Source organism: Equus asinus, chromosome 21, assembly GCF_041296235.1.
Source record: "Equus asinus isolate D_3611 breed Donkey chromosome 21, EquAss-T2T_v2, whole genome shotgun sequence".
In the NCBI taxonomy this organism is placed as follows: Eukaryota; Metazoa; Chordata; class Mammalia; order Perissodactyla; family Equidae; genus Equus; species Equus asinus.
In genome coordinates this window covers 13048210-13189805 of record NC_091810.1, presented here as the reverse complement: position 1 = coordinate 13189805, position 141596 = coordinate 13048210, and the positions used below count along the sequence as shown (strand labels likewise).

The window sequence follows — 141596 nt, the reverse complement described above, 5'->3', positions numbered from 1 at the left end:
GCTGCCTTATTTATGGGGGCCTTTGTGGAGGGGTCATTGAATTGAGACATGAATGATGGTCAGGAGGAAGCCAGGGGAGGGTCTGAGGGAATGGTGCTCTGGGCAGAGGGACCGGCAAGTACAAAGGCCCTGCGGTGGGAAGATGCTGGAGCATCTGAGGAACAGAAAGGTCAGTGTGGCTGTAGGTGAGCAAGCAAAGAGAACACATGATGAGGTCAAGAACTGGGCAGGGACCAAGCCACACAGGGCCTCGTAGGCCACAGAAGGGGCACGGCGTTTATTGCGGCTGCAGTGGGAAGCTAGAGCTGACAGAAGACTAGGGCGGTGGCAGTGCAGGGGGGACATGGTTCTGTTCTGAATGTGTCTGGGAGCTGAGACAACAGGGATCGCGGAACAGTCAGACAGCAAGCGGAGAGGAATCTGTGGAGGAGCATTGCAGAGCGAGGCAGAGAAGGCAGCGGTAATTGGAGGGCGTGTGGGACCAGGGGAGGGCCTTTCAAAAGGGCGATGTCACAGGCTGTGCGGAACCTGATGGGCATGTTCCAGTGGAGGAGAAACTGATGGTGCGGGAGAGAAAGGGGCAGGAGCGATGTCCTCCAGAAGGGGAAAGGGGTGGGATTCCGAGCACAGCGCAGAGTTGGCCCTGTAGATTGGTTTCCCGCTGCTGTGAGAGACTGCCGAGAACTTGGAGGCTTACTCACAGCAGCACTCACTCAGTATCCCACACTCTTCTTGGCCAGAAGCGCGCTCAAAACGGTGGCTCTTGCTTCTCTGCTTGAGGTCTCACAAGGCTGGGGTCGAGGTGTGGGCAGGGCTGCGCTTCTCCGGAGGCTCTGGGGAAGTGGGGAAGAACCCGCTTGCCAGCTCTGTCCGGCTGTTGGCAGCACCCAGCTCCTGCCTTCTCTTCATGTCGCCAACGGCACGTCCTCCTCGCGCTCCAGTCTCTCCAGCTTCCCCTCCTGCTGCATCTCTCTCTCGCTTCTTTTCTGTCACCAGTTGGAGCAACTGTATTTAAGGACTTACACGTTTAGAGCAGGCCCTCCTGGAAACCCTCTCTTTTTCAGGTCAATTGTGCCTTAAAACCCAACACAGCCACAGCAGTGACGTCCTATTGGGTTCATGGGGCCCAGGACTGGGGTGTGGGATCTTGGGAGTCATTCCTGGGAGTTCTGCCCACCCAGCCTCCTAGGAGCAGGACCTTCTTGCACTGCAGCAGGTGGGAAGGCAGAACTTGTGGGCACGGCCACGGGCTGACTGGCAGGTTTGGTGTCAGGATACATCAGCTGCTGTGACAGAGACCCGAGAAGACAGAGGCTTAAACAAGATACAGTTTTCTCTCACTCAGGGAAGAGCCCAGCTGGGCATGCCAGAGCTGGATGCCAGTCCCAGAACCGTTAGGGACCCAGGCTCCTCTGTCTTTTTGCTCTGTCATCCTCAATTAAGGGCTACTCCTCGTGGATGGAGATGGCCTCCCCAGCCCCTTGCAGCCAGCAGGAAGCAGAAGCAAGAAGCTACTCACATCACTTCTCCCTCTTTTCCTATTGGCCTACACTTGGTGATATGACTATGCCTAAAGGCAAAGCAGGCTGGGAAATGTAGTCTTTAGCTAGAAGGCCATATGTCTAGTTAAAATTCTTTTTGTGTGAAAGAAGGGGAGAGTGGACACTGGGGGACGGTAGTCATCCCTGAGTTAGCTTGTAAGGAAGGCCATGATGGTGAATAGGATAAAAGGACAGTGATAGGGCCTCTGGCCTGGAGATTTGGTGAAGTCAGAGATGAGCTGGAGCATCAAACACGTGAGCTGGAATGGGGAGGTGGCAGGCAGGGGGTGGGGCATTTGAATCAAGGCTTCAAGGAGGAGCGGGTACTGATGAGGGCCAGTCTGGGCAGGACTGGGAGCGGGGGTGGGGGGGGCAGGAGGGTGGAGCCGAGGGCAGGAGCACGGGGGTTGGGGGTGAGGGGGAAAGAAGCCAACAGACTGTGAGGCCAGGATACCCAAAGGTCCCGGAGAGGGAGGGCGGCACTCATGCTGAACAGCAAGTCCTGCATCCAAAGTGGAGGTCACCCATGAAGGATGGGGAGTGACCAAGAGGAGGAGCAGCAGGCGGGAACGGGCAGCCTGGCAGACAACATGTGTGTCAAAAGTTGTGGTTTGGAGACAGGAGAGAAACCACCCAGAAGCAGCAGGAAGGACAGGGTCCTGGGGACAGCCGGGTTCCCATTCTTCAAGTGGAGGAGGATGTGGGGGTGAGGGTTGCTTGAGAGAGGTGGAAGGAGGGTCAGAGGAGGGTAACAGAGAGCGAGCAGAGAATGGGGCCACAGAAGAGGGGATGAAGTCCAGAGATATGCAGGAAGCTGTTGGCCAACCTGGCGGGTGATAGGAGGCGGGAGTGAGGGAGAGAGGGCCAGCTTCCTGGGTGTGACCAGGTGGAGGGTGCTAGCCCTGTCTAAGGTGGAGAATACTTGGTAGGGGGAGCTTCCGGGGGTGGGAGGAGACAGGGTCCGGTCTAGGCCGTGGTGAGTGTGAGGGCTCTGCGGGACGCTCAGGGGGGTTCCGGAGGTACAGGATGCCCAGGTCTGGGCTGGAGCCGGAGATGCGCGGGCCAAGCGTGCGCAGCTGGATTTGAAGCCAAGAGAGAGAATTCAAGACTGCAGAAGGACTCGGTGCCCCCGGGGAGTAGAGACGACCTGGTTTGGCTGTGAAGCAAAGGGGAAAAGTGGATTGGTGGGGAGCATGCTGTGGTCTTCAAAACACACGCTAGATTTTTCCAGACGAAGGCGGTAGTAAATGTGTTTACAGACTGAGAGGAAGGGGCAGAGGGCGGGGACCTCCATAGAGATACAGGCGGGGGTGACCTAGCAAGGAGCCTGAGGGGCAGGAGCAGGGAATGCCTCAGCTTCCCCACAGGGGAACGAGTGTAGTAAGCTGGGCCACGTGGGCAGCCGTGGAGGAGGAGCCCCCCTCCCTCAGGAAGCCCAAACAGCTGCCCCCAGCCCCACACAGGCCTGTCCCACTGAGATAAGGAGAGCGGGCCTGCCCTTTGTGCCCAGAGACTCCTCAAATAAAAGATGCCACATCCGTAAATGGCGCCTGCTGCTGGGGGCACACGCGAGCGTGTTCACAGGTGGGAAGGGGATTCAGAAGGGTGAGGGCCGAGTGGCCCTACCTGGGTAAGAAAACAATGCGCACAGAAACAAAAGGAAAGGCAGCCTTGCTGGACACTGGGGTTGAGGGGAATTTTTATTGCCTTCTTCCTGCTCATCTGCATAGTCTAATTTTTCCACAACAAAAATAATATTTTATTTGTGTAGTTTTTGTGGTTTTAAGTCGTACAAGCTAAAACCAAGAAGGAAATCTCAGAGGGCCGAGAGGAACTGAGAGGGTGGGCCCGATCAGGTCAGGTCAGGAAACCCGGCCTGGGGCTGTGGGACCCCCACCCACCAGGAGCCCTTCCCCACCCACTGGAAGGCGTGCAGGCAGGTGGAGGTGGGACAGGCTGAGGTCCCCAAGGGATGGAAGAGCAGGGGCTGAGTTCCTGTCCAGGGTCTAGGCTTCAGTGGGATCCTCACGGAGTGCCCACCAGGTGATCCCAGAGGAGCAAGCAGGTTCCAGAGCAGGTGTGACTCCAGCCCTAACCCCATTGAGTTTTAGAAGGGTGTAGAACCCTCCAGACTGGGGGCCCAGCACACTTCTCTCAGGTTTGAGGTCCTCGGCCAACACTGCCATGATCCAGGGCCCCCTTCCTCTCCTCAGCAGCACCTACTCTGCCTCCTCTCCTGGGCGCCTCCAGCCAAGGGCTCCATCTCCTCGGGCTGCTGGCACCCCTTCCTCGTGTTCCCAGGCATTGCTCCGCCCGGCCGTTCCCACGCTTCAGTTCCCCCACCCTACCTGCACGTGCAAACCGTGCCCTCGCTGCAAACCCTTTGACTCAGTTCATAGTTCATCATAGGGACATTTTTATAATTTACTATAAAACGCATATGTTAATGTTTTAATTTTGTAATAGAGTTGTTTATACTATTTTACTGTTAGGCTTGATTTTGATTCATATTTTGTAATATTAAAAATATAATTAAATTAAAAATACATTTCTCTTTTAAAGGGAAACATTTAACATAAATAACAGTAACATGTGTGGAAAGCTGATGTCACTCCACCAAGTAGAATGTACTATAGAAACAATGCAAATGAAACCATGGTTTTACCTTCTAGCTGGAGGCTGCGGTCTGATGGAGGCTCTGAGCCCCAGGCCTGCAGCAACTTGTTAAAAAGAAGGATCAGGAAGTGCTAGAAGGTGCTAAAGATGCGGTGGCCTCAAAAGGAGACTTTCCTCCACTTATTCAGAAGGACCAAAGAGAATTAAAAATGAAGTGGCGCTCCTCTCGGTAGGATTCGCAGCCCCTGGGAGCTGCCCACCCTCCACCTCTGTGAGGCGAACAGACGGGGAGTATTGCTCCCATTTTACAAGTGAGGAAAACTGAGATCCGGAGGAACAGCCAGCAGAGCCACTCATCTCGGAGGCCTCCTCCTCCCGGAAGCCCTCCCGGCCTCCTGGACCAGGTGCAGGGCCTCCTGGGTTCTCCCACACACCCGTGGCACTGAGGCCCTGGCGGTACAACGGGATGTGCTGTGGGACTCCCTTCTGTAAACTGGGGTTGACCTACGGTGCTGTGCCCAGGGCCCTGGCACCCTGAGGACTCCCTGCCTCTGGAGATAGGCCCTCCGGGGCTGCGCTCGCAGGATAAGCCGGGCTCTTTTCATCACTTCCTTCCTCCCACTCAAACAGTGGCCACCATCGGCTGCCTGACATAGAGCTGCCACCAGGGCCTCAACAGGACAGTTCAGGCCACAGCAGGGGTGCCTCAACCACAGGTCTCACAGGTAAGTGGCCCTCTTATTACTCAGCACAGCCTCCCACCCTACGGGCTCCTCCCAGGTGGGACAGGCCTGGTGGAGAGAGGAGGCTGGCAGTCAGTCCTGCCTCTGTCCGTCCTTGAGCATTCCCCTCTAGAGACAGGGTTAGGAGGGCGCATTCACTCTGAGACGCTGGATCCTTGGCTGAGTCCAGATTCACTGGTTTTTCAACAAATATTTGTTGGAAGGCCCTGGAGGGGAGAGCTTGTCTTAGGAGGGGGAAACAACCCCCCACTGAGTCCTGGAGGAAGCCGGGGAACCGGACGGAAGACGGGGGCTCATGAAACTTGTTTGAGTCTGGTCCCTGACACGGACCGTGGGGTGACCCTGCACAAGTCCCGGACCGTTGCTGGTGCTCCATTTCCCCAGCTCCGAGCATTAGCCTAGACCAACGGCGTTCCAGACAGAGCCCCTCCTGGGTTCGCCCCCCTGTCGCTGCCTCAGCATCCTCACGCTGCTGTCTCCTGCATCAGGCATCACGTCAGAGTTCACTTAGCTTTGGCCAAGCTGTTTGGAGTCCATGGGACGAGGTGGTCTTTCAGGTCTACCCCAGCGGCCTGACCCCTGGCTGAGGTGTGGAGGCTGAGAGCAGCTGGGGAAGGCGATTCCAAGGCCCTTTCGCCAGCTCTGGGGGCCGGGGGCCAGGCCTGGGGGCCACTTAGCGGGCATCTGCTCTCCCTACCCCTGAGCTGGGGCTGGGGTCTCTGCTAGGGGCCAGGAAGTCCCTTCCCCCTCCCAAGAACATGCTTGCCCGCGCCCCCTCCCCAGCGTGGCCACACTCCCTGTCCTGCCTTCTGAGTGTCTGGTGAGGGCCAGCCAGGCCTGGGTTTGGCCCGCTTCACTTCCTTCAGTCTTCACTCCATTTCACAGAGGAGAAAGCTGAGGCCCGAGGTGGGAAGTGAGTTGTCCCTTGTCCCAGGTCAGGTCCCACTGCACCCACAGTGCCCACTGGCCCTCAGGATGAGGTGCAGCTGCCAGGCCCTCCCTCACCTCGCGGTTACTCTCTCCACAGCCAGCCTGCTCAATGCCTGCCTGGGGGGCCCTCTTCCTGCTCTGGGCTGCGGCGGAGGCCACCAAGGACTGTCCCACACAGTGCACCTGCCACCCCCTGGAAACCATGGGGCTGCGGGTGGACTGCGAGGGGCGGGGACTCACAGACCTGCCTGCCCTGCCGGTCCACACCCGCCACCTCCTGCTGGCCAATAACAGCCTTCGCTCCATACCCCCGGGTGCCTTCGACCACCTGCCCCAGCTGCGGACCCTCGATGTGCTGAACAACCCCTGGCACTGTGACTGCAGCCTCACCTACCTGCGCCTCTGGCTGGAGGACCGCGTGCCCGAGGCCCTGCTGCTTGTTCGCTGTGCCACCCCCGACCTCGCCACCAGCCGCCCGCTGGGCCAGCTGACAGGCTACCAGCTGGGCAACTGTGGCTGGCAGCAGCAGGCATCCTGGACCCCCCCGGGAGTCTGGGGGCTTGTGGCGCTGGTTGTCGTGGCCGTGCTGGGCCTCGCTCTCCTGGCTGGCCTGCTATGCACCACCATAGAGCCCCTGGACTGAGCCCAGGCCCCCAGGGTCACCCCAGGCCAGGGGCCAGGACTTGAGCCCTTCCTCCGACCCCAGCAGCCTGGTCAGCCCGAACCACCAGGAGCTCAAAATAAACCGGCTGCTCAGCCATTTTATCTAAGCTCAGAGATGTCTTTTCCTCTCAGCACCCGAGTCTGGCTTTTTCTGAAAACCTGAGTCCATTTTGTTATTATCAGATATCAGTTGGGGCTTCTCTGCCCGCCAAGTTCCTAGTAAAGTGGGCTGCCCCCCACCAGCCACCCCCGAGCCCACGATGTCTGGACCTGGTCTGCCTGGTCCCAGGACTCCGGTTCTTTTGCCGTCCTCTGTCTGCCGGCTCCTGCTTCCCACATGGACTGCCCCAGGCAGCCCAGGCCCATTTCACGTCCCTGTTCGGCCCCTCTCCCAATTCCACAAAAAGCTTGTTCTCACAACACAGCAGTTGGGCAGAGCAGGAGGCCCTGAAGACCCCGGGCAGGGGCAGAGGAGAGATTTCCACCTCCGCAAGAGACATACCCCAAAGGGCACTTCACTGTCCCCAAAATGGCCTTTGGCCTCTCTGCTGGCCAGGAGGCCACCTGGGCTCACCCACCCCGTTCTCTCTCACCTCCTCCTGCACTAGTAGTTTCTCTCTCCTTTTCCCCCTCTCTACCCTTCTTCTTCAGAAAAGAAACAACGAATTCCTCCCTTTCTCACGCAAACAACTCCCCTCCACGTGCTGACATCAGAAACTTCCAGCTCCCGGATGCCCCTTCCACCCCAAGCAACGTCACCACATTCTTCAAACAAGACACTTCTCTCCCTCTGAGGAATTCTGATGCCAGCAGTTAAAATACGAGACAACTTTTATAGGATCCTTACTGGCCAAGCGACATCCAAATCTGAGTACACCAAGGTCCCTCCCTCAGGGACTTCCATGTGGTGGGCCCGCAGACCTGTGAGCTGATAAGAACAGTGCCAACTGGGGGTGGCCTGTGGGTCAGAGGGTGCCACAAGGAAGGCCAAGCAGGCACAGATTGCACCTGGAGGGCACCTCCCCACAGAGGTGAGTCTGAAACAGGAACCCCAAACCCAGGGGGAGGGGTGGCAGTAGGGAGTGGTGGAGACTGTGGCAGACTGGGGAGCCCATGTTCCATCCAAAGAGACCCAGCCGAATGTCGCCATGTGGATGAGGACCCAGGTGCCCAGTCTTCCGTTCTTCCAGAAATATTGGAAATCTAGATTTTTATGTGAAATCTCTAAATTATTCGTGTTAGCAATTAAATAAAAAAAATTTTAAATATATATCAGCAGACAAATAAAATATATTAATGGACTGGATGGAGTCCACAGGCTGAGAGTCCGTGCTATCTGCATTAGGAACCAGCTGTAACACGGCTGCCTAAGGAGATCCACAGTCAAAGCCGGCATCTACTTATGGGCATGTCGTATGTACGATGCCCTGTGGGAAGCCCTTCACAGGGGGCATTCTTCTGTACCCTGTGAAAACCCGGAAGGAAGGTCCTGTTCTCCCACACTGTACAGAGGAAGATGCGGGCCCAGAGCCCCGACAGTCACTTCACAGGCATGGTCCCAGACAGGTCCCCTTCACACCTGAAAAGTGCTCCCTTGAAAGCTTCCTGGCCCCTGGGGTCCCATACAACTAAGACCCTTCAGCCCCCAAGTCCCCATGAGGGGTGCCCCTAAATTCTGCCCCTGCTCCTTCCTAAGGTCAATGCACGTGGCCACAGGTCTGGTGCTGCAGCAATCACAAGCCTTGATCCGTTGGCTGAGCGCTTTGGTCCAGGGAGAAACTCCCAGGAGCCTGGCAGGCCAGCGTCACCATCCAGGCGACTGGCGACTTCCCCGAGGGTGGGGAGGAGTGGAGGGAACTCCAGTGGCCAGGCAGGGATTTCCCGAGGTAGATAACAGATTCACACGAGAGCACCAGGAAAACAGGTCCACTGGGAAGTTCGATTCACCGTCTCCATCGTCCCCACCAACTCCATCCCAGGCAGCAAGGCCACCACAACAGAGCCATCTGAACAATCCCCACCCACTCCACAGCCACCAACCCCAGCATCAACATCTCCCACCACCACAACCAACCATGCTCCACCGGCCACCACTGTCCCCTGTAGAACCACAGTCAGCCACAGTCCTCTCTCCACAGCCAGGGACACATTCTCCCCTCCCCCACAGCCATCAACCCCATCTCTACCACTACCGGCTCCCACCACGGCCTGCACACTAGCCTCACACTTGCCACCCATTCTGTTCTCTCCGTCACAGCCACAGACATCAGCCACATGAGTTGACATTAACCACCCCCCACCGCCATCTCCCTACCACCTCTGTCACCTCTAGCTCCAAAAATCCATGGACCTTATCCCCATTATAAGCAAAATGTCATCACCATCAATCTATCCCAACAGTCACCGTGACATCATCCTGATGGTCTTCTCCTTCATGAGTATTTTCAAAATCCAGCTGCCCATGGAGACTTTGTCGAGATAATTTTTACCAGTTGCTGTGACAGCCACGCCACCTTGCTAGCGGCTTACCCTAGTCGAGGTTTGCTCCCCTCACACCTTGGTGCGGTCAGTTGTTCACCAGGAGACCTTCTGCAGGGCTCCTGACTCCTGTTAAACCCGTCTTCTAGGGCCTGCTCAGAGCCCTCTGCTGGCCTTCTGCATTCCTCTGGCCAGTGGGCAAGCAGAGAGAGCTAAGAGGACTGCACGGATGTTGGTGGCCAGGCCTGGAGTCGTATAGGTGAACTTCACGAGTGATCATTGTCTGGAACCCAGTCACTTGTCCACTCTAACTGCAAGGGAGGCCTGACACATGCTCTTCCTGTGTGCCCAGCAGCAGGCAGGAGGGGGGCATCTGGCATCGTCGGCCCTGAGGTCTTTGCTAGGGTAATGCATGCTTGATCAGAAAGAGGCGAGGCTGAAGAAGGGGCATTCACGAAGTGGGGCACACACTGAGCCTTGGCCCTGAGCCACAACCAGGCCCAGCAAAACACAGAGTGCCCATCTCATTATTAAAAAAAATTTTTTATTGAGTTCCTAATAGTTTACATCATTGTGAAATTTCAGTTGCACATTACCCCTTGTCTGTCTCCACATAAGTGCTCCCCTTCACCCCCTGTGCCCACCCCTCACCTCCCTTCCTCTGGTAACCACTGAACTGTTTTCTTTATCTGTGTGTTTGTTTATATTCCACATACGAATGAAATCATCTGGTGTTTGTCTTTCTCAGTCTGGCTTATTTCATTTAGCATAACTCTCTCCAGGTCTTTCCATGTTGTTGCAAATGGGATGAATTTGTCTTTTTTATGGCTGAGTAGTGTTCCATTGTTTCTATATACTACATCTTCTTTATTCAATCATTGGTCAATGGGCACTCAGATAGTTTCCATGTCTTGGCTATTGTGAATAGTGCTGCAATGGACATAGGGGTGCATATGTCACTTTGGATTGTTGATTTCAACTTGTTTGGGTAGACACCCAGTGGTGGGATAGCTGGGTCATGTAGTATTTCTATTTTTAGTTTTTTGGGAAATCTCCATACTGTTTTCCATAGTGGCTGCACCAGTTTGCATTCCCACCAGCAGTGTGTGAGGGCTCCCTTCTCTCCACACCCTCTCCAACATTTGTTAATTTTAGTCTTAGTGATTATAGCCATTTTAACAGACATAAGGTGGTATCTTAGTGTAGTTTTCATTTGCATTTCCCTGTTTCTTAGTGATGTTGAACATCTTTTCATATGTTTATTGGCCATCTGTGTATCTTCTTCAGAAAAATGTCTGTTCGTATCCTCTGCCCGTTTTTTGATCAGGTTGTTTGTTTTTCTGTTGTTCAGTTGTGTGAGTTCCTTATACGTTATGGAGATTAACCCCTTGTCAGATATAGGATTTGCAAATATTTTCTCCCAGTTGATCGGTTGTTGTTTGGTTTTGATCCTAGTTTCTTTTGCCTTGTAGAAGCTCTTTAGTCTGATGAAGTCCCACTTGTTTATTTTTTCTTTTGTTTCCCTTGTCTGAGAACACATGGTATTCAAAGAGATCCCTTTAAGTTCGATGTCAAAGAGTGTAGTACCTACATTATCTTCCAGGAGTTTTATGGTTTCAGGACTTATCCTCAAGTCTTTGATCCATTTTGAGTTTAATATTGTGTATAGCTTACTTTTGTGAGATAATGGTTTACTTCATTCTTTTGCGTGTGGCTGTCCAGTTTTCCCAACACCATTTGGTGAAGAGACTGTCTTTTCTCCGTTGTATGTTCTTGGCTCCTTTGTCAAAGATTAGCTTCCTGTAGATGTGCGGTTTTATTTCTGGGCTTTCAATTCTACTCCATTGATCTGTGTGCCTTTTTGTGGTACCAGTACCGTGCTGTTTTGATCACTATGGCTTTGTAGTACATTTTGAAGTCAGGGGTTGTGATGCCTCTGGCTTTGTTCTTTTTTCTCAGGATTGCCTTAGCAATTTAGGGTCTTTTGGTTGCCCACATGAATTTTAGGATTCTTTGTTCTATTTCCGTGAATGTCATTGGGATTCTGATTGGGATTGCACTGAATCTGCAGATTGCTTTGGGTAGTATGGACATTTTAACTATGTTTATTCTTCCAGTGCATGTGCATGGAATCTCTTTCCATCTCTTTATGTCATCATCGATTTCTTTCAGTAATGTCTTATAGTTTTCATCGTATAAGTCCTTCACCTCCTTAGTTAAATTTATTCCTAGATACTTTATTCTTTTTGTTGCAATTGTAAATGGAATTATATTCTTTTTTTTATTTATTTATTTGAGGAAGTTTAGCCCTGAGCTAACATCTGCTGCCAATCCTCCTCTTTTTGCTGAGGAAGACTGGCCCTGAGCTAACATCCGTGCCCATCTTCCTCTACTTTATATGTGGGACACCTACCACAGCATGGCTTGCCAAGTGGTGCCATGTCCACACCCGGGATCTGAACTGTCGGACCTGGGCCGCTGAAGCAGAACATGCACACTTAACTGCTGCGCCACCGGGCTGGCCTGTGGAATTGTATTCTTAAATTCTCTTTCGGTAAGTTCGTTATTAGCGTATAAAAATGCAACTGACTTTTGTAAGTTGATTTTGTACCCTGCAACCTTACTGTAAATTATTTCTAATAGTTTTCCTATGGATTCTTTAGGGTTTTCTATATATAAGATCATGTCGTCTGCAAACAGTGAGAGTTTCACTTCTTCACTCCCTATTTGGATTCCTTTTATTCCTTTCTCCTGCCTAATTGCTCTGGCGAAAACCTCCAGTACTGTGCTGAATAAGAGTGGTGAGAGTGGGCATCCTTGTCTGGTTCCTGTTCTCAGAAGGATGGCTTTCAGTTCTTCCCCATTGAGTATGATGTTGGCTGTGGGTTTGTCATATATGGCCTTTATTATGTTGCGGTAATTTCCTTCTATGCCCGTTTTGTTCAGAGTTTTTATCATAAATGGCTGTTGGATCTTGTCAGATGCTGTCTCTGCATCTATTGAGATGATCATGTGGTTTTTCTTCCTCACATTGTTAATGTGGTGTATCACGTTGATTGATTTTCGGATGTTGAACCATCCCTGTGTCCCTGGAATAAATCCCACTTGATCATGATGATCTTTTTGATGTATTGTTGTATTTGATTTGCTAATATTTGATTGCTAATATTTTTATTTGCTAATATTTTGATGAACATCTATGTTCATCAGCGATATTGGCCTGTAGTTTTCCTTTTTTGTGTTGTCCTTGTCAGGCTTTGGTATCAGAGAGATGTTGGCCTCATGGAATGTGTTAGGAAGCGTTCCATCTTCCCTAATTTTTTGGAACAGCTTGAGAAGGATAGGTATTAAATCCTCTCTGAAAGTTTGGTAGAATTCCCCAGGGAAGCCGTCCGGTCCTGGGCTTTTATTCTTTGGGATGCTTTTGATGGCTGTTTCAATCTCTTTCCTTGTAATTGGTCTACTCAGATTATCTATTTCTTCTTGCGTCAGCCTTGGGAGGTTGTAAGAGTCTAAGAATTTATCCATTTCCTCTACTTTGTCCATTTTGTTGGCACATAGCTTTTTGTGGTATTCTCTTATAATCCATTGTATTTCTGTGCTATCCATTGTTATTTCTCCTCTTTCATCTCTAATTTTCTTTGTCTGAGCTTTCTCTCTTTTTTTCTTTGTAAGACTGGCTAGGGGTTTGTCAGTTGTGTTTATCTTCTCAAAGAACCAGCTCTTTGTTTCATTAATCCTTTCTACTGCCTTTTTTGTTTCAATAGGATTTATTTCTGCTGTGATTTTTATTATTTCTCTCCTTCTGCTGACTTTGGGCTTTGTTTGTTTTTCTTTTTTTAATTCAGTTAGGTGTAGTTTGAGATTGCTTATTTAGGATTTTTCTTGTTTGTTAAGGTTTGCCTGTGTTGTGATGAATTTCCCTCTTAATACGGCTTTTGCTGCGTTCCTTTAGAGTGGGTATAGTATGTTTTCATTTTCATTTGTCTCCAGGTATTTTTTAATTTGTCCTTTAATTTCTTCAATGATCCATTGGTTGTTCAATAACATGTTGTTTAGTCTCCACATCTTTGTCCTTTTCTCAGCTTTTTTCTTGTAATTAATTTCTAGCTTCATAGCATTGTGATTGGAAAAGATGTTGTTATTATTTCAACTTCTTAAATTTATTGAGGCTTGCCTTCTTTTCCAACATATGGTCTATCCTTGAGAATGTTCCATGTGCACTTGAGAAGAATGTGTATTCTGCTGTTTTTGGATGGAGTGTTCCAATATGTCTGTTAAGTTCATCTGGTCTAGCTTTTCATTTAATTCCACTGTTTCCTTGTTGATTTTCTGTCTGGATGATCTTTCCATTGATGTGAGTGGAGTGTTGAGGTCCCCTGCTATTATTGTGTTATTGTTAATGTCTTCTTTTAGGTTTATCAATTTTTGCTCTATGTACTTTGGTGCTGCTGTGTTGGGTGCATAGATATTTATAAGTGTTATGTCTTCTTGATGAAATGTCCCTTTGATGATTATATTCTGCCCCTTTTTGTCTCTCTTTATCTGTCTTATCTTGAAGTCTGCTTTGTCTGATGTAAGTATTGCAGCACCTGCTTTCTTTTGTTTGCCATTAGCTTGGAGTATTGTCTTCCATCCCTTCACTCTGAGCCTGTGTTTCTCGTTGGAGCTGAGATGTGTTTCCTGGAGGCAGCGTATTGTTGGGTCTTATTCTTTAATCCATCTCGCTACTCTGTGTCTTTTTATTGGAGAATTCAATCCCTTTACTTTTAGGGTCATTATTGATATATGAGGGCTCAATGCTGCCATTTTATCACTCATTGTCCAGTTCTCCCGAATTTCCTTTGTTTCTCTTCCTAGTGGATTTTGGTCTACCAATTGAGTTAGGTAGTTTTTTATGTTGTGTTTCCTTGTTTTCTCCTTATTTATTATTTGCGTCTGTTCTGCTTTTTTGTTTTGTGGTTACAGTGAGGTTTGTATTCAAAATCTTGTAGATAAGACAGTCCCTATTCTGCTGGCCTCTTATTTCCTTAGACTAAACCAATTCAGTCCCTTTCCTCTTCCCCTCCTATGCTGTTTGTCTCACATCTTATTCCATCTTGTGTAGTCTGTTTCTGGTTAAAATGACAAGATTGTCTTTGTTTTGATAAACGAGATTATCTTTTGTTTTGGAAAAGATTGTATTTTCCTTCCCTTTATCTTTAACGCTCTTCTTGAGTACTTGCTAACCTGTTCTGATGCATACGTAGCTACAATTTTCTGATTTTGTCTACCTATTTTTTATCTCCTTACTCCAGGCTTTGTAACTCCTTCTCCCCCCTCCCCCTTTTTTTTTCAGGTATGAGGGCCTTCTTGAGGATTTCTTGTAGGGGAGGTCTCATGGCTATGAACTCCCTTAGCTTATGTTTGTCTGGGAAAGCTTTTATTTCTCCATTATATCTGAAGGATATTTTTACTGCATAGAGAATTCTTGGCTGAAAGGTTTTGCCCTTCAAAGATTTGAATATCTCATTCCAGTCTCTTCTAGCCTGTAAGGTTTCTGCGGAGAAATCTGCTGAAAGCCTGATAACAATTCCTTTGTAGGTTATTTCCTTCTGCCTTGCTGCCCTTAGCATTCTTTCTTTGTCATTCAGTTTTGCCAGTTTCACTACTATATGCCTCCAGTAGGTCTTTTTACGTTGACATATTTAGGAGCTCTGGCAGTGTCTTCCACATGGATTTCCTTCCCTAGGTTTGGGAAGTTCTCTGCTGTTATTTCTTTGAACAAGCTTTCTGCTCCATTCTCCTTCTCTTCTTCCTCTCGAATACCTATAATTTCTCACTCTGCTCTTGCTATCTGGTCTCCATGGGTGTTGGCCTGATGAGGTCACCTCTGTGTTAGCTTTTACCTAGCTAGGGGCTTTCCCCTAGGCTGCGAGGGCCCTCAGGGATCTTTGATGTTCCCACGAATGAACGTCCCCTCCCTGGTTCCTTCCCTCTCAGAGGCTGCCCAGAGTCCTGGATCCCAGTCTTTAGGGGAGGGAGTGCAGTTTTCTCTTACCCCATTCCACCTTCTCTGAGGGGGACTCCAGCCTCTCTGCCCTCTGTCGTGTGGCTGCATGGCTCTCTCAGATGTCTTTTTTGTTGTGTTTGGATGTCCTCTGTTGGGGTGTGAATCTCTTTGTTGTTGTATGGTGGAGAAGAGATTACCAGGAAAGCTCACTCCATCGTGATGCTGATGTCACTTTTATCCCATCTCATTTTTTCTGTATATGCACTCACCCAACCCCCTGTGAGCATGTGTGCAGACATACACACACACACACACACACAAACAGAGAGTCTCCCCAGGCCTCCCTGCCAGGCCCAGCCAGGATGCTCACCATCTCCAGCCCCTGAGGGTGAGGCATCAAACTAGATGAGAGCAAATTCCATTGTTGGGCAAAGAATGGTCCCACTCTGAAAAGGGGCCTGAGCCAGCCCCTGAGCATGGGTCTGAGATGGCAGAGAGCAGAGGGTGGAAGGCTTTGCCTCAGTTGGGGAATAGTGAGTCCATGGCCCAGGGAACCTTCTAAGAACAAAGCCTGATTCAACAGACACCCTGGCCTCTGATTGTCAGCTTTCTAAATGGGGCTGGAACCTGAATTTTAAATCACTCTGGATAATAAGCAGTGGTGACTTAGACTTCAGGCTTTGGGAAATGTCTCAAAATCTTGGGAAAGTTTTACTTTTTTAGGTAGATCACTAATAAAATGGGTTAAATTTAGAGAGGAAAGCTAAACTGTATTGTTTCCTTAATTAAAAGTATTAAAATGGTACCTTTGCTCCCACTTCTGATGGCCCCTGCTATCCGTTTGATGTGGATCCTTCCAGACCTTATCCATGCACTTACAAATATGTATATTTGCCCACCAAAATTATGGTTGTCTTATGGCAGGTTTTTACATAAATGGTATCATATTTATGTATTCTTCTGAAACTGGCTTTTTTCATGGCCACATAATTTAGAGACCTATCCTTGTTAGCCACCACTTGGTCCACCTCCCTCTTAAATTGTCACACAGTATTTCATAGTATCAGTGTTCTGGTTTATTTGTCCTCTGTTCACAGAAATGGGATTGCGCCAATGTCCCCCTCCACAATCAGTGCCGCAGGGAACAAGCTGTGCACCTGTCTGGTTATTTTATTCTGTGTCCCACTGTGTTTAGCCAACACTCAGGCGCCAGGTACTGCTCCAAGTACCTCCTTTATTAAGGTATTTAAGCTTCCAAACAACCACACTGCAGTGGGTGGTGGGCACCATTGTCGCCTTCCTTTTCCCCATTTCACAGATGGGGAAACTGAGACGCAGAAAGGTAAGCAGCAGAGCTGGGATTTGAGCCCAGGCAGTCTGGCCCCCAAGGTCGGCCTCAGAAGCCCTCCCATGGCTAACCACAGGAACTCAGACATTGCTGAGTGGCCTGAAAACTCTGTATCCAGCACATAAAAAGATCCCGGGAAGGATGCACGAAATGGATGCATTACATTCTTAGATGAACACAGTTCTTTTTGTGGTTTAAATAAGATGCTAGCCCAGGGCCCAGGCCAGTGGCCGAGTGGTTAAGTTTGTGCACTCCACTTCGGCGGCCCAGGGCTTCAGCAGTTCGGATCCTGGGCACGGACCTAGCACTGCTCATCAGGCCATGCTGAGACGGCGTCCCACCTAGCAGAGCCAGAAGGACCTACAACTAGAATATACAACTATGTACTGGGGGGCTTTGGGGAGAATAAGAAAAAAAATAAAAGAATTTTGGCAACAGATGTTAGCTCAGGTGCCAATCTTTAAAAAAAAAAGATGCTACCCCAAATATTTTTACCTTTCCCTCTTACCTTCCCCCTCTTTCACCTGTCAGGGTATTTGGTTCTTAAAATACAGGCATTCTTTAAAACAAATTAGAATACCAAATATTGCAAATTTGAGCTTCCTGGTAATTCAGACAATGCCCCCCCAGGAGGCGAGGTGTCTGGTGGGAGTGAACCCCTATGTGCCCTCCACCAGATGGGACCTTCTTAAAAGGTGCCTGACAGCCGCTGGTGAAACCTATTTTGTGACAGCCCCCCATAACTCACGCCTTTGGGGACTTCTAAAAGGATCCTGGGGGGTCAACCCGGATAACTGGCTGCTCCCCTCCTCGGGGGCCTCAGGGGGTTGCTGGGCTGCACAGATTTCAGGCTCTGGAAACAACCCTTTCTAGAATTTTACTTTACACCAATAGGAAGAGAAACTTGATTAAACTGCGGCAAAATAGTCAACTCTTGCTGATTTCTCACAGATAATGACAGAAAAAGACATTCACCACTGACCTACCATAGAAGACATTTATTTTAAGCTCTCCTGTCGTCCCGCACAGGAGGCGAAGCCCCTCCTTTCCCCAGGCCCTGCGCTGGTGCTGGGGCGTCTCCCCCACCGGCGTTAGCGGCTTAGGCAGGCTGTTCAAGCAGGAAGCATTTTCCCTTTTGCGTCTCACCGAACTGCCTGGAACCATGACATCATTTCACGAGCGCTCCTAGAGGGTAGGCCTGTCGCAGGAGTGTCAGAATATTCCTAGAGCATGAGGTCCCTGGAATGGTGAAACTCATAGCAACAGAGCGTAGAACACAGTGGATTGCCAGGGTTGTGGGGGGACGTGTTTAGTGGGAGCAGACTTTTTGTTTGGGGTGATGAAAAAGCTTTGACTACAGATCATGCTTACCATTGCACAACGACATGAATGTATTTAATGCCACTGAATTGCACACTTACCAATGGCTAAAATGATAAATATTATGCTTGTATATTTTACCACAATAAAAAATGATAATAAAATTACATTTAAAAAGCAATATAGGGGCCAGCCCAGTGGCACATTGGTTAAGTGCACACGTTCTGCTTCGACGGCCCGGGGTTCGCTGGTTCAGATCCCGGGTGCGGAGATGGCACCACTTGGCAAGCCATGCTGTGGCAGGCGCCCCACATATAAAGTAGAGGAAGATGGGCACGGGTGTTAGCTCAGGGCCAGTCTGCCTCAGCAAAAAGAGGAGGATTAGCAGTGGATGTCAGCTCAGCGCTAATCTTGCTCAAAAAAAAAAAAGCCCTGAAATCCAACAGCCCAGAGAGATATTTATTACTAAAGCTAAGGTGAATATCCTTCCAGGCTGTTGAAAAAAATTTTTATATGTATTTTGTCAAATATTTAAAATTGCTTTACTTATTAGAGTAATTGAGAACATATTTCCATGTTCCATATTCATTAATCATTTTTAGGAATAAGGTAGACTCCATTCCATGGTGCCTGCACCATAACTTCATTCATTCATCTACTACTGGGGAACATTCAGGTTTAAGTGAAAAAATGCAATTATAAACAGCTATCCAGTTTTTTGCACTTACCAGCATTTTTCCAATCAATGTTGGAATGCCAATCAATATTCCAATCAAATCCTTCCTGAAGCTCATCTCTAGGACACCCTTTTTCTGGGACATTTAGGTTATTTCCCAGCTCCCCTACCCCAAATAAATGACATTGTGATTGAAATCTCTGTGTATAAAACTTTTCCACTTCTAGACATGTTTTCTTAAGACAGAATCTCAAAAGTTAATTTAGAGGGTCAAAGGTCAGATCCATTTTCAAAAGCAAGAACGTTCCCTCTTCCCTCTCTTTCCTCTTCCCACCTCCCTAAAAATTCAAGTTGGCCCTAAAATGCTGGATGAAGAAAGGAAAAGGGTCTGCAGGGCAGAAATCAATATTACAGATAACTCGGAGTGTCTGAAGGCACTCTGGAAGACAAACAGGTGTGTCAAGGTTCTCCAGAAAAACAGAACCAATAGGATGTGTGCATATAGACAAGGAGAGATTTATTTTAAGGAACTGGCCCCACAACTATGGAGGCCAGCAAGTCCAAAATCTGCAGGGAGGGCTGGAGGTCCAGAGACCCAGGGCTGAGCCACAGTGACGGGACAGTTCAACCCTGACAGCTGTCTGCTACAGGATTCTCTCCTGCTCAGGGGAGGTCAGTCTTTTATTTAGTCAGGGCTTCAACTGATTGGGTGCGGCCCACCCACATTATGGAGGGCAACCTACTTTACTCAAAGTCCACTGACTTAAATGTTAATCACATCGAAAAACACCCTCACAGAATAATGTTTAACTACATATCTGGGCACCATGGCCTAGCCACGTTGACACATAGAATTATCCATCACAATCAGTAAAGTTTGTTTGTTTAATCATATGCTTGGCCGTGATAATCATAATGAGAACCCTCCTTGAGTGGGCACCACCTATTTGTTTTACATATATTATTATTACATATGCACCAAATATATGATTTCTAATCCTCAGACAACCCTGCAAGATAAGAAGAATTGTCTGTCTTTTTTTAGAAGAGGGAATGTAAGCTTAGAGGGAGGAAGTCATGCCCCAAAGGCTGCGGGGCTGGCTCTTGGGAGAGCTGGAATTCAACCCCATCCTTAGTTGACCCAAAGCGCCTCGGTCTTTTCCAGCCACCCCTGCAAGCTGGTCAGGGATAACTGGATGCAGCAAAGACAGTGAATTTCTCTCAGTATTGTTCTTCCCTTTTGCCGTGGGAATAGCCCTTTAGCCAGGCACGTGGCTGTGCAGAATAAAGACTGCTTTTCCCAGATGCCCCAAGCTAGCTGTGGCCGGTTGACCACATTCTGTCCAAGGAGATGAAAGCAGATGTGGCAACTTCCTCATCATACCCTAAAAAGGGCTGTCCCTCTCCCGCTCTCCTCTTCCTGTGGGTTGGGATGCAGATGCTGTCCATCTTGGACCACGAGACCTCAGGGCTGTCAGGGCGACAGCACATAAGGAGCTGAACGGAGCTCTGACAGCCCTGCTGAGCCTGTTCTGTTTTTGTTCAAACTGTCACAGGGACACAGACAAAATCCTATTCCTTTATTTTAGGTCTGTGTATCCCTACTAAGTAGAAAGCAAATGCGATGTTTACAAAGATGTCCTCGTAAAAAGAGAAGGCAGGCTCTGACGTTCGCCCAACCTGCTGGGTTCTTTATCTAACGCTTCACAATGCTGACCTGCTCTTAAGAACAAAAGCAGAAGGAGTACACACACACTTCACTGGATGTTCTAGATTCTAGAAGAACGCTACGGGCCTGTATCATAACCTTACTTCGAGTTCAGAAAGTTTGAATTATCTTATAGAAAGCTTTTCTTTAACCAAATCTTTATATATTGATGTCGTATCCTTTAACAAACATGTGGGTAATGTTATTTTGTAACTACAAATGAAGGGGTAGGGGCTGGCCCTGTGGCCGAGTGGTTAAGTTCGCACCCTCAGCTTCAGCGGCCCAGGGTTTCGCAAGTTCGGATCCTGGGCGCAGACATGACACGCTCGTCAGGCCACACTGAGGTGGTGTCCCACACGCCACAACTAGAAGGACCCACAACTAAAATATACAACTATGTACTGGGGGAATTTGGGGACAAAAAGCAAAAGGAAAAAAAAGAAGAAGAAGAAGATTGGTAACAGTTGTTAGCTCAGGTGCCAATCTTTAAAAAAAAAAAAAGAATGGCTCACCGAGGCCACCCGTTCATTTGCCTTTAGAAAGTCCGGAGTGGAGACCGGGGGGAGAGGACTACGGAGTTGTTGTTTAATGGGTATAGAGTTTTAGTTTTGCAAGAACTAAGATGAAACGGTTCTGGAGATGGATGGTGGTGAGGGTTGCACAATCACGTGAAAATACTTAACACTACTGAACGGTACACTTAAAAATGCTTAAGATGGTAGATGTATGTGTATTTTATCACAATTTTTTTAAAGTCTAGAGTGTTGGTTTTCAAAGCTTTGTAGCAGTAAGACCTTTTTCCAACAAACTCCTAGGCAGTACCCAGTGTAGGAAATGGATAAAGCAGCTCTCTGCTTGGCCGCGGGCGTCACCGCCTTTCCTTCCTTCTCCACCCCGCCCCCTGAGGGCTCTGACAAGCTTGAAGACTCCTCAAAAGCCCTTTCTGAAACACGGATCTAGAGCTTTAGCGCAGCATTAAAATTTGGTTTAACAAAAAACAAGTATGGCAAAATATCCCTGAGGAGATAAAGTTTGAATAAAGGAAAAGACGGGGGGCCTGCCCGGTGGCGCGGTGGTTAAGTTCGCGCTTTCTGCTTTTCTGCGGCCCGGGGTTCGCGGGCCCGGATCCCGGGTGCAGACATGGCACTGCTTGGCACACCATGCTGTGGTAGGCGTCCCACGTATAAAAAGTGGAGGAAGATGGGCACGGATGTTGGCTCCGGGCTGGGCTTCCTCGGCAAGAAGAGGAGGATTGGTAGTAGTTAGCTCAGGGCTAATCTTCCTCAGAAAAAAAAAAAAAGGAAAGACGTACCCATTCGTGGACAGCAATATTCAGTTCTCCCAGATTGATCTCTAAATTCAATTTCATCCCAATCAAAATCCTGATAAGATTTTTTGTTGTTGTTTAGTACTTGACAAATAAGGGATAAGACTGGCACCACCCGAAATTCCTTGTCAATGCTCAGGAGAGATTTACGCAGAAAGCCGGGTAGAGCCAGAATAGCCACTTCCGGGGGCGTGCAGAACCCTCCCCAGACTCCGCTCACCCCGGGCACGGTGACCACCAACGACGGTCTTCCCTCCCTGCCCCAAACCCCACCGAAGTTACTGGATGGGTACAAAACAGGGATGGATCCAAAAGGACGAGGAGAATGGAGGAGACCACCGTGGGAAAGAGCCGGCCCCAAGCTCGCGCTGCACGGAGCGCGCGGAGAAGCGCGGTGGCCCCAGGGCGGGAGAGGCCCCGGCCCGCAGCCCGCGAGGGAGCCCAGGGAGGGGCCGCCGCGGGCTCCCGTGGAACCCGCTCCTGTCTTTCCTCTTTTCCTTTTTTGCAATCGTGATGTGACGTATTCAGAAATGAAAGAAAAGAATTTTTAAAAGTCTAAAAGACAGTGACACCACATAATTTTCATTTAAGATAAAGTTTAACAAATTGCACAAATTAACCAAATAACACTAATCATACAATACTCTTTAAAGAAACAAGTATGGAATTAAACAAACAACCTAATTGGAGCCCAGAAGGCCTGTTGGGGTTGCTCTCACGCCCTGTCACACAGCGCCAATTACCCCGAACAGGAAGAGCTGCAGGCTTACAGCCTGGGCAGGAAACAACCACTTTACTACGAAGGAAGATCTCTCTCCACACCGGCAACGGCCCAGCCCATGAGAAATGCCAGGGCTCAGCCGATGAGAAACTGTTGTTGCCACCCTAAACTGTTGCTTTCCTCCAATGACTTTCTTTTTCTTTTTTTTTTTTCTTTTTTTTTTTTGAGGAAGATTAGCCCTGAGCTAACATCTGCTGCCAATCCTCCTCTTCTTGCTGAGGAAGACGGCCCTGGGCTAACATCCGTGCCCATCTACCTCTACTTTATATGTGGGACGCCCACCACAGCATGGCCTGACTAGTGGTGCCATGTCCAGACGGGGGATCCCAACCGGGAGCCCCAGCCCGCAGAAGCAGGCAGTGCGCGCTTAACCGCTGCGCCACCTGGCGGCCCCTGGACTTTCATTTAAAACAGCCTGCCCCACCCCCCTTTTGCCGTATAAAAGCAGATCCTCTCTTTTGTTTTCAGAATGTGCCTATAGTTCGCCATAGCGTGCACATCCCAAATGGCAATTCTTTTGGCTATTCCCAAATAAACCTGTTTCTAGGTTAACTGGCTAATATGCTTTTTAAGTTGACATGTGTGTACTACAGTAACCATATAGATGTTAAAAATATTTCTATTATACCTAGTTTACAAGCTCCTGTACGAAAGCAATTATAGTCAACATCTAGAAAAAATACGTACAACCTTTAAAATAGTTTATCCTCGCATATGAATGGACTGTAGAAAAAAATTAAAAAGTAAGAATTTTTTGTAACACCAACCATTTCATTTTTTAAAAAGTGAACATGCACATAGAAATTTGCTTACTTTTTTTTCTAGACTGTCCAGATTTTAATAAGATCAGATCATGGCGGAGGCTAAGGGTTGAAAACCAAGCACTGGCTGAAAATCCGGCTCAGCACACTTGGAGCTCCTGGGCCCCCTCCCCAACTTCTGCCTCTAGATGCCCACCATTTTGCCCCAACCCTGAAGGAGACGGGAGATCTGATTTCAGAGAAATTGAGAAGAGGAACTCCAACCTCGGAACAGCAGGCAGAGAGAAGGGCAAGGATTAGGTGCAGGGTGGAGAATGGAGAGTAACAGCCATGCTTCCTGCCTCGGGATCTAACCCGCTTCCCAACCCGCTCCCAGGATGTTGGCAGTGAGGTTCTGCTGTCCACTTTTCCCCCTGGGGAGGAGACAGAAGACCCTGTGCTGGAAAACCAGAAAGGCTTCTGGGAAGAGACCTCCAAGGGCAGACATTTGGGGATCCCTCCCCAGAGAAAAGGCCAGCTTGGCCCCTGACCACCCTACACCCATCATAGGACCCATGCAGATGTGCAGGCCGCCGAAAGCTTTCACTATTGGGGGCAGCCAGGGATCACCAGGCCTAAGAAAACCCCCCAGGATGGAAGACGGCATTCAAAACAAACAGCAGGAAAGAGGAATGCCAAGCAAAGAACAGGAGAACACTTAAAAACTTGCTTTGAAAACAACAAAACCCCCACAGGCTCCTTGGAGCAACGAATGACCCCAAGTCTGGAGCAGAAAATGTACAGTATGTGCCAGAAAGCAGAGAATCACTCAGGACCCCTGGATCACGGCAAAGGACTCAGGAGCCTGCCTGGATGCCCTGCCAGTGGCCAGAGATGGGAAAATTTGAGTACTGAAAAGAATGATGGCTTCAGTGGATTAAAACACACTGAATATGTAATGTTCCTTCACACAAATGCGTGCATGCATATTTAGCATGTTTTAATCCATTGAAGCCATTATTATTTCTTGGGCTCAAATAATGCCAGTTAGTATATACAGAAAGAGTGACTTTTAATGAAGCTTGATCAGAAGGATTTAGGTAGCGCCATTTTTTGAACCCCCCGATGAAATAACTGATTCAGATGGTGATCCTTAAGAGCTGGTAAAACCGTTAAGTGAAAGGTTACTGAAGAACCTCATGAGAAGGGCTGAGGCAGGCATGACTTGACCCCCAGTCAGTCCTGACGACATTAAAAGCGGGCTGCACTGCCATTATGTGCCTCCTGGTGTGACGCAAAGGGCACAAACAGCACCACCCCTATTCTTGCCAAGAATCCAATCTAACCACCAGTTTTCAGGAAGTACAGGGGAGAGAAAAACGTGCTGAGGAACACCACTGGGGCATAATCAGCCAAACCTAAAATGCGAGAGGGGATTCTACAGGCAAATGAGCCACTTTCATCAACAAGGAAATGACAGGAAAACCTAAAAGGAGGGAGTACTAGTTTAGACTAGAAGAGATTTAAAAGAAATACAAACCCGAATGTAATAACCACCAACAAAAAACTATGACAAGACTTTTTTAGGCAATTGATGAATTTGAATATGGACTATATATAGGATGACTTTAAGGGATTTTAATTTTGTTAGATGGGTAATGGCATGTTGGCTATGCTTGTCTCCTTGCTGTTAGACTCGTACTGAGCAATTCGGGTGAAAGGCTATGATGTCTGTGATTTGCATTAAAATACACGAGCGGAAAAGGAGGGGGACGTGGGCAGACACAGCAAGTCTGGCAAGACGATGAGGGTCGTTGAAGCTGGGTGGTGGGTACACGGGGTTTGGTTGCACTCTCTGCTTTTGTCAGTATTTGAAAATTCTCAGAATTAAAGCAAATGTCATGTATCACATACGTGAATTTTAAGCAAAAAAAAAAAAAAAACCCACACAAATAAATAAGAAACTGCATCGCCTCTATCACTGCCCCATGCAAAATGTTCTCCCTCCCACCGCTGGGCTGGTTTATGAGAGAGCAAACCCAGAGTGCAAAATATCCCCCAAACTTTCACCAGGTTTATCATTTATTTCCCACATGAGCCCGTATCTGAATGCACGTGCGCATATGTATAGCTACATAGAGATGTAGTTACATCCACTTATGTAATATATATAAATAGGAGGCTATTTCTGTGTACGTACACGCTATATATTCTACATATCATAAAAGTATAGTTCCATTTTTAAAAATTTGTAAAAGCAAATTTTCTCTCTATTTTAACACAAGCACTGTTAACATTTTCACATCCAGTCTCTTTTTTGCATCAGTCATACCATTTCTATACTTTGGTACTCTGAATCATTCAATGAATATTGCACTATAAACGTTTTTGAATGTTACTTATATTGCTTTCATGACTCTTTCAAAGTTTATTGTGTCTCTCTATTGCAAATGTAGTATATATTTATTATCAAAACTGGAAAGTATAGGAAAGCAGAAGGAAGAGCCGAGTCTCCGAGCCCGCTCACAGAGATCTGGGCAGTGCTTCTCCTGTGATCAGGACTTCAACACAGCATCTAAGATACAGGGCAGCGAGAGATGGCCACCTCCAGACTTCCCTTTGAACAGAAATGGGCTGCCATGGAGAGTCCTGTGCATAAAGGTTTTCACGTTTTCAAGATTCATTCCTTGGCTAGAGCCTCATGAGAGGTGTTTTCAGCAACGTCCACATAGAATCGCATTCATTTTGTCAAATCTAAACCTGAGTACATGGTAGTTGTGGCTGCAGCCACGGTCTCATCCACGAAGGCCAAGGTTCCCTCTCAGGATTTCCAGGGGTTAAGGCACAACCCTGGAGCCCAATGCCCAGGGCTCCAATCTTGTCTCTGCTGCTTAGCGGATGTGCATTTGAAGAAGGCCCTTAATGTGAATTCATGCAGAAACCCCTCAATAAACATCAGCCTCCACGGTCTGGGGGGCTGTAACCACCATTCCTATAGAAGTTGAAAGATCCTAGACATGGAAATTGGGCAGCCTTTGCCCCAGTGTCTACTACTCCCTGATTGTGCACCTATTTAGGTCTATATGTGAATCTATAACTTTTCTGACACAAAGGTCTACAGCTTAAAGTAGTCAGAGATCCAGAAAAGACCAAGAACCCCTATTAGAGATGACAAGCTCAAATGTTGCCAGATAGGGTTCAAGTTTGACTAGAAGAGCGTTGGTGTTAGGTTGACCCAGGCAACCCACTGACCCCTTCCGCAGGCCCTGTCTCTGGCCACAGTCAGTTAGAGCCTGGCCAGGGAGCCAACCACCAGCCCTTTGCCCTTGAGGTCCACAGGTCAAGTGAGCATTTGTATGAAGGAAGGAAAACACACTTCATCCAGGGGTAAATGGGCAAGATCCTTCGGGCTTTCTTTTTCAGAAGGAAGTGAAAAATTCTGAGATGTCAGGGCCTGACCATGGGCCACCTTAGTAACGTACACGCAAACACTTAGAAAGACCTTATTAAAATTCAGATTCTTACTCAGGAGATCTGGAGTGGTGTGGGGGGCTCGGGGAGCTGAGACAGGTGGGCAGAGAACAGGGCTAATGGGGGCAGGGCCTCCAGTGCTGGCCTGGGTGAAGAGCACACTGTAGACGCCCGGGAAGCCAAGCTGAGTCCAGACCTGCCTTCGGAGCTGGCTCTCTTCTTTCCCATGGGGACAACCAACAGAGGCTGCAGCTTCCAGGCCCGCATCTGTAGGGGCTTCTCCAAGCTCAGAGGGGTGCTGGGAGTGTCCGGGAGTCAATGTCAGGACCAGGTGGTTGTGGTTTGGGGTCAGGGCCCCAGCTCGGTCTCTGTGAACAGGAGCCCCTGCTTGGAGAAGCCCATCACACAGCAGGGGTTCCAGTTCTTCAGGTGGGTGGGGGATGGTCTGCCTGCTCGGGGGCAGCACATTCTGGAAATGGCAGAGCCCTGTGTGGCTGGGGTGGTGAGTGTCAGGGGACAGGGCAGCTGGGCAGCTGGGCCGTGGAAGATCCTGGCAGGCCTCCTGCAGGAGACTGAGGGCAGCAGGGAGCAGTGCAGAGCTCTGAGCAAGGGAGTGACCTGGTTAGTGTGGGGCTTGCTTTAGGAAGCTCCCTGCAGCCAGCCAGGCGTGGAGAGGAGTCAGGCGGAGACTGGGCAGAGGCTGGGTGGGGTGGGGAGTGGCCATAGGGAAGGGGACCGAGGATGGACATCAGAGGTGATGGAGCTCAAGTCCCAAGTGCTGTGAGGGTGAGGGTAGGGGACATGACTGGGGCAGAGGCACCCAGCGTCCTGGCTTCCCTGAAGGAAGGGCTGGCGGGGTCCCCCTTCCTGGAACCCCTAGGGAAATGTGTGCAGGGAGCAGGGAGGGGTCAAGGTTGGAGCTTTGGGAGCCCCCGGGGAAGGAACAGGGTCAGACTCGGCTCTGGGACCCAGCATCCAGCCCAAGCCTGGCCTGAGTCCCCAGGCTCAGAAGCAAACTTAGTGGGTGCCTTGAGCAAGGCAGGGTCGCAGGACAGCCTGGCCCTGGTGTTGGTGGCCCTCTGGGAGGTGTTGTGGGGGCCTGACTCAGAAGAGCCCAGTTGTGAGTTTCCTTCCAAGGGGCACAGGCGGGCTTGGGGCTGCCTCGCATTTGATGAGAGCAGGAGAGTCAAACAACTGATGTTTCTTCTCCCTGGAAAAGACGGTTGGGAAATGCCTGGAGGGCGGCCCATCGGGGATGTCCAGAGCTCCAGGGCTTCCTCCCTCAGTCAGTGCACCTCAGCAGGCTTCTAACCACATGGACAGAGACGGAAACAGGGGCCCCTGCTCTGGCCCTTCAGTTTACAAAGCCCCTCCCCACCGGGGATCTCATCGTAGCTTTGCGGGATGCAGGCAGGACAGGAAGTAGTGTCCCACATCTGAGGAAACCGAGCCTCTGAGTGGAGAAATGACCTGCCCAAGGTCATAGTCAGGACAGACCTGGGACTTGAATGGAGGTTGGCCCAGCCCCATGATGTGTTGTCTCAGGGCAGGGCTTGGCAGGGCGGGTGCAGTAGCACCTAGCCGCCATGAGCAGCCATGCCATGCTTTCCTCATCTTTCCCCATTTCAGCAGTGGCCCCATTCTGTGGGTCACCAGGAACAGGCCCCAGATTACCTCGGAAGGCTATGGATTCACGGGCTTCCTGGTGCCAGGGGCCCAATCCAGGCACTCAGCAGTTCTGTGAGCACCTATGTGCCTGAAACCGTTCGCTGTGCTGGGGATAGAGTGGTGAGCAGACCCAATCTGGGCCTTGCAGGGCTCAGATCCTGACGTGGAATAACAGCTCTACTTCCTCGTGGCTGCAAGGCTTGGACAAGGAACTCCCAACCCCTGAGCGTTTTGGCTCACCTGGAAAAGCACTGGTTGGAAGGATAGGAACACCTCCTTCACAGGGCTGTACAGGCGTAGTAGATGCCCGGCCTGGTGCCCCTGGCAACCACTAAATAGTACTCTCCGACCTGTCTCCCCAGTACAAACCCAACTGAAGGAACCTGGGGCCCAGAGAGGTGCAGTGACTTGCCCAAGGTCATGCAGGTCTCCCTGGCAGAGACAGGACCCAACCCAAGCTCCTTCCTGCCCCTTAGGCACTGGCTGCTTCTCTGCCCAGGGGATCCCACACTGGTCTGGGGCAGAGTCTTACCAGGGTTCCAGGAAACAGACGGGCAGTGTAGGCCTGCCCACCCATCCCAGGTCTAGAGAGCAGTTGGGGGAAGCCGGCCGGGCAGGCAGGACCACATGTGGGAAGGCTCTGGGTTCAAAGGTAAGAGAACCAATCTTGGGCGTCATTGGCTCGTTACAGAATCTGTTTAATGGTTTAGGAATGTGTACACTCTGGCTCTGCTAAGTTTCCATAAAGGCAACTTTTCCATGTTTTAAAAAATAGATTTGATATAAAGATTTATATATTCATAAATAGGTAATGTGAAAAATTCCCAAATGTAATGGTATCCTTGGGCTGGCTGAGGCCCTCCCAACCCTCCCTGCCCCCACCCCCCAACAGTCCAGGCCAGCGAGGTTCAGGTCCCTGAGGCCCCCCGCTGGCAGCCCTCCTGGGGAAGAGAGTAACTGAATTCAATATGAATTAGGAGCTTCCTCCAGCTCCATTCCTGCTGGGGCCTGTGTCCTCGGGGCCAAAACTCCCCTTCTGGGAGGACAGGGACCCCCTCTCTGGCTTAGGAGTCAGGATCCTTGTCCCTCCCCGCCCCGCTCCTCCTCCTTGGAGTATAAAACGTCTTCCTCTTGTTCTCTGGCCCACGTCACATCAGCCTAACCCAGGAGACAGAGCACCCTCCCATGGGCCTGGTGGCTGTCTGGAGTGGTCCTGGACCTGCTGCCCCTGCCCTTTCTCCCACACCCTGGCCCCTGACCCCACCTGCTCCTGTTCTCGGATAATTTATAAACAAAGGAAGAGACTAAACTGTTCTCCTGCCCCCGAGGCCCTGGGCTGCTGGGAGGGGAAACAGAGGCGGGCCTTCTTTTCTGCCTCATGTGCTTCCCCGTTTTCTCCTACCCAAGTCCAGGGCCCCACTTGACAGAGGACTAAAGCCCAGAGAGGTAGTGAGCTCCCCACCTGACGGGACACTACAGAACAGGTTCCCCACATGGCAAGCAGTCACCACCACTCTCAAGGCCAGGCCCTGAGCATGAGCATTTGTGCCTGAGATTGCAGGCCGTGAAGCGTCTCTGTCGGAGCCTGTAGGAAATGGGTTTCAGCCCAGCTGGGCCATCTGTGAGATTCTAAAGGACATGAATGAAAGGGCAAGGTCACTAATGTGGGAGAGAGCAGGAAGGGGTTGGCTTGGACAGAGGGTGCTCCTCGGGGAACAAGAAGGTGCTGGAGAGAAGCCAGGGTGGAGATGTGGAGGCCTTGGACATCTGGGTCAAGTATGGATGCATCCTGAGGGCCCCAGGGCACCCTGGAAGGTGCGAAAGTGGAAGAGGGGGGTTGGTGGATAGGACCAAGAGTGACCTTTCACAACTGCCACTCTGACAGCAGCAGGAGGGTGGCGTGGGGCAGTGGAGGCTGAAAGCCCAAGGGCCAAGGAAGTCAGTGAAGCGTCCAGGTGAGATGAGGCCCGTCTGGAGCGGAGGGCAGGGGGCGCTGTGGAGGTGGGATCCCAGCACTGCGGTAGGGTGAGAAAAAGCGAGGAGCCCAAGCTGAGCCCCAGATTTCTAGGCTAAACTCCTGGAGTGAGACTGCTCTGGCGCCTGGAGGATGGAGTGACAGGAGATCCACTGGGCCCAGTATTTCTGACACCTTGGGATTGTGAAAGGGGAGGAAGTGAAGTGTTGTTTCCTTGGTTGCTGGGTGAGCCAAGAGGCCACCCGTGAGAGGAAACCTCCTGGTCCCAGGCTGAGCCAGCTGCTCCCTTCCCCCTTCTAAGTTAAGCCTTTGCAGGGTTTCAGGCCTCCTCCCCCAGGGGCGGGAGAAGGAGGGGGACAGTTCACAGTCCAAGGGGACAAACGAGCCCATCACCAGCCAGCTACCCGTTCCTGCGCCTACGCTGGACCCTCATGGCAGCCCAGGGCGAACTTGTGAAAGAGACGGGTGGTGGGGCCTCCCTCTTTCCCTAGGCCCTATGAAGCAGCCGAGGGCCACCCCCAGTCCTGAGGCAGAGGGGGCAGCAGGTACAAGGGGCAGGGTCAGTCCCTGTGCTCGGCTGGAACTGGGGCTCCAAGTCAATCACAGGGTGCAGGCCCAGGCCTCTGTTCCAAGACCCCTCTGTCCCCCGACGCCCCACAGCAGCAGGTCTCTGCAAGGTCAGCCTTCGAGAGCTTTCTCTTCCAGTTCGGGCCTGGGTTGAACGCCCAGCTCTGCCCCAACGTCGGCCCCACATAGAGAGGTCATGAGGCTGGAGGACTTGTGCCGTTGGCCTGAATGGGGCCCCTCTTTAGGGTATGCCTCAGTGACAGGCACTTTCTACTCTGCAGATGGAACCCAGCCACTGCAGTGGAGGAGCTGGGCAGACCCTAGCTCGCCCTGCCAGCAACTGGGCCCCATCCCATCAGCAAGACCGCTGAGGAAGGAAGCCAGGCAGCCTTCTTGATCCCAGCTCCCACCCCACCCCAGCTAGCAGCAGGCTGAATCCCTCAGTGCAGGCTCCTGCTGAGCAGCTCCCGGCTGGACCAGGCCAACACTGTCCTTCCCCTCCAGAATCAAGCTCAGCTATTCCATGGCTGCCCATCTCCCTGAAAGGGAGCCATCAGCCCTGCTTGTCTCCCTCTCAGCCAAAACAGCCTGTCCCTGCCCGGCCCTGCCTCACCAGACTGCTGTGGAGCTCCTGCAAAAGGTCTGGCTCTGTGGCCAAGCCTGCCTGGGACGGGGCAATGCAAACCAAAGTGCTTGGAGTAGAAGGCAACGTGAGGCTGAGCTGGAGCACTGTGCCCACCTCCAGGTCTTGGACTGAGCCTGGGGCGCTGCCTGGCTCTGAGAGGCTCCGGGCTGCCCCTCCATCATGTACCCTCAGCTGTGGCTCTGGGAGCAGTTTATTTCCTAAGGCCCCACACTGGAGGGGCCTAAAGGCCTGGGCTGGGCTGACATGGAGGGACTGGGATGGGCTTGGGAAAATCACCTGCCTCCCCTAGCCCAGTCCTTGTGATCCTGAGCTACACCCCAGAGTTTGGCCCTGCTTCCAAGAGCCAGGTGATCCCAGCCCCCACTGTTTTCTAACCTCAGCACTCGGTTATTAGGGGCTGGTGGGCCCAGGGGGATGAAACGGCCAGACTCAACATAGCTAGTGCCTTGCCTTTTTGGTTTGGGAAACTGTAAGCTGGTCTGGGAGCAGTCGGGGACCTGCTGCTCTGAACACGGCAGGAAGGATCTCTGCGCAGGGGGTAAGCCTGGGGGCCCTGGGGGTCCTCTCAGACCTGAGCCTCAGAGACGCAAGCTTTAACTTTTCCCTTAAATGTCCACATTCCTATCTCATTCCCTCAACTCCCCGAGCTTCTGAGAGCCGCTGCTGAAGAATTAGCTGGTTTTGCAACCTGAGTGGCAAAATTTTGGGCCTCAAGCTAGTAGATGGCCCCCAGTCGGCTGTGGGCCATGAAGCCACACTTGTGCCAATGAAAACAAGAAGCTACATGGAAAACCAGAAAACTTGAGAGGTCTTGCTATAAGGCAGCGAGCTGGGCCCCAAGGTGTCTGTGAGCTTAGAGCTGGCAGTGAAGAAAGGAACAAAGTCCCTGGCCTGGAAGGAGTTAGGGCTTCCATGGGGTTGTGCTCAGGAATCGAGTCTGTTGGGCTGGTTGCTCTGCTCTCTGTGGCTACACACAGAGGCTCTGGAATGACCTGGAAGAACCCAGGGTACCAGCCACATCCCTGGAAAGCAGCAACTTGCTGCCACAGCTGCAGCACACTCAAGGTGTGAAACAGTCAGAACGAGTACTTGTGGAGCACGGGAGGCACATTCCCGGCCCCTCTCCTGCTGTGGTCCATACCAGTGGGCTGGAGCCAGTCCTGGAACATGAGGAACGAAAAGGGGACAGCCACTGGCTGGCAGGATGGGCCCCACACCCTACCCTGTGCCAACAGGCCTCCCGCAGGAAATATCCTGTTTCTTCCTTTCTTGTGGGGGGTTTTCCCATCAACCATCCAGGCCACGGGATGGATAATTCCAGGACTTTATCCTGCTGCTCTAGAATTGCTGGTGCCCTGGAGGGCCAGCTCTGGAGGGCTGGGCTTGGCAGGCCAGAGAAAGAGAGGAGGTGTGGAGGTCCCTGCTTGCCTGCCCTGCACCCCGGTCAGCACCCACAGCCCCAGCTCTCTCCGATGTCCTTGCTATCCAGCTGGATGTGGTCAGTGCTCTTCTCACTGAGCAGAGGGCCCCCATGCCTCACGACCAGCTCTGTGGCCACCCGCACGAAGGCCTCCTCCACATTGCTCGAGTCCTTGGCAGATGTCTCGATGGCACAGAGGATGTCGTAGTGCTCTGCCAGGCTCTGTGCCTCGGCCAGAGGGACCTCCCGGAGCTCGCTGAGGTCTGACTTGTTCCCTGCAGGGAAAGGCCAGGTGCAGCTTGGTGAGGCCCACAGGTGCTAGGGAAGCCCTGTCCTACCTGGCAGGGCCAAGCTGAGAGACACAATGTCATCCACTGCCCTCTGTCAGCTACCAATAAACACAGTTGTGCATGATAATCTATCTTCTTTTTTAAAAGACCTTTTTTATTGTAAAGCTCTTATTCTATCCTTTAGTCCCTCATTTATTTTCTCTTTTTTATCTTTGCCAGAGGCTTGTATATTTTACTGCTTCTTCCAAAGAAACAGAAGCAGTGAAGCTTGGTGAAAAGAATACAGTACTTTAGAGCTGGAAGAAGACCTGGGTAGAAACTCCAACTTCCTATCATTTGCTGTGTGACCCCTGGGTAAGTCATTCACCTGAGTCTCCATTTCCCCAGCTGTGACACCACCTTCAGCAAAGTAGGGATTAAATGATACAGTAAACATGAAAACATCTGGCACTTGGCAGACACTCCATAAATGCTGAAGTTAAAGAAATCTGGCATTGCTAATTCTTTTCTTTTTTTTTCCCCCCTAAAATTATGGTATTACACTTATTATTCATTCTCTATTTTCTTTGGAATTTTTGTATTCTCTGTAAGATTATGGTTTTTGATTATTTTGCTTTTGATAGTAAGAGCACAGGCTACCACTTTACCTGAAAGTACATCTTTGGCTTCTCCTACAAGGTGTGAGATGTTTCATTATATTCGAAATAATCTGGCAAACTGCTCCTTGATCCAATTTCTAGAAGAATTTTTTTAAGTCTCTAAGTGGTTGACTTTTGTAATGTGATTATAGAGGAAGGACAAAAAAATAGATAAGCATCTATAAAGATCTAAAATTTCTTTGGTAACCTTAAATGATACAGCAACCAATTTCAATGTGTGGAACTTATTTGGGTCCTGATTTCAACAAACTGAAAAAAAAAAAAGCACATGTGATATTTATGAGCAATTATAAATTTGAACACAGACCAGCCATTTGATTATCTTAAGGAAATGTCAATATTTCTTAGATGTGAAAATTGTATTGTTACATATTTTTAAGCGTTTGTATGTTTTATAGATTCATGCTGGAATATTTAGTGATGAAATAGTTTGGTGTTGGGATTTGCCTCAAAACAAATACAAGGGAGGGGAGCAGATGAAGGTAGAGACGAAATTGGACATCAGTTACTAATTGCTGAAGCTGGGTAATGGGTATCTGCGGTTCACTACACTATTCTATTTTGTATTTGTATAAAATGCTCTATAACAGAATGTTTTATTCTAAATGTCTTGGATAAAAGGGAAGTGTAAGGCCAGGTAACGAGAGCTCCATTCCGGCCCAGGGGGTCCAGCTCTGCCGAGCACTTCCACACCCCAGTCCAAGCAGACTATAGAAGGCAGGCTGTATGGAACCAAGTGTCATCCTTTTCCCAGCTGGAGCCACGCCCAGGCCCCATCTGTACAATCTTATCTTAGAAGAATCAGCCTTACTATTGGGGTGAGGACCCCAGGGACCACATAAATGATCCGAAGCTTCTAGAGCCTAGGTCTGGGAAGTTCATGTAGGAGGAAAAGGGAAAATGGAGACAACGGCATCTCTCTGCAGCAGCGGTTCTCAAAGTGAAGTCCCTGAGCGAGGAACATGGATGTCACCGATGTCACCTGGGAACTTGTCAAAAATGCACTCCTGAGTCAGACACTTTGAGAGTAGTGCCCAGTATCTGTGCTTTAACAAGCCTTCGGGGTGATTCAGAGGCAGGCAAACGTTTGAGAAGCGCTGCTCTGCAGTATGGTGTGACAGAGCGAGTCACTGAATTATGACTGGCAGAACTGAACTCAAATTTCACGTTTATATGCTCACAGGCTATGTGGACTGGGATAAATTACTTCACTTTTCTGAGCCTCAGCTCTATCCTCTGACTAAGGAGGAGTAGTCAGGGTTACGGGAACTAAATCCAAGAACACACGTGAAGATTTAAGCAGTGTTAACCATTGTGTGGATTACATGGTAACTGCAAGGCAAATCTTAGCTTCCTGTCTTCCTTTCTCTAATTCCAATTGTGAGTATAACTTTATAAGCGACTAGCAGGATCAGAATTTGCAAGATCGCATGGTTCAAGTTCAGGCCCCTCTCCTGCCTGTTCAAGCTCAGCCCCTCTCTGCACTCTGGCTTGTCCTTCATTTAAAAAGGAAAAACTGAGGACCAGCCCCAATGCCCTAAGGTTATGTTCGGCACACTCCACTTTGACAGCCCCGCTTTGGTTCCCCGGCATGGACCTACACGACTTGTCTGTCAGTGGCCATGCTGTCACGGTGGCTCACATTAAAAAAGAGGAAGATTAGCAACAGATGTTAGCTCAGGGCAACTCTTCCTCAGCAAAATAAGTAAATAATAAAATAAAAAGGAGAGATCAAGAGAGAGACAGGATCCGTGGTCCCAAGGAACCCTGCTGGCCCCACCCTCACCAGCCCCCCCAGCTCACCGATCAGCAGTTGCACGATGTTGGAACCTGCGTACTTCCTCACATCCTCGATCCAGTGAGGCACTGACAGGAAGGAGCTCCTCTTGGTGATGTCATAAGCAAGGATAGCCCCATTGGCACTGCGGTAGTAGCTCTGGGTGATGGTACGGAATCGCTCCTGGCCTGCCGTGTCCCAGATCTGCAGCTGGAGAAATAAGGGGCCTCCCGTGAACCTTGTGGTGTGGCCAAGCACAGGAGACAGGGAGGGCAATCCCAGAAACCCACGCCCAAAGGTGGTTCCACCGGGCAGGCCACCAGCCCACACCTTGGCAGGAATCACACAGGAGGGGGACAGAGAGAGAGAGAGAGAGAAGGCCATCTCAGCCCTCAGAAAGCAACTTGGTGGCCCAACTTTGATGAGGACAAGAGAACGCAAACAGAAGGTGGGCAGCCCTCATCTCTGCCCTCTAGAGTCCCCAGGGAAAGGAGGTGAGGGGATAAGGGACGTACTCTGCACTGCAGCAGGAAGTGCACTCGACCCTGGGGCCTCTGTGTGCCCTCTCTCCCCCAAACACTGGGCTCACTGCTGGGGATGCTGAGCCAGAAGAGCTCCAGCCTCTCAGTCTGGCAAGCTGGCCCCAGGTATACCATGAGGCTGGCTGTGTGCACGTCCAGTGCCTTCCCCTCTCCGTGCCTGTAAATGCACCATTGTACTCAGTCACACCTGATGCTCCTCCAGCATTAGGGGTCTCTACTTCTGCCTCAGCAACACCTGGGAAGATGCTCACAACCTGGCGGTGACGGGGCCTGAGCTGTGGCAGTGAGGGACTCAGGGAGGCGGTGGGCAGAGTCCTCTCATGGGGCCTTTACCATCAGCTGACCCAGCTTAGCCAAGCCATAGGCAAGGAGCTTGGGGTCTTGTCCCGCACATGTCTTCACTTAACAAACACCCATTAGTGACTGCTGCCAAGCCCTCCTGGACAATGGCCATGGAGGAGATGTGCCTGTGTGTAGCTTTCTGTGGAAACAGCAGCCTGGCAGGAAAGACACCAGATAGGGTGCGGGAGGGGCTGGGCCCGGGGCAAACCTGGACTTTCACTGTGCCCAGGCCAGGAGGCTGCCCGCTCTGGGCAGAGATCACCAGCTCTGGGACTGAGAGAGATGGACCGTGGGTGGGCACTGGAGCGAGCAGGTGTCAGGGCTCTCAGGGGCTCAGGCTGGCTTTCTCTGCTCCACAAACCATAGGTTCTCGGGGCTCTCTGAAGATAAACGTGAGCCTTTGGCCTCCACCGAGCTGCAGGTCATCCCTCCTCCTTCGCCAGCGCAAGCACTCTGGGTGCCTCTTTATCTAATTCTCAAGGTATGGCAGGCCCTCTAGTCTGTCCACGGTGGGCATGGACCTGGAGGCCTCAGTTCCTGGGGGCACAGCTTCTGGCCCTGGCACTGTGGAGGTGACCACCTTTTTTCCCTAGGCCCCACTGAGAGAAGTTTGAGTTAATGAGCTCTGGGCCACAACATGCCAAATAAACTCTTCCAGTCCTGAGACTTCCTATTTCCTCCCCAGCTGCGAGGGGCTCCAAGGAAACCAGGCCCCATTCTCCGGAGCTCATGGTGTCTGCTAGGCCACGCATGGGGAGAAGCGAAAGGCAGGAACGTTGGCACTACACAAACCTGGGATCCAGATGACCAGGAACGCACCGCATACCCCAGAGGAGAGTACACAACACAAAAGTCAGAGGCCAAACAGAATAAAGCAACTTGCAGGAAACAGAAACTACGCAGAGACAAACCCCTCAAAAACAATCATTGGTCTTTTCAGAGATAGGCAAAGATCCATGAAACAATAATTGAACACTATTTCAAAAAAAGAAAAAATGGAACATTCAGAAAGAAGAAAGGAGCCCTTGAAAATTAAAATATAACATAAATGAAAAATGCAACATAGGGTTGGAAGATAAAGTTAAAGAAATCCCTCCAAAGTAAGAAAAAAGTACAAAGAGATGGAGAAAAAAAAAAAGAAAATTGCAGAATCAGCCTAGGAGGTCCATTATCAGGATAGTAAGAGTTTCAGGAAAAAAAGAATAGTAAAATCAAGGGGAGAAATCAAAGAAATACTTCACAAAAATTCCCCAGAACTATCCAACAGGCCCACTAAGCACACACAATGGAGGAAGACAGACTCACACAAAACATGACTGTGGGAATCCAGAACCATGGAGAAGAAAAGATGATAAAAACTTGCAGAGAGAAAAAAAAAAAGAAACAACACGTTTCAAAGTTCCACATAAAAGTTTCATATGACATTACATATTCAATGAAACACCTAAAATTATGAGAGAAAATTATTTCCAAAGTAGAATTCTCCGCCCAATCAACTATCAACCAAGTGCAATGGTTTAATAAAGACATTTTCAGACACACTGGCCTCAAAAAATTTACCTTCCTGTTACCCTTTCTCAGGAAGCTACTGAAGGTTCCTCTGCCTAAAGAAATCAACCAAAAATAAGAAAATGTGGGATTCAGAAAACAAAGAATTTAACTCAAAAGAGACACAAAGGGAATCCCCAGGATGGTGGTAGAGATCCCAAAGCCAGAGCCGAGCAGCGAGCCTGGATGCCAGCCCATCTGGAGCAGGCCACGGGGCTCTGGGGCAGCTCCCAGCTCTGGCAGAGTACCGAGCGTCAGACGAGCCCTCCCTCCAGAAACAACCATTAGACTGAAAAATACGGGACACTGTCGTTTTCAGGATGGAAACAACAAGCAGCACAAGACTGTAATCCCGAAAGAAGCAAAACTCATGAAATGCACCTCATGGTCGCCATGACTCTCTACCTGGGGATGGTTTCCTGACCACAGGACAGTGGGCTAGAATCTAAGCAGAGCACGGTGGTCCCACTGAGCTGAGGAGGCAAAGATCAGAGTCTGGAGCAGCTGATACGACTGGGATGAGAAGCAGTGCAGGCGGTGTGAGAGCCCCGAGTCTACGTGGGGCATCCTGTGAGTTCTTTCCTGAGGAACCATGCACAGCAGGGGAGACAGCCAGAACCTTACAGAGAGTGGCTCCTACGGGGCTGAGAACAGACCAGAGACAGAGGTACAATGAATGAAGTGGGAAATTCATTCAATGAACTTGACAGCAGAATGGAGATGGGGAAAAAAAAGAATCAGTGAACTTGAAGAAAAATCAATAGAAATTATTCAGTCTGAAGAACAAAGAGAAAAAATGATTGAAGAAAAATGAACAGAGCCACAGGATCTGCGGGACAACATCAAACAGTCTATATTCACATAATTGCAGGCCCAGAGGAGAAGATAGTGAGAATGTGGCCAAAGTAAAGACCAAAAATTCCAAATTTGATGAAAATATTGACTTAATGATCCAAAGAGCTCAGCAAACCCCAAGCAGAAGAAACACAAAATATATCACGGCAGACTATAACCAAACTGATGAAAACCTAAAGTAAAAGAGAAAATTTTTAAAGCAGAGAAAAAAAAAAGATATTATATACAGGGGAACATTAAAAATGACAAGTGATTTCTCATCAGAAATAATGGATGCCAGAAGACAATGCTGAAAAGTAATAAAAAGAAAAAAAAAGTACTGAAAGAAAAACTTTCAAGACCAAAGTCTATATCCAGGAAAAAATATCTCTCAAAAATGAGGGTGAAGGGCCAGCCCCCATGGCTTAACGGTTAAGTTTTGCGCACTCCGATTCGGTGGCCTGGGATCGGCTCCCAGGGGCAGACCTACACCACTCATTAGCGGCCATGCTGTGGCAGCAGCTCACATAAAAAAGAAAAAAAGACGAAGATTGGCAATGGATGTTAGCTCAGGGCAAATCTTCCTCAGCAAATAAAAAAGAGAGAGAGAGAGTGAAATAAAGATATTTTCAGATAAATGAAAATGGAGAGAATCTCCCTGGGAGACCTGCACAACAGGAAATGCTAAAAGATATTCTCTAGGCTGAAGGGTAATGATATTAAGTGGAAACTCAGATCTACAAAAGGAATGAGATCCACCAGAAATTGTAAATAAGTAGGTATATATAAAATACTACTATTTTTCTTCTTGTAATTTCCTTATAAAACAGCTGACTGTAAAATTATAAATAATGGCTGTAAAGTGGAGTTTATAATGTACTAGAAATAAAAAATATGACAACGATAGCACAAAGGAAAGGAGGGCAGATAAATGAAATTATACCACTGTAAAGTTACTACACTTGTGAAGTGTCAGATATGAAGTGAGAAATGAGAAGTGTTAAGCGTAGTTGTGAAGTATGAAGTGCTACAAAATTGACTCTAAAGAGATTTTATAAGTTAAAGATGCATATTGTTAGCCCTATTTCAATCAGTAAGAGAAATAACATGTCAACAGAGGAAATAAGATGGTATTCTTTTTTTTTCTTTGAGGAAGATTAGCCCTGAGGTAAGTACTGCCAATCCCCCTCTTTTTGCCGAGGAAGATTGGCCCTGAGCTAACATCCGTGCCCATCTTCCTCTACTTTATACGTGGGACGCCTACCACAGCATGGCTTTTGCCAAGCGGTGCCATGTCCCCACCAGGGATCCGAACAAGAGAACCCCGGGCTGCCGAGAAGCAGAACGTGTGAACTTACCTGCTGCACCACCGGGCCAGCCCCATTTTTTTTGCCGAGGAAGATTCATCCTGAGCTAACATCTGTTGCCAATCTCTCTCTCTTTTTTTTGTTTTGCTTGAGGAAGAATAGTCCTGAGCTAACACCTGTGCCAGTCTTCCTCTACTTTATATGTGGGTCGCCACCACAGCATGGCTGACGAGTGGTGTAGGTCTGTGCCTGGGATCTGAACCTGTGAACCTGGGCTGCCAAAGTGGAGTGCATTGAACTTAACCACTACGCCACAGGGCCAGCCCCTAAAATGGTATTCTTAAAACAAAATTCAATTAAACCAAAAGAAAGTGGGAAAGGAACAAAGGAATAAAAAATAGAAGAGATAAATAGAAAACAAATAGCAAATGGTAGATTTAAACTCAACCATGCCAATAATTACATTAAATATAAATGCACGAAGCATTTCACTTAAAAGCTATAGTTGTCAGACTGGAAAAAAGGCAAGATCCAACTATATGCTATCTAGATAATATCTATATGTATCTACCTACACAAATAGGCAGAGAGTAAGAGAATGAAATATATACATATATCACAAAAAGTAAGCACAGGAAAGTACAGTCATGCGTTCCTTAATGACCAGGAAACTTTCTGAGAAATACAGTGTTACACGATTTTGTCATTGTGCAAACATCACAGAGTGTGCTTACGCAGACCTAGATGGTGCAGCCGACTACACACCTAGGCTATGTGGGACTGATCTTATGGGGCCACCATTACATATGCAGTCCGTCGTTGACCAAAACATTGCTATGTGGCGCATGACTGAATAAGAGTGATGGTTATGGTAACATCAAAGTAGACTTCCAGACAAAGAATTACAAAAGATAGACATTTCATAATGATAAAAGAGGCAATTTGTCAGAAAGACATAATGTTACTAAATATGTAAGCACCTAATGACAGAGTTTGAAATTTCCTGAAGTTAAAACCGACAATAACTAAACGGAGAAACATATCCGCAATTGCAGCTGGAGATTTGAACACCTCTGTCTCAGTAATTGATAGAGTAAGTAGACAAAAGTATCGATATAGATGAAGAATATCTAAACAAAACTGTTGATCCAATTGACATTTCCAGAACACCACACCCAAAACTGCAGAACAGCACGTTTTCAAGTGGACGTGAAATATTCACCAAGATGAACCATATGCGGGGCCACAAAATAAGTCTCAATAAATTTCAAAAGACTGAATTCTTACAGAATATCACTCTAACCACGAAAAACTAAAATAGAAATCAAGAAAGCTCTGGGAGAGACATCTTCAAGATGAAATGGAGAGAAAGCAATATATTGAGAGGAGAGTTATACAATATGGTAGACAGATGGAGACAAAAGTTATACTAATTAGAGAAGAGGCTGGAGATGAATTAGTGGTAAATACATAGACACTTAAGCAAAAACAAGATGACTGTTACTGCCAGGAAAAACTAGTGAACGTGGGAAATGAAAAATGACAGCAGCATACGACATGACTTAGCTATGAACGGCGTTTACAAATCATGATGTATTTATTCAATTATTTCAACAAGCATTCATTAACACCTGCTGTGAGTTCTAGGTACTGAAGATGTCAGGGCCAACAAAACAGATGCAGATTCCTGTCCTCAAAAGCTTACAGTCTAATGTGGGAGACAGAGGCTAAGATAATGATAAGTATTTATTATAAAATATACTTATTTATATATAAATATATAAAATAAGCAAAAATATTAATGTAAAATAATAAAAATAATAAGTATGCTAGATAGTGATAAAAAGGAAGAAACAAGCAAGGGAAGAAGCCGTGAATGGTAGGGAATGAAGTTTTAGATAAGGTGGTCACAGAAGGCCTCACTGAGATAACTTTTGGTTAAATATCTAAAGAAAGTTAGCTAACTGTGCAGATGTCTAGCTGTGCAGGAAGCTAGAGGAAGTCAGCTGTGCAGATATGTGGGAGATGAGCATTCCAGGGAGAGAGGAGTGCAAGTGCAAAGGCCCTGGGGCAGAGACATGACTGGTACATTCAAAGCAAGCAAGAACAGTGAGTCTGGAGAAGAGTGAAAAGGAGGACAGTAATAGGGGATGATAGAGAAGTAAGTATGAAGGGAGCCAGATCATGTAGTGCCTCACAGACCGCAGTGAGAACTTTGGCCCTCACCCTGAGTGAGGTGGGAAGCCACGAGAGTTCTGAGTGAATCAGATATACTTTTCAACAAGATCACTCTGATTGCTGTACTGAGAACAGATGAAAAGAGAGCAAGGACAGAAACAGGGAGACCAGTTAGGAGGCTCCAGCCATACTCCGTAAAAGATGGTGCTTCAACCTGGTGGTAGCGATGAAGACAGGCAGAAGTGATCAAATTCGGGGTATATTTTGAGAATAGAGTGGAAGGAACTTAACGCTGATCTAATCAATATTACCCCACAACTCTCCTGAGAGGATACAAAGTGTGCATGTGTGTGATGGGGGTTGGGGTAGTGCTGTGAGTCAGTGAAACTCGCATCGCCCAAAGTAGGCAGTCAATAGATAACGCCTATAATTGGGGGCAGGTGGGGAGGTGCGGGGGGAGGGAGATGCAACATAAGCAGGAGAAATAGAAAAATCCCATCAACTAAGAAGAGTTGGAAGTGATCGCCCCTGGAGCGTGGCGGTGAGGGTGTCAGGAGACCTTTTTCTAAGAAGACTTGTTGAACCAAATGACTCTTTAAACCATACACAAGGGGCTGGCCCCGTGGTCAAGTGGTTAAGTTTGCGCGCTCCGCTGCAGGCGGCCCAGTGTTTCGTTGGTTCGTAATCCTGGGCACAGACATGGCACTGCTCATCAAACCACGCTGAGGCAGCGTCCCACATGCCACAACTAGAAGGACCCACAACGAAGAATATACAACTATGTACCGGGGGGCTTTGGGGAGAAAAAGGAAAAAAATAAAATCTTTAAACCATACACAAGTATAACTCTGATAAAAATAAAAACTATATTAAAACCCAACAAAATAGCTACAGATTACGGTATCTAGGTCAACCAATTGGTGAAATTTGGGCAGTAATGGAGGAGGTATTTTTGGAAAGTAGGTCCTTCCCATGACTGGGAACACTCTCCCCCGGTTCCCCAACATTGGTGGGAGGGAGGGAAGGGAGCAGCGTCAGCAGTCTGGACTCAGACAGGCCCAAGACGGGAAACCAGTGCTGTCACTTACCAGCTTGCTGTCTCTGGGCTAAAACTCAACTCAGTTTTTTATCTGTAAAAACAAAGGTGCTGTAAGGGTCAAATGATAGATTCAATATGCACAGTGCCTAGCACAGAGAAGGTGCTGGATAAATGCATCCATTTAACAATATTTACTGAGTTATTACAATTTTTCGCTGATGTTTTTAGTATATGCGAAATAGCTTTAAGGCAAAGTAGAATATACAAAGTGTCCCCCAAAAAAATAAATTGGGCTGTGTGCAAGGGTCATTCATTTGTTCGTTCAATACATACTAAGCTTCTGCCATGTCCCAGCCCCTGTTCTGGAACTGGAGATACTGCAAGGAATGAAACAGAAACAGAGATCACATTCTAGTGAAAGGAGGCGGACAGGAAGAAGGCAGAGAGGACACTTGCAGAGAGGGATAATGAGCACTCTGAAGAAAATTAAGGTAAAAGCAGAGACTCTCCGGGATGGAGGCCTCCTGGGGTGGTCACGGAAGGTGACACTTGAGCTGAGGCCCAATGAGGAGGAGCCAGTTATAGGGACAGTGTTCAGGCAGAGGGAACAGTGCAAAGGCCCAGAGACAGAACAAAGCTTGCCATGTTGGAGATACAGGAAGGGCAGTGTGGCCAGACAGCAGTGAAGAAGGTACTCAGAACAAAGTTATACTAATTAGAGACAGAAGTGAGAGGGACTTACCCCCCTATTGATGGACCCTTGGCCAGTGGGGGGCAGGGGATGCCTGGGCTAGATCAAGCCCCACCTGCCCACGGCAGTGACCAACTTGAGCATGCAGCCTCTATAGTGTTTCCTTCCTTCTGTTTCACTCTCCAGTCCTCACAACAAACGAGCTGTGAACACGCCCTTGTCTTAGGCTGTTTTCCGGGGAGCCCAGGCTAAGAAGAGATGTGTTCTGATTGATGTCTGTAAAGTAGCACCCGGGCTGCAAGGCGGAGAACACCCCTGCCGTGGGATTGCAGAGAGGGCTCAGGAGAGTAGGCCCAATCGCTTGGCCTAAATGCCCTGTGTTCCAACAGAGGTGGGAGAACCCAAGCTGGGAGAGACGTCACTTTCCCGACAGCCAAGCACAGCTCCTCTGCCAAAGCCCCAGGCCTGCCTTGAGGCAGTCCCCCAAGGGAGGCTGGGTGAAAAGTTTAATGAGTCTGATCAGCCACCTTAGCTACCGGAAAAACAGGCAGATGAGAAAGCAGGCAAGCAGACTGGCATCATCCTGAACCATCTATGGGAGAGGACAGTCCTAGGCTCTATGTCTCAAAAGCCAGAGCAGGACCTACCACGTGGATGCTGTGGGGTCCTGGAGGGGACAGGAACGCCATCTCACTGCGTCCTCAGCAGAGCCTGCAGGCTGAGACCACAAACCCAACGTCATAGCGAAAAGCAGGCTCTGAAGGCATGGTGATTGGCCAGGGCACCTCAGCATGAAGCTGAGGTCAAGCCCGTCTCTCCGTCTTTCTGCCTCCCTCCCTGCCGCCAGTCCTCAGCAGGGGCTAAGGGAGCGGGAAATCATGGGCACTGAGTCTCCACTGCCTTTGCCTTTCTTGCTCCCTCCCCTCACACTTGTCACCACCTCCACCAAGCCTCACACCAGGATCAAGGCAGACAGTCTCAAACCTGCTCAGGCTTCTGCCCTTGCAGCCCAATCCATTCTCCACACAGCCAATGTGGAGCTGCGAAAACAGTGTTCAGATCTCGTCACTCCTCTGCTCTCCACCCTTGCGCGGCATCCCTTAGGTCCTTAGGATCCAGGCCTAAAGGCCCCGCAGGATCCGACTTTACCTGCTGTTGCTTCGCCGTCGCCGTGTCTGCCTCCCTGCCAGTCCTTGAGGACTCTGAGGTCTCCATATCAGGGCCCTTGCCCTTGATGTTCTCCCTACGGGAATGTTCTTCTCCCAGACGGTCACGTGACTGCTTCCTCTCTCCATTTCAACCTATACGCAAATATCACCTCCACTGACAGGCCTCGAATGACCACCCTTTCTTAAAAGAACAGCCCATCTTACCCCCTCACCTCAACTTATTTTTCTTCAGTGTCCCCCACTGCCTGACCTGACAGACACACATCAACATGCACACATTTTTTTTTTTTTGAGGAAGATTAGCCCTGAGCTAACATCTGCTGCCAATCCTCATCTTTTTGCTGAGGAAGACTGGCCCTGAGCTAAGATTCGTGCCCATCTTCCTCTACTTTATGTGTGGGACGCCCACCACAGCATGGCTTGCCAAGCGGTGTCACGTCCACACCCGGGATCCGAACCGCTGAAGCAGAACATGTGCACTTAACCGCTGCACCACTGGCCAACCCCCTGCACACACTTTTTAAATGTTTACTGTCTTTCCCTCATAGGAGTTTCATGAGGGCAGAGGCTGTGTCTGTCTGTCTTTTCACATATGCCCAGCACCCAGCATAGTGCCTGACATGTAGAAAGTGCTGGATAAACATTTGTTGGATGGATGAGTACCGTTTCTGCTCTCAGAGCCTGCTATCCTGCCCACCTGGTCTTTGTCTAGTGGCTTGGACTGTAGGCTCTAGCTCAGGAAAGCTAACCGTTGTGTGTTTCACTACCCAGAGTACATAATCGGCCTTAAACTACTGAGAACATCTGCCAAACTGAAACCACCACCCCACCCCGCATACCTCTCCACCCACCGGAAGTTCTCTGCCTGCACTCTTACTTGACAAACAGGCAGGGACTTTGTACCGTGAATTATCCTCAAGCCCGCCCTCCCTAACTCTCTCACCTCCCACCACTTCTCTGACCTTCCCCAGCCAGGCTCTCTCTTACAGTAGACTTTAGGGGAAATTCTCTGGCCTGCTGATAGCTGGGGTAAAGTCCAGAAGCAGCTGCTGTGCTGGGCACAGAGGATAGGAGTGAGGCCCATCAGGATGGAAAAGGGTTCCCAAAGCGCTTATGCTCAGAAGCGGGGAGGTGCCCCCACTGTCCAACTCAGCAGGGGTTAGTCAGATAAGTTTCAAAGGGGTGGGGGAGGGTGGGGATTTCAAAGCAGCAAGAGTCCTGGGTCTCGGGTCCTTCTTTTACCTTGTTGATGGGAGGGCTCAGGCCCACAGATTGCTGCCTCAGTCTGGGAAGCACCATCTCAGGGTGAGGGATGAGGCTCATTTTCTCTTCTAAGCTTTATACCAGTTTACTCTGTCCCTCTGAGTCCCCACACCCATGATAGGGTATTATCATTCTTGTCATTATCTCCTTTTTCTAGGATAGACTGCATTCATCTTGACCTTTTGGTGAACTCCTACCTAACCTTCAGGACCCCAGCTCAAAAGTCACCTGGTCAGTAGAGCTTTCTCTGACACAGCCCTAAGCAGAATTCATCCTTCTTTCCTTCATGCCCCCATAGCCCTTTATTCTTGCCTCTGTAACAGCACACACCACGGAATATGTTATCCATTTAAGTCAAATGTCCCACACTAACGTGCCTTTGGGGGCCAGCCAAGGAACATAAAATGTAGGAAGATGACAGAAAAGGATATCCTGCCTGAGGCAACTTCAATGAAAAAGAAACCAGCAAATCATCACTCTGTAGACCAAACAAACAGGCTTCATAGTGGGAACTGGCCCAGGGCTGTCCACATGGGGCTCCCGGTTTGTAAGTCTGTCTGTTGCCATCAAGAACGGGCTCGTGAGAGGACAGACCCCATCTTATTGTTTGTGCCACCAATAACCTGGCGCAAAGCAGGCACTCAACAAGGAAGGAACCCTCCCAAAGGCAGGCCAGCAAGAGGGAGACAAGAGACACAGCAGGCTACAGCTCTTTCCAGGGGTTCGTGGCTGCTGTTCCTGCGGAGTGAGTTCACATGCGCCCAATGGGAAATCAATCCTGTTGATTAGGTTAAAAGCACCACTGGCAGTTCAGTTCCCAGAGGCTGCATCCAGCGCCGTCCCTCCTGCTGGAAACAGAAGAGGATTTGGTTTGAACAGTCTTCTCCTGTATGACAAAGCAGGCAGTGCGAAGTTCCCTGCTTCTTCATAGCAGACAAGGACCTTGGAAAAATGAGTTCTCAGGACAAAACTCTGGAAACTGGTCAGACTGACCCAATTACAGGTTCCTGAGCTGTTTCTCATGGTGTATTGGGATGTGGTGAGTCGAATCAGGAAGAGGAATCTGCAGGCCACTCCTCTGGCCAGCCGCTGCCACTTCTCCTGCTTTGGTTCTCCAGGGAAGAGCTTGGCCCATGGCTCACAAATGAGCCACAGACCGAGACGTGGGTGCACTGTTAAGAGCGACGTGAGACACTGCAAAACCTCCAGTATGTTAGCTGGTAAAGACAGTCAGGCAGGTGGACAGAAACCAAGTGAGGCAGAGAAAGGAGAGAATGTGCTGGGCTAGCAACACAGGGAGGGGCAAGCAACATGGACCTGAATACAGATGGTATTAGAGGGACAAGACGGTTCCTCTGTGGAGGGTAGTAAGGGCTGGGGACGGGCTTCTAAGCCCAAAATTCCTCCTGCCCCTAAACGCGGTTGCTCAAGATCCCAGCATCAGAGATACTTTCCTTGTCCCTTGTTAAAACACAGCTCTCCTTGGTAGGGTCATCTGCAGTTCGAAGTGTAAGAGAGAGCGGGGTCCTGGGTTCCCATTCTACTCCACCAGCTGAGTGATCGAGGAGGGTCACGGTAGCCTCCCGAGTCTGCCTTTCCTCGTCGGTAACCTGGGAACGGCAGTGAGCTGCAGGGGCCAGCGGGAGCACGGGGCGCAGGCCGGGTTCTAACGTGTCTGAGAACCACCAGGCGCCAGCGCTGCTAGCACTTCACATCCGTCAGTCCATTGCATCCTCGCGGCAGCCCTAGAAGGTGAGTCTTACATTTTTACAGGAGGGGCCACAGGGTCACAGGAAAGAAGTGGCAGAAGAGCTGTGTCTGACTCTAAAACCCCACACCCTTTACTGTGTGCACAGCTCTTCCATAAACCATATGCGTTTTTGCTTTTTGTATTTTTTTCCAAGAAATCTCATTGATGTTTACACCTCCTGGAGGAATCAGTCAAACCCTTTCCTGAACAGTCTTGGTGGGAAAAAGACACAAGGTAGTAAAAGACTCTAACCTCTCACCAATGAGTCCTGCCTTGGTCACCGGCAAAGGGCCGCCAGGTCCCCAGAGACCCCCCTCTTCCTTCTCATAGGGAAGCCGAGACCATCTATCACTACTCAAGCCTTTCCTCCACAGCCTTCTTCCCTGACACCACCCAAACCACGCTCACAGGCCCCTTTAGGCATTAGAGGGAAACCTGAGGAGTGAGTGAAACAGAGAGGACGCCAGGAGCCCTTCCGTTCGATTCAGTCCAGTCGGGCAGGCCCCGGCTAGGCCTGAAAGAATCCACAACAAACAGGGTGAACTGCAGTGCAAGCTCCTTGCGGCAACAACCTATGCCTACCAGGGAAGGCTGAGGGCCAGCAACGGCAGCATTCCTAGAGACACGGCTGCAAGGTCTGACATCCTCAGTAAACGGTCTCATGGAGCACTCACAGCCTCTGCAATCATTCCCTGAAACCCCAACCTGTTTCTTTTTTTCCCAAAACTCCTCAGTAGCAAGGGCCTGGCCTACAGAGGGCTCAGACGCCATATGTCCCAAAGTGAACTCGGCCTTCCCTCAAACTGTCCCTCTTGTGCCTTGCTAACTTGGATTAATGGAGAGTGGGCCAAACTGGGGGCCCCACTCAGCCATGACCTCCTGTGCTGCCCAGCCCCCACTCACTGCTCATTATGCCTCCCTTCCACATCAACCCTCAAGGACAAGTGGTGAGTCTCCCCAGACAAAGTTGACACGGTTTGACACACCTCCTAGCATGTCAAGACGTAGCTGACACACCTTCTAGCATGATCAGAAGGCTGGGCTTAAGTGCCTCCACAGTCATATCTCCCCCAACACTCCAGCTACACTTGACTTGGAAAAACACCCACACTTCCTCTTTCACACCTCTATGGCTTTGCACATATATGGCCTTGGTGGCAAAGCTCTTTTTCTGTCTTTCCTCATTTGGAAACTCCCACTTATCTTCCAGGGCCCAGTTCGAACCTCACTGCCTCTGTGACCCTGGGGAGAGTGGATTGCTGCCTCCTCTGTGCCCCTGTGGCACTCAGCACACATCCCTATGGCAGCCATGGCAAGCGCAGGGGCCCTGCTTTGTGGGAACATTCCTAATTGTAAATATTCAGTCCTGCTGTCACCACAATAAACACATGTGTACTTCTCAGGCCATGCGTCCCAGTTCTTGGTTCAGAAATCACAGTCACTACAGAGACAGCATTAATGGCACTGCGTGGTAGTTACTTGTTTACACACCTGTAAACACATTTGTTTCACATCTTCCCCCAACTACATGTGAGCTCCTGAAGAACAAGGACTGTCTCTTATTTACCTTTTTTCTCATCAGTGCTTAGAACAGTGCCTGGGAGAGAGTAGGTACTTACAGAATGGATGAACAAACCATGAATTTGTTGCCATTTAATGAGCTCCCCGACGCACAGTTTATGTCTGAGGGTATCCGATAGTGACTTCTAGCCAACAACCATAATCAAGCTTGACAGAACACCTTCTAAATTTCCGAGTTTCTCCCTTTTAATCTCATTTCAATTCGCCCTGCTGCTCCAGACAGAAAAGGCCAGCTCAAGACCATGGCTCTTAAATGATACTCCAAGAAACAATGTTACGAGAGCAAAGAGGAATCTTTAACAGTAAATATGAATAGAGAAACCTGGTGGACACCACCCTCACCAAGCGATAAAACTTGGCATCATTGGCAGTCGGGGAACCTGGCATCGTGGGCTCCTGCTGCGTCATAAAGTGGAGTACACAACATTACCTATGAATCATTCTCACCAAAACCGTTTCACCCAAGTCTAATCAAGCCTCTAAGCTCAACTTCCAGTTTACAGGAAATATCAGGAATAAAGGAACAAGTGAAAAGACACCATGAGGAAACCATGAGACAAATCCAGAAAGTGATTCTTAGAAAAAAAAATCAATGTCATTAAAAAAAAGTGAAGCATTGTTCTGAACTAAACCTATACTGGACTCCGGTTCAATGGGGGAAAACACTACAAAAGACGTTTTGGAGAAAGTTGAGGAAATTTAAAAATAGACTAGACAGTAGATGCTACTGTAGAAATACTGATATGCTCACGTATGATAAGGGTATTGTGCTTATCCTTAAAAGTTATATGTTGAGGTATCCAAGGGTGAAGTATCATGCTAACTGCAACTTACTTTGAAATTAAAAAAGTTTAAATTACATATATAGAAAGATAAAGCAAATACAGCAAAAACTGAACAATTGCTGAATCCTAGATAGAATATCCATGGCGTATAATGTGTTATTCTTTCAACTTTCCTATGTTTGAAATTTTTCATAGTAAAAAGTTGGGAAAAATAAAAGAGTATTAATAATATCCTTACAATGAAAATATTACTGATATGAAAAAGAACCAACTAGAGATCTTAGAAATGGAAAATGTAACTTTCAAAATAAAGAAACCAAAAGATGAAATGAATATCAGAACAGATACAGCTGAAAAGTGAATCAGTGAGCTGGAAGGTGGAGCCCAGGGGCTGTCTGGAACGCAGCACAACAGAACAAGCTGTCGAGGCAAAGGAAAAGGTAACAGATATGGAGGACAGACCCAACGTTCCAGCTCCTGTCCTACGCAACCTCCAGAGGAGAGAACAGGAGGAATGACATGAAGGAGCTAATCAAAAAAATAAAAGAAAATTCCTTGGAGCTTTAGAAATATGGGAATTTTCATATTGATTATTCCTACTGAGTTCAGACGAGGATGAATGAAAACTACCCCACAACCTAGACACACTATGGTAAAATTTCAGAACATCAGAAATCATTTTTTTTAAACCTAAATGCTTATAAAAAGAGAGCTGATCACAAGCAAACAATAATTCAACTAGAGTCAGACTTTACACCAGCAGCATTTGGGAGCTTTAAGACTATAATGCAGTATTGTCACGGTTCTAAGGAAAATTATTTTACAAGTAGATTTCTGTATCTAGCCAAGCTAACATCTAAGTGAGGGGAAAATAAAGTTAATTTTGGATATGTGGTTACCAAAAGTTTATCACTTACACACTCTTTCTGTAAGAATCACTTGAGGAACAATTCAGGCAAAATGAAAATGAAACAAAGAAATAAAGAAGAGCAAACCAAAAATAAATAAATAGAACTTGGGATTGTCTAAGTAATTGTCAACGCATGATGTCAAAAAAATTAACAGGGTCCAGCCCCATGGCCGAGTGGTTAAGTTCGCGCACTCTGCTTTGGTGGCCCAGGGTTTCGCTGGTTCAGATCCTGGGTGCAGACATGGCCCTGCTCATCAGGGCATGCTGAGGTGGCATCCCACATACCACAACCAGAAGGACCCACAACTAAAAATATACAACTAAGTACTGGGGGGCTTTGGGGAGAAAAAGGAAAAATTTTTTTAAAAATCTTTAAAAAAATTAACAATCTAGAACTCAAATCCTAGATGATTTCAACACAGAAATCATTGAGATGGAGGCAACGAGGAGGGAGGAAAAGTGTGCCAGGGTTCTTGTCTTCTTCAAGTCAAAGAAATAAGCAGTAATTCTAGACTGTAGATAGAAAAATATAAGTTTGAATACATATATAAAATTTAACATGATGAGTAGAACTAGCATGCATATATTTCCAAATTAGTAGAGGGAGACATGGAAGAGAGACAATTAATCCATCCAACCAAAGCCCGGATGCATTTCGTTAGGTGCAAAGAGTCAGTCACTGAACAGGGAGGGCAGAGCGCTTCACTCACTCATCACCACCAGCAGGGGCGGCGCAGTGTCAGGGGTAGGCACACAGGCAGAGCTCACAGGCCCTCCCAGGTCTGGGACCAAACAAGTGAACAGGACCTGGGTATAGGTAAGTGCCAGGAAGAAAAAACAAAGCATTTTTTGGAAGGGATAAAAAGTAACTTGGACCTTACAATATTATGCTCGGTGAAAGAAACCAGCCATAAGAAAGCCCGCAATATCATATGGCTCCATTTATATGTAATGTCCAGAACAGGCAACTCTATAAAATAGAAAGTAGACAGGTGGTTGCCATGGGCTGGAGGACGGGGGGACATGAAGGTTCCTTTTTGGGTGATATCCTAAAATTGATTGTGGTGATGTTTGCACAACTCTGTGAGTAAATAAAATAAAAAACAAAAACACACTGAATTGTACACTTTAAATGGGGGAATTTATAGTGCATGGATTCTATCTCAATAAAGATTTTTTTTAAAAAAGGAACTTGGTAGAGTGCTACTTTAGACAGAATATATCGTCAGGTAAGGACAACTTGTGTAAAGCAAAATAATAATCTGTTGACACACACACACACACACACACATGCACAGCAAACTGCCCCGAAGTATCTTAATGCACCAGGGCCTTCCATCCATCACCACTCTCCTGCCCAGCGGCAGGGGACCCCCTGAGTTCCCATGAGTTCTCCATTTTTCAGCTCACATTCATTTCCCACACCGTGCCCAGGTGCCCTCCAGCTCTTGCATGAACCCCACTCTTCCAGCAGAACTTCCAGATCCACTGACGCCCTTTCCTGCTCAGATATGGCTCCCCTTTCTCTCTCCCTCACTCTCTGGTTTATTCAGCCAACACTTGTCAAGGGCTTATTCTGGGGAAAATAACCCAAAGAAAACTGCAGAGCCAAGGTTTCCATTGAGGTATTACCTTGTGATTTCAATAATAAAACTAATTTTTTAATATGTGATTTTTCTACGTATTTCATAGAATTTTCATATTTCATAAAACTGACTTTTTCTATGTATTTTCTCTATCATGTAACATGGCAGACATTAACAATTCATAGCTAGCAAACTGAAGTTTATTCTGACAGCTATGATCCACTTTTTTGGTCATTAAATCATATGCTATCTGTTTCCCCATTAGAGAGTTAAAATCCAAGAGTAAAAACCTAGTTACACCAAAAGAAATCATTTTTCATTGGAAAACAGAATATTTTAATTTTAAAAATATCTAATTTTTACACTCTCAGGCATAAGAATGGCAGGGGTGGGAATTACCTGGCTTGAAATTACAAGCAACTTTTTTCTATGAATGGCGGAATCCTTCGGAGATCACATGGTCCAACATCCTCATGTCACAGATAGGAAACTGATGCAAGGAGAAAAGACCCACCAACCCGTCAGCTGTGAGCTGAAGGCCTCTCAAATCAAGAAGAACCTTGTCCCCTTAAAAAGTAGCAGCCTCAGGGCCCAGACCCGTGGTGCTTCGGCGGCCCAGGTTCGCAGGTTTGGATCCCGGGCGCTGACCTACACCACTCGTCAGCCATGCTGAGGTGGCGACCCCCATACAATGAACTGTCACTGCCCAAAACATCAACATTGCTGTCAGGGGCTTGCGCAAGCCCTCTGGCCTAACGTGAACCAGAATTATGATTTTATAGTCAGGCCTCATTTTGGACGAAAGAACTGCTAACACTATGGTAGGCTCCCGTGACCTTCTGATGTTTTTAATCAGCAAATCCACCCATGAAAGACCTGCCAAAAGAAAGAGCTGCAGGTTCCAAAGATTCTGAATAGGGACCATCGCAGCTGATTAAACATTTGGGAAATATGCAGACACTCTCTCAAGGAGACTACTTTGAAAGGGACAGCACTCATTTAGACATTTAAGTTCCAGGTTGTTACTGCTAAAAAATCAGCCACATTACTCCTCAGTCACATACTTGGGATGGTGTCACCTCAGTCATTCATGACCATTTGGGAAAATCCTAAGAACTGTTGATGCTCACCCACCTCATCTAGGGTTAAGTGTGCCTTTTTCCAAGGCAGGAAAGGGAGGTCTGCAAGGCAAAGTAGTGCAAGCAAGAAGAGAGGAGGATACATGTGTGATGGTATAGAGATAGGAGCTATTAGTGACAAACAGTCCTTATTTATCAATCCGTCAAAGCAGGTTAGAGAGGCCCTTTATCTAATAATACTTGCTTGATTTCTATCACTATACGTTCAGTAAAACAGCATTTTGCAAGCCATTCTAGAAGATGGGCTTGTTCTTTTGTTCATACTGTCATATGCACCACTTCTCCCAATTAATCTAAATTAATAAGGATTTATTTAATAAGCACCTGGAATTAGTATGTTGATATGATATTGCTAATAAAAATGTAACATGAAAGTGATATATGACAGCCTAGATATTAAATTGGTCCCACACCTTTGTGTGCATGCGTGTATGTTGGTGGTGGTAGAGAGTATGATACAGTCATAAGGAAAAAGCACCAGACTAGGAGCGAGAAGGCTAGGTTCTGGTTCTGACTTGCGACACACGGGCCTTCCTCTCCCCTCCATAAAATGGGAGTCTCTCACAGGGCAGCTTTGAAGGGCACACTGTATGAGAACAGTGGTGAAAAGTGACGAGATGCAGTAGATGTGGGAGGGAGAGCTACTCCATTACCACTCAACTCTATGATTTCCTCATGCCCAAAGCTTCAAAAGGAAACCCTTCAGTGTCAGGACTCTGCAAGGGCCTACCACAGGCCTAGCACTACACAAAGGCCAATGGAAGACAAAGAAAACATAAACGGGCTTAAAGACCAACGACATGAAAGCAAGGAAAGGAGACATGTCAACACCATGAGCTGCAAGGTGGACCTGCAAGGTGCTAAAGGTCTTGTGCGACTCTGCCTCCCACTGTGATCCCTGACTGGTGTGGCATCACTGCCCAGATCTGCCATGGGGGCCAGGCTCTTGCCTTTTCTTACACAGAAAACCCTATATGGGTAGGTAAGGCAGGCATTCTTTTCTCCGTTTCACTGACAGGGTAACACAAGTTAGCACAAGGTCAGCTGGGCAGCCAGGCTGAGAAGCCAAGCTTCCAGATTCCCCTCGCCACTCTTTCTCAGGTGATTTCCACACCAATGTCAGTTCCCATCTACTGATGATCCACTATGGTCCTTAAAGCTAGGGGGTTTGCAAGTGAAACAGACTAGAAGCAGTGACATCACACGCCCAAGGCACTATGGAGCAAAGCCAAGATGCTAACCTGGCGCCGGGCTCTAACGCTGGCCCTCTTTCCACTATCTTTCCATCACAATTGCTGCCTCAGGACTGTCAGAAACCTCGGGAGGCAAGGCTTATTTTACAATGAGGATGGCTGTCACAGCATCAAGAACAGATTTCTTCAGACAACCAGCATGACCTAGAACTTACATCTTATCTAACAGTCCTTTTGCTATTTCTGATCAAAATTGAAAAAGTCAAACCAATTTTATCCAAATAGGTAGAACACACGAGCAAAGTCAGACCCCTATTTGGAAGGACTGAGGATACAAATTTTAAAGAGAAGCCATTTCCTTTTACCTCGGCCCTGCCCCCTCTTTCAGAAATGCCACAAAAACAAAGATGACTTTTAGGGCCAAAGGAAGCTTGACAGCCAAGGCCGAAGGTCCTGAGATCTGGAGGCCCAGGCCCAAGGGCACAGACTTTACTTCTGTGAAGGAGAGATCTGGCAGCGACCCCAACGAGCGGAGAGTGAACCTGATAGAGAACTAAACACAGGGGTACAAGGCTACAAGGCTAACCTTTGTGTGTGGACTAGAGGCCTGTGTCCCCAGTGATGTGCAAAAACGAGTTTACATAACAGGCCTTTGTGTCGTCCCAGATAAGAATGAGTAGAGAAGCAGCTGAGATTTCCTGGGGGACAGTGAGGTGGGGAGGAGTGAGGGGTTGAGGAGGGACACATTAAGAAATAATCTGTCTAACCTAAGGAGGAAAATGGTAACAACAGCAATAATAAGATAATTCCTTATATTTGTAATTCTTTGGTTTTATTTACAATAGCACTTTCAGGATAACAAGAAATAGGTAACACTGACTGCCTCTTCTTAGAGGGCAGTGGGTGGCTTGGGGGGCAAAGGTGGAAGGGCGACTCTTTATTATATCCCTTTAACGTCTTTGAAATTTTCAATTTCTGAACCAGGTGGATGGACTATATATTGAAAAATACATAAAGGGAATTTTAAACTATTTTAATCACGTCCATAGTTTTCCAACAACTCTAAGAAGTACGCAGAGCGAAGATCATTAGTCCCATTTCACAGATGAGGAAGCCTGGGGCTCCAAGAAGGGAAAAGGAATTGGCCGTGGTTGTGGAGGGGTTGGATATACAACCCAGACCTTCAGAATCCTAATCCAGTGTTCTCTTTCAGGGACTCCACAGTTTGAAGGAATAGCAGCACCCAGATTCACTCTCCAAGTTCAGTTTGCATAGCTAGAGCCAAATGAATTCACACAGGGTAGGGCGCAGGAACTCATCACACATACAGAGCCTTACTCACCAGCAGAGCAGGCTATGTGAGCTGTTTGGGGCTGGCAAGGTGTTTTGTTAGCTGACAAACATCCTGAAACTCTTTGGGGTTTCAACTTTTATTACTGAAAAAATCCATAAAATGCCCAAGTCCACATTCTTCCCTCAAAGTGCATTGGCCACAACTGCATTTTTACTAGATTCATTAACTTGCAGAATCTTGGGGTCATCATTATGAACTCAGAGGGACTCAGAAGGGTGATCAAACGTAAAAATGAGCACGGGGCTTAGGGACCAGGAAAACCCTGGGTTCAAATCCTGGTTTTGCCACTGACTTGTGTGTGGCCTTGGGCATGCCGGTCTCTTCACTTATTTTGGCCTCAGCTTCCTCTTCATAAATAAAAATCAATTAACAGACACATATTGAACACCACATGTCTGATACTGGTGCAGGTGTAGCGATTGGCAGGTACACCAGGCAGACTGGATCCCTGCGCTTTCAAGGAGCTGACACTGTACAGGAGGAGACCAACAAATGAGGCAATTTCAAGTCCTGGAAAATGCTATGAACTTACTCCTGATCTTATCCCGGAATGGGATCGAGGGTCTGGGAGGTCGGGGAAGGCCTCTCTCCAAAGCGGTGGCATTCACAGTGGGAGCTGAATGATGAAGTGGCCATTACACAGGGATCTCGGGGCAGAGTATGACAGGCAGGCGGACAGACACAAAGGGTCTGAGGCAGACATATTTGAAGGATCAAAAGGGCTATCGAGGCTGGAGAGTGGTGAATGAGGGGCAAAAGGAGGGAGAGGAAGTTGGCAAGGCTGACAGGAGCCCATCTCTTCAGGTAAGGAGTTTGGATGCTATTCTGGTTGCAATGGGAAGTGACTGCAGAAATAAAGGCATTTAATTAGATCTGTGAGGTTTTAAACTTTTTTGTTTTTTTATTTTTTACTTTTTTTGAGGAAGATTAGCCCTGAGGTGACATCCACCACCAATCTTCCTCTTTTTGCTGAGGAAGATTGGCCCTCAGCTGACATCTGTGCGAGTCTTCCTCTACTTTATATGTGGGACCCTTACCTCAGCATGGCTTGATGAGTGGTGCCATGTCTGCACCCGGGATCCGAACCGGTGAACCCCGGGCCACCGAAGCGGAACGTGTGAACTTAACCGCTGTGCCACTGGGCTGGCCCCTCACACTTTTTTATTTTTTAACAGCAGAACTCTTTAGTCAAATACAAAACAGTAAAGCCCAGAAACCCTCAATATAAAACTAGATAAAAGTAATACTGTTGTGGTCGGGTGCGAAGCTAGTTGAGGTCCTTCTGAACCTCTGGCCTCTTGACCTTCTCCCTTTACCCCAAGCACGGAGCTCAGAGTTGAAAACCCCTAGGTGATGTACCTCTAAGGTTCCTCAAGCTCCGACAAAAGCCAGCAATACAGGGAGAGGAGGTTTAGGAGAGCACGCTGGACGCTTATTGGACCCCGGACAGGCCCTGGAAGGGGTGTAAACTAAATCCCTGACGCGGACATGCTTTCTACAGAAGCAACAACGAAATCTGGCTTATCAAAGGTTCCAGTTAAAATCACACTGCTGAAACTATAGGGACAAAAAACAGATCAGTGGTTGCCAGGGGCTGGGGAGAAGGGAGGACACTGACACAAAGGGACACAGGGGAACTTTCTGGGCTGATGGAAGTATTCTATGCCTCGATTGTGATGGTTACAGGACTACATACGTTTGTCAAAATTCACAGAACTGTACACCTAAAATGGGTAAAGTTCAATGTGTGTAAATTAAACCTCAATAAACCCGATTTTTGGCCAGCCCTGTGGCCAAGTGGTTATGTTCGCAAGCTCCACTTTGGCAGCCCAGGGTTTTGCTGGTTTGGGTCCTGGGCGCTGACATGGCATTGCTCATCAGGCCATGCTGAGGCAGCGTCCCACATAGCACAACCAGAGGCACTCACAACCAGAATATACAACTATGTACTGGGGGACTTTGGAGAGAAGAAGAAGAAAAAATAAGTAAACAAATAAACTCTATTTTTTTTTTTAAATCACATTGCTGGAAGACACCTCAGAGGTATTTTACAGATGAGCAAACAGACTGGAGAGAGGAAAAACGACTTGCTCCTGCTGAGTCAGGAGAGCCCAGAAATCCTGACTTGAGAGATTGTCCCCCGCCCACTGCTGCTCAGTTTCAGTTCAGAGCCTCTTCAGTGCACTGGGCTTCAGGTTCCTCTGACTGCAAAACCAGCAGGTAAATAATTGCCAAAGGCTTTCCCACTCCAAACAATCAAACTCTAAGAAGCAGTCTCGTGTAGGGGAAAGACCTCAACAATTTGGAATCAGAAAAACTGTAAGAAAAATTCCCACCTCTGTCACTTACTAGCTGGGTGCCCTGCAGCAAGCCTGTCCTGCGTGAGAAGGGGTTAATAACACATCTGTAAAACAGCTGGCACACAACTGATTCTCAAGCAGGACGGTGATGATAACTATTAAGGGCTTTACCATACCTACACTGTTTTCCCATTCCCAGTCTCGCCAGGCTGCTTCCTGAATTAGAACAACCTGGAGGTGACCATCAGGAAAAGAAATCACGAACCGCCTGCCCTGTATTGCATAACCTGTGCTCAGGTACACAGTACACCCTGGGCTCCGCACAGGTTGCTATCTCGCCAGGTAAACAGGAACACTCTGCCCCCTCCTTGACCACGGTCAGCACAGGGCCACCACAAACACTGGAGCGGGAGAGGCCAACAGCCTGCAAGGACACCGCTGCTGTTTATGCCTATATTTTAACACTCCACTTTCCCTGTGGCTGCTGGCATCACAGGGCAGACCCGTCCAGGGACACACGCCACCTATCCCACAGCCCTCCCCTCACCACCTGCTCTAAAGGGATGGTCCCAAGTAATGACTCAAAGCCGCCTGCCACACTTTGCTCTTTTTTCCTATCCCAAGGAGACCAAAAACACACAGAAACCCCAAAGACTATTTTTCAAAAAAACTCTTCAGGCAGGGAGTTTCCGCTTCCCCTGTCACATCTACTCTAGAGGCACTGTGGTCATATAAAGACTGTTGGCTTACTTTTCCTCCATGGTGGGGCAGGAGGGAGGCAACACCCAGAAATTATCCCAGTTTTGCAGAAACAAAGAGCTAAGTATCCTAGCGAAAGGCAACCACAAGCAGGCCTAGAGCAGCCCGGGGAGGCAGAGCGCCACAGCATCAGGGCTCAAGGGACTCCCATCACCCCGGCTCAGTTTCTCGAAAACATGGCGATAACAGCAGCTAACACTCGCCCGTGCTGCCCCTGCCCAGCGCTCTTAAGGGCTGTCCTGGAGGTCACGTGAACTCGAAACCCGGAGAGCACGGGAAGGGTTTCTAACAGCACAGTCAAGCGAAGCTACTGAGCAGGAACGACGCTCGTCCTGCCACGGTCTCTCGCTCCACGAGGGAGGGTTGACACCAGGTTAAGACACTCTGATTCACTAATCACCAACACTGTTTACCAAACCGCTGCCAGGACACTGTGGCAACTGCATCCTGCTGTTTCTGTCGGAGCCGCGGCCACGCCTGACGGTCTCCCCCACCTTCCGGCATCTGTGAAGTCGTTTCCATCCAACTCTCGCCGGGGGCGGGGACCAGAGCGGCCCCTGCGGAGTAAAGTTCCACCGCCCGGGCCACAAAGAGACTGCGGGGAGGCGTGGCCAGGCCGGAAACCGACAAAAAGTTCTGGCCCTCGGGTCCCAGAAGCAACTACTTCCTGATCCCTCCGGGGCGTGGAGGGGGGTAGCTTCTGGAAGGGCTCCCCACCCGAGGGCCGAGCTGGGGGCTGCGACCGCAGTGGGAGGGTCACGCCGGCCAGGCGCCCTCCGACCCCGCACTCCGAGCCGCCCCGCTGCCTTCCACTGGCGAAGCGATTTTGGAGCCAAGTCCCCCCAGGACGCGAGCTCGGGGACGCAGGGCCTCCGGCTCGGGCACACGCACGCACCCCACCCCAGGCCGGCGCCCGGCGCCCCGAACCCGCCCCGACCCCAAGGCTCAGGCCTGCTCCGACAGGAGGAAGGGGAAGGGAGGCACAAGGGATTTGCCAGAAACCTCGGGACGACCCGGGGCGCTCGCGCCCCCTCGCTGAGGGAGAACCTTCCGGGGTCCCTGGCCCAGCCCCAAGACGGTCGGAGCCCGGGCGGCGCGGCTGCCCCAGAGGGCCAGGCCGGCCTCCCACCTTGACCCGCTTGCCCTGGATCTCCAGCGTCTTCATGGTGAAGTCGACGCCGATGGTGCTGCCCTGGCGCTCCGAGAAGGCGCCTGTCTTGAAGCGCTGCACCACGCACGTCTTGCCCACGCTCGCGTCGCCCACCAGCACCAGCTTGAATAGGAAATCGTACTGCTCGTCCGGGTCCCCTGGGCCCGGGCCCGGCCCCGCCATGGCCGCGCGGGTGCCGAAGGGCCGGCGCGCGGAACGCTGAGGGCGGCCTGGGCTCAAGGAAGCCGCGGGCCGCTTGGCGACGTGGAACCGCCGCAACACCTGAGGAAGAGGCGCCGCGAGCGCCGGCCCCAGCCCCGCCCCGCCCCGCCCCGGGCCGGCCCGGAGCCCCGCGGGCCTCGGCTCCGCCCCGGGCTCGCCTAGTCCGGCCCTCCGCAGAGCTCGCGGCCCGCCCGCAACCCGGCGCCAGGCGAGTCCGGCCCCCAGGCCCGCCCTCAGACCCGCCCTCAGACCCGCCCCCAATTGGACCCTGCCCTCGGACCCGCCCACAGCCCGACTCCGCCCCTATACCCGGCCGCTCTCGGCGCCTCCGCTGTGTCCTTGGCCACGCCCCCAACCAGACTCTGCCGTCAGACCCGCTCTCAGACCCGCCCTCGGCGCCGCCGTCAAGCCCTCCCACAACCCAACTCCGCCGCGGCACCGCCCCCCGCTCGCCACGCCCCCGCCGCCTATTGGAGCCGCCCTCCGCACCGGACCGCCTCCCTGGCCTGGCCGGTCAGCCTGGGCTCACTTACCTGCTTCTCTTCCAGACACAGTCAGGAGCAGGCGCGAGGGAATGCTAGGGCCTCTGGGCATGCAGGCCTGGGGGCCTGTTAACCCAGCCCTTGGACCCAGAATGGCCTCCCCTAGAATGGATCACTGGGGAAGGGGACAACCACGGCAGTGCCCCTTAATGCTCACGCTGATAGGGCCAGGAATGCAGAATCCTTCTAACAGAGGATGGGCTAGATTGTAGCATTTTCCCCCGCTGAAGAAGGGAAAGGCCTGGGGCACACTACGAGGAGGGAAGGAGAAGGCTTTGGTCAGGCCAGAAATTAAGCTGGCTATAAAACTGGGGAGGAGGCCAGAATCCTGGTGGGGAGAGGGACCTGAAAGCTGTGTGCTGAAGGTGAACCCCACCCCACCCCCAGGATTCTAGGGGGAGTGGAATTAAGGAGCCCTGTTTGGTGGGAGGCTATGCCAGAAGGAGGATTTGGGAGATCCCAACCCCAAAAGGCAGCCTAGCAGTGGTTGAAGTAGCTGCCCAAATGGCTCAGAATGGGCTGGCTCACTTGGCATTATGGGTCCAGTCTGGGGAACTGACCCAGCTGAAAAGCACCAAAGACTGGCCTGAGTGGAGGAACAAGGGAGGTTCAGGGAAGCTCTGTGGAAGGGCAGACCAGCCCAGGAGCTGGCCCCAAGGACCAGGGGTCATCAGAGAAATGAGACCCAAACTTCTGTAAGAAGCTTAAAATAGATCAAATAAGACCTATCTGCCAAAGGGCTCCCCAGCTACCAAGGTGGGAGGGAATTGAGACCACTCCTGCCCTCTTCAGACAGCCCCTTCAAGGGGCCTACAGCTCTCCAGTTCCATGTAATTCAAAAAATTTGATTAATGCCAGCAATGGGTCAGGTACTGATCTAGGGCCTTGGAATACATCAGTGAACAAAGCAGACAGAAATCTATACCCTCCCAAGTAGAAAAGGGAAGGGGGCCTTCCCCATAGCTTCAGAAGACCGCAGAGAGCAAGTCCACCAGGACCAGTACCCTGAGGACCCCTGACCAGCTTTACTGGCCAAGTAGGGGAGAGACTGGCTGAAGAGGCAAAGGCAGACCTATGGAGAAGGTGGAAGAGTTATTTGTTCCGAAACAGTCTGAACTCCACTCCAAGGGAAATACCCAAGAATACCAGACAGGAACTCCCAAAGTGCCATGGAAAAGCAATTCTGGGAGCCCAGCTGTATTGTGTCAGACTGGAGCAGCAGGAAATAGCCTCCATTCCAAGGTGCGAGTAGACTGAAGGATGTGGGATGGAAGGCTTCTGCATGCTGGGGTTGGCTCTGGAAAGGTGGGGCTTGTCAAAGCCCAGAGCCCCAGAAAACAAGGTCAGCCTCCAGCTCAGAGTGGCTACTCGGAGCATACGGAGGAGAGGGGGAAGGGAAAGGTGAGTCCAGGAACCAGGATGAGCCAAGGTTCTCACCAATTGGAGGCATGGGGATAGAAAGGAAGAATGTTGACAGTTTTGGGGTGAGCTGGACAAGTGGCTGGATAGCTGAACTGGCCTTTTTATGGTTTTTTTACTGAGGAAGATTTGCCCTGAGCTAACATCTATTGCCAGTCTTCCTCCTTTTTTGCTGAGGAAGATTCGCCCTGAGCTAGCATCTTTGCTGATCTTCCTCTTTTTGTATGTGAGCCGCTGTGACAACATGGCCACAGATAAGTGGTGTAGGTCTGCACCCGGGAACCAAACCCAGGCCACAGAAGTAGAGTGTGCCAAACTTAACCACTAGGCCACTGGAGCTAGCCCATAAACTGGCCTTTACATTGTCTTTGCCTGGAATTGGTTTGGGATTGGGTGGGAGCATGTTAGCAGTCTGGGTATGGATTTTACCAGAAAGCCCAGCCCAGAAAACCACTTGCATTTGTGGAGTGATGGAAACATTCTAAAACTGGACCATCACGAGGGTAGCATGACTCAGGAAATTTATTAAAATCATTCAGTTGTACTCCTACAATGGATGGTATGTAAATTATACCTCAATAAAGCTGTTTAAAAATATCTGCATTTCCTCTTTTTTGATGGCAAATTCCTGTGCCATTTTATCTGAAATTGAATTATCTTTGTTCAAAATGGAGCAATTAAAAAACATTAATGATGTCTCACTGCCCAAAATTTGAAATAATGTGCATCACAAATGTTTTTAAATGTGTCAAGAATTTAAAATTCTTAAAGCTGATGGTGGATAGGCAGAGTGAATTCTCCCTGTATTTGGGTTATTGCCACACGGTGGCACCATCCTAGTTGACAACTGGAAGCATCTGCTGTCAGCCTACTGTTCTGTGGCTCAGAATTCCTCCAAGTGGTTAGAGGAACAAGTGCCTTTCTCCTCCTTCCTTCCTTCGTTTCTTCCTCCCTTCTTTCTTTTTTCATCTTTTTCTTTCCTTCTACAGTTACCATTATAAAATACATAGCCTCTAACAATATCATCCAAGTTTTCTTTATTTGGCAGTGCCCAGGCCAGTGCTGAAAATATGCTCCAAACAGAAATAAAGGTGAAAAAACGCCGTGAAGACCAGACACAAACCATGATACCCTGTGTTCTTAGTACAGAAGACTGCTTGCTGCAAAATATTAAAAAACTGGGGCCGGTGCCATGGCCGAGTGGGTAAGTTCGCCGCTCCACTTTGGTGGCCTAGGGTTTTGCCGGTTCGGATCCTGGGTGTGGACATGGCACCACTCATCAGGTCATCCTGAGGCAGCGTCCCACGTAGCATAACCAGAGGCACTCACAACTAATATACAACTATGTACCGAGGGGAGCTTTGGGGAGAAGACGAAGAAAAGAAAAAAAAAATGAAGATTGGCAATAGCTGTTAGCTCAGGTGCCAATCTTAAAAAAAATGAAAAAAAATTAGAAACTAAAAGCAGCAAGAACACAAAAATATATGGCAGCCTTTGTACACTTAGGTGCCCTGGGCTTTGCTGGCTGAGGGCTGGGGAGGCTCCCTCCCGGGAGCAGCCCTCAGTTCCCCTGGTGGCCAAAGAAACGTGGTCCATCCAGCTCTTTCTCCCCTCCTGGAACCACAAACTGTCATAAACACGGGCCAAATGAACCCTGCTTCGTTTGATGGTACCAGTTTCACACGTGACGCTCTGACTGGAAATATGGGATCATTAGGCTCTCAGCACCCCTCCTCCAACCTCCACCACCTCCATGAAGCCCTCCCAGCCCTACCGCTACCCCCAGACCAGGTGCACGCCGCCCTTGGAAGACTGCCCTGGCTTCAGCCCATCTCCGCTCCTGCTTGGCCCTGCGGCCGCTCATGCCACCAAGCAGGCCTGTGAGGCGTGCTCTTACTTGGCTGCCCCTGCTCCCACTCTGTGACAAGCCCGAGACCCTCAGGAAGTCCCACACTTTCAAGGCCCACCGCACCTCTTCAGCATCATCTGCTCCCCTGCCCTGAGGCCCCTCCTCTATTTCCAAGGCCCTCAAACATGCTAGTTTTCACAGAATCCTACCTGACCCAGCCGAAGGGACCTGGGCGCAGATCTGCCCTCCCCACTTCTCATCTTACTGAGGCAGTAAACCAGGCTCAGTGACTTGCAGAAAAATACTCTGTGGCAGGAACTGGGTCAGCCCTGCAGGAGAACTTCCCTCTACATTCTTCTTTTTTGGAGGAGGGTGAAGCAGGAGGGGGCAGATGTGAGAACGCCTGAAGGGGTGGGGTGCTGCCACTAGTTTCCCAGTGGACCTGTCTGCTTGTTAGTCAAGCAGCGCCTGCGGAAGCTGGGGAAGGCCTGAGGCCCCCTGGTGGGATCCTGCTGCAGGTGGTGTGAGCAGGGGTGAGACCCTCACCCCTCTTCTCTTGGGGCTTTGAGAGGAAGGGGTGAGATGCTGATGCCCTCTTCTCCAGTCGAAGTTGTAGAGGCTGGGGTGGGGCATGGGGGTCTGTGAGGCAACAAAACCAGCCCCATTGCCTCCCTGTGGCAGGCTTGTCCAGGGAGTCAGCGTCAGGAGGAGAAAGATTTTAATCTCCTCCTTGTTTATAAATTGCCCAAGAGCAGGAGCACGTGGGGTCAGGGGGCAGAGTGCAGGAGCTGGGGTGCAGGGGGAGGAGGGCAGTCTGAGGCCTCAGTGGTGCTGTGAGAAACCTTAAAGCATAGCAGGAGGAAAGCTGACATGTTAGTCTCAGAGAGGACAGGTGGGGTGAGGGAAGGGAGGGAAGACTACAGAAACGTGTGTACGGAAAGCTGCTGTTGTGGAAACTGCACGCAGAGTCAGAGCTGAAACGAACCATAAACAGATTTTGTCGACCAAAGTTTCCTGAGACTAGTTCTGTCACCTGTGGGCAATGAGCTGGGCCAAGGTGACCACATGCCGGAGTCCAGCTCCAGCAGAATCCAGGTTCCTGAGGGAGAGACGGAGTCGGCACAGTGAAGGAGGGGATGTGAGACTTGAGTCGGTGCAATCAAGCCTGTCTTTACTGTGCACAAGTGTCGTTTTTATATTTTTCAGGATTAGCTCTACAAATATTCTCAGAGAGATAAGGAAGTACAAAGCAAGTCTGTCTTTACTGGTTTTTACAGCATTTTTATACCTTTTTTAGCAGGGGATAAATACAGCAGTACAGATGTTCTTGCAGAGTAAACCAAAAAGCAATCACTGATAAGTATAATCTTACAGGGAACAGAGTTAACTTTTAGGGGGGCAGAGGTTAACTATCTTTTCCTGCACAAAAGCGACTTCAGCAATTAAGAAAAGACTTCTATAATGTTTTGCCAAACACATGCAGGGGAACAATACACTTTTTTCAACAACTAACACATGGAGGAACACTCCAATCAACCACAGAGGAAGAAGTACATCCACTCCCACCAGGGAAACTGGGGGAAGAGCAAAACATCAACCAGAAGGAGGCAGCTGCTTTGATCCAAATACTCTCTTCAGTACGAACCCCTCATTAGAGAGAAAAGTTCTCCCACTATCTATGTGCGTCAGGGGGAACTTGCCCCTTGTGATATTCTGAAGGCTTATGCAGGTGGTCACATATTTTTCTCAGTACCAACTCCGCGGGGGGAGCATGCTCTTTTCTCTAAAGCGGCCATATGGAAAATTACAGCATGAGTAGGAAAATGGGTATAAGACAAAGGGAAGAAAAATAAGTTTTTAAAGTTCAGCATAGCTTGGGGAAAGGCTGGCTCTTCATATTCTCGCGGAGGGGCGCCCTCCACCCCTTGGCTCTTCTTGATCGGCTGGACCCTGTCAAAGAGCCGATCAAATGCTGCCTCGGCCCCGGCAACCACACCCCCACCGGTAGTCCCACCCTGCAAGCCAATTTCCCTGCTGATCCAGGCCTGTGGTGGGAGCCCTGCTGAGACCTTCCCTCTGGGGCCCCTGGAAGACAAGTAGCAAGGGCCTGCAGGGCAAGAAGCAGCCTGGGGTTGGGTCCCATCTCTGCTAGGGACACCTGTAGGACATTGGTGGGTTGCCTCTGCACTCAGAGGCTCCGTTTCCTCAGATGTGGGACACTACTTCCTGTCCTGCCTGCATCCCGCAAAGCTACGATGAGATCCCCAGTGGGGAGGGGCTCTGTAAACTGAAGGGCCAGAGCAGGGGCCCCTGTTTCCGTCTCTGTCCAGGTGGTTAGAAGCCTCTTGAGTTGCACTGACTGAGGGAGGCAGCCCTGGAGCCCTGGACATCCACGACGGGCTGCCCTCCAGGCATTTGCCAACGTTCTTTTCCAGGGAGAAGAAACATCAGTTGAATCTCCTGCTCTCATCAAATGTGAGGCAGCCCCAAGCCCGCCTGTGACCCCTGGAAGGAAACTCACAACTGGGCTCTTCAGGGCCAGGCCCCTGCAACACCTCCCAGAGGGCCACCAACACCAGGGCCAGGCTGTCCTGGGACCCTGCCTTGCTCAAGGCACCCACTAAGTTTGCTTCTGAGCCTGGGAACTCAGGCCAGGCTTGGGCTGGATGCTGGGTCCCAGAGATGAGCCTGACCCTGTTCCTTCCCCGGGGGCTCCCAAAGCTCCAACCTTGACCCCTCCCTGCTCCCTGCACACATTTCCCTAGGGGTTCCAGGAAGGGGGACCCCGCCAGCCCTTCCTTCAGGGAAGCCAGGACGCTGGGTGCCTCTGCCCCAGTCATGTCCCCTACCCTCACCCTCACAGCACTTGGGACTTGAGCTCCATCACCTCTGATATCCATCCTCGGTCTCCTTCCCTATGGCCACTCCCCACCCCACCCAGCCTCTGCCCAGTCTCTGCCTGACTCCTCTCCACGCCTGGCTGGCTGCAGGGAGCTTCCTAAAGCAAGCCCCACACTGACCAGGTCACTCCCTTGCTCAGAGCTCTGCACGGCTCCCTGCTGCCCTCAGTCTCCTGCAGGAGGCCTGCCAGGATCTTCCACGGCCCAGCTGCCCAGCTGCCCTGTCCCCTGACACTCGCCCAGCTGCCCTGTCCCCTGACACTCACCACCCCAGCCACACAGGGCTCTGCCATTTCCAGAATGTGCTGCCCCCGGGCAGGCAGACCATCCCCCACCCACCTGAAGAACTGGAACCCCTGCTGTGTGATGGGCTTCTGCAAGCAGGGGCTCCTGTTCACAAAGAGACCAAGCTGGGGCCCTGACCCCAAACCACAACCACCTGGTCCTGACACTGACTCCCGGACACTCCCAGCACCCTCTGAGCTTGGAGAAGCCCCTACAGATGCGGGCTTGGAGGCTGCAGCCTCTGCTGTTGGTTGTCCCCACAGGAAAGAAGAGAGCCAGCTCCGAAGGCAGGTCTGGACTCAGCTTGGCTTCCCGGGCATCTACAGTGTGCTTTTCACCCAGGCCAGCACTGGAGGCCCTGCCCCCATTAGCCCTATTCTCTGCCCACCTGCCTCAGCTCCCAGAGCCCGGGACTGGTCCCATCCCTCCACACCCAGGCTACGTGTTTCAGGACTCTCTCCCCTGTAGTGATTGTGAACCTCACATCCAAGTGCTACCATTGCCTGAGTACAGGTAGCCCAGGGAACAAGCTGCAGACATTGAGTGAGGGTTTCCCTTTCATATAAAAATCCCTAAGAGTGATGTTAGCATCATGGTGGAGTGAGGTCCTTCAGAAATATTTTCCCTCCAATACACAACAAAAAAAACAACCAGAATCCAACAGAAGACATCCAAACACAACACAAAAAATGTCAGAGAGACCCACACAGCCATACAACAGAGGGCGGAGAGACTGGAGCTCCACCTAGGAGGAGGTGGCACAGGGTAAGAGAAATCTTCGCTCCTCCCCTTAAGGACTGCGAACGGGACAGCAGGAGGCCTCAAAGGGGGAAAAAACAGGGCAGGGGACATTCGTTCACAGGCACATCAAGGACTCCCAGGGGCCTTTGCAGACTAGAGGAAAGCCCTCTATGAGGGCGAAAGCTTTCGCAGGGGGTGACCATATCAAGCCAACACCCCAGGAGAGCAGATAGCAAGAGCAGAGGGAGAAAACCCAGAGAGCATGCATGAGAAAGTGCCCCTCCCCCCACCCACTGCAGCTCCAGCCCCTCAGATTTCCACTGAAAGCAGAGGGCTCAGAATACATGGCTCTTGACCCCCACCCAGTGGCAACAGGTGGTAACTGCCAACAAATAACACCAGGATGCGAAAGAACAGAGCCACTCCCTATAGCAGTAGCAAACATATTAGGGGCTGGCCCCGTGGCTGAGTGGTTAAGTTTGCGCATTCTGCTGCAGGCAGCCCAGTGTTTCATCAGTTCGAGTCCTCGGTGCAGACATGGCACTGCTCATCAAGCCACACTGAGGCAGCATCCCACATGCCACAACTAGAAGGACCCACAACTAAGAATATACAACTATGTACCAGGGGGACTTTGGGGAGAAAAAGCAAAAAAATAAAATCTTTAAAAAACACAAAACAAAACAAAAAAACAACACTCTATTAGATCTCCACACCAGAGAGAAAATGACAAGAACCCAGAAATCAGTCCTGAGGACACAGAAATATGTAATCTAAATGACAAAGAATTCAAAACAGCTATAATCAATAAACTCAGTGAGGTAAAAGAGAATGTAGAGAAACAATTCAACGAGTTCAGGAGCTACTTCACAAAAGAGAGTGAAATGATAAAGAGGAATCAATCAGAAATATTACAGATGAAAGACACAATGGAATAAAAAAACCAAAATACAGGTTTCCTGAACACTTGAGCAGACATCACAGAGGAGCACATCAGCATAATCAAAGATAGACATGTTGAAATGGTCCAGATAGAGGAGGAGAGAGAATTAAGACTAAAAAGAAACGAAGAAAGTCTCCAAGAAATATCCAACTCAATTACGAAATGCAGCATAAAAATTATAGGTATTTCAGAAGGAGAAGAGAAGAAGAATGGAGCAGAAAGCTTGTTCAAAGAAATAACAGCAGAGAACTTCCCAAACCTAGGGAAGGAAATCCATGTGGAAGACACTGCCAGATCTCCTAAATATGTCAATGTAAAAAGACCTACTGCAAGGCATATAGTAGTGAAACTGGCAAAACTGAATGACAAAGAAAGAATACTAAGGGCAGCAAGGCAGAAGAAAATAACCTACAAAGGAACCCTCATCAGGCTTTCAGTGGATTTCTCTGCAGAAACTTTACAGGCTAGAAGAGACTGGAATGACGTATTCAAATCATTGAAGGACAAAAACTTTCAGTCAAGAATACTCTATCCAGTGAAAACACCCTTCAGATATGATGGAGAAATAAAAACTTTCCCAGACAAACATAAGCTATGGGAGTTTGTAGCCATGAGACCGACCCCCCTACAAGAAATCCTCAAGAAGGCCCTCATACCTGAAAAAAAAAAAGGGAGAAAGGAGTTACAAAGCATGGAGTAAGGATTAAATAGGTAGACAGAATCAGAGCAGGACAGCAAATACTCAAGTGTAGCATTAAAGACAAAGGGAAAGAAAACACCAAAAACAAAGATAATCTTGTCATTAACCACAAATTCATAACACAAGATGGAATAAGATTTGAGAAAAACAAGTTAGGAGGGGAAGAGGAAAGGACTGAATCGGTTTAGTCTAAGGAAATTAGAGGAGTTCAGAAAAGGGACTATCTTATCCATAACATCTTGAATACAAACCTCAGGGTAACCACTAAACAAAAAAGCACAACAGAGATACAAATAATAAATAAGGAGAAAACAAAGAAACAGAACATTAAAAAACTACATAACTTCATTGGTAGACAAAAATACACAGGACGAGAAACAAAGGAAAAGCAGGAGAACTGGAAAATGAGTAATAAAATGGCAGCATTAAGCCCTCATATATCAACAATCACCCTAAACGTAAATGGATTGAATTCTCCAATAAAAAGACACAGAGTGGCAACATGGATTAAAGAACAAGACCCAACAATATGCTGCCTCCAGGAAAGACATCTCAGCTCCAATGAGAAACACAGGCTCAGAGTGAAAGGATGGAAGACAATACTCCAAGCTAATGGCAAACAAAAGAAAGCAGGTGCTGCAATACTTACATCAGACAAAGCAGACTTCAAGATAAGACAGATAAAGAGAGACAAAAAGGGGCAGAATATAATCATCAAAGGGACATTTCATCAAGAAGACATAACACTTATAAATATCTATGCACCCAACACAGCAGCACCAAAGTACATAAAGCAACTATTAACAAACCTAAAAAAAGATATTAATTACAACACAATAATACTAGGGGACCTCAACATTCCACTCACATCAATGGATAGAACATCCAGACAGCAAATCAACAAGGAAAGAGTGGAATTAAATGAAAAGCTAGACCAGATGGACTTACTAGACATATATAGAACACTCCATCCAAAAACAGCAGAATACACATTCTTCTCAAGTGCGCATGGAACATTCTCAAGAATAGACTATGTGTTGGGAAATAAGGCAAGCCTCAATAAATTTAAGAAGATTAAGATAATAACAAGCATCTTTTCCGATCACAATGCTATGAAGCTAGAAATTAATTACAAGAAAAAAGCTGAGAAAAGGACACAGATGTGGAGATTAAAAACATGCTACTGAACAACCAATGGATCATTGAAGAAATTAAAGGACAAATTAAAAAATACCTGGAGACAAATGAAAATGAAAACATACCATACCAACTCATATGGGATGTAGCAAAAGCCAGATTAAGAGGGAAATTCATCACAATAAGGCTCACGTTACCAAACAAGAAAAAACCCAAATAAGCAATCTCAAACTATAACTAACTGAATTAGAAAAAGAACATACAAAGCCCAAAGTCAGCAAAAGGAGGGAAATAATAAAAATCAGAGCAGAAATAAATCCTACTGAAACAAAAAAGGAAGTACAAAGGATCAGTGTGTAATAAAGAGTTGGTTCTTTGAGAAGACAAATAAAATTGACAAAAACCCTAGCCAAACTTATAAGGAAAAAAAGAGAGAAAGCTCCAATAAAGAAAATTAGAAATGAAAGAGGAGAAATAACAACAGATACCACAGAAATACAAGATTATAAGAGAATACTACAAAAAAAAAACTATATGACAACAAAATGGACAATCTAGAGGAAATGGATAAACTCTTGCTCTCTTACAACCTTCCAAAGCTGAATGAAGAAGAAATAGAGAATCTAAATAGACAAATCACAAGGAAAGAGATTCAAACAGCCATCAAAAGCATCCCAAAGAATAACAGCCCAGGACTGGACGGCTTCCCTGGGAAATTCTACCAAACTTTCAGAGAGGATTTAATACCTATCCTTCTCAAGCTATTCCAAAAAATTAGGGAAGATCGAACGCTTCCTAACACATTCTGTGAGGCCAATATCACTCTGATACCAAAGCCCGACAAGGACAACACAAAAAAGGAAAACTACAGGCCAATATTGCTGATGAACACAGATGTAAAAATCCTCAACAAAATATTAGCAAATCAAATACAACAATACATCAAAAAGATCATACATCATGATCAAGTGGGATTTATTTCTGGGACACAGGGATGGTTACATCCACACATCAATGTGATACACCACATTAACAAAATGAGGAATAAAAACTACATGATCATCTCAACAGATGCAGAGAAAGCAGATGACAAGATCCAACAGCCATTTATGATAAAAACTCTTAAAATGGGGATAGAAGGAAATTACCTCAACATAAAGGCCATATATGACAAACCCACAGCCAACATCATACTCAGTGGGCAAAAACTGAATTCCACCCCTCTGAGAACAGGAACAAGACAAGGATGCCTACTATCACCACTTATTCGACATAGTACCGGAAGTTTTGGCCACAGCAATTAGGCAACAGAAAGGAATAAAAGGAATCCAAATAGGGAGTGAAGAAGTGAAACTCTTGCTGTTTGCAGACGACATGATCTTAAATATAGAAGAATCCTAAAGAATCCACTGGAAAACTATTAGAAATAATTAACTACAGTAAAGTTGCAGGATACAAAATGAACTTACAAAAATCAGTTGTGTTTCTGAACTCTAATAATGAACTTACAGAAAGAGAACTCAAGAATACAATTTCATTTACAATCACAAAAAGAATAAAGTACCTAGGAATAACTTTAAGGAGGTGAAGGACTTATACAATGAAAACCATAAAACATCATTGAAAATAGATGATGACTTGAAGAGATGGAAAGAGATTCCATGCACATAGATTGGAAGAATAAATATAGTTAAAATGTCTATACTACCCAAAGCAATCTACAGATTCAGTGCAATCCCAATCAGAATCCCAATGACATTCTTCACGGAAATAGAACAAAGAATCCTAAAATTCATATGGGCAACCAAAGACCCCGACTTGCTAAGGCAATCCTGAGAAAAAAGAACAAAGCTGGAGGTATCACAACCCCTAAATTCAAAATGTACTACAAAGTCATAGTGATCAAAACAGCATGGTACCGGTACAAAAACAGGCACATAGATCAATGGATCAGAACTGAAAGCCCAGAAATAAAACCACACATCTACGGATAGCTAATCTTTGACAAAGGAGCCAAGAACATACAATGGAGAAAAGACAGTCTCTTCACTAAATGGTGTTGGGAAAACTGGACAGCCACACGCAAAAGAATGAAGTAGACCTCACAAAAGTAGGCCATACACAAAATTAAACTCAAAATGGATCAAAGACTTGAAGATAAGTCCTGAAACCATAAAACTCCTGGAAGATAATATAGGTAGTACACTCTTTGACATCGATCTTAAAAGGATCTCTTTGAATACCAGGTATTCTCAGACAAGGGAAACAAAAGAAAAAATAAACAAGTGGGACTTCATCAGACTAAAGAGCTTCTGCAAGGCAAAAGAAACTAGGATCAAAACAAAAAGACAACCGATCAACTGGGAGAAAATATTTGCAAATCCTATATCTGACAGGGGATTAATCTCCATAATATATAAGGAACTCACACAACTGAACAATAAAAAAACAAACGGCCCAATCAAAAAATGGGTAGAGGATATGAACAGACATTTTCCCAAAGATATACAGATGGCCAATAAACATATGAAAAGATGTTCAACATCACTAATCATCAGGGAAATGCAAATGAAAACTACACTAAGATACCATCGTACTCCTGTTAAAATGGCTATAATCACTAAGACTAAAATTAACAAATGTTGGAGAGGGTGTGGAGAGAAGGGAACCCTCATACACTGCTGGTGGGAATGTAAACTGGTGCAGCCACTATGGACAACAGTATGGAGGTTTCTCAAAAAACTAGAAATAGATACACCATATGACCCAGCTATCCCAATACTGGGTATCTACTCCAACAACTTGACATCAACAATCCAAAGTAACATATGCACCCCTATGTTCACTGCAGCACTATTCACAATAGCCAAGACATGGAACCAACTAAGTGCCCATCAACTGATGACTGAATGGAATACTACTCGGCCATAAAAAAAAGACAAATTCATCTCATTTGCAACAACATGGAAAGACCTGGAGGGAATTATGCTTAGCAAAATAAGCCAGACTGAGAAAGACAAACACCAGATGATTTCACTCATATGTGGAATATAAACAAACACATAGACAAAGAAAATAGTTCAGTGGTCACGGGGTGGGGGGCACAGCAGGGGAAGGGGAGCACTTACATGGTGACAGACAAGAAATAACATACAACTGAAACTTCACAATGATGTAAACTATTATGAACTCAAATAAAAATAAAATCTTTAATAAAAAAGCTCTCTGAAGAACCAGTCATAAAACAGAAGTAGCAAACTCAAATTCCTGCCACCCAGGCAGAACGGAGTGAGGCATGCTGAGCAGGCCATAAAGAACTGGGAGCAACGCCTGGCCCAAAAAGGATAGCTCTAGCTGGCTATTGAAACATGGGAATGTGGTTCACACATCTTCTCATTTTTCAAGGACACTTACAAACATGTCTTTTTAGGAAAAACTGCAAATTTTTAATGGTGGTCACTAATTATCATCCTGCCCACCAAATGACAGTAGAAGGCTAAATAAAACACTTAAAGGCAGCCGGTTAGCAGCCTGTTTTACACACGCAAGATAAACATAAGTGAGTTGATCCAGTAGGCAAACATTTGTATCAAGGTGATGGCCGAGTGTGCAGCAGGCAGATGGTCTGCTGGGGAGATGCAGGGCAGACCCTTCTCTCAGTTCAGATGAGGTGAGAAAAGGTCAGTGGAGGATGAATGGTGAGAAGCAGCAGGAAGCCTCATATCGCTGATCAGCCCGTCTGCAGTCCTAGAATGGGAGAGCCCTGTGGGTGAACGCAAGGGCCAGCAGAGGATGAAGAACTCCCGCAGATTTCCAGACCCCAAGGAGGGTCCCAGCTTGGCCCTAATATCCCAGGAGTCTTTTGGCCTCTTCACTCTGGGCCTGCAGGGTCTCACTTGCATACTTCTGGAGGAGTTCCATCTTCTTCCTTCGAACAAGTGCCTCCTCGATCTGTGGACAGCAAGAGTAAAGGGCTCATGTTTCACTTCCCAGCAAGGTCCTCTGTGTCCTGCCAGAACCTAGCTGGGAGGGAGTCCTGGTGAGGGAGGCCACCGAGCTGCCCACTATCCAGAGTGGTCTCAAGAGGCCCACTATCCCACTGGAAGCATGTGAACAACAGACTGCGTGTCTGGTTCTTCTAAAGCAGATGAAATCCTGCCTTCTCTGGATTCCACACCCCATTATGAGCACAGTGACCCATGTGTCAGGAGTCAGAGCTGCCCTAACGGAGAGGAAGGACAAAGAAAACCAGCTAAAGGAGCCGGCCTGGTGGCATAGTGGTTAAGTTCACATGCTCTGCTTCAGTGGCCCAGGGTTCGCAGGTTCGGATCCTGGGTGTGGACTTACACACTGCTCATCAAGTAATGCTGTGGTCATGTCCCACACACAAAACAGAGAGAGATTGGCACAGATTTTAGTTCAGCAACAAACTTCCTCAGCAAAAAGAGGAAGATTGGCAACAGATGTTAGCTCAGGGCCAATCTTCATCACCAAAAACCCCACAAAAAACAAAACAAAACAAAACCCACTAAAGCACTCCGTGCAGCCTCCTTCAGAGGCAAGGCCCCTGGCACCTGGGAAGCTCCACCTATAAGGGAACTCCTGGCCTCTCCCCTACCTCTTGCTGAGATGGCACTGGGACGTGAGCGATGAACTTCTGCTGCCCGTCTTCCCCTCCTTTCTCCTGGATGCCTTCCTCATCAGACTACAAACAGAGAACAACCAAATTTCTGTGAGTAGGAGACCGTTAAATAAATGTTGGTACCACTATAACATTCACTACCCCGCAGCCGCTTAACAGGAACAAAGGGAATGAGTAAGCTCTGCACTCACACAGAAAGACACCCAAGACACGTCATTAAAGACAACAAGCGGCAGAGCACTGTGTGCACTCTGCCGCCTTTTGTATGAGGAGAGAAAATAAGGACAGAAACTAGTGACAGCAGTGAGAGCTCAGTGGGTGGAGGACAGGGCTAGGAAAGAGAATCTTTGTTGAACGTTTTTATATACTTTTTGGTTTTTGAATCTTCTGAATACATTATCTATTTCTTTAATTAAATTTTAAAAATGTACCATACATAAAAAAAAGATCAACTCAGAGGCTACATGAGTCAATAGCAATTACTAATGACCTAAGGAAATAACACGGAAATAACACTGGAAATAGGAGGAGCGAGGACTCTGTGAGGTGGTGGGGCTACTGTGCCAGTGCCAGATGCCCTGTGGCATCCTCTTTCCCACCAGTTGCCAGGGGCGCTGGCTAGAAACTCTGTGGTGGAAACTCAGATCGCTGCTGGTGGGAGTGAAGCTGGTCCAAACACTTTGGGAAACCATTTGGCTGTATCCACTGAAGCTAAACACATGCCCACCCTATGACCTGGAAATTCCACGCCTTAGTGTCGATTCAAACAGCAGCAGTGAGCAAGGAAATCCACAGCAGCCCTACTGGCCAGAGCCCCAAACTGGACACTAAGCAAATACCCATGACCATTCGACACAAAAGCATATGCGTGATTCCACTGATATATCAAGTTCAGAAAAAGGTGAAAACGTAAGGGTTATCAGAGTTCAGAAGAGTGACACCCAGGGGCAGAAGCAAGCTTGTGGGGTGCTGGTCGTATTGTTTCTTCACCTGCTATTTGCTATATGGAGATGTTCAGCTTGTAAAAATTCACTGACCTAAACACTTACAACTTACGTACTTTTCAGTATATGGACTACTCAGCAATAAAAAGGAATGAATTCTTGAATTCAACAACTTGGGTGGATCTCAAGGGCACTGTGCTGAGAGTAAAGGCCATCTCAAAAGGTGACACACAGTATGATTCCATTTATAAAACATTCTCAAAATGACAGAATTATAGAGATGGAGAACAGATTAGAGTCTGCCAGGGGTGAGGGATGGTAGGTGGGGGAGGTGGGACTATAAAGGGGCAGCTTGAGGGGCGCACAGTTCTATATCTTGATCGCAGTGGTGGTTACAGGAATCCACATGTGATGAAAGACAGAACTCTACACGCTCATTACACCAAGTCAATTTCCTAGTTTGGTATCGGACCATAACTACGTACGATGCAACCACTGGGGGAAACTAGGGGAACGATACACAGGCCTTCTCTCTATTACCCTTGCAACTTCCTGTAAATCTATAATTATTTAAGAAAAAAAAAATCCTTAGTGGCTTTCCATTGCTCTTACGATAAAGAAAAACTCTCTTCACCAACTCTAGCTCACCCCACCTCAATCCTCTCTCACCTCATCTCAGACCCAACAGCCCACACACTAAGCTCCAGCCACACTGGCCTATCACCTGTCCCTCACATGCCCAAGGAGTCTTTTGGAAGACACTGTTCCCCCTGCCTGGACACTTTTTTCTTACTGTCTCTTTACTTGGTTAACCCTTCCTCGTCTTCCAGATTTCAGTTGAAGGGTCACCTCCCCAGGAAAGCCTTCACAGGCTCTCCCTGCACTATGCTCCTATCTCAGAGCTCCCGTCACAGCTGCAGTTTCCACTGTGTCTGCTTATGGAACTGTCTTCCCCTGGACTTTGAGCTACAAGCAGAGCTTGTTTACCGCCGTGCGCCAGCATGAGCCTGGCTCACAGAAGCCACTAACTAAACAAAAATCCACTGAAAAAGCAGATGGATACTTGCACCTAAAGAAAATCCTGCTAGGGCATGCTGCCATCCTGCTTCAAATGCATCACTGTCCCACCGCTCATCAGCCAGACCTGAGCATAAACCTCAGGTCTGCTATATTCTGTGTGATATTAACTAAGTCACTGAACCTCTCTGAGCCTGCTTCCTTGCCAGTGATGTCATGGCAAGCCCCTCACTAGGACCTGACCCATTGTCTATACATGGGTGATTCCACTCCCCTTTCTCAGTCCAGCAAATCAGCTCCATTTTGGACCTATCCAAGGAGCCAGGCCTGCATACAACAGGCCCTGCAGAGGAGGCAGAAGCCATAGGCTCTGCCTGAGAGGCAAGGATCACAGCTCCATTCCCAACTGTGACTCTGAGTAAGTCCCTTCTCTACTCTGGGCTGGTTTCTGTCTGTAAAACGGGGTGTTAAGACTAGAAAAGAGCTACTGGCACTGCCATTTAAAAAGAAATGACGAAGTCACGGGCTAAAACTCATATAGCTTCAAATGTGTTTATAAACCTAATTCCAGTATAGTCCATAGGGCCTATCTCCAAGAAACAAGAAAGTAATCCTGGTGTAAATCACAGTTTACCAACTGGTCTCACAGCCATTCCTTTCTGGAACCCTCCCTGTGATCCTAGGAGGTGATCTTCATCTCTATCTTCCAGGAGAGGCTGAGGCCACAGCTGGAGGTAGGGGCAGACCTGGGCTTTGACAGTGACCCCTGGTCTGTAAGCTGACATTCTTCCCTACCACTCCACCCAAGCCTCCTGAGGCGCAGGCTTCAGAGAGTGAGCAGAGGGCAGTTGAGTGCCAGGGAGACCCTCACTGCCCACCCAGTACCTCCTCCTCCGTAACAGCATAGATGTTGATCTCTTCCTCCTCTTCCTCCTCCTCTTCCTTTTCTCCTCTTGCTAGCCGGGCCTCTCTCTCTGCTTTCCACTTTTCCACTAATTCAGCTCTGACTGAAGACAGGGGAGAGCAGGTGTTATTTACTCTGGTCTCTAAATAAGCTTTAAATACTATGCAGGGCAAGGCCAAGACGTCCTCTCTGGAAAGGGACACCCTTCATTCTGCCCTGGTGGGTGGGAATCGGACGTGAAGAGCAGTGTGGTCTTACAACAGCTACAAGGCAGCTTTTTAGGGGACGTCCCCAGATCCCCTCCCAGTTCAACCACCTGAGTGGGTTCCTGCACGCCCACATGAAAATGGAGACACAGTGGCACAGCATGCTGGAAAAGAGCTCAGACTCCTGAACACCTGCTTGCAAAGCCCCAGCTCGATGCACTACATGACAATCAGCAATCACTGATGCCTCACAGGGTCGTCATGAGGCTTCGAGAGAATGTCCGCTAAAGGCTTAGCACAGTGCTTGGCACAGAGGAGGCACTCAGAGAGGGACACCCATCTTGCTCTACAGTGACAACCTGTCAGCTGTGTTTAAAGCAGATCTAAAAGGTACCTAAATGGGCACCATTTCATGATTTCAAGAAAGGCCAGTTTGGGAAGGAGTTTAGATAGTGAACTCTGGCGGACAGGGACCACATCAGATGCTGCTCTTGTGGCTTCCCCAACCTGCTGCTTCTGGCCCAAGATGGATCTGACTGCTTCAGAGTTATCGGAGGTTAGGTCACTAGCAGACCACTCCCTCTAAAGACCACTAGCAACGAAGAAAACTCCCTTCTGGCATAAAGCACTATTGAAACACCCGTTTTCAAAGGAGAGAACAGAAACTAGGTGCCATCGACGATGAAGTGAAATGCCCGGAGACCTACGTTTCTTTTCATATTCTTGTTCCAAAGGTACAATAACACCATCGTCTTCATCTAGGTAACCATAGTATTCAAAATCAATCGCCTTCATGAGTTCAGCACGTGTCTTTCTTGGAGGAGGAAGAGCTAAAAAAAAAACAGCACCATCTTAGCTGAATTCCTCATCACAATCACACTCAAGCCTTCTCCCTACACAGTGTTACACAGGCACGTAGTACGTGTATTCGTGAAAATACCACGAAACAGGCACTGCTCTATACTAGTAGTAGGATTATGTAAATGATACCAACCTTTTTTACATCAACATTGAAAACTGTGACCCATATAGTCCATTACGAATCTACCCTTGGGGGCCGGTCCAGTGGCCCAGCAGTTAGGTGCACACATTCCACTTTGGCAGCCCGGGGTTTGCCAGTTCGGATCCCGGGTGCGGACATGACACCACTTGGCACACCATGTTGTAGCAGGAGTCCCACATATAAAGCAGAGGAAGATGGGCATGGATGTTAGCTCAGGGCCAGTCTTCCTCGGCAAAAAGAGGAGGATTGGCAGGAGTTAGCTCAGGGCTAATCTTCCTGAAAAAAAAAAAAAAAAGAATCTATCCTAAGGAAAAAAAGAAGCTGTCAAAGCTTTATGCACAGAGATGTGCATCATAGCATTATTTATATAGTAGTAAAAACTTGGAATATCTTACGATTGTAAGTTGCAGGGTATCCCACAGCCCCAAGAGTGCTGTTTCACAAGGTGCTTTGATAACATAGGAAATGCCATAATGTCTAGTGACATTATGATGGGAAAACGTAAGTAGATAGATGAGAAAAAAGAAACTATAAAAAAACAAAAAAGATAAAATGAGAAAGTCCTGAAGAAAATATTTTCAGACTAAGGATTACTAGTCAGGATATTTCAGTAATTCTTGAAAATCAAAAGGGAAATGAAAACCCAATAGATTGGTCAAAGAATAAAAGCTGATAATTTAAGAAGAAAAAAGTTCAAATGTATAAAAATTTCAATTAGCAGCTGAATTCATTATCAATTTCTTTAGTAATCAGGGAAATAAAAAATAAAAATAATATTTCTTTCACCCATCAGATCAGCAAAAATTTTATATGTATGAAAAACTGGAAATAACTAAAGTTGTATCAAAGGAGTAATGATTCCATGAAGTATGATTAATCCACACCATGATACTCCTTAATCCTTCACATCCACTAACAGAGCTCTAAGCAGAACCATGGGAGGGTCAATGGACATCACAATACAACAGGTCTGGGAGAGCCACTGTGTTTTGGCAGGCCTCCACCTGTCGCCCTGATGTTGGTCACAGCAACTCTGTACACAGCTCCGCCACACTCTGGGTCCACATCCCAAGACTCTATTGGCTGCACTCAGGACAGGGTACAGAACTGAAACCTGGCTGGCTTGAAGCACTGAATACCTCCCAGCCACACGGAGTGGTTTAAGGACGGAACTATGATCCAGTTAAAGCCAACTAGACTCAATTCTGGGAATTTTGCTTGAACTGCTTGGGGCGAAAAATCTCTTGCTGAGAGAGACAAAATGTTTAAGTCAATGAGGGACAACTTGCCACCACAAGCAGAGCGCTAGACAGATAAAAAAGTTTATACAGTGGAAGTCAAAATTGCAACATGGAGAAATGTGACCTGGAATCAGCCACTCCTGAAAGCAAACTATGCACTTGTCAGTTATGTGAGTCAATAAATCCATTTTTCTGCCTGATGTGAACTGGGGTTGAGTCATCTGTCACTTACAATGATGAAGTTTAGCTGATAAAATAAGCACAGAAGTGCATGGAAAAAGGCCTGGAAGGGAACGGACCAGAGAATAACGGTTACCAGTTATCTTTAGCAGGGAGACAGGGATGGGGTGCCAAGGAGACTGCGCTGTCTGAATTATACTCATTAAGACTGACTCATACACTTTCCTGATTAAAAACAAGATCCATGGCTAGAATAAAAATAAATTTAGAAAAAATGTATATGCAAAAAAAAAGTAACATATACAGGATAACTTCAATTTAGGAGCCCCCATGCATAGCCCTTTAAAAACTGGAAGGCAATATGCCCCAACATGTCAACAATCTTCATCTACAAGCTGTGAACATGTGGGTGGTTTTTTTCTGACTTTCTGTATTTTACAACTTCTAATAAAATTATATTGCTTTCAAAATGAATGGCATGATATTTAAACCATGAACTATTTTTAAGTGATGTTAACGATGTATACAAAACCAGTTGCGGCATAATGAATTTAAAAATAAGCAGAGTATAATAAAGGTAGAATTATCTTTTTAAACAAATAGAAAATCTCACTGAGGGGCCAGCCCAGGGGCGCAACGGTTAAGTTCGCGCGTTCCGCTTCTTGGCAGCCCGGGGTTGACTGGTTTGGTTCCTGGGTGCAGACATGGCACCGCTTGGCAAGCCATGCTGTGGCAGGCGTCCCACATATAAAGTAGAGGAAGATGGGCACGGATGTTAGCTCAGGGCCAGTCGTCCTCAGGAAAAAGAGGAGGATTGGCAGCAGATGTTAGCTCAGGGCTAATCTTCCTCAAAAAAATAAATTAAAAAAAAAACAAACAAAACACTGAAAGGAAACGGAGCAGAATGCCAACAGTGGTGAGCATACTGTTATCATTCTCTGCTTTTCACACTTTTTTCTATAAAGTGTTTAGACTACTTTTCTAAAAGGCAAAATTAAAATACACAAAAACTCCAGACTACTGGTTTCCAATTGCATGTTGGAAGGCCGAGGTTTGGCTGAAGTTCCCAGGGCCACGGAGGGAAAAGGCAGGAGCGTGAGGGCGCCTGGCTTGGATTCACACAGAGTAGCTCCACTTTTCTCCATTTTTATATACTGGGGTTTGGCCCAAGGTTTTGCTTGTCCTTCAGTTATAGTTTTTTCAAATAATAACTAAAACACGAACTTGATTCAATGAACTTCAGAGCCTGCCCAGATAATTTTGGGGAATTTCAAATACAGAAACTCTTCATTCAGACTGAGAGACTGGCACGTGCAAAGAGTGGGGAATTCGGCACCAGTCAATTTTAGATTCACTTTCTAGCCCCAGTTCTGCATCCCGGGTCTGTGACTTCAGTTGCCGGTGCTTAAGGTTTCTCATTTAAAATCTGGGAATAATAATTCTGATACTACAGGGCTGTTGTGCAGCTAAGAAATAATACAGGAAGAGCACCTAGGACACAGCATGTCTACTGTTATGATGATTACCAAGAATTAGAGGCTAAAACCTTCACAAATATTAATTACTTACGTTCTTTTTCAAACAGCTCTCTAACACCAGGCAAATCTTTTGCTGCTCCAAAGTACTTGTAACCTCGATTTCCTGGGACTTCTTTCCCTTCATGATCCAGCATTTTAGGGCCAACTTTCTTATTGGGAAGGAAATAGAGAAGGTGGATCAGATCCTTAAAGCCGCTATTTATTTCCATATTTGCAAATATATTTTAAGATAATAATGCTAACATGGAAAATATTTATGTACAGAGAAATATTTAGATACATTTTTTATCCCTTAAAAATCAACCTAAATACCTAACAGTAGAAGGATGATTTAAGTGAACTATAGCATGGTCACAGATGGAATATATTCTAGACCTTAAAAATGATGGTTCTTATGAAACTCTTATATTGACTTAGTAAAACGCTCATATATGATGTTAAGTGACAAAAGCTTAAAAAACATTGAAAACAACCTAAATGACAAACAGAAGACAAATGATAGATGTCCAGAGGATGAAAATCTATCCATTAAAAATGATGATGTTGGGGGGCCAGCCCAGTGGTGTAGCAGTTAAGTTCATGCACTCTGCTTTGGCGGCCCGGGATTTGTCAGTTCAGATCCTGGACACAGACCTATGCACTGCTTATTAAGCCATGCTGTGGCAAGGGTCCCACATATAAAGTATATGAAGATGGGCATGGATGCTGGCTCAGGGCCAATCTTCTCCAACAAAAAGAGGAGGATTGGTAGTGGATGTTAGCTCAGGGCTAATCTTCCTCAAAAAAACCCCACAAAAAACAAAAATTAATGTTGACAACTACATGTGGTATGTGATGCTGGACGAGGTCCTGTGATTGAGGGGGAAATGTTACAAAGGACATTATTGGGAAAATCGACAAAACAGCCAAGTGGACTAGATAAAATGACTGTATCAAAGTTAAATGTCTTAAACTTGCTAACTTTACCATGGTTATAACAGAGAGCATTCTGATTAAGAAATACACATAGAATTATTAAGTATTAAGGACCATGATGTAATTAAGCTTCAAATGGTTCAGAAAAGATAAATCTCAAGGTACACACAGAAAATGATAAAGCAAGTAAGCAAAATGTTAAAAACTCGTTAAGTCTGCATAAAGGGTATATAGGAATTCTCCATACTTTGTTGCAACTTTTTGTGAGCTCAAAAATGCTTTTTAAAATAATTATATAAATGGTTATATATTGACATGAAAATACGCTCCTGATATACCATTAAGTGAACAAAGCATATAGTCAGAATATGAACCAATAGCTGTAAAAATAAACATATATATGCATAGAAAAAAATGCCAGGAAGATAAATAGAAAATGTCAATAGCAGTTATTTTGGGCTGGTAAGAAAATCTATAATATATTCTATATCATACGTAGAATATAATATTCACAAAATTTTTAACATTTTATAATTTTTATACAATTTTTCTTTTTTTTGCATAAAAGTACATACTGTTTATATAATCAATGTTACAATTTTGAAAAGAAATACAAACTCTAGAACCAAAACCATACACACAGTATGATCTATTACGGCATTCACAGGGAAACGATGGAAGGCAATATCCAACTGGCTGCACCTAAGCAATGGGATTATCACTGCTGTTCTCCAGCTTATACTTTTCTCAACTTAATGTATAACTTTTTTTTTTTTTTATTGTGGTAAAATACACATAAAATTTACCATCAACCATTTTTAAGGGCACAGTTCAGTGGTATTAAATATATTCCTAATGTCATGCAACTATCACCACCATCCATTTCCATAACTCTTCTCATCTTGTAAAACTGAAACTCTAAATGTATTACTTTTATACATAGAAAATGAAATAAATTCTTAAGCATTAAAAAAAGTCTAGAAAGAAACATATAAAAACATTAATGTTGACTTTGGGTGGTGGAATTTAAGAATATCTTACAAATTAATTTTGTCATGCTTCTGAGGCCACTTTTCTAGGAAGGTTAATAAACTTCTGCATTACTGTAAAGCAGTCCGACAGGAAACAAAATCACCGTCACAGGGGCCGGCCCGGAGCTGCAGTGGTTAAGTGCACACGCTCCACTTTGGAGGCCCGGGGTTCAGTGGTTCGGATCCTGGGTGTGAACTTACGCACTGCTTGTCAAGCCATGCTGTGGAAGCGTCCCACATATAGAGTAGAGGAAGATGGGCACGAATGTTAGTTCGGGGCCAGTTTTTCTCAGCAAAAAAGAGGAGGATTCGCAGCAGATGTTAGCTCAGGGCTAATCTTCCTCAAAAAAAAAAAAAAAAAAATCACCATCACAGAACTGCTGAAGAAGTTAAATGAGAAAGTTCCTAGGGCAGTGCCTAGAACAGAACAGGTGCTCAAGAAACATGAGTGCCTTTCCTACTGCAACAGGAAGAATAAATGCTTCTCTTTTACATCAGATACTAAACTAAGAATCACGGTTTTGTGTTAAGACTTTCATAAAGGTAAAAAGACAATCACATAGAAACACTGCATGTGTTTCTTACATAATATATTACAGCCCACTGATTGAACTTCTTGTTCAAATGAACTGAGGTAGATCTCTTCACAAATGGGTAGATGGGGCAGGACGTGGGGCAGTATTTTTCAAAGTCGAGACTCATTAGTGGGTCATAATCGTTAATTTTTTAAAAATCAAAATAGAACAGAATAGAAAATATAAAAGTGCATCAATACATACTAAGTATTTTTTCAACACATTTTTGTGTGTACTGGGTTGTGATCCAAAGTGTGTGTGTGCGTGTTTTAAAGGTATGCTTTTTGGTGAGGAAGACTGGCCCTGAGTTAAGATCTGTTGCCAATCTTCCTGTTTTTATTTTCCTCCCCAAAGCCCAGTGCATAGTCGCATACCTTAGTTTTAGGTCATTCTAGTTCCTCCATGTGGGACGCCGCCACAGCACGGCTTGATGAGCGGTGTGTAGGTCCACGCCCAGGATCCGAACCGGCGAACCCCAGGCCACTGAAGCAGAGTGTGCAAACTTAACCACCTGGCCACGGGACTGGCCCCTGTGTGTGTCTGTTTTACAATGGGTCATGGTCCTAACAGCTTGAAAGCCACTGTTCTAGGGTATCGCATTTCTAAGAGTCCAAAGAAAGGAAAGAAGAGAGTGCCCCCAACGTCCCTTCAGGTAAAGATCCAATAATGGTTGCCCCAATTCCCAAGGAGTTCAAAGAAGGATGTGAGAGGGTCATGTCATTTTACGTAAGAGGTCCAGAGAGATTAAGTGGCTTACTCAAGAACATCTGGCTGGTAAAGGCAGATGCCCAGTCTGCTCTGAGGCCTTTGCTGTGGAGTCTTGAAGCCTCATCCGACCCATCCCTGGACAGGTTTCCTGTCTATGTGGAACAGGCACTTTTATGCCTTCTTTCATTTCTCGAGTGCCTACTCTGGCAGGCAAGGGCTGGGAGCTACAGCGGATGCAAAGCTGGACAGGACCTACCCAGCTTGCCAAAGCAGCTCACTCACTCACTCCCAAGAGCCTCTGGGCTGCTGCTCACTTACTCCATAATCAGGACCGCCTAGTTCCTTGATCCGGACCTCCCAGTGTCCTTTCTCTCTTAGCAGTTTGTTAATTTCATCATTCAGGTCACGAATTCGGAATTCGCCTAAACCAGCTAGAAAACAAAATGATAATTTCTTCAAAATACCACTCAATGTCATACCCTTAAAATTGAATGCTAAAACCTACAAAGGTACACAACACGAAAATACTCATTTAAATTTACAAGAGTAACCATCAACACCCAAATAAATCATAGGACAAGGATTATAAATATGGTTCCCACCAGCGTAGGGGAAAAAACATCCTCAAAGAAAACTCCCACATTAGCAACAGAAGAAATTTAAACTGAAGCAATCCTGCAGTTCTATTTACACAACAATTAAAACAGCGTAATCGTGGAGCTCAGGAGACTCAGCATCCAATGCCAGCAAAGGCGGTGAGGCTGGCATAGGCACTGGTGCCTGGCAGCATTCTGTGTCGGTATAGTCCTTTCAGGAAAACAATGTGTTGCTAAATGGGAAAATCTTTTGGCAAAGACTACAGCCTGAGAATCACGGCGAAGGGACTAATTTAAAGGGATGTCCACAAGGGATCTTGCTGAGGTGTTGTTTACGGAGGCCAAGAGCTGAGAGAAGCTGGGGCAACTTACCACAGAGGGAAAACAATAAACAACCCTGATATTGAAATGAAACACCGTACGGCTGTTTCTAAGGGAGCATCCCTCCCTTTCTCCATTGAATTGCTTTTGTACCTTTGTCAAAAGTCATATGCGTGGCTCTACTTCTGGACTTCGTATTCTGTTCCATTGGTCTATGTGTCTCTTTCACCAAATCACATTAATACTGTAGCTTTGGGGCTGGCCCTGTGGCCAAGTGGTTAAGTTCGCGCATTCCGCTGCAGGCAGCCCAGTGTTTCGTCGGTTCGAATCCTGGGCGCGGACATGGCACTGCTCATCAAACCACGCTGAGGCAGCGTCCCACATGCCACAACTAGAAGGACACACAACTAAGAATATACAACTATGTACTGGGGTGCTTTGGGGAGAAAAAGGAAATAAAATAAAATCTTAAAAAAAAAAATACTGTAGCTTTAATTAAATCTTGAAATTAAACAGTATGATTACTCCAATTTTGTTCTGTTTCAAAATTGTTTTGGCCATTCTAGTTCCTCTGCCTTTCCATTTAAATTTTAGAAACAGTTCATCAATATATACAAAAAAATCCTGTTGGGATTTTGATTGTGACAGTAGTTGAAAAGAAAAGAACCTGACATCTTTCCTATGTTGAGTCTTCCCATCCAGGAACACTGTATGTCTCTCCATTTCTTTGGGTCTTCTTTGATTTCCTTCACCAGTGTTTCAGTTTTCATCATACGGATCACACATATACTTTGTTAGATTTGTATCTAAGTATTTCTGTATTTTGGTGCTTTTGTAAATACCACTCTTAAAAAAATGTTCTAGTTTCAAATTTCATTGCTAGTATATAAAAATAGAATTGATTTTTGTGTACTGACCTTCTATTCTGTGACCTTGCTAAGCTCAATTATTCATTCAAGAAATCTTTCTGTAAATTCCTTGGGAATTTTCTAAACAGAAAATTATATCACCTGAGAATATGGCATTTTATTTCTTCCTTTCCAATCTGTGTATCTTTTATTTCCTTTTCTTGCTTTACTGCACTGCCTAGGAATCCCAGTACAATACTGAATAGAAGAGGTGAGAATGGTTGTCTCTGCCTTCTTCCTGATATTACAAGGACAGCATTCAATCTTTCACCATTAGGTATGATTCTGGCTACAGGTTTTTTTGTAGAAGTGCTTTATCAGGATAATGAAGTTCCTTTTTAATCCCAGTTAGCTGAGAGTTTTGTCATGAATGAAGGTTAAGTTTTGTCACATAGTTTTTCTGCATCTACTAAGATGATAATATGGTTTTCCTTCTTTAGAATGCTGATATAGTGAATTATATTAATTAATCTTTAAATGTCGAGTCGGTCCTGCATTCCCAGGATAAATTCCACTTGGTTGTGATATATTATCCTTTTTATAAATTGCTGAATTTGATTTACTAATATTTTGTTGAGAACTTCTATGTTACCTTCATAAGGAATATTGGTCTATAGTTCTTCTTTTCTTATAACGTCTTTTTCTGATTTTAGTATCAATGTAACACATCCTAAAACCTATAAGATGAATTAGGAAGTGTTCCTTCTTCAATTTGCTAGAAGAAACTGTATATAATTGATACTCCTTAAATGTTTGGTGGAACTGACTAGTGAAGTGAAATGAGCCTGGCGTTTTCTTTGTTGGAAAGCTTTTAACCATGAATTCAACTTCTTTAATAGATATAGGATTACTCAGGTTCTCTATTTCTTCTTGAACAGTGTTTCTAAACAGCAGCACAACTGACGTTTTGGGTCAATTCTTTGTAGGATGCTTAGCAGCTCCCTGGCCTCTATCCACTAGATGCCAGTAGCACCCCTCCAGTTGTCACCATCAAAATTTCTCCACATGCTACCAAATGTCCCCTGGGGGGTGAAATTACGCCTGGCTAAGAACCACTTCTCTTAGGTGAGCTTTAGCGGGTTGTCTTTTTCAAGGAATGGCCCGTTTCATCTAAGTGGTTGAATTATGGGAATAAACTTGTTTGTAATATTCCCTTATTATCCTTTTAACATCTGTAGAATCTGTAGTGATGTTCCCAATTTCATTCTTAATGTTCGTGATTTGTGTTTTTTCAGTCTGACTACAAATTTATCAATTTTATTGATCTTTTGCAAGAACCAGCTTTTCTTTTCTCTATTGATCTTCTGTTTTCAATTTAATTAATTTCTGCTCTTACCTTTATTATTTCCTTCTGTTTACTTCGGACTTAATTTGCTTTTTTTAGTTTCTTAGAGTAGAAGCTTAGATAACGATTTAAGACCTTTCTTATTTCCTATTATTTTAGAGCTATAAATTTTTATCTAAGCACTGCTTAGCTAAATGTCATAAATTTTTTCATCCCCTAAATTCTGACATCATGTTTTCATTCTCATTCAATTCAAAATGTTCTTTAATCTCCTTGTGATTTCCTCTTTGGCACATGGGTTGGTTAGAAGTTTACTGTTTAATGGCCAAGCATTGAGGAATTTTCCAGATATCTTCCTGTTGTTGATTTCTACATTAAGTCTACTATAATCAAAGAACATACTGTGTATGACTTCAATTTGTTTTTTTTAAAGATTTTATTTTTTTCCTTTTTCTCCCCAAAACCCCCCAGTATAGTTGTATATTCTTAGCTGTGGGTCCTTCTAGTTGTGGCATGTGGGACGCTGCCTCAGCGTGGTTTGATGAGCAGTGCCATGTCCACACCCAGGATTGGAACCGACGAAACACTGGGCCGCCTGCAGCGGAGCACGCGAACTTAACCACTCGGCCACAGGGCCAGCCCCAGACTTCAATTATTTTAAGTTTGCTAACATTTGGTTTATAGTCAAGAATATATTCTATTTTGGTGAATGTTCCATGTGCTCTTAAAAAAAGAAAGTGTATTCTTTCACATTGGGTGGAGTGTTGTTAGGTGGAGTGTTCTATAAACGTCACTTCGGTCAAATTGATGGGTACTGTTGTTTAGTTCTTCTATGTCCGTACTGATTTTCTACTTGTTCTATTGATTATTGAGAAAGGAATGCTCAAGTTCCCAAGTCTAAATGTGGATTTGACAATCAAGCAATTTAAGCAGACAGACTGCTTACCATTTTGAATCTGAGCCACTTTTTTAGAGATCTCTCCAATGATCTGTGAAAAAAATAAAATGTAATACATTTTTATGCTTTCTGAATATGTCTGAAAGCACAGGAAAAATATAATTCAAAATTAGTAACTAAAAATACTTAGAATTCTGGTTTAAGAGTCATTTAGATAATAAGTACTGAGAGAGTTGTTACTTCTACTAAGATCAGATCCACCCAGAATTTACCTGTCGTCTCCACTTCTCAGCTTTGGGCAGCTCAGTACATTCTGAGGCGAGAAAGGGTCTTCGCTCCTAAGGAGAAGCAAAATATACATGTAGCCACTGTACTATATGAAGTTACAAGCTTCATGCAACATTCAACTGATTCAGGCTTAAAGTCTAAGGCGTCTAACGGTCTAAACACATTTGAAGTTGCAGTTCCAGATGATCTTCATCAAGCCTTAAACCTCACTCTACAATCTCTCCTTAGGAAACAACTATCAGGCAAAATCATTCATTGCATTGTATCTAGTACACTGAATAACTATAAACAACTTAAAACACACATATCAATGGAATGGAATCAAAGGCCCAGAAATAAACCCACACATCTATGGACAGCTAATTTTCGACAAAGGAGCCAGGAACATAGAATGGAGAAAGGAAAGTCTCTTTACTAAATGCTGTTGGGAAAACTAGACAGCCATGTGCAAAAGGAGACCATTATCTTACACCATACACTACAATTAACTCAAAATGGATTAAAGACTTGAATCTAAGACATAAAACCATAAAATTCCCAGAAGGAAACACATGCAGTAGCTCTCTGAGATTGGCCTTAACAGTATATTTTCAAATACCCTATCTGCTCAAGCAGAGAAAATAAAAGAAAAAATAAACAAATGGGACTACATCAAACTAAAAAGCTTCTGCACAGCAAAGGAAACCATCAACAAAACGAAGACAACCTGACAACTGGGAGAAGATATTTGCAAATCATATATTTGATAAGAGTTTAATATCCGAAATACATAAGTAACTCGTAACAACTCAACAAAAACAAAAAACAAAAACCCAATTAAAAAATGGGCAGGGGATCTTAAAAAACATTTTTCCAAAGAAGATATACAGATGGCCAACAGACACATAAAAAGATGTTCAACAGCACTAATCATTAGGGAAATGCAAATCAAAACGACAGTGAGCTATCACCTTACGCCAGTCAGAATGGCTATTATTAAAAAGACAAGAAATAACAAGTGTTGGAAAGGGTGTGGAGAAAAGGGAACCCTCCAACACCGCTGGTGGGAATGCAAATTGGTGCAGCCACTATGGAAAAGAGTATGGAGATTCTTTGAAAAACCAAGAATAGAACTATCACGTGATCCAGCTATTCCACTTCTGGGTATTTATCCAAAGAACAGAAAAACACCAATTTGAAAAGATATATGCACTCCTTCATTGTAGCATTATTCACAATAGCCAACACTTGGAAACAACCTAAGTGTCTGTCCATAAATGGATGAATAGATAAAAGAAGATGTGGTATATATACACGATGGATTACTACTCAGCCATAAAAAAAAGATGAGATCTTGGGGCTAGCCCCATGGCCTAGTGATTAAGTTCAGTCTGCCCCGCTTTGGTGGCCCAGGTTCGGTTCCCAGGTGCAGACATACACGACTTGTCTGTCAGTGGCCGTGCTGTGGCAGCAACCTACATACACAATAGAGGAAGATGGGCACAGATGTTACCTCAGGGCGAATCTTCCTCAGCAAAAAAAAAAAAAGATGTGGGGCCGGCCCCGTGGCCAAGCGGTTAAGTTCACGTGCTCCGCTTCAGCGGGCCAGGGTTCAGATTCTGGATGCGCATCTGGTACTGCTCATCGAGCCATGCTGAAGCGGCATCCCACACGCCACAACTAGAAGGACCCAGAACTAAAAAAAAATATACAAGTATGTACTGGGGGCCTTTGCGGAGAAGGAAAAATAAAATCTTAGGAAAAAAAAAAGATGAAATCTTGCCATTGTGACAACACACATGGACCCTGAGGGCATTATGTTAAGCAAAATAAGTCAGAGGAAGAAAACCAAGTATCATATGATTTCACTCATACGTGGAAGATCAACAACAACGACAATGAACAAACACATAGACACCGAGATTAGATTGGTGGCTATCAGAGAGGAAGGCAGGAGAGGGTAGGGCAAAAGAGGTAAAAGGGCACCTGTGTACAGTGATGAATGGCAATTAGATGGTGGTGAACATGCTACAGTTTTCACAGAAATCGAAATATAATGATGTAAACCTGAAATTTATATAACGTGATAAGCAAATATTACCTCAAATTTAAAAAAAAAAAAGAAAAGATGGCTACCAGTGTTTAGAAGAAACATATGTACAGTCACGCGCCACATAACAATGTTTCGGTAAATGAAAGACCACATATTTGATGGTGGTCCCATAAGATTACTACCGTATAGGATAGTATAGGCTATGCTACCTAGGTCTGTGTAAGTACACTCTGTGATGTTCACGCAATGACGAAATCACCTAACAATGTGTTTCTCAGAATGGATCCCCATTGTTAAGTGATACATGACTGCATATATGTAAGTGTGTGTGCATAATTTAAAAAAAACAAACAAAAATATTCAAAGAATGGTATATATTATCCCTAACCTGGCTGAGTCTCCATTAGTTGAGATCATTTACTTGTTTCAGCTTAGAGATGTTCCCCACAGTACACTCCACTTCCTATTATTCAATATTAGACAGAGCTGGGATAATATGGGAAGCCAATCATCATATTACAGAGGAGACAGAAGAACAAGCAGCCAGATCATCACACTGCCCCAGCCATAGAGATACACCTGAAATTCCAGTGTATAGACTCCTAAGAGTGTCAGCAAGTATAGACGAGAAATAGGAAGATGCGGAGTTGGAAGTCTGCTCAGGAGGGACTTTTACTGCATTTGCTCTGGATACTTTACGTTCATGAAGATTTACACCAACCTTCACTTTTCCCTCTTCCAGCTGAGCTTGGCGAAATCTTGCTAAGGCCGTCCTACCAGGAAAAGAGAAGACTCCATCAGACCCTATTCACAGATTTCTTATCACCCAAGTTCTTGGATGGGCTAAATCTGCTCATGACCACACTTAATGTCCTTCATATATATATAGTAATTAAGTAACCACAGAGAAGTTATGGGCTTCCATGTTCCAAAGATTAGGTCTCATAAGACCACTTGTGTTTTTGAACACCCAAGCATCTATTTTACTTACACTGCATTCAAGGACTGTGGGAAAACTCTACTTATCATACATTGTAGCGAGCAACACAACTAGATGTTGAAGACTAATATCATGGGGTACCCCAGCTGTCACTCTCACAGCCCCTGCACCATCCCCAGATGAACGAATGTTCATCCAGTATAAGTTCTGGGAGCTGACCGAAAACACTAATGGGGAAAACAAATGGGCAAATATGAGAATACCATTTTAACACATGGAGAGAAAGAAACAGCTACCAAAAGGCTCAAACACCAAAAGGACCAAACACAACAAGAGTTCTGTAGTGGTAATTAAGTTACATAAAATCTACAGACAAAATCGAGTTGATACTTACATGGCCTTTTCTGCGTTTCGGGCCTAAAAGGAGAGAGAAGAGAAGAAAAATGCCCATGTTTAAAACACCTTTTTTTTCATTTACCTTTTAAAATTTCAAAAGGACACAGTCACAAGCAGAATGCTTGAACCTAGTATATGAACACAGTAACAACAAAAAAATGGAAAGATGTTCAAATCCTGTGACTGACTTTATGCTGCTCCCTCTACCTAAAATGTTTACTTCTCCACTATCCCCACCCACTTAGATCTGGCTCTTATTCATTTTTCAAAATTTACCTGTGTCATCACCATTCAGAAAGTTCTTCCATAACCCCTTCTTCCCAGGTAGGCTGTCGCCCTTTGTCTGGGTTTATACCTACCATGGCACTTTCCACCCAGCATTATAATTATCTGTTCCCTGTCAGCAGAATTTGAGGAAGGAGGGGCTGGTTCTCACAAAGTGAGTTTTGTGTAAGTACTGTCACACCGCTGTCAAATCAATTATCCCTGAAACACAGAGTCAGGCAGGGAACATATTTTCTGGGTTGTAGTATAAGTAGAAAGAGTGCTTGCTGAGTCAGGGACTTGCATTTTACTCCCAGCTCTTCCACTTACCATCCCTGAGAAGTAGTCTCCCTAAGCCTCAGTTTCCCCATCTTCACAGCAGGTATCATACCTCTTATCTCAGAGATGTCATGATGATTTAATGAGATAAATACACGAAGACATCAGGTATGCAATTTATAGATGCTCAGCAAATGTGAACTCAATTTAAATCTCCTTTCTGACCCTCCCTTTCAATGGACACAGAAACAAACTTGGCAAATGCTTGGTGGATAAAGGAACACAATATCTACCGAGAAAAAAAGCAGAGAGCCTCTCCCAAAGGAAGCCATCATCTTGAAGGCTGAGGCTGTGTCCTACCTATTTCATTAAAGCATATAGATTCTAAATATTTAACTCAGCGTTTCTCAATGCTTACTCCCTGCTTTAAACACCATGCTAGGTGCTAAGAATTTGGCCATGATTCTTCCTTTTGAGGGAATTCATAGGAACTTCACCCCAAAACAATGAATCAATGTAATAGGGTTATGAACCCAGGGTGATGGAAGCCCACAAATATGAATGTGTGGTGGTGACAATATATAAAATACCCAATAACTCCTGTAGCCAGAAATATCCAGGCTCACGGATCTTTCTCCCTGCTAGGGAATGGAGACAGGAGATTCTCTGTGCTCGTCAGAGTTCAGAAACGAAGATCTTCGAGGGTGAACAGGACAGTATGAAGCAGTAATTTGGGGCACATCCTCCCACAAAAAGGGCTGCTTCTAGCCCACTGGTTTCTCTAATTGGGATCTTGTGCTCATGAATCTATAACGGCTTCCAATGCATCTTCTATAACCTCACTACAGCGTTGCGTGCTTTCTCATGGGGCTTCACTTCATGAAAATATTAGAGCAGCCGACATGTACGAGTATCTTCTTTGTACCAGCACTACATGCATTCTCATACTTACACATCCTTAGCGCTTCTCGAACGAATGAAGAAGCCAATGAACCGCGCCAGACCACAGAGATCACACCCTCATGCAATAACACTATGCCATTCATTCAATTGTTACTGAACACCTACAACGTGCGACACTGTCAGACATTAAGGAAGCAATGGAAAAAAGACTATCCTCGTGAAGCTGAAATCTTCTGAGGGAGACCGAGAAGAGACATAAACCAAATAATCAAGAAACATACAGTCACAACCGCTGCTCATCTCCCCTACGGGACCTGGGGGCAAAGGATCTGGCCCACGCCAGGCACCGTGACTCGGAGCCGGTCCTTGAGCCTCTCTGCGCCTGAGTTTTCCCCATCGATAACGTAAAGCGCTTCATCGAGATTACAACACTGTCGGAGGTGGTAACCCGGCTCCCGGGGTTCCATCGCCTCCTCCAACTAAAGCGAAGCAGGAAGGGAATCCCCCAGTCACAGCCAAGGAGCCCGAAGCCCGCAGTGACGCCGGGCAGACCCCTGGGCCACGAGCCCCGCCCGGGGCTGGGGGTCCTCGCAGCGCGCCCACTCACCCCCTCTCTACTCACCATGGTGCGAGGCGGGCGCCGCCAGTGGGCCGCGCGGCCCAAGCCCAGGGAGCTTCACGGCCGCAGGCGAGGTCAACCTGACGGGAACTGAAGATTCTAACTGACCACACCACCGATTTTTCTGTCGGAAGGACAAATGGGAAGATACGGGAGGGGGACCGGAAATGAAACCGAGAAATAGCCGGGGTAAGAAGAGGAAACGCAGGCGCGCTTCTGCAGTCGGCCTTCCCTCGGCGTCTGGACGTCGCACCAACGCGCAGGTACGTGGGCAAGATTGCGCCTGCGTAGTGGGGCCGACAGTTCTCTGACTCAGCCCCGCGGCTGGTTTTGCTCTCGCGGTAAGAACCGCGAAATTTCTCGCGTTAACTATTGGTTGTGTGGACGCGGGCGACGCCGACTGTAATTGGGTGGGATCTGGTTGCTGCTCTACGTACGCTTCTCTTCGCCTCCCTGTTTGATGCTTCTGTGAGAGCTAACGTGCCGTTTTGGAAGTTCGTCGTCATCCCTCTGAATGGACTGAGTCCTCACAACTGTCCGGGGCCGCTGGACCGCAGCATCAGCCGCCCGCGTGGAGAGGCAGCTTCGGAAGTGGAAGCTGCGGTCTCCCGCTGCCCAGCGCCCAGGCGCCTCTCTGGGCAGATCGCGGCGATAGCCTGTTCTCCAGGAGTCGGAGCTGGCCTGGCTTTGTAAACTCCTTCGCGTTTCCCGGTCATTTACTTGGGGCCTGTACTTTTTCGATTTTCTCCTGGAATCACGGGGGCCTATCAGAGCCTGACCAGTACTTGAGGTCACCCTCTTTTTTATTTACTTATCTATTTAAGAGAGGGCTGCACAATCATCAGGTTTTTGGGGTTTTTTTAAGGGGAAGATTCGCCCTAAGCTAACATCTGTTGCCAGTCTTCCTCCTTTTTTCTTCTTCCGTTCCCCCTGACAAGGTCCCAGTACATAGTTGTGTATAGTTGTAAGTTCTTCTGCTTCTTGTGTGTCAGCCTCTGCAGAGCATTGCCACTGACAGATGGGTAGTGTGGTTCCACGCAGCGCAGCGAACGTTAATAACCCCTAGGCCATCAGGGCTGGCTCCACCCTCTTTTCTTAAAAAAAGATTTTATTTTTCCTTTTTCTCCCCAAAGCCCCCCAGGATACAGTTGTTTATTTTTGTTGTGAGTCCTTCTAGTTTTGGCGTGTGGGATGCCACCTCAGCGTGGCCTGATGAGCGGTGGCATGTCGGCGCCCAGGATCCCAACCAGCGAAACCCTGGGCCGCAGAAGCAGAGCGTGCAAACTTAACCACTGGACCACAGGGCTGGCCCCTCCATCCTCTTTTAAAATAAGAAATTTAGGGTCCCGGAGAAAAAAGGGCACTTATTTGGAGAAGGATGATTAGAAAGGTGGTATGTGAGTCATTGCCCAGAGAGATGTGGTCAGTGTGTCATGGGCACATTGCTGGTCAGAAGATCCTTAGACAAGGACCAGGAAGACCGGGTAGAGGCCACTGATAGGAATGGTTCTGGTGGCTGGCTTCTCCCATGGGGTGTCAGCAAAGGAGTGAGCTATGGTGTGGAATTGAGGTGAGGGCCGGTAGCAAATTCAGCCAGGTACAGCAGCTCTCCCTTCTCAAGCATGGCGTCGGCCGTGGTGGCTTCCTCCACCAGAGAACCTAACCAATGGTGGGCACTCTAGCTGCAGCCAGGAGGCACAAGCCAGCGACAGAAGCAGCTGACATGTGGTTCAGGATCAGACAGGACAGACAAGTACTTAGAAGAATAGATGCCAGTTTCTCGTGTCTGAACCATGACAAGGACAAGTTTTCTCGTTACAAGTTTTAGGTTGGCATATGACCATTCCACTAGACTCCATCTTCCCACCTCTCTGGTAGATAGGTGTGGGTTTGTGATTAAATAATGGCTAATGAGAATTGAATAAAAGGAATGTGTGCCACTTAGGTGGTGCTGTTAAAGACTTGCTTTCCCCTGAGCCTTTTTCCCTTCTCTGCTTAGAGGTGACTCTGAGAACGAGCACTGGGAACTCAGAAATGGAAGTATTGTGAGGATGCCAGATCTCCTCCCAGCTCTGAAACACCTACCTCTGTAAAATGAGAAATCTTGTTTAAGCTGCTGCAGTTGAGGGTCTTTTATTACAACTTAATCTAATCTTAATATAGGAGGGTCATTCCTCACTCAAACGAGACTTTCTCACACTTCTATACCTTTATCCACTAAATCCCTGACTCTAGGATGCAGATATAATACATAAAAGGATTCAAGAGGCATTACCTATGTTGATTGTCCTTCCAGCATCCATTCCCCTCCTCCGCGCCCCCCCCCCCCCCACACACACACCTGAATTCCACTTGGGAACCTTATGGTTCTGGGGAAGGAACTGCAAGCCCAGCTTTCAGAGTGGGCTGGGAGAGCTAGGTTAACCTAATCGATCCATCCCATCTCCCTGAGCGTGCTGATTGGTGCGCTTAAACCCAAGCTGGCACAGAGTGAGTCTCAGGACTTGTTTGCAATGCTGGACGGAATACATCCTATTGGATGTCAGAACAGATGGAATACCAGAAGCTGATGTGAGCCACTTTTGGACTCCAAGGGGAAATGATTCTCAGTATTTGGTGACATTGAGTTGCCCAATGAGGCCTTACCTCGAGCCCAGTACTTAATCTTAAGTTATATGAACCAATAAATTCCTCTTAGTGTTGAAACCTGTAAAAGTCAAACTTACTGATACTTGAAACTAAGAGAATCCAGATTATACCATTTATCTTGCCACAGTCTACTAAATGTCCCTTCTCTGCTCACACTGATCCTGCTTTGTCTATACTGTTCTTTTTGCCCGCAGCACCCTTCCTCCATCCTACCACCTAACAAACCTGCCTCTTTATACCTACTCATCATTTGAGAGTTTAGACAGCCTGGATTCATAACCTGGTTCTGCCACTTATTAGCTCTGTGGCCCTAGATGACTTACTCAACCTCTCTGTTTAAGTTTTACTCTGCTGTGAAATTGGCTTATAGGATGTATCTTTCTCTTCTCATTTTTCCTCATCCATGAAATTGGGACATTTGCCTTACAGAGCTGTTGTTCTAAAGGAGACACTACATATAAAATGCTCAAAATAGATCTATGTAAAGTTCTCAATAATTATTTCAGAAACAACCCTATGCTCTACAGTCAGATCTATTATGTGACCTTACCTAACCCCCATGGACAGTCAGCTGGGCCAGGCTCAGGGGCTTGCAGGACTTTGTAAAAGCCCTATTCGGTTTTAAAATCACCAGATTTAAAATTTACAGGCCTCACCCTACTGGAATCCTATCTTGTTTTTTATCTCCATCCCCACACCCACGCCTGGCATGGAAGGTTTGATGGCTGAATGAGTAAAGGAGCAGAGACAATAGTGCTGCCCTGCCTTCTTTCTGTGCCAACAGCCCCAACTTATATTGTGTTTCCTAGCCACCCTGTAAGTTTGAACAGCATTTTTGTAGTTTTGAGACTCATGTGTTCACATGCCAGTGTCAGTCACCCATGTCTTATCTCTCAGTCCATCCACAGTTGTGACCTCGCATTAGATCACATCACTAGTCCATAAGACAGCAGTTGTACACTTCTGGCCAGCAGTCTGAATTTGGCCTACGGGGCTGCTTTGACTTACATCATGTTATAAAAACTGGAAAATCTCACATAAAAATCCTGATTTGGGGCAACAGTAAACCCATACTCCTGCACGGTAACTATTAACACAGGTGAAAAATCCTAGTGTTAGATCAGTCCATGTTATAAGCAAAGTAGAATAATGTAATACATTTAACTGGGTAGAAAAAACCTCCTGATATTCAAAAAGACCTTTTCCAACTCTGTCTGGCCCAACAAGCAAGAGGCAGTACTCTTGCCTAGCAACATTCATATATGTGTCCCCTAGCACCCATCTAAGGGCCTCAATTATTGTTCACTAAATGAACAAGGGTTCATTGGAGAGCAGGTATGGTAGGCAGAAAACTGGCCCCCCAAAGACGTCCACATCCCAATCCCTGACACCTGTGAATATATTACCTCACATGGCAAAACAGACTTTACAGGTGTGACTAAGTTAAGGATCTTAGGATGGGAAAGATTATCTTGGATTACCTGACGGCCCCAATGTCATCACAAAGATCCTTATAAGCAGCCCAGGGTCAGAGTCAGAGGTGTGACTGGAAGCAATGTGGCCATGAGCCAAGGAATCCAGACAGCCTCTCCAAGCTAGAAAAAGCAAGGAAAGGATTCTCCCCAGAGCTTCCAGAAGGAAATCAGCCCGGCTGACACTTTTAGTCCTATAAGACCCATTTTGAACTTCTGACCTTCAGAATTATAAATCTGTGCTGTTTTAAGCCACAAAGTTTGTGATAATGTGTTACAGCAGCAACGTGAAACTAATACAGATTTTGCTATCTATGAGTGGAGTGCTGCTGTAAGAAATACCTAAAAACATAAAAGTGGTTTTGGATTTGGGCAATGGGCAGAGGCTAGAAATATGAGGATGACAGAAAAACACCCAGAATGCTTTGTGCAATTGTCAGTAGAAACACGGATGTTAACTCTGCCGGTGAGGACTCAGAAGAGCACAATGGAGGAAATCTATAGTCTTAGACAGTATGTAATCATAAACAGGTTATTAATAAATATGAACACTAAAAGCACTGCTGGTGAGGGCTCAGAAAGAACTGAGGGATGTTATTGGAAATTGGAAAAAAGGAGAATCCTCAGACAGTGGTAGAAACTTAGCTGAATTGTATCTGACAGTTACGCCAAAAGCAGAACTCGTATATGACCAACTTGGATATTTAGCTGAGGGAAATTTCTGGTTTCTTTTTGAAGCTTATAGTAAAATGAAAGAGCAAAGAGATAAATCTAGGAAAGAACTGTTCAAAAGTAACATCAAAGGGATGGCCCGGTGGTGCAGCAGTTAAGTGTGCACGTTCTGCTTTGGTGGCCTGGGGTTCGCCAGTTCAGATCCCGGGTGTGGACATGGCACTGCTTGGCAAGCCATGCTGTGGCAGGCATCCCACATATAAAGTAGAGGAAGATGGGCACGGATGTTAGCTCAGGGCCAGTCTTCCTCAGCGAAAAGAGGAGGATTGGCAGCGGTTAGCTCAGGGCTAATCTTCCTCAAAAGAAAAAAAAAAAACCTTGATTTGAGAAATTCTCAGCCTATCCACAATGCAAAAGATGCTAAAATTAGGAGATTCACTGTTAAGGGAAGTGTGCTCTGGAGAAAAAGCCAAGGGTGTGGTTGGACAGCCTTTTTCTGGTGTCTCAGAAGGACCAAAAGTTCAGAATATTCATCCACACAGAGGGCTTTTTGAAGAGATTAGGTGTATGACTCATGGATCACCTCAATCATCTCAGCAGAAGTTAGGAATGGAGATGGGGTTATCCAGGAAGGATCTGCAGAGGAGCCTCTTGTCTAATGGAGTGAATTCCCATGGCATGCACAGGAGACTCACAAGATTGAGAATTTTACACCAGTAGAAACACTGCTAGCTTGGACTGCAAGGGACAGAGAGAGGAGAAAATCAAAGAAGGCTGTTGAACTCCTAAAATCCTAGAGGTAAGAAACAGGCTGATAAAACTACTCAGCTGTAGGGCCAGCCTGGCAGTGTAGTGGTTAAGTTCACATGTTCTGCTTTGGCGGCCTAGGGTTGGCAGGTTCAGACCCCAGGCACAGACCTCCACACCATTCATCAAGCCATGCTGTGGTGGCATCCCACATACAAAATAGAGGAAGATTGGCACAGATATTAGCTCAGTGACAATCTTCCTCAAGCAAAAAGAGGAAGATTGGCAACAGATGTCAGCTCACGGCCAGTATTCCTCACCAAAAAAAAAAAAAACCCACACCTACTCAGCTATAAACAAGTGCTACCCTTCATAAAAAAGAATGGATGACTCCTAGGGAGGCAGCTCAAGCCCAGAGGATATTCAGTCCTTAAAAACTAATATTGTTTGCCCAGCTGATTTTTAAATTGGTTGAGACCAGTGACTCCCTTTTTCCTTCCCTTTTCTCCCATTTTGAAGGGCAATGTCTGTTACTGGTGTTCTATGCCTATCCTACTATTTAATGTGGGGAGCAGATAACTTAAAAACAAGTTATAAAACCACAGATGAGGAGGAATTTTGCCCCAGGATGGATCATACCCAGATCCCACCGATATTTGATTTAGGCAATTTAGATAATGAGATTTGGGACTTTGAAGCTGATAAGATTTTACTTTGATGAGCTGTAATGGGTTGACACTTTTGGTGCTGCTGAGATGAGGTGAACATGTTTTGCATGCAAGACAGGTGTGAATCTTAAGGGGTCAGACGCCAGACTGAGGTGGAAAGGTGAATACCCTCCCAAAGATGTCCATGTCCTAATCCCCAAAAGCTGGGAATGTTACCTTACATGGCACAAGCACTTGTGGATGTGATTGAGTTATAGCATCAATAGGAAACTAATATAGTGGTCAATTCCGTCTTAGGTCAAGAAAAAAATCAGAATGGATCTTGGAACATTCTGTTCTTAGCAGAAAATAAGGATGTGACAATATAAACCTTAATAAAAATTTGTAAAAGGACATCATAATTTTGCTAAGAAAACTTAAAAGTGTACAAAAGATAGTTTAGGGCTGGCCCAGTAGCGCAGTGGTTAAGTTCATCCACTCCACTCCGGCTGCCTGGGGCTTCCAGGTTTAGATCCCAGGCGTGGACCTGCACACCGCTTATCAAGCCACACTGTGGCAGTGTCTCACATACAAAATAGAGGAAGATTGGCACAGATGTTAGCTCAGCAACAATCTTCCTCAAGCAAAAACAGGAAGACTGGCAACAGATGTTAGCTCAGGGCCAATCTTCCTCACACACACACACAAAAAAAGTTGTAAAGATATAAATATGAAGTTCTTCTGTTAAGGACACTTCTAATTATATAGATGTGTACCAGTTTCACCTGTGAAGAAGTAAATAAAAATGCCCAAATCAGCTAAACAATCCAGAAAATTTATAAACTATACTAAGATAAAAAAGGCTTGATCAACACCTGTGGCCTAATATAAATATTGTAAAAACACTTCATTTCTGGAAAAAATAATCCAAACATTTAAAATGTTTGAAAGATAGGGGCTAAGAGACCCATCATACCAAGAGAAATTGTTATGAAAGAGGAGTCGCGGGGCCGGCCCCATGGCCAAGTGGTTAAGTTTGCATGCTCCGCTTTGGCAGCCCAGGGTCTCGCCGGTTCGGATCCTGGGTGCGGACATGGCACCGCTCATCAAGCCCTCTGAGGCGGCATCCCACATGCCACAACTAAAAATATACAACTATGTGCCAGGGGGCTTTGGGGAGAAAAAGGAAAAATAAAATTTTAAAACAAAAAATTATAAAAAAAAAAAAAAGAAAGAAAGAGGAGTCAACCTTACTTCTAGCATCTCAGGTTTTAATTGCCTTTGGGCTTGTGTTTTAACCTAGGGTTAACCAGCCAAAAGTACCAGAAAGTCCCATCCTGATTTGAGACGGCGTTTTTTCTCTTGGGTCTAATGAGAATATTAACACCCAAGAAAACTATAAAAATAGAACATTGGAGAATTATTAAAATCCTTAGGAAGAAGTAGATTGGAACATCACAAAGGTCTAAGAAAAATTTAAAGTTATTAATAAAACTTTAAACCATTATATTTGTAGTGTTTCTGTTTCAAGTTTTCAAAGCCAAATTAAACTTCTAACCAAAGTTTAAACTGCAAACAAATTTGGAAACAAGATCTAAATGCCCAGGAAAAACTCATTTCCAAAATGCTGCTCAAGTTTAACAAAGTATGCGTTAAACAAAGTTTGAAATAGTAGACAGCTCCCTCCATGCACCAAAGCGTCAGAGAATCTCTCCTCAGTTCAGCAGAGCCAAGCAGCTGTCGTTCTCCGCGGAGGGCTATGGGCTCTTTTCCAGTTCCCTACACCACCACCTCTTCCATTTCCCAGCTGACCAGCTTCACTCCTATTACCATCTGCTGCCTTCCAAAGGCTCCGGAGTTAGTGGCCATACATTAAAGGCGGCCCTGAACAGGTTCAACCAGGCCCATTTCAGACTTACCCAACGTACTGAGAGGCATTCCTTCCTCTCAGGTGGCATGCAAAGAATCTGGTGGCAATGTAGGAAGAGCTTGAATTAAAACAACAGGTACTGGGGCCGGCCACGTGGCCAACTGGTTAAGTTCATGCACTCCGCTTCAGCGGCCCAGGGCTTTGCCAGTTCGGATTCTGGGTGCAGACCTAGCACCACTCATCAGGCCACGCTGAGGTGGCGTCCCACATAGCTCAACTAGAAGGACTTACAACTAGAATATACAACTATGTACTGAGGGGCTTTGGGGAAAAGAAGAAAAAAGTGGAAGATTGGCAACAGATGTTAGTTCAGGGCCAATCTTTAAAAAAAAAAAAATCCATCATAGTGATCCTGCAAGATCAAGTCTTTTTTTTTTTTTCACTTTACAGATGAGAAAACTGGAGCTGAGAGCCACTTGCTCAGTTTCAAATCTAAACCCACAACTGACTTGGAGCTGAGATTCCAACACCACAGCCCATATTGTTTGCATGATGCTACACAGCCTCAAGAATGAGCAAGCCTCTGCTGCTAAAATCAGAAGGGTTTTGGAAGCCCCAGTACAGCAATACCGAGACCCCAGAGGAGAAAGTCCAAGATTACATGGCCAGGTTTCAGAAGTCACACATGTTAATTCCCGGGGTCCTCTACCCTCGGCTTGCCTTTTTAAGGTTTTAGGGTCCTCTCACTAATTGTTCTTCATGACTGAAGTATTAGCACAGATCTAGATATTTATCATCCATGGCTACCAAAACCATTTGGTGCAAGGCTGATGAGGGAATTTATAATGGATGGAAAAGACTGACATCACCAGAACCTACTGGTCAAGCTTAGTATCACCAAAAGTAAGGCAACCTGACATCACGTACCTCCTGATAAGATCTAACAGGAAGTACAGAGCACCCCCTATGATGTATCTTGCCTAAGAAAAGAAAAAGACCAAAACATAATCAAGTTTCTAGATCTAAATACCACTTTACAGAACCTCTGGGGGATAAAACCATGCGAAACAATACTACTAGGATACAATCAGCCAAATAAAGGTCAATGGGAATTCTTCAATTTTTTTTCCAATATAGACAGGGAACTGTTACAGATTTGAGACATAAGAGACACTACCAAATGCAATGTATACAGAGTATTTGGATCCTGATCCAAACAAACGAATTAGAAAAATATTCTTGCATCCACTGAAGAAAACTAAACAGAAGACTGAGTTTTTCATGCTACAAAAGAATTATTAAGCTGGTCAAATGTTAACAGTCCGGTTGTTTTACAAACATTCATGGGTGAAATTATACGATGGTTGAGATTTGCTTTAAAATAGTCTAACAAAAAAAAGGGTAGGGGAGAGCAGGAAGTTGATGGTTGCTGAAGTTGAGTAATAGATGCAACACAATTTGTACTATTATTGCCTCTACTCCAAGATTTTTTAATTTTTTTAAAAGATTTTATTTCTTTTTTCTCCCAAAGCCCCCCAGTACAAAGTTGTGTATTTTTACTTGTAGGTCCTTCTGGTTGTAGCATGTGGGATGCCGCCTAAGCGTGGCTTGATGAGCAGTGCCATGTCCGCGCGCAGGATCCCAACCAGTGAAGCCCTGGGCCGCCAAAGTAGAGCGTGCACACTTAACCACTCGGCCACGGGGCTGGCCCCCCAAGATTTTCCATAGTGAAAAAATGTTTTTAAAAGTTAAACTGAAATCAAATGGAAAATCATGTTTCTTCCATACATGACCACTTATCATCTTAGTAATATTCCAATTCCAAGGCAGTTTTTAGTTGACTTCATTCAGAAACCTAGCTAGTGAAGAAAAAGTTGATGTAAACTTGGCAGCTAGAGTAACTGTGATCTAATCCCGAAAACTGGCAGGAAAATCACTAGAGTGAACAGACCCTTTTCCTCCTACAACAGAGAACCAGCAAAGCTTTCAAAGTAGACACCAAGTTCTTACTTTTGCTCTCAGGTGTACTATTTAAAAATCAGAACAAAAATCTTGCCTCTGAATTTTTCAAAAAAAGGGTCTGTGACTCAAGCTCTGACCTCTGCCATTACCTGTTCAGGATCACTGTGTGGAAACTATCACCCAAAACATTAGTGGACAAGAAAATGGTCACAGTGTAGAGACAAATGTCACCTCATCTGTGCCAGCCAGACCATATCATTTGCACAAATATGTGTTTCTGACTTTTCCAAATTAAAAACACCACTGGAAGCACTGAATGAAAAGCCCATCCCTTTAAGCAGGTTTATGCCTAAATGAGCCAGAAATCTGACCTTGAACCATTCATCCAGGTCTAATCAATTCCTGATTAGAAGGCTCCTATCAGCTCCAATGATCATATAGGGCTACCTCATAAAATGCTACATGTATCAGCCAAGTATCAAGTACCAAGAAACATCCTGAGTTCATGTGTCTAAAGCATGAAACTCTGTGGCCTGATCCAGGAAGTATAAATGTAGTAGGTGGAATGACTGGAGTTCCTCATTCTCCTTTGGGGAACCGCTCCCCCGTCCCACCACACACACATCCGCTTTAAGTGGAAGCCCCACTGTGATAACACCTTGCTCCCGTGACTATCATTACTGGGGGCACAAGGGGGCAAGCTGAATGCAAGTAAGAATATTTAAACTGAACCTAAGGAAAGAGATTGGTTACTCTGTGAAGGCAAGGCCATGAGATGGGATGATCAGAAGAGCAGATAGCCATGCTTATGAAAGAAATTCAACTCAATAAACTGGAAAAATTCTTACTAAGTCACTGAATTAACTACCTCTTTCTAGGCTACCAAATTATTTCTGCCTAAGCTTGGTCACTTGGCAATGTTCTGCTGGGGAGACAAGAGTAGTGAGGTTTTAGGCCCTGCTTTGTGGGTCATACTGCAAAGTATCTTCAATCCAGTGCTGAAAACTGAGAACCACAACAGCAGGGAGAAAAAAGACTGGAAAATATCAGGACTAAAATGCACCGACACTACTCAACGAAACTGCCTTGGTCTCCTCAGGCCTACTTAGGAAGTATGCTTCACAAGTGAAAGAGTAGAAATGGAGGTGCAAAAAAGACCAAGTTTGTTATTTTTAAGAAACCACTACCACCATCCTTGCCATCAGATACATATCAGCTATCTTAGGAGACAGGTTCAATACTACAGCTTGCTATCAAAACATTTACTGAAAGATTAAAAGTAGCAGTTAAAGTTCCTTGTCAAGGTTTGTAGTGGGGTTGAAAAAGGTTAGATGTGAAGCAGTTATGTTTAATGAATGCTTTCACTTCTAAGGAAAGCAAAAAAGGATAATTAAACTTAAACCACTATAATTAAAAGGATAAACACTGGACTGAGCTGTTCTCAAATTCCAACTGCACCAGTCAGGCGGAAACCTTACTTATCCCAATAGTTTTCAATCCAGTGGCCCCTAGAATCACCTGGAGGCTTATAAAATACTGATGCTCAGGACCCACTCTGACAAATTCAATGCAAAGGTCTGCATCTCTAATTCTACCAAAGATGTTACTAACTCCTACTCCATTGAGACTGTTAGGATTTATGCAGTTATATGCTTTACATAGCAAGCATCTAAGGGTCACAACAGTAGCCCAACACTTACGTTAGTTACAGCAAATGGAATGCCTAATGCTCATTATTACATATCATAGTCTGTTGCAAAAATAATGTGCTCAAAATCTCCTATAGAATTTACGATTTTTACCAGTTTTTAAATCATGGAGGTTTCACTTCGACTATCACAACAAATATGAATATTATATACACTAACACAAACACATCCAAAACAGGGAGTAGGAAGAGACAGATGGTAAAAGTAGCTCTAAAAACTTCTTTGACATCCCCCAAATCTCAAGGCTTTACTTCTGGCATTTTAAGTAGACAAAGTTATAAATGCACTTGTACCAGACAGCATAGTCTAAATGTTTTCTGGAAAAGACCCAACCATCCCAAAACCCTATGCTACTGATCTAAGGCAAATATGCAGTTTTTTTGCACATTGCAGTGCAATGCTGCACTGGACTCCTGAAAACACAACACAATGCGCACAGGTACCCACATGTAAACAATGCGTCACTAAGTTAATTCCATCACTGTGACCTTTCATTGCAATACAGCCTATTGGGTCTGTGGGGAGGAGGGGAATTATTGACCTACCTATTGTAGGGAAAAGGAGGAACTTCTTAGTTCTTTTTAAAGTGCCAAAGCAAAAATGCACAGACCAAATGATCATTTTAAAAGACTGCTTTGCTAGGGCTGGCCCCGTGGCCGAGTGGTTAAGTTCGCGCACTCCGCTGCAGGCGGCCCAGTGTTTTGTCGGTTCGAATCCTGGGTGCGGACATGGCACTGCTCGTCAGACCACGCTGAGGCAGCGTCCCACATGCCACAACTAGAGGAACTCACAACGAAGAATACACAACTATGTACTGGGGGGCTTTGGGGAGAAAAAGGAAAAAATAAAATCTTTAAAAAAAAAAAAAAGACTGCTTTGCTAAATAAGCAAAAAATGCAGACTCCATGGTAGGTCATAGCTAAAAAACCTTAACAGTGTAGCTTTCTTTGCTATGCACATCTAAATTACATGGAATTCTCAATCGGAATATGGTATTAAATAAGCTTTCCACCTCCAATTAGGTGGACAACTTCCTTTCCCGGAGAAAATGTCTCATACTCTGCCATGATTAGAAAACCGAGTGTCTGACCTCCTGACCCTAGAATTGCCACATGCTAAGAGCATGTCCCATGAATAATTTAGCATATAAAAAAATCAAAATAACTCCATTGCAATAGCTATAATCTTCTCAGACAAAATCTTTCAAGGCACTATATACCATAAACGTTCACTTTGGAAATTTTTTCCCCACAACCTCAACATGTGACCATTTCTATTAAGAAAACCAACTTTTCCTTACGTAGCTTTTTTAGCCACATATTTTTATTCAATATTTATAAAGAACCTCAAAACCATGGAAGTGCACTATATCACTCTCAGTATAACTTGATTTTCCTGAACCAGTGGGGTTCAGCAAAATTCTACATTCCCATCAATTGTGTAAGAATTTTATAAACTCAAAGCAACATGTGCATAAGGGGTATATAAAAGGATACTGAGGACCAAGAGATGACTAGGTTTTCAAGGAAATGGTTATCACTACAATGAAAAAAATGACTGCCTTAAATGATCAAGTCCTGTATCAACAGTAAAAGTGATGTAACGCAACTTTACACTTTTCTTTTTGGTGAGGAAGTTTGGCCCTGACCTAACATCCGTTGCCAATCTTCCTTTTTTTCTCCTCCCCAAAGCCCCAATACATAGTTGTATACCCTACATGTAAGTCCTCCTAGTTCTTCTATGTGGGATGCCGCCATAGGACAGCCTGATGAGTGATGTGTAGGTCCACGCCCAAGATCTGAACCAGCGAATCCCGGGCTGCTGAAGTGGAGCACGCAAACTTAACCGCTCGGCCACAGGGCCGGCCCCACATTACACGCTTTTAAAACATTCTTGCCAAAACAAGTTCAAGATGAACCTAATAATCAGGCCTCTAGGCCAGGAAATACAGGGGATATAAACAAGCTAAATGACACCATGAAGGAAAAAAAATCAGTAAATATAAGACATTCAAGAAAACTGCTCTGGTCTAAAAAATCAAGGTTATGAGGGAAAAAAAGTAGGGAACCATTAGATTAAGAGACTAAAGAAACTTATTAACCAAATACCAATTTATAAACGCCAACTGGATCCTGGTTTGGAAAAACTGGCTTAGACTTTTTTGATACAAGTGGGGCTATCTGAATATTGTTACGTATCAGATGGTACTAGGGAAACATTAAATATTTTTCCTCCCTGAGGAAGATTATAACATCCACTGCCAATCCTCCTCTTTTTGCTGAGGAAGATTGGCCCTGAGCTAACATTTCTGCCCATCTTCCCCTACATTATATGTGGGACGCCTGCCATAGCATGGCTTGGTAAGCAGTGGTAGGTCCTTGCCAGGGATCCGAAGCGGCGAGGCCTGAGCTGCCGAAGCAGTGCACGCAAACACAACTGCTGTGCCACCAAGCAGGCCCCTTAAGTTTCCTAAGTATGATAAGGGTATTGTGATCATGAGAGAGAACATCCTAATTCTTATGAGATGCATGCCAAAACATTCAGGGGTGAAGTGTCACATCTACAACTTACTTTCAAATGGCTCAGCAACAAATGTTTGCTGTCAAAATCTAGGAGTATACCTAAGTGTTCACTGTACTGGTTATTCTTTTTAACTGTTCTTGATGAAATTCTTCAAAATATGTTTGTAGGTAAGAGCTGCATGTGAACCACTCATTTAAGTCATTGATGAAGAAGCTTCAAGACGTTGAGAAAGCTATTCTAGAAAGTAGGCAAAAAGGAAGTAAAACTCAACAGAGATGCAAAAGCAAGATGAAGTTTTATCCGTTAGACGATGCAAAATTCATGTAGTACCTCCACTTATCTTCCCTTCATCCCCTCAAGCCACGTTACTAACAGGAGAAACCTTTGACCTTTTATCTATCTTGCTGGATGGGAATCTCAGCATATACTGGAGAAACACAAGGGACTGGTCTCTTCCTAGGCCCTATGTCCTGGAGGAAGAATTCACTTCAAGTTAAGAATCAGGCTTCTTACCCAAAAGTGAAAGCTGCTAAGCCCCAAGCAAACCTCACTTCTAACAAAACCAATCACCTATCAATGGAACTTTACTATCTGAAAACTTTTTAAAAAGTTGCCTTAAAAACAGGTCATACAAGGCATTAATTCTTACATGAACTGCTCATTGGCAGTAGTTTGATTTCCCTGTAAAAAACACACTTTCATGTTGCACTTGCTCAGAGTCATCAAGGACAACAAAATAAACACTATCTTATCAAAGAACATTTTGTGGTCTGCTGTGAATAAGTCCCTAATTATGTACTCAAAGAGTCTCCCAGCAAAGGGTGCTAGGTACTACAAACGCAGCACAAAAATTGGCTGTGTGTGTGAAGGGGCCGGCCCCACGGCATAGTGGTTAAGTTTGGCACGCCCAACTTCAGCGGCCAGGGTTTGGTTCCCGCACGTGGACCTACACCACTCAGCAGCAGCCATGCTGGGCCAGCGACCCAAATACAAAATAGCGGAAGACTGGCACTGACATTAGCTCAGGGCAAATATCCCTCAAGCAAAAAGGGCAAGATTGGCAACAGATGTTAGCTCAGGGTGAATCTTCCTCAGCAAAAAAAGACTGTGAAGTAAAGTAGTTCTAAATATCTCATTTGCTATATTTTGTTTTAGTGCTTGAGGCTGGAAACCTTGGGGGGGGAACATCCCATGTGCACCACCCCTACAACCCCGAACTTAATTAATTTAGCAGTGATGCCTTTAATTAACACTGAGGCATACCATTTGCTCAGAAAAAATTTCAAATGAAAAAAGAAAGTTTGTAAGCTTATATTCATAAGGAAATGAACCTATGTCATGACTTCACTTTCTTGCCTGCTTTGGACAAAACTGGAACTGACACAGCACAGCTGAGACACCAACATTTTAACACTGCAGTGATGTACCGTAACAAACTGACCAGACTACATTTACGATGAAAAATCCACAATATATCCAAGGTGAAAAATCACAGTGCAGTAGGGGGACACTAAGTCAGGAAAGCACATGTCACTAACTGTATTTAGTCCAGTGGGGAGACAAAAAAGTACAGAGGGCACAGGGTAGGAAGGATGTTTAAGGTTCTAGGCTCTGGGTTAAGCTTCTAGTAACTCATCTATAAAGTGAGTTTATTCAACTAAATGATTTCTAACTTCTTTCTCAACTTCAGACCTGATGCTAGGAGAAAAAACAAGGAATCCAACATTTCAGATCCTTGTGAAGCCCAGGAAATGTTAAAACATAGCAATAGTATTAAAACTGTGCAGAATGAACACAGGAGGGCACCATTATAATGGATTAGAAAGAAAATTAAATTTCTCTATCACTGCAAAACAACTGACACCAAAATATCTAAAGCCTATGCTTCCTTATAACAGCTGTTTTTCATTACTGAGGACATGACTGAGTCAGTACAAAGAGACAAGTCCAAACCGTCGGCTTTCAGTCCTCCACATTCCCCTCTTTAATATGGCATTTTGCACTATATACATTAATGAAAATTTGAAACAAACAAAAAGAACTTTAGTCAAACTCCCCTTCCTCCTCCAGCTTTATTGGATAGTTTAAAATTACATTTCTATTTTCTAGGACTTCAGTTGCTTTTTCCATCTGACTTTTAAAAACTGATTACAGCAAATGAAACACAGTTGTCTAAGTGATATAGTATACAAAAATAACATCTTGATTTCTGTGAAAATGCATTTCTCTGCAATTCCTGAATAGCTCCAAATTACGCTAACTCTGAGCATAGATGTTTACTCTGGGTTTTAGATTTAGTCTTTGAAAAAATGTGTTCTAAACCTTTGCCATCACCATCTGTATATCCAGCATCAACGCTGTGATGAAGTTGTTCCTGTTTAGGCTTTTATCCCGATTTTTCTCACATAGCCATTAACACGCACATTTGTCTTTTTATTTTGTTTACTCCCACTCAACTGTATGTTCTATGTAGGGCCTGATACAGATGTTACTTGATGTTATTTAATAGCTACTGAGGTCAGACAATCCAAGGCCATCATTAAGCTAAAATTAAAGTTATTTATGGAAGCTCAAAGACACTTCCAGAATTGGTTTTACCTCCTACATGGGAACATATTCAAGAAACCCAGAACGGGCTTACTGGTCTGACTCAACTCTTCCCATTCATCAATCCCTATTCACCAGTGGCACGGAAAGGGGGTTCTTTAACAAAGCATTATACATAACACCTCTACCAAACTAAACATAAACTTTTTTTTTTGTAGTTAAATGCAGAAAGTCGATATTTTTCCACCCCTTTCCTCCTTTTACACGGCAAGTAAAGCTCACTGGCCTGGGAGTAGCCTCTATCTGCCAACCTTTGGCCAGTGAAGAGGATTCAGAGAAAATAATACAACCATCAATCAGAAAAAGGAGGGGCGACAAAGGAAAATAATTAAGCTGTAGCCTCAATCGTGCATTCCCGTGCAAGGTGCCCTGACTCGCCACAGCGGTAACAGTTGACTTCACTTGTCTTGCTGCAGTTGATGGCTACATGACCGGTTTCACCACACCTAAAAAGAAAAATTAATAGTTTTCACAATGGTGCTCAGAATATGTAAAACTGTACTAAAGCACTAGTCAGTGCAGAACAAAAAGTAATGACAAGTGAAGCAATACATTCTTGTTTTCAAGACATTAAGTCTTATTAACCCCTAAAATAACAGCAGGAAGGAAGAATTAGCTAACTAATTCAACTAGCTATTGTGCAGCCTAAACCATAAAATTAAAATACTCGCCGTAAGAGAGAAACACCAAACCGAAACACTAGCAAAGATGTCATATCCTCATACAAATTAATTCTTAAGATTTCACAGGTATGTATACACCAAAACTTAAATTTCACACTTTGAATATATTCATTTTATTCTATGTCACATTCACAGATAGGCAAAGATTTCTGGTTACACGACAAAAGATTTCTGTATATGAATTATACAGTTGTCTACAAAGTCTCAGAAAACTCCGAAGTATTGTAACATTACATTTTTATTTTTAAAACAATAAAAATTCTAAAGTTGTATAGGCTGTCCAGCTGCCATAAGCTATCACGGCAGAATACTAACTAATGTATAGACAGGCTGCTTGCTAGCTATGTATGCCTAAAATGTGTCTCACCTGGTCACAGCCAAATGTCACTGAATGTACTGATTTACAAGGTCCTTCCGTTTGTATAGTTAATTCATCTCAAAGAATCTCTGCAATGAGCTTTCCGCCAGCAACATTCTAACAACTTACCTATAGCATTTCACTTTGGTGCAGTCTTTTTGAATGTGCCCAAATTCTCCACAAGAATAGCACTTCTGCTCATCCGCATGGTCACAGTCACGAGCCAGATGGCCTGGTTTGCCACAGTTGTAGCAGCATTGCTCTCGCTCTCTCTTCGGCTCCTTGCAGTCCTTGGCAATGTGGCCACCTCTACCGCAGTTATAGCAGGCTTCAACAATAAGGAAAAGAAGCAGACCAAGACTATAAAACCTTTACAAAACGTTGCTGTTTTTAAACCATACAAAACCTCAAAGACAGAAAATCTTTTCCAATGCTATGTGCAGTAGCACATGCTCACCTCTCCAATTTCTAGAAGGGTATGAAAAGGAAGTGTTAAACACTTACCATCCTCCTGAAGATCACAATCCTTGGCAAGATGACCAGACTCACCACAGCGATAACAGATGTCTGGAAGAGATGAGGAAACAAACTGGAAACCTATTTTGGGCAGAAACAAAAGAATTTTGCTAATTAGACCAGTCTTGATACTAACGAATACTGAAGTACTTCAAAATTTTTTATTCGACAAAAATACCTCTATCCGAGGTAAAACCACCTCTGCCACGGCTTCTCATTCCACGACCACGGCCTCCGCCAGTAGGGCATTCCCGGGCCCAGTGGCCAGATCGTCCACACTTGAAGCACTCATTGCTGCTCATGGCTGCAGTCAGATCTTCAAAATATTAAAAATGAAAACGTTAAACCACTTAAAATTACTTTTAGCCTTTATTCTCCTCCCCTTACAGTGTATTTCTGGACATAGTTATTCGGGGGGCAGGGGGGAGCCAGTCTATACACTGGTGAGAAAAATAATCACAACTATATACTTAGGCATTATAATGCCTATTATGAAATATATTAAAAGTGAAAAACGTTGTAAAACATATTTTCATACAATTTTTGATCTTTAAAATACAGACATTAATTCAGTTATTGATGGGGTGATGGGATTTACAGAACATCCATCAGAAATAATTAGTAATACCTCATTTCAAGTCCAACTTAATGAACACACTTTCATGGTCATAAGCCAGTAAACTTTATTTTGGACAACTGGAAATCATTTACTAGTCATAAAATTGGAATAACCCAGACCCATGAAGCTGTAGTATAGTTTCTGAGAGTGAAGGGTAAGTGAAGAAAAATAATTTCTCTGTTACCTTGGCATCTAACACAGTGTGCCTAGTTATACTGTAGCACTTGCTTTCTGACCAGTCTCCAGAAGATACACTGTGTTAAAAATAATAGAAAAGCGACAAAGAGGTACACTACCCAAGTGCTAATGGCATCTAAAGCACTGGGACCATTTATTTACTTTTATTTTCCTCTTTTCCAATTTTTCTGTAATTTTACATTTAAAACAAGGCCACTTGGAATTTCATAATAGACTCCTTTATTGGAAATTGTGTCAAAATAAAAGCAAAGTTCCCACTAAAGCAAATGGCTTTTATACTTATGTAACAATCTAAAAATAAACAGGGGCTCTTCCTAGAATAGAAGAGAATGGAATGGAATAGAATGGAATGGAATGTTGCAGGACAAACTCCTAGTAAAGTGGCCTTTAAAAAAACTAGCTACTAAAAACAAGGTAACTTTTAAATTTCCACACTTCCATATCTAAAGATTTTTACCCTGAATTCCAGTTGTTAAGCAATGGTACACAAAGTTTTAAAAATACCTTCTCAAAGCCAAGCATAAGAACCATGACCTAGGCAAAACATATTGTTCCAATTGAGTAAGACTGGCTAGTGGAACTAGAAAACCAACCACAGCACCTAAACCCAAATGGCACGGCCTCCCTCCCTCCTCTCAGTAACGGGTTCATCTTTAAGCTGAAGAGAAATCTAGTGACTAAAAAGAACCCAATACTTACTTATTCCAACTCTCTGCAATCAGATTCAGGATAAATTTTCAGAAGAATCTTTCTATCAACTCTTGCCTTGCTACTTGCCATATAAACATTCCAAAAAAAAAAAAAAAGGGGGGGGTGGGGGGGAGAAGCCTGTGACACTTGTAGTGGTTTCAGAAGTATAATGCACATTTCCAGTCAGAAGAAATCAGCCATTGAGGATTAAAAATGCATTTCTGTAAAATGTGAGATTACATTTGCTTTCTTACACTGGTGTTAGCATTCTCAATCACACGAAATGCTGGTTTCCACCAGAGAAAACAGTCAGGATAAACAAATACAATCTGCATCTTCCTCTAGTTTACAGTCAGACCAATTTGAGCATATCTCACTATGGCTCTCGATGAGTTCTTTGCACAGAAAAGAGCACTTGCTTTTACAAGGTAATCCAAGCAATCTGACAAATCCTAAAATTTTATAATTTAATATTTAAACAAGATACTTATCTTTTAGAAAATATGACAATCCAATATTCAATATGTATTTCTAAAGCTAAAGAAATAATAGTTCTGGGCAATCTCCCCTCTGGACTGCTGCTTTAAAGGACCTTGTTTATTTCATAATAGTAAAGTGCAAAGGAAATATGTTATAATCAATCATCAAATGTTTATCAGCAGAATGAAGTCAGCATTTAAAATTTTAGGTTTACTTTCAGCATAGAAATACTAGTTCAAACAATTTAGCTACTCAAGAACTGATTAACCTATGTGTAGATTTTTCATGAACTATTTCTTTCCCCATTTTGTCTTACTTTTATTCATGGGACCCAGATCCAAAGTGAATAGAGGAAAAAGAAATGACAGGAAAAGTATTCCTGGAAAGACAACGATTAGCTAAAATAACACTTTAAGATTAAACATTAAGCTCTACTTTGTCCAACCCTAATTCCTAACTGAAAGTTGGTTAAAATGCAATCATTTCCATATGAACTGCAAATTATTTAGGAAAGCAGTCTCTCTCCATTTAGACTGCAATTAAACCAATCTGTAAAACAGATATGCACAGTTCAGTGGCAAAAGCAGAAGTTTATACACTGTAACTAGTTTTAGATGTTTGTTTTGCCATCAACAAATTTTAGTCTCACATAATTTTATTTACTAGAGTAAATTACTGTTAAAAAAAAAACCCACAATCTTAAAGGGAAAAGAAACATTAATTTTATTAACATCCGAAAGACTCATCATTAATAGGTCACGTGTTTTTAAAGATGTCTTCACAGTGGGCTTAGGTAATGCGTATGCAATCTGCCTTCTCCCTCTTTGGCCAAGTCTACATTTTCACTGAGTCCCTTGTGATAGATTTGCTCTTTAGTAACATTAAACCAACTGATTTCCACTATGTTTTAGAGGCATGCTACTTATCCTAGGAGGCAGGGCCCCATTCTAATATTCATATACAAATGTATTCTCTTTAGAGGATTTCATGTTATTCCTTAGGAAAACTAAAGGCAGTTAGGTAAGGCAGAGCTGAGAACTATGGCTCTGTGATTCTCACTGCCTATGACTGCTCTTGGCTGGAATTTTGCTGTACTGTCCTGCCTCCACCCTCTCCACCTGTCACAACCTCTTTCAACCTTCAAGAGCCAACTCAAATGCCAACTCTATAAAAGAATCTGACCACATCTCCCAGCCTGGAACTCTCCTTCCAGTTAAATAATAGACCCAGGGCACTTTGTTAATATGTCTGACGGCACTACCATAGTGCCTTTTAGCATATTCCTTGAGGGCAGAGACCAAGTTATTCACCTTTGAATCATCACAACACCCCATATAATTAAGCATTTAGCAGCAGTTATGTAACTCAGTATTTTAACTGCCCCTTTTTTGGCAGAGGGAGTGCTAAGAGTCATTTGCTGAATGAACTGAATTGCGTTTCTTGTATAGATCCAATTCAATCTAATCAAGTACTGACAACAAAACATTCTTGCTATCACAAGAGTTACTACACCAATTAATTTAAAGCAACAATGTATTTTCAATTATGTACTCATTAAGGATTGACTACAATCACTCTAAATTAGTATTTATTTCAGATTACCTAATAAAATTCCCACATGTAACTGGAAAAGTCACACTAAAAGTCAGCAACCAAGACAGGACTCTAACTTGGCAACCAGGCTCTTCCTACTACTCCAAGAATTCACAATCAACTAGATCTCTGTAATATTTTATGGAATGCTACAAAACTTTATACTAATTCAAGATAAAAGACAAAATACTGTGTTCTCGCTGTTGCCAGGCAGTAGGAGAGCATGTATTTTCTTCCTTTTGCTGCTAAAAATCACTGCTGCATCTACACTTACGCATCCTCACACAGTAAAAAGACTTGGGGACCATAGCTAAGGTTGGGTTAACCACTTAACCAACCACTTGACCCCTCTCCTGTCCTTATCTGGAAAAGGAAGACAATAAAACTGGTCTGTGATGAGAATTGTTACCAGGTGCCTGATGCTCAATTTAAAAAGCTCTAAGGGTTTATCTCTTTTGCTTACATAGTTATTCTTTCCTTTCTACTCTTCCCCTAATTAAGTTAGATTGCTTACAGGTAGGTTAGAAAGCATTCCCCTGTCTAGAGAGCAGGCTTAGAGTGGGGCTAAGTCTGCTTATACTCAAGTTGCCTAGCTCATAAAGTCTGCTTCATAAATGGAGTGGAGAAGGGGTAAGAAAAGAAAAATGGGTGAATTTCAAATTACTTCACATTTTCAACAGAGATCAGGTATCTGTTTCCATTTCAATTTTTCGGTATTGAATTTTCATGACACAAACCACATTCAAAGATGCAGTAGCAGCACAAGGCATGCCAGGCAGCAGGAGTACGGCAGTCTTAAAAAGATGGAAGGTTCACTGTGAAGGGCCATGTATGCTAAGCTAAGAGGCCTGACTATTAACAGATTTTGCACTCATGTAGGCTTTACCACTCAAATCCTGGAATTGGTACCAAAACTCAAATGGCTATATTAATTTGTCTTCAATAATGTCAGTAATTGTATCACATTTTTGATACCAAGTATAAAGCCAGTAAACTACTTAAATCTAAACAGTACATGGTCAAAACTAACAATAAGAGTGCCAATGAATAAAAGACCATAACTCTATAAATATTACATTTAAAATAAACAGCAACAGCAAGTTGGGGGTGGGGGATGACAAAGTATGATGGGAATCTAGCTTTATTGTTCTATATGGTTTTTTCCTAACACAGCTGTATATAATCACATTTGCTGTATCCCTAGCTATTTTCCCCAAGCTGAGGGTTATTCCTGACTCTTCTGCGTTGTTGACCTACTTGCCTTTAGACCACTGTGGAGCTTTTACCCCCCTCCCAATGCACTCACTGTTAAGCTCTAATAAGTGGGTTTAGTGTTCCAACAGTACTGAAACACTTCAGACTGTTGTAATAAAAATAAACTATAGATAGACCGGAAGGAAGCAAGTTACATTGTGCATTACCTGCACTGTGGCCAGAACAGTGAAAAAAAGAGTACAATACTGGGAGCAATTCTGGATTCTTATCCCGGTTCCTGCATTTACTGCATGACATTGGTTACCTACATCCATTTCTGCCTCCCCTGACCCCTAAAGGGTTTTAATTAACAACTAAATATCTACTATGAGCCAAGGGTTAAACAACGTATGATCTATACTCCTTACAACCTTGCAAGTTATGTATTCTTGTTTCCATTTTACTGATATGGAAACTGAAGATCTGAGACCAAGTGACTTACTCAAAGCCATATAGCTAGAAAGTTCCAGAGTGAAAATTTCAACAGTCTGGCTCTAAGTCCTCTGTAGAGAGGCTTTTGTTAGGGTTAAGTGATAAAGTGCGTGAAAATGCTATTATCAGAAGAGTATACCAATTCACCGCTTACTTCAAAAATTTACACAGGGTACTGTCACTAGATAGCAAATAATTATATAAAGCACACGTTAATTTGAATGCAAAAAGCGTTTGTTCTATAATTCTCTTTAATAAAAATAAAATTACAATTGATAACTTTCTAAAAAACCACAGCCATAAAAGAATTTATTCACAGTATACCATCTCATAGCTTTCCCGAATTTTAAGCCAAGATAGATTTTCTTAACCTTCTTTGAGGCAGAACTTAGGAGTGTCACCACAGACCCAGACTGGCCACCTGACGTCACTAGTTAATACCCTCATTTCTAATTATAAGCCACTCCAGGTGATCACGGTACTACCCTCTCCTCCTAACAGAATCCATCTACTTATAAAGTCGGTCGTCACAAGCTTTCATTTTATTATCCCACCAGTTTTTTGCAACATCAAAATGGTGCATACTTCACTGGAATCCCTCAATAGCATGCCCTTACTGCAGCAACATTTGCCACTGCCAGAACAGGAGTTCTATTAAGTGCGACAGTATGGAAAGAGGGTTCTCCACACAGCCAGCCAGGATGCCTTGGCATCAGTCTTCTGGCTCTCCACTTACTGTCAGGAGGCTAGGAAGAGGAAAGAAGCCAAAATCTTTTTTTAAAAAACCCTCTCACTCCTACAGCGAAAAAACCCAAAATCCCTCTTGTGGTTAAGTATGTAGCCAACAGACCAACCATTCCAATAAGTCAAATTGCAGTTCCATTGCTTTTGAGCACCAATTGGGTACCTTCCCATGTACATACCACATATTAAATTTTAAAAGAAAGGTAAAAAGGATCCAGTCAAAAAACCATATTACAAAACCCATTCATAATGCCTTAAAGAAAGATATGACTGCCTGTTCCAGATGTTCAAATGCCAGTGTCATAAACACCCTTTGGTCTTCCACTGATTTGACTCAAAATTATTTTACAGACTGCACATTTGTTTGAAATACATTACCTCTCTTGTTATTAATATGAAAACGAACGTGGACCTCTGGTTGCTAAGAAAAACTTACCCAAGTTTTCCAATGTGACGTATATAGATAAGTACACAAATGTATACTGCTGGCTTTTTTAGAAAAACTGTCACCAAGAGTTCCAATTTGGAAAAAAATTAAGTATTCAATACAGCCCTTGGGAATCTAATAAATTATTCCTTTTAGATTTCAGCACAGAGAGCTCCCTGTAGACAAGAATCAGGCTCAACAAGCTAAAAACAGTATGTACCTAAGTACGTGGCACTTTGTAGGTGTTTAAGCCATGATGAGAGCAATTTTTTTGAAGCATTTGAAAATAACTGCTGGGGGGGGGGGGAAACGCCTAAGAGGTAGGAACTTTGGCGCACACATCTTTTTAAAAGTCTCAAAACCTTACTTAAGCGTGCTTGAACAAGCGTAACAAAGTTGCTAATTTAATTAACTTAAGGTTAAGGCATTCACGCACAAGTTAATTGGTTCTGTTTTCTCTCCAAAATTGGGTCAAACAATAAAAGAGGAAAACTTATTTTTAAAAACTTGTAATTCGGGGGCAAGATGAGGCTATAAATGAGTCTCCCTTTACCTTAAAACAAACAAAAAACTGGTCTTGGCTTCTTTATTTACCCTTTCTGCGGACCCTTCAGAACAAAGCGTGAAACACACTATCTGAAATCACAGGTGATTACTAAGCAATGTTTTCCTTTTCTAAGACCCCCCCCAAGACCAGAGGTAGTCACTTCCTTGGGAAATGCCCTGTGGCTGACGCCATGCGGCTAACATGTGGCAACAAGCATAATCCTTACCCATAATAAAATCAATACCCAAATCCAAATATGGGCTATTATACCGTTCTAAAATAGGTTTTCACGTTTGGGAAATCTAGATGGAGGCTGGCGAATCGACTTTCCTGTCTCGTTTTTAGATTAAATTGCATTCGTTTAATTAACCCCAGAAATGATGCAAAGGCTACTGCTGCTGCTATGATTTTGGAAGTTTGACAAATTCATGTTTTCTTCTTATAATTGAGTTTTTAAAAGGCCCCTCCAACTCAGATAGCGTCGATTCACGGAAAGCTGGCTCTATCTGCCTCTTTCCGAATTACAGTGTGAGCCAAATAATTTAGCACTTGAATGACGATAAAAATTCAAGAAACGGGAAGCTATCAAGTATGAAAGTATGAATTCCAAAGACTCTCAGGCCTTGCAGCAGTGTGTCCCACCATCCTAAACACAAGTGCTTCTTCAAGGACCGTTTTCTAAGCCCACCAGAACCCTTGGCACATGGCCCGCCAGGCCCACTACCCCAGCACATGGCCCGTAGAAGGACCCAACCCCATCCCCCACTGCATCCACACCAGGGGCCTTTCCCCACCACCCGGCCTCCTTCCAGTAAGTTCCCGCCAAATCGACCCTCCGTCCAGCACTCCGCGACCCTCAAGTCTCAGGGCCTCAGTCCCAAGGGCGCACGGGCCCGGGCCTCATTTGCTGTCAGGCTGCGGCCTGGGGTGCGGCCTTGGCCCCGGGAGAGGCCCGGACGCGCGGCGGCCCAGCTTCCCACGATGAAAGGAAGGGCAGAGGGGTCTCCCGACTGCTGGGGGCCGGAAACCCGGGCCCGAGGCGGCGGTGGCAGCCGAGTTTCCCGCCTGACGCAGCAGCAAAGCAGGCCAAAGTGCGGCCGCCATCGCCGCCTCACCGCTCCCTACCCTCTCCGTCCGCCCCGGGCCAGGTCCCGCGCCGCGGCTCCCCCAGCCTCCACCCCGGCCCCTACTCCGGGTCCTCACCTTCGGCGTCTGAGCAGACCCGCAGCGGCGGAGACTCTGTCGCAGGCCCGAGGAAGACCGCTCACAAGGTAGCGGCTGTTTATTTTCAGGGTCCTTGCCTGCGCCACACGCGGGTCTGCACACGGCCCCACACACGCCGCTGCGCACGGCTCTCCTCCGCCTCGCCCACGCGGCCAATCAGCGCGCTGGGCTCGGGCGTCCAATCAGAGTCGGAGGGCCGCCCAGACCGAGCGCGGAGCGGAGTGGGCTGGGCCTCTTCTTCCGCGCGCCGCGGCCTGTCCCGTCGTGCCCCGCGCGAGGCCTTTCCCGCTCGTAGGCTCAGCTCCCGGGCGCGCTCCGGCGCCTCTTGCTTCTTCCCGGCTCCGCGCGGCCGGGGGCAATTTGGGCTTCCTGGCCCCGGAGGTTTCTCCCAACACCGAGCGAGGAGGGGTGCCAGGGGACGGGTCTCAGGGAAGTGGCTGTGGTTAGCGTGGGACCGGGAAGACTCCTCCGCCTTCTCGGGCTCCGAAGACAGCATGTGCCCGTAGGCCTTGGCTCGGACGCGCGGAGCCAGGCCCCATTGCCCGATACCCACGTCCCGGTTTGGGGAGAAGTCGTGGCCGCCGAGTCGCGGCAGGGACCGTGGCCGTAGGCCGCCGGCTCTGACATTGGTTTTGGGTTTTGTGTGAGCTGGAGGAGAGCCCGGAAGGCCTTGCTGCTTTCACCTCCGGGACTGGGAGACCGCCCTCAAAACGGGAACGCGGGCTGAGGGACGGGGGCCGGCTCCGGGCGGCGTGAGGACGGGCCAGGATGGCACTGAAACTGCGCCTCACAGCACACCTTGTGACCTGTTGAGTGCGCTGGAGTGACGTCCCAGCGACCCGAGGGCTGAGGGAATGCCAGGAGAGCCCTCGGGCCTGAGCTCGTGCATTCAGGCATGGCCCTTGGTTTAAATTTGGTGTTTTCTCCAAAAGGTTGCGTGGTCATAGATACTCTGTCAGGATGAAACCAATTTAAATTGTTCAATATGAACTAAAATTTCTGAAAATTTTATGTACCATTTTGGAACGACTTTTATTGGAAACATGAAAAAAGAATGGAAGTCTCCAGTTTTTCCAGTTCTAAAAGGCCCTGAAATTACTAAAATCTCATACTAAGTTTAATATGTTCTTTGAGGTTAGCATGCAGCCCATGGCTGGTGTATCGAGGAATGTACTTTCCATTCCTTTAATGACTATTCTGAAATTAAGTGCACAGATCTATTAAGACGTTAAAACTGGAACGCACAGGCCCTGTTTGTAGCATTAGTTCGGCTGGTAGCTGTGCGGACTCGAGCTATCGTTTTGCTCCCAGTTTGCTCTCGTTGAATCCTCCGAGTCCCGAGGCTGTACGACTTTTGAAATCGTGTTTGTGAGGAGGCGGGATAGCGGAGGGTTTAAGAGCGCAGGTGCTGAGAATCAGGCGTTCAACTTGGGTTCACATCAGTAGTGCTTAATCACTGTAATGCATTTAGCAGATTGTGCTCAACACAGTGCTTAATAAAAGGTAGCAGTTATCAAAGAGTGAATGTACTATTTCAAGGACCAATTTTTCTTTAACTTTTTTCAACCAAGACAATTTTAAAGTAAACATATTTTTAAATTCAGTATGAAAAGGCACCATTTCCAATAAGATTGCACTGCGTAACAGTTTATGTATTGAGTTTTAACACCAGAGTTACCAATAGTAAAATGGTATTTTGTATTTATAGTTTTATTGCCAAGAAGCTTATGCAGCTTTATAGGCTTCCCCTCCCTAACTGATTAATTTTTATAGTATCTTGAGGTAAGCAGTAGTGTGGTAATCGCAGGCACTTTAGTGATTTCCTAAGCCCTAACAGTGAGTCAGTATAATGTAAGAGGCTGTGTAGGAAGTCCACCCTTGGTATATCCACGCCATATTAGGAGGACAGGTTAAAATTATAAGTTCATATTTCCTGACTTGATTTTTATTTGCCATTCCAACCACAGTGCTGCACAAAATGTTTGCTATTCATTATAGATCCAGGGACAGAATGTTCCTAATATTAAAAAAGAGAGAGAGAGAGTGGGTGTGAATTAGAGACACTGGACGTAATGTTTTTCTATAGGTTTTAAAAGACGTAAGTGGAAGGAATGGAAACAATGTAGTCTTTGCTGCTTGGCTCTGGGAGTAGTGACAGCTAATGGCTCCTCTCTACCTGGCATCCAGCTTTCTGTAATGACAATTATTAATAGAACCAGACTGATAATGAGGCATTATGACTGTCTCCAGAGAAAGTCTATACTGGAATATAACTACAGTAGCTTGTGTTGTCTGGATATCCCCTTGGGTACACCTGTTTCATTAGAGATGTTTGAAGATAAAGGAAAAAGCCAACCCACTCGAAAGATAAACTGCCAGCCATATCTGAAGAAAGAGGCTCCTATTACATTTCCCTCCCGTAGAAAAGTGTTTTCTCCCCCACCTTCGGTCTAGTGTTCAGTCTTACCCAGGTGTTGTGCTCAGCATTGCAGGAGTTACAAAGGTGACTAGTTAAGACGTAGACCTTGTCCTTGAAGATCTTACAGGACGAAAAGGGCCATAAGAAAGTATTAAGTGTCCTGAGAGAAGACCAGGTAAAATGCTGTGATTCAGCATGATTCAGGATTCTTTAAAATGAGTACCAGTTGAGCAATACCTGCCAACTCTTAATTTCCCCTAAAATGCCCAACTGCATAGTACATGCCTTAACTTCTGCTGTTAAATGGAGAGGATATCGCATATATCTGTCTAAACCCTTCCGTGTGTTGTTTTCTCTGCCAGCAGGGAGATAGTCTCTGACTTTACTTAGAAAGTATACAACTAAAGGAGAATCAATTGCTTCCACGCTCCCCTCCTCTTCTGAAGCAGAAACATGGTTTACTAAGTTAAATCCTGAAATAGGGATCAGTTATACCGATAACAGCTATTAGTTAATATATATAAAATTCTTTTAACAATGCCTGGCATAGAGTAATTACTACTAAAGTGTTATCCATTATTATCATTATTGTTATTTATTGAGTGCTTTTCACAAAACCCCTATAGGTTTATTATCCCAACAAGAAATCGGGTCCAGATGCTTAGGCAGCCCAGGTGCTTAAACACAAGGCTTCCTGCCTCCCAGTAGTTATTGAAACCCAATCCTACAATTTCCTATTGGCCCATTAAAGTGAAATGAATGCTAATTCGTGATAAGGAAAATATGAAACACTGACTAATAGTTTAGTGAGCATTCCATTCTTCCTCCTCTGTGACCTCAAATTGAAACTGTCTATACTTCCGCAAACTAACTGGTAAGAGAAACTTTATTTGCAAATAGTTTTGAAAGTTTCGAAGTAAAACCACCCATTCTTTTTTTCCTTAAAAGAGAAGTAGATGCATTCATTTAAAAAAGAAAAGTAATTTTGAATCAAGCATCTACATTAAACTTTGAAATAGGTAGTGTGTAGCAAAATAATGGTGTGTGTAAATTGTTTCCAAATAGTATTTTACAAGATGTCTTAAATTGTTCTTTGAGAGAGCATTATAAAGTGTAAAATTTGATCATGTAGCTCCCCTAATCTACAAAAATAATGTAATTGATTGTTAAAGTTGAAAAAGAACTACTATGTAATTGGGTGATTTAGAGTCTAAAATCTAGAAGAATATTTAGTCTAATCTCAGAGTATTTCATCTAATCCCCTCATTTGAAATGAGTAAAGAAGACCTATAGAGTTGCACAGAGTTCCTACAAGTCCCAAAAACAACTGATGTTTTTAACACAAACTAAACCAGGGTGCCACCCATACCTCAGAAGGTGCTTGTGACCTGATTGATCCAATTAATTGGTGGTAAGAAAAGGAGAGCCCAAATCTAATACTGTGCATTTGTTGCATGTATCTTCAGCCTTTTTCTTTGGAAATTAACACAAATGGCCATCCTAGTTTATAAATTACTTAGGAGTTCGGCAAGGATGAATCAATAATCAATTTCTCAATCTTAAGAAACATTCTCAGACTTCAATTTAAGTAACATTAACTTTAGACTCTAAATTTTTATACTAGGAAAATGTCTTTCAGTTATGAATTACAACTACAAAAGAGAACATTTGAATTTCTACGTGGCAAAAGAATGGCTTCCAAGCAATTAAAATATCGCAGACACAGCCAATGTTCCCTTTGACCTCCTCACCCAAGTCCCGCTTCTTTCTCATCCTCCCAATATCATAAAAATGGTGTATATCCTTCTGGTCTATTTTTTATAATGCATACATATATATTATAAAATTACTATATATACATATATACCTACATATGCATAATCTCAAACCATACATGAACAATTAAAAATTTTACATAAATGTACCATACCTATTTGCTTATTTGTTTATGTTCCCTAACAAGAACATAATCTCCACAGGCAAGGACTTTCTCTGTTTTCTGCTGTACTTCCAGGTCCTAGAACAACTCCTTATGCATGGTGGCACTCAAATATTTGCTGGATAAATATCAGTCTGTATCTTGCTTTCTATTTGTTTTTATTTATTTATTTATTTATTTTGAGGAAGATTAGTCCTGAGCTAACATCTGCTGCCAATCCTCCTCTTTTTGCCGAGGAAGACTCGCCCTGAGCCAGTCTGTGCCCATCTTCTTCTACTTTATATGTGGGACACCTGCTGCAGCATGGTTTGCCAAGCCGTGCCATGTCCACACCCAGGATCCAAACCAGTGAACTTAACTTCTGTGCCAGCAGGCCGGCCCCTGCATCTTGCTTTTTAAATTCAATATTGTTTCTGATACATATATAATATAATTATATATAATCTTATCTAGTTCATTATTTTTTACTTTTGTGTACTATACATAAATTTATATTTATCCATTACCCTATTGTAGGATATTTATGTTGCTTCCACTCTTTTGCTATTACAAACAATATTGTAATAAGCACCCTTTTATACAGGTCTCTTCAGGCACGTGTGGGAGAGTTTCTGTAGGGTATACAAACCCAGAAGGAAAATGGTTGGCCAATGAATGGTGTGTATTTTATATTTCACTTGTTGCCTGCCGTATTACCCTCAAAAGTTGCCATACCAAATTATACTCCCAGCAGCATGGATGAGGGCGCCATTGTTTCTCAAATCTTTACCAACATTTTATACTGTGAGATTATTTCATTTTTTGCCAATCTGATGGGTGAAACATGGTGTCTCGTTTTTTTCTTTTTATTGAGACAATTGTACATTCACATGTGGTTGAAAGAAAGAATACAGAGAGATCCCATGTACCTTTACCCAATTTCCCCGAATGGTAACATCTTGCAAAAGTACGGTACAATGTCACAACCAAGATATTGAAATTGATACAGCCCACGGGTTTTGTTCCTATTTCCCCAATTTTACTTGTACTCTGTGTATGTGTTTTGTTTAGTTCTATACAATTGTATCTTATGTATAGGTCTCTGTATCCACCTGTACACTCAAGGCAAAAAGCAGCTTCAGCACCACAAGATTCACGCCTGTTGCCCTTTTATAGCCACACCTGCTTTCCTCCTGCCTTCTCCCTCCTGCCTAATCCCTGTTCTCCATTTCCAAAATGTTGTCCTTTCAAAAATGTTATATAAATGGAATTTTGCAGTATGTAACTTTTGGGGATTGGCTTTTTTCACTCAGCATAATTCCCTGGAGAGTCATTCAAGTTGTTGCATGTATCAATAGCTTGTTCCTTATTGCTGGGTAGCATTCCATGGTACGGATGGACCACAGATTAACCAGCATCCATGGAAGGCCCCCTGTGCTGTTTCCAGTTGTTGACTAGTACAAATAAAGCTGCTGTGAACATTCATGTATAGATTTTTATGTGAACATAAATGTTCATTCAGTATCTCGTTTTTTCAATTAGCATTTCCCACATTACCAGTGAGGTTGAACATCTCTTCGTATATTTATTTGTAGGCTATTCAAGAATGTTTCCTCTTTTGAGAAGGGCCCAATTTTGCTCATTTTTTCTATTTTGTTGTTTTCCTTTTTCTTACTGAATTCAAAGAGTTCTTTATAGGTTCTAAATACCAATCTTTTGTGAGTTATACAAGATTGTGTTGACATTTTGGTGATCATTGTTTCTCAACATCATGTAAAGTTTAGGAATTGATAAAGAATTTCTGAAACTTGGATTTGAATCATTGATGAAGGGACAGAGGAGTTTCATTCAGGGAATGTCATTCAGGGCTGCCCACACTGGGTTTGGGGAGACGGCTGCACCCTTCATGCTTTGTACCATTTCCTTTGTATTTGAGAAATGCCAACAAATGCTTTACTGGTAGCATGTTGGATGCCAGGCAGAGCATGTCACAACTTCTAACTACTTGAGGGCAAATGCCATGAGTCCTTAGATTTGCTTTTAGCAAACCTTTGCCTCATTTTTGGGGGGCATTCAGATGCACTTATTGTATCACAAAACCATATGTTTCAGCATTTTGACCAGCCCTCAGAAACTGCTGACATCGTGATGTACTCCTTCACTGGTGTTTCCATTTTCCCCAGCACTGCAGCCAGAATTTAGAATCCTGACTCACCATTCAGCCAGCCACAGAGAATGCTGATTATTCTGGTATGGTCAATGCGCACAAAGTGACTTTGAAAAGGGAAATAGCTTTTGGACAAGCCAAAGCCAATGCAATTTCAGGTAATAGTGAAGCTTTTTCTTTGCTCACTTTCCCATCTGCTACTTGTTCTTTCTCCCTTGACGGAAGCGGAAGCCACTCTTCTGCAGTCTTGGCCATAAAGCTGTGGATTGTACGAGCTGGCACGGCCAGTACTGTCCTGAGCTCAGTGACTTGTCTTTCTCATCTGCACTGAGAGTTCCGGCTGGGGTGTGGTGCTTGCAGTGAAACAGTTTGCATAGCTGAGTTAACAATTCCAAATTCAGCTCTCACTTCAATAAATTACCTTATAAAACATCCAGTGACCAAAATTATCTTGACTAGTTTATTTATATGAACATTCCAATTCCCCCGATGGGCAATGGAGAAACTGATATATAAAGTTTCTTGTAATTTCCCCTTAAACCACGGCAAAAACATAAAGTACTAGGATTTCTAGGAGCATGAAATTTATACCTATGCTATACAGATAAATGTTAAAGAAAAGAGGCTTTGGATATTTTCAAAGGACTGTGGTGAGGATTAAATAAGTATAATATACGAAAATGCTTTGCAAATTCCAAAGTGTTTTAGTAAGGTAAAATACTACTAAGATCAGTTTTTGTGGGCCTGATACTTCTAAGTCATGAAATTCCTTTTCTACACTGATTTATTACATATAAAGGAGGTATTTTGGACTCGTGAATAGGCAATCATCGTTTTGCTATTGCATCTGAAGAATGATTAGAAGTAATTTTTCCCCTTTATTTAGATGGTGGCTTCCCTATTTCATGCAATAAAAGGTCTCAGGGGCCTAAAACTAACTCTGGAAATTACCAGTGCCGAATATTTATCCAAAATAAAGTTCACGTTTGGTGCCACATAAGTCAAAAGACAGCTCAAGACCAAACTAAAGTGGGTGGTTAATTTGATATTTTCTATGGTTCCTCTTTTCCTCCTTTTGGACACTTCAAACACACATCTAGTTTCCTAGGGTTTTCCTGAGTCTGTCAGGGCTCACTTCTCTCTCTCTTCAGGTTGACCTGTCCCATTCCATCAGGAACTATGATTTTATCAACCAATGTATGCTGGAATAATAATAATCTCATTTACATAGCACTTTATAGTTTGCACATCAAATTTCAACCAGCATTTATTTATTGTGAGATTATTATATTATATATTATATATTATATATATATATTTTTTTTCTTCCGAGGAAGATTAGCCCTGAGCTAACTACTGCCAATCCTCCTCTTTTTGCTGAGGAAGCCTGGCCCTGAGCTAACATCCGTGCCCATCTTCCTCTACTTTATGTGTGGGACGCCTACCACAGCATGGTGTGCCAAGCGGTGCCATGTCCACACCCGGGATCCAAACCTGCGAACCCTGGGCCACTGAAAAGCGGAACGTGCACACTTAACTGCTGTGCCACCGGGCCGGCCCAAATATCACAACCACAATACTGGCATTGATGAGAATTCAGCTATTAGTCTTACTGAGAAAACCTGCATATTTTTTTCTTTTTTTGAGGAAGATTAGCCCTGAGCTAACATCTGCTGCCAAATCCTCCTCTTTTTGCTGAGGAAGACTGGCCCTGAGCACACATCCATGCCCATCTTCCTCTACTTTTATATGTGGGGCGCCTGCCACAGCATGGCTTGCTGAACGGTGCCATGTCCGCACCCGGGATTCGAACCAGTGGACCATGGGCCACCGGAGCAGAATGTGCAAACTTAACTGCTGTGCCACCGGGCTGGCCCCCTAATTTATTGTGAGATTATTATATGCCACAATATCCAGAGTATTGTCACCTTTATCTTATTTAGTCCTTACAGAAACCTTATAGATTCAAGCAAACCTCTCCAGGTAAGATCTAGGAGCCATTTAACTAGGAGGTGCTAACCTAGTATTTTTCACAGGGTGAGATTCATGGAATGCTTTAGGTGGCACACGGCAGAGCATCGACTAAATTTGCATCATATGGTAATAAAGTCTCATTTCAAATCTCTTTCAATCCTTCAATCTGTCTCAAGGAGAAAGTCTCAATTTGCTGCTTACCAGCCTTTAATTCCTCTGCTACACTGTATTTAACCTTTCTTAATGAGGAGAGCATAGGTCAAGTAGCCATCTAGAATGTTATCATTTTATGATAATATAATATACAAGTTATACTGTTGTCTCACTTGTGTAGTAAAGTTTCCTCTTTCTTTTTTTGTACATACTAACATACGTATTTTATTTTATTGCTAAACCATCTCAGAGTAATTTACAGACTTTGTACATTTTAAAAAATAGAAATATAATTGACATATAACATTAGTTTCAGATACAACACAATGATTCGATATTTGTATGTATTGTGAAATGATCACCACAATAAATCTGGTTAACATCCATCACCACACAGTTACAAATTTTCTTTCTTGTGATGAGAACTTTTAAGATCTACTCTCTTAGCAACTTTCAAATATACAATATAGAATTGTTAACTATAGTCACCAGGCTGCACAGTACATCCACAGGACTGATTCATTTTATAGCTGGAAATTTGTACCTTTTGACTCCCTTCACCCATTTCACGCACTCTCCACGCCCTGCCTCTGGCAACCATCAATCTGTTCTTCTCAGTATCCATGAGTTCGATTTTTTGTTTTTGTTTTTTTTAGATTCTACACATAAATGAGATAATACAGTATTTGTCTTTCTCAGTCTGACTTATTTCACTTAGCATAATGCCCTCAAGGTCCATCCATGTTGTTGTGAATGGCAAGATTTCCTTCTTTTTATGGCTGAATAATATTCCATTGTATATGTATACCACATTTTCTTTATCCATTCATTTGTCAACACTTAGGTTGCTTCCAAAAGTTTCCTCTTAAAATAATAATAAAATGTGATTAATTTAAAAATAAATATGAAGTAAATAAGAGCAGAGGAAGTACAACAATCACAAGGATAGTGCACAGTGGTAGGTAGAGTCGGCAAAAATGGAGTGGATGACGTGCAAGCGGAGCAAATGTGGGAAAGCCAGTGAAATCCAGAGGAGTATTTAATGGTGGAAGAGGAGAAGGGAAGTACATGGGGGCAGCATTTCAGGGCCTCTTACCTAATACAATTTTGGTATCTGCCTTTGGACTCTGACACACCTTGAGGGTCAGCTGTCGGAGTAATTTGTGTGATAACTATGGTGGAAGAAAATATCCTCAAGAAATACACTATTGCTCTTAAAAGTAAAACATGAGGGGCCAGCCCGGTGGTGCAGCGGTTAAGTTTGCACGTTCCGCTTCGGCATTCTGGGGTTCGCCGGTTCAGATCCTGGGTGCGGAGATGGCACGGCTTGTCAAGCCATGCTGTGGCAGGAGTCCCACATATAAAGTAGAGGAAGATGAGCATGGATGTTAGCTCAGGGCCAGTCTTCCTCAGCAAAAAGAGGAGGATTGGCAGCAGATGTTAGCTCAGGGCTGATCTTCCTAAAAAAAAAAAAGAAGTAAAACATGAGATTGCTTTCTCCCTTGAATATGGCAAGAACACTGTTGAGTAATCTGCTGGCTTTTGCAATGATGCAGTAAACAGAGTCTAGAATCTCCAGAATCAATGTTAATACAAACAGTTTTTAAATGGAACTACCATACAAAGGGAAAATTGATACCTTACCAGGGGGTTATGAGTTTAGGAAAATGTATGTGAGAAGCACTTTTTACACTGTAATATGCTATCCATATGTTAGTTATTATTAGAGTGTCATAAAACAACCCACATGACCTTACAAAGAGTAATTATTCTAGGTCATTTTTACTCTATGTGACAAAGCAGTGGTTCTCCAACATTTTTGGCCAGTTAATCATTTTGGCAAAATACCTCAAGACTTGCTATGTCATTCACTCTTACTATCCAGTCTGAGAGTTTTACCAGAATAAATGGGAAGAATAAAGCTACTGTTAATTTCTGATTTTTTTTTTTTTTGAGGAAGATCAGCCCTGAGCTAACATCTGCTGTCAGTCCTCCTCTTTTTTTGCTGAGGAAGACTGGCCCTGAGCTAACATCCGTGCCCATCTTCCTCCACTTTATATGTGGGACGTCTGCCACAGCATGGCTTTGCCAAGCAGTGCCATGTCTGCACCCGGGATCCGAACTGGTGAACCCTAGGCCGCCAAAGCAGAACGTGTGAACTCTGCCACTGGGCCGGCCCCCTAATTCCTGATTTCTAATGACCTTCTTGTGGGAAAAAGGAATAAAAGAATTGTGGAAAGGAATTCCAAGTGCAAGATCAACTACGATTAGATTCTTTATAAACCCTTCCAGGATCAACTATGATTAGATTCTTGATGAAGCAACAAGGCAAGAAGCTAAGCTAAGCATTAGGGAAACGGGAAAAGGGCCCAGAGGTGGAAGGATCATCAAACACAGACCTACCACTGCCTGCCTTCACCTCTTCATCTTTAATCGTTGGTGTCCTGAAGGGTTGGTCTTTGGCTGCTTTCTCTCTCTACTCCCTAATCTTCCTGTTTCAAATACCACCTACCTGGATGAAAGGAGCCAACTAAGATAACTAGGGGACAGGTAGAATGAAAATGAAACAAACCCTGGCATGCGAGCCCGCCTGCTCAAAGGGAGCAGCCCCTGTTTAGCTCCAGCTAGTTGTTGCCCATGGAGAATATAGGATTAGGGTTGCCAGATGTCTCATTTTTCAACAGTTGAAATTCTTGTTTTTTATGACAAATCTCCCAGTGTTCAACTGTTGGCAACTTATTTGAAAAATTGCACAGAGGATTTTTAGAGGAGTGAAACTACACTGTAGGATACCATAATGGTGGATACATGTCATTATAAATTTCTCCAAACCCACTGAATGTACAATGCCAAGAGTGGACCCTAATGTAAATTATAGACTCAGGTGATAATAATGTGTCAACGTAGGCTTATCGACTGTAACAAGTGCGCCACTCTGGGGGAGAATGTCGATAGTGGGGGAGGCTGTGTGTGGGGGGAGGCAGGGAGTGTAGGGGAACTCCCTGTACCTCCTGCTCAATTTTCCCAGGAAGCTAAAACTCCTCTAAAATTGTCAATTAAAAAAATTGCTCTGGCCAATGAAACCCATTAGTAGTATGGATTTGGCCCACAGACCACTGGTTTGCAACCTGTGACTGACTGCATGTTTTGTGGCTTTACCTCTTTCTTGAGCTTGAAACCTGTATACAAACCGTATTACTGATATCGAACCTGAAGTGAGTTTGCTCACCAGTTGTGCAGCAAGCCAATCTCTGACACCAGGGGTAGTGGAAGAAAGTAGGAATTTCATTATTGCACAGCGCTGAGCAAGGAGAGAGGGGAGCTAATGCTGAAATCTCAAGCTCCCCAAAAAGCTAAAAAGAAGGGTTTTTATTTGGGGTTTTACGTAGGGGAGGGGGAGCATATGGCCTTGCTGGTTGAAGCTTTCCCACCAGCCTGTCTTTGGCCTTGAGACTACTTGAGAGAGGAGGGAACCCATGACCTTGCTGGTCAGCAGCTTTCCCAACAGGCTGTATCTCTTTGCAGGGAGGAGATAATGAATTCAGGTGCTTGTCCTTGGCGGTGTGTGTCTCCATGGAAGATAGTGGATTCTGGAGGCAGGAAGCCAGGGAATAAGCAGAGAATGAGTGTTTTGGTTTTAACCCCATATATGCTGGGTTTAATATAGGGAACCTTATATCAGGGTCAGTATCATTACTATTTGGATAAATTAACCAGGACATTCCACAGACTACTCAAATACAATTTGTTTGAAATATAATGTGCTTTACTCAACATATAAACAAACAAAATGAAACCCGCTTCCCATATTGAAGTCCCTGTTGGTCACAATCCATCTATTTGTCCAGACTAGAAACCCTGGAGTCATCTGTAATCCTTCTCTCCACTTTCTCTCTCACCTCCAATTCCTTCATTAAACCTTTACTGAGCAACTTCTAAGTGTAAGGTACTGCTAAGCACTGAGAATACAAAGATGAAAAAATGCAGTCCAGGTTCTGGAGAGGTTTATGTCCATATATGGAAAGGGACAAGTAGTTATAAAACAATATTTACTAAGTGTTATAATAGACATGTATAAAACGCTGCATGATCTTCTTTAATCTACAAAACAACTTTATAGTTATCTTTTTTATAACAGCTTTGAGATATAACTGACATACCTTAAAAGCTACCCTTTTACAGTGTACAATTCAGTGCCTTCACAGAGCCATGCAACCATCACCGAGCCATGCAACCATCACCACTATCTAATTCCAGACATTTTTTTTTTACAGCAGTTTTAGGTTCACAGCAAAACTGAGCAGAGTACAGAGTTCCCACATCCCTCTGCCAGAAACCCTGGCAAGCGCTGCTCATTTGCTGTCTCCATGGTTTTGCTTTTGCCAGAATGTCATATAGTTGGAATCATATAGTTCGTAGCATTTTCGGATTGGCTTCTTTCACTCAGTTATATATATGTTTCCTTTGTGTATTTGCGGCTTGGTAGCTCATTTCTTTTTAGTGCTGAATAATATTCCATTGCCTGGGTGTACCACAGGCATTCACTTAGTGAGGGACATCTTGGTTGCTTCCAAGTTTGGGCATTTATGAATAAAGCTGCCATAATATCCATGTGCAGGTTTTTATGTGGACATAAGTTTTCAACTCCTTTGGGTAAATACCAAGGAGTATGATTGCTAGATCATTTGGTAAGAATATGTTTAGTTTTATAAGAAATTGCCAAACTGTCTTCCAGAGCGTCTACCATTTTGCATTCCCACCAGCAATGAATGCAAGTTCCTGTTGCTCCACATCCTTGTCAGCATTTAAAGTCAGTGTTTTGAATTTTGGCCTTTCTGATACTTGTGTATTGGTATCTCTTTGTTTTCTAATTTATAATTCCCTGGTGATGGCATATGATGTAGAGCCTCTTTTCATATGCTTATATGCCATCTCTACATCTTCGTTGGTGAGGTGTCTATTCAGGTGTTTTGCTCATTTTTTAATCAGGTTGTTCCTTTTCTTACTGTTGAGTTTTAAGAGTTCTTTGAATATTCAAAATATTTTTAAATTTCTCTTGAGATTTCTTCTTTGACCCATGTGTTATTTAGAAGTGTGATGTTTATATGTGTGTGGTGACAGATAGTAATTAGTCTTTGGGTGGTGAACATGAACAAATTCTACGCAGAATTTGACATATATTACGAGGTACACCTGAAATTCACATAATGTGATAAACCAATGTTACTGCAATAAAAAAAAATTAGTGTACTGTTTAATCTCCAAGTATTTGGGAGGGGCTTTCCAGCTCTCTTTCTGCTATTGACTTCTAGTTTAATTCCATGTGGTCTGTATGCAGGCTAGGATTACCTTGCCACTTTGTGTTACACAGTGGAGTTATGGCCCTGAAGACTGACACCATGGAATCCACTACATCTGAGCCAAGTCTGACTATAACTTTCTTTCTTTCTTTCTTTCTTTCTTTCTTTATTTTTGCTGAGGAAGATTCTCCCTGAGCAAATCTGTTGCCAATCTTCCTCTTTTTGTATGTGAGCTGCTGCCACAGCATGGTCACTGACAGACAAGTAGTGTAGGTCTGTGCCCAGGAACCAAACCTGGGATGCTGAAGCAGAGCGTGCCAAAGTTAACCACTAGGCCCCTGGGGCTGGCCCTGACTATAACTTTAATCTGGAAGGATTAATCATCTAAAAAAAATCTCTACTTCCTTACATTTTACGATGATCTATAAAATTAAAAAAAAAAAACCTCAGTGTTCAGTAAAGGAAGACTAAGCAGATTTCTGTTTAACAAGCCAAGGCCTAAATGTACAAAGCTATGTGGATTTGGGGTAGATTCTCTGAATTGTTTTTTTATCGTGGTAAAATATACCTAACATAAAATTTACAATCTCAACTATTTTCAAGCGTACAGTTCAGCAGCATTAAGTACATTCACATTGTTGTGCAACCAACACCCACCATCCAGCTACAGAACTTTTTCATCTTCCCCAGCTGAAAATCTGTCCCCAAGAAATACTAACTCTCCATTCTCTCCTTCCCCCAGCTCCTGGCACCCACCATCCTACTTTCTGTCTCTATGAGTTCGACTATTCTAGATACCTCGTATAAGTGGAATCATACAGTATTTGTCCTTTTCAGACTGGCTTATTTCACTTGGCACAATGTCCTCAAGGTTCATCCATGTTGTAACATGCATCAACTTTCAAAATCAAACAGCCAGTTATTTTACCAGCAAAATGCGTTTATTCAGGAATAGCCCCTGAATTGCAATTTAAGATACACGTGCTATGGCAGACCATAGGAAAATCCAAGAATCAAAGGAGAGGAAGGTTATTTTATAGGGAAAAAGGAGGGAATTGGGAGGGGTTGTTTTGAACAAAAGTCCATTGGAGAAAAGCAAGAGTTTAGGGTGGTGATGTCTTCTTACTGGCTGAGTTGCGAGCTAATGGACTTCTGTTTGGGGTGCAATGTACATTTTCTTCCTGTAATTGATGATTCTTTCCTGTTGACTTCTTTCTGTTGGGGTCTGTAATTGACTATCTTTCCTGTAATTGACCTCAAGTGGTACTGCAGGAGAGCTCTCCCTTCTGGCCTCCTGATTCTATTTTAAATGAGGTTTCACTTTATTAATTTTCACATTCTCCCTTTTTGATCAAGATCTTTCTCTGAAAGCATCACTGATCAAGAGTCAGATTCTCTGCACATAATGGTTTTGTCCCTTGGTGCCAGGAAGGACCTTTCCTGGTTGTCATGTTCCATGGTGGAAGGAAAGTACATAGTGGGTAGAAACCATTTGGGCCGCATTTGAGTAACAAGGAAGTTAGGAGGGAGAACCCTCAGGCATCTCTTATTCAAAGTCTGTAGTTGTCTGAGGTTGTAAGTGTTGGAAACCATTTCAAACTGTTGAATTATCACATTAGGTATATGATGTTTACAAAGTTTCAACAGGCAATAGGTATAGAATTTAACAACAAGTACACAAAGCAGGATTAAAAGCAATATAATGAGCCCAATTTGTAAGATAGTTCCAAACCAGGAGCCCAGACCTAAGGGTAACCAGCTGAATAAAGCAAAAGGTAGTGGCTTATTGAGTGACATTTGTTGCAGCCAACACACTTGCTGTCTAATTCTATGTAATTGGGTCTCTACTTCCCCAGAGGTGTTTGTTTATCCATGTGCAACAGGAGGTGTTTGTTGCTGCACAGACACCTCCCTGCTCAGCAGGTGGGTAATCAAGAGCTACACAGTTTTCTAAACTACCCCGGCCAAAGAGGTAAGCGACCATTGTTGGGTCGCAACTGCTTTGGCTTTGGAATCGGCCAATTCTTCTAGTGTTGGGGGAAGATTCCTGATCATTTTCTTGGATCTATGGAAAGAAAGCTCTCCTTGTGGAGGCAAACCCAGAATCATACATGCCTCCTGCAAGTTCTTGTTTGAGGAGATTACAGGGATTTAGTATAACTGACCAATGAGGGGCTTCTGACTGGTTATGAAGGGAGAACAGGGTGAGGAATATGGCAAGGGCACATTGTCCTCGTACTCTCCAGCTGTCAAGGCAGTGAGATGCCCAGGCATAAAGGCTATTGTCGGAGCCTCCACATATGAAAATTTAACCAGGGGATGTACATAAGCCTCCTGCATAGGTGACAGTATCTATGGACTCATTCACTGGCTTAAAGGCATCACCACTATTTAACCATACTCAGACATTCTGTTGTTACATAAGGAGAGATTGCCTAAACATATGGGTATATCAACAATTATACAAATGATCTGATTTACATTGGCCATCCTACAGAATTTATCATAATTAATCCTACAGAATTTATCATAAGATTCATAAGATCTTGTCTTTCTCGCCCAAGCTTGGGTTAAATTAAAGCAAGGAATGAAATCAGGCAGGTTTAGTACCCTAACTTTATAAAATGGACCTGCAGAACAATTTAAACATACAGTGGCATCTGGAATTCCGGTGAAATCACTTATAGGATGAACTAAGGAGTTATTATTGCCCTGAACAGCCTGAGGTTTCTGATGCAGTAATCAGACAGGGATTGGAAAATATGGACAAGGGCATTATCCTTCCTTAGAAGGGAGAGAAGAAACAAAGTGAGAGATAGCAGTAAAAGAAAAGTATACAGGCCTGTTCCAGGCATCTTGGGAAAGCTGTCTGCCTCAGATGTCAGCTGCTTCTCTTCCTGGTCAATTTGATTTGAGGTTTCCAGTGTTTGTTCAGGACTAAATGTTAGGTAGAGCCTGGTTTAACTGTGAGATGTGTACCCAAAGCTCAAGGCCCTGAAGTTTGGCTGCCCTCTGGGTACTGAGGAGGACCTAGTACAGTCCTTCCAAGGAGATTTCATGGGTAGTAAAAGTGAGAAACATTAGTTTGGTGTATCATAGCCAGACGTTTAAGGAAACTGGAAGAATTTAGGATCCAGTCCAGCTAACAGGTATATAACAAAATCTTAAAGACAATTAATAAGACTATAATTTAATATCTATAAAGGTGCAAACATAATTTCTCCCTCCACAATTAACCCCCTCTTTTTTTGAGGAAGATTAGCCCTGAGTTAACATCTGCCGCCAATCCTCCTCTTTTTTTTTGCTGAGGAAGACTGGCCCTGAGCTAACATCCATGCCCATCTTCCTCTACTTTGTATGTGGGACGCCTACCACAGCATGGCTTGTCAAGCGGTGCCATGTCCACACCCGGGATCCAAACAGGTGAACCCCGGGTTGCTGAAGCAGAACATGCACACTTAACTGCTGAGCCACCGGGCTGGCCCAACTCCCATTTTTATTAAAGATAATCATAGTAAAACTAACTAATTTATATTAAACTTGGGCTGACTACTTTTACAAATACAGCAAAAATAATGATTAACCACGTAAGATTTTTAAAGATTGCTTTGCTGTTCCTTATTGCCAAGAGTTCCTCAAACCTTTCTGGTCATTTCTGAGTCTATGTACGTCTTTCTAGGATATGACATTCTAGTCAAAGACTTGGTAATGTAGCCAGTATTTCCAATTGTGTCCTGTTATAAGAACAGATTCTCATTGAATTTATGCAAATACATATATTACCTTGGAAAGCACACTTAAGAACTTCTAAATTCTGGAGGGATCAGGTAGGGAGAAAAAGATAAATGCTTAACCTTGTAAAGATACATTTCTCTCAAAGGAGAGGAGAAAAGGGGTCCTTTAAATCTAGTTCAGTATGATGATCTTCAAGTTATCACACACCTGCATTCTAGAGTATTTGTCAAGATCTTTCCCATGAATTTCCTGGAAGATAAAATATATTTGCAAAAACACTAGAGTAAAACAATCCTGGGCGTGGACATGGCACTGCTCGTCAGGCCATGCTGAGGCAGTGTCCCACATCCCACACCTAAAGGGATCCACAACTAAAAAATACACAACTATGTACTGGGGGGCTTTGGGAGAAAAAGGAAAAAAAAATCTTAAAAAAAAAAAAGAGGAAAGAGCAAAATCCTTTGAGAAGTCCCAGGAGCCCTCTGGAAATTCCCAAAGCTACTTTCAGGTCAAAAAGACTTTATTTAGAATTTCATTTGGGAGAAGTATATAAAAAATATCAAAAAGTTTTGGACATTTAGCGAAGTAGAATCACAGAAAATTATAAACAATATTTAATTATCCATTTAACCAAAGTGACAGAAGTATTTCAAAGACAAATATAGAAGGTTACATAGCTGTGAAAAGCCTTAGTTCCTCTTAATAGAAAAGACTTAGCCTTTAACAGAAAGCACAGAAAATAATTTTGATAAAATATAGAATTTCTGTTTTCTAGGCATATTACTTAAAGGTAAAGAAGCTTTTACAATCTGTTGTTAAAAGCAGACCAATAGCCCAAGAAAACCTTGTCTTTTCAACAGAAAATAAGGACAAAATTTAATTTTGCATCAGCTTTTTTTTTTGATTGACACCTGAGCTAACATCTGTTGCCAATCTTCTTTTTTTTTCCCCTTCTTCTTCTCCCCAAAGCCCCCCAGTACATAGTTGTATATTCTAATTGTAGGTCCTTCTGGTTGTGCTCTGTGGGATGCCACATTAGCATACTTGATGAGCGGTGCCATGTCCGCGCCCAGGATACGAACCAGTGAAACCCTGGGCCATCAAAGCGGAGCACCTGAACTTAACCACTTGGCCATGGGGCCAGCCCCCTGCATCAGCTTATTTTATTGTTAAAACTCAT

The 141596-nt window shown here is 45.2% G+C and overlaps 4 protein-coding genes across 8 annotated transcripts; 1 reads left to right on the top strand and 3 right to left on the bottom strand.

Moving 5' to 3' along the window:
- The first annotated feature begins 5793 nt into the window (after window positions 1–5793).
- Window positions 5794–6618, top strand: GP9 (glycoprotein IX platelet). Its single transcript, XM_070493092.1, has one exon. It carries the CDS (start codon window positions 5940–5942, stop codon window positions 6471–6473), a length of 534 nt encoding a protein of 177 aa, XP_070349193.1. The 5' UTR covers window positions 5794–5939; the 3' UTR covers window positions 6474–6618.
- An 18312-nt stretch (window positions 6619–24930) lies between these two features.
- On the bottom strand, window positions 24931–61078 carry RAB43 (RAB43, member RAS oncogene family). 2 transcript variants are annotated; one of them, XM_044755177.2, is made up of 3 exons: window positions 60736–61078; window positions 35363–35546; window positions 24931–27544 (listed from the first exon to the last, which is right to left on the bottom strand). In XM_044755177.2, exons 1-3 carry the CDS (start codon window positions 60937–60939, stop codon window positions 27243–27245), a joined length of 690 nt encoding a protein of 229 aa, XP_044611112.1. In that variant the 5' UTR covers window positions 60940–61078; the 3' UTR covers window positions 24931–27242. The 2 variants fall into 2 exon arrangements, with proteins under 2 accessions (XP_044611112.1, XP_014708576.1); XM_014853090.3 differs by lacking the exon at window positions 24931–27544 and adding an exon at window positions 28684–32885.
- A 13606-nt stretch (window positions 61079–74684) lies between these two features.
- ISY1 (ISY1 splicing factor homolog) lies at window positions 74685–96447 on the bottom strand. Its single transcript, XM_014853077.3, has 11 exons — window positions 96131–96447; window positions 94061–94083; window positions 93448–93499; window positions 90679–90744; window positions 90455–90497; window positions 86717–86829; window positions 83201–83318; window positions 79915–80037; window positions 78983–79104; window positions 76113–76199; window positions 74685–75445 (listed from the first exon to the last, which is right to left on the bottom strand). Exons 1-11 carry the CDS (start codon window positions 96131–96133, stop codon window positions 75338–75340), a joined length of 858 nt encoding a protein of 285 aa, XP_014708563.1. The 5' UTR covers window positions 96134–96447; the 3' UTR covers window positions 74685–75337.
- A 15973-nt stretch (window positions 96448–112420) lies between these two features.
- On the bottom strand, window positions 112421–122930 carry CNBP (CCHC-type zinc finger nucleic acid binding protein). Of its 4 annotated transcripts, none has more exons than XM_014853125.3 (5): window positions 122730–122930; window positions 114721–114858; window positions 114531–114623; window positions 114156–114354; window positions 112421–113431 (listed from the first exon to the last, which is right to left on the bottom strand). In XM_014853125.3, the coding sequence occupies exons 2-5, from the start codon at window positions 114842–114844 to the stop codon at window positions 113314–113316; spliced, it is 534 nt and encodes a 177-aa protein (XP_014708611.1). In that variant the 5' UTR covers window positions 114845–114858; window positions 122730–122930; the 3' UTR covers window positions 112421–113313. The 4 variants fall into 4 exon arrangements, with proteins under 4 accessions (XP_014708611.1, XP_070349191.1, XP_014708630.1 ...); XM_070493090.1 differs by having other exon boundaries at window positions 114156–114359; window positions 114533–114623; window positions 122730–122908; XM_014853144.3 differs by having other exon boundaries at window positions 114742–114858; window positions 122730–122876.
- Between the last annotated feature and the right edge of the window lie 18666 nt (window positions 122931–141596).

Excerpts from the sequence above, each read along its gene's own strand:
- GP9 (XM_070493092.1), top strand. The coding sequence starts at position 5,940 with ATGCCTGCCTGGGGGGCCCTCTTCCTGCTCTGGGCTGCGGCGGAGGCC.
- RAB43 (XM_044755177.2), bottom strand. The coding sequence starts at position 60,939 with ATGGCGGGGCCGGGCCCGGGCCCAGGGGACCCGGACGAGCAGTACGAT. Across the intron at positions 35,547-60,735 it reads TCCAGGGCAAGCGGGTCAAG|CTGCAGATCTGGGACACGGC; the intron begins GTGGGAGGCCGG and ends TTATTTCTCCAG. Across the intron at positions 27,545-35,362 it reads CATCGTGCAACTGCTGATCG|GGAGAAGAAACATCAGTTGT; the intron begins GTGAGCTGGGGG and ends CGTCTTTTCCAG.
- ISY1 (XM_014853077.3), bottom strand. Across the intron at positions 80,038-83,200 it reads AGAGCTGTTTGAAAAAGAAC|CTCTTCCTCCTCCAAGAAAG; the intron begins GTAAGTAATTAA and ends TTTTTTTTTTAG. Across the intron at positions 75,446-76,112 it reads CAGTGCCATCTCAGCAAGAG|ATCGAGGAGGCACTTGTTCG; the intron begins GTAGGGGAGAGG and ends TGCTGTCCACAG.
- CNBP (XM_070493090.1), bottom strand. The coding sequence starts at position 114,844 with ATGAGCAGCAATGAGTGCTTCAAGTGTGGACGATCTGGCCACTGGGCC. Across the intron at positions 114,624-114,720 it reads TGGTTTTACCTCGGATAGAG|GTTTCCAGTTTGTTTCCTCA; the intron begins GTATTTTTGTCG and ends TGCCCAAAATAG. Across the intron at positions 113,432-114,155 it reads ACCAAAGTGAAATGCTATAG|GTGTGGTGAAACCGGTCATG; the intron begins GTAAGTTGTTAG and ends TTTTCTTTTTAG.